Here is a 144,179-nt window from a genome sequence, read left to right as displayed (position 1 = left end):
CCATCCCAAACTGCTGCTCAGTGCCAGCCCAAACGGCCCAAACTCACCCCAAACGTGAGCCAGTTGATCATGGCTGGATAGATTGTGCTGCTTTATTCCCCCTGATGTCTTTATTCTTAATTTTAAACCAGTGTCCCATGGTGATATCCCACTCTGCTGCCTTTATCTCCCAATTATGCAGGGATTATTGCAGAGTTATAAGGCTTTTAAGGGGGAGCCTGTGCTCTGCCACAGGCCATGGAAATGAACCATTCCAGGGACTTTTTATCTCCCTTCAAACCAATGGAAAAAATCCTCTTTTCAGCTTCCAAGCCTGCCTGTAAATAACCTGCCTTGAAACAACCTCCTGCCCTCCACACTCCTTCCCCTCAGTTCCCTTCCTGTAATAGGTCTGGAAAGGTTGAAAGGTGCTGAACTCTTGTGCAGGGAATTCAGCTTTAAAGACCCTGAACTCTGAGATTCCCCGAGGGCCACAGAGGAGGAGGAAGGAGGGGGTGTCTGATGCTTTAGCACAGTGACCTAAATGATACATCTCATGTACGTGTCATGTCAAATGTCATCTCCAGGGCTGGAATTACTCTGAATAACCTGTCTGGTCACTGGAGGTGACTGAAAATGCTTAGCTGCAAGCCATTGCTTTGAGAAAGTCTTGCCTTTTATACTTCCCTTTTTTATTTATTTATGGGCTGGGGAATTTTTTTTTTTTTCTCCTGTCCTTGTGCAAGACCCACCAAGTGACTTTTGCTCTGATTGTAGGAGCAGCAAACAGCAGCTGCAAAACAGGAAGGAAACAGTAAATCCCATTAGGAGGTGTTTTTTTGGGGTCAGAAATGAGACACCAGGCCCAGAAAGAAGGGCTGGAGGCAAAAATTTGAGCAGTTCCCCTGTCTGGGCTCAGCAGGGAGAAGAACACTCAAGTGGGACCCTCCAGCAGAGCCTTGGACCCCGTGTCCTGCAAAGCCAAGCAATGGTGGCACTGTCCTTGGGGGTGATGCCATTGTCCTTGGGGGTGATGGCTCCATTCTCCAAACCTCCTCCTCTCTCCCACCCTTTTCTGCTTCAGAGCCTCCCACCACCATCCTTTAGTGGATTTTTCAAAGGATGGTGTAAAATGTGCCTTGGGCAACAAGCGCTACCTGCTCAAGGCTCTTCAATCCACCCAAAAACAGGCAAGGGGAGATGGAAATGAGATTAGAAATAAGGCAGACGTGTTTTTTGGGGGATCAGAAATGAGACACCAGGCCCAGGAACGAGGGCTGGAGGCAAAAATTTGAGCAGATCCCCTTGGCTGGGCTCAGCAGGGAGGAGAACACTCAAGTGGGACCCTCCAGCAGAGCCTTGGACCCCGTGTCCTGCAACGCCAAGCCATGATGACACTGTCATTGTCCTTGGGGTGATGGCTCCATTCCCCAAACCACCTCCTCTCTCCCACCCTTTTCTGCTTCAGAGCCTCCCACCACCGTCCTTTAGTGGATTTTTCAAAGGATGGTGTAAAAGGCGCCTTGGAGAATGGAGCATTGGCTGCTCAAAGGCTCTTCAATCCACCCAAAAACAGGCAAGGGGAGATGGAATTCACAATAGAAATAAAGCAGAGGTGCCCCAGGAGGGAAAACCAGCCCAGCTGATTGCCTCTAGCAAAGAGAAAGATTTGGGACAATCTTCTTGGCCAGGATAAATGTCCAAAATTTAAATAGGTGATGTCTGGGAGGACATTAAACAGCCAGGGAGAAGATGATGAAGCAAAGCCTGGGATCACAAACTGAGCCTCTGCATCAACAGCAAAATAAATCCACGCAAAGTAAGGCTGGATATTTGCTCAAGATTTGATCTTGGATAGGGGGATCAGGACCACTGAAACGGGAATAAAACCAGAGCTGGGTGTTTCAGGCTTAGCATTGATTCCTGCAACTTTGGAATGGGAAATGCAGGTCTGCACCTCAGAAAAATTATTGGGATTATTCCTTCTTCCAGATTGGCTGAAATGTTTTTTTCCAGGTAGTGGGAACTCAAAACTTGGTGTTTGGGTATGTGAAATTCAGCTCAAGGCTTCAACCCCTCCAGAGGAGAATCTGACCAGAGCTGGAATGGTTCTGCCAACACTCATGTCGACACATCTGAGAGGGTTTTTTCTCTACCAGCTTTTTGGAGGACAGGAAATCTCCTGCTAAACAGCATCTAATCCTATTCCTGCACTTCAGAGACTTCCAAGGGAAGCTTTTTCCAACTCAGAGCTGCATTTTGTCATTTTACCAGCAGGATACAGTTCATACTCAGGATTTCAAGTGGGAAATAAAAATCAGATTAGGCCTTCCCAGCAACTCCTAGTAAAATTTGTTGGTTTTTTTTTTTTTTTTTTTATTTTTATTAAACATAGATCTACACAGTGATGGAATTCCTTTGGCTTTCTGATAAATGCTTTGAACTCCCAGCTGTTCTTGTGAAGAGAAGAAACATCAAAGACATTTCTGCAAAGGCCATTCGTGTACCTGAGCAGCTCAGGGCTCTGTTCTTCTCCTGGGGTGCCTCAAGGAGACTGAGGGGTGTGAAAGTGTGGTTTCTCCTGGGAATTCAGGAGAATTCCCTATTTTCTGTTATTGACTGGCCTCTTAAAGCTTCATTAAAGATTTTTTTCAATCCACTGCTGTTCTTCAAGGACCCACAACATCTCATTGCCCCTCAGCCATGTGCTGAGTTCCTTCTCCAGGTCCTTCCAAAATTTGGAACAATCATGTTTCAAACTACCAAACATCAATCAATTAATTCTATGGCATGGATTTATGGGTGAGTGACCCCCAGATGGTGACTTGGTTATAAAAACGGGATCTGGCATTGCTCCCTTGTGGGAAATGGATTTGTAGAAAATCCTCAAAGTTTGATAGAAGGTTGATAAATTGTGCATCTGTGTGCAACCCCTGAGATGGGAAATGCTGACTTAGAAATGCCATGGAATAGGACAGACATTGCTGAGAGAGAAATGGAACCAGGAACAAGTTTCAAAGGGTGACCTTGCAAATAAGACTGGATACTCTGGAGAAATAGAACTATGAAAGATGCATTGTAGTTGCATCCATGAGGGGTGATTTTAGATTATTGGCTTGAAGGCATTTACAGCATGGTGTGGCTAAAGCTGATAGGCCAAGAAACACTTATAATGTATTGTAATTAGGAAAAAATTGACTTCTGATTGTGATGGCAATGCCTTGTGCAGGCTGCCCTAGAACAGAGGCTGGACAGAGCTAAAGAATAAAGCAGGGATTTATTAAAAGGCCTCCATGGATGCACCTTGGGCAGCACAAGAGCCCAGCCAGGGCTGCACCCAAGATGAACCAAAATGGTCCCAAAATGCACAGTCATGCAGGGGGTGGTTGGAGATACCTCTGGGTGTCATCTCAGCCTTGGAAACAGCACATGGAAGGGATCAGAGTCAAGTTTGCCATGAAAAATAAACCCCACTGGAATAGAAAATTATTCAAGTCTTCCAACCCAAACCATTCTGTGGTTCCATGATTCTGTGGAGTATCTGCCTGGAAAAGAAAATTATTCAAGTCTGATTCTTCTTCTGCAGTGCGGTGATGCAGGAGGGGAGAGAACATGGTTTGCCATGAAAAAAAAAAACAACAAAACAAAACAAAAAACCCCATCTGGAATATAAAACTATTCAAGTCTTCTAACACAAACCATTTGGTGATTCCGTGATTCTGTGGAATATCTCCCTGTGTCCCTCAGGAGACCATTTTGGTGGGAGTTTTCTGAGCACCACACTGGGAATTTTCTCCCCTTGGAAGGGGATTTGGTGTTTCAGCCGGAAACAACTGGAATAGAAAATTATTCAGGTGTGATTCTTCTCCTGCAGTGGAGTGATGCAGGAGGGGAGAGAACATGGTTAGACATGGGACAAAAACCCCAAAAAAATGGAATATAAAACTATTCAAGTCTTCCAACCCAAACCATTCTGTGATTCTGGAGGAAAACAAGAGCAATTTTGCTACAAAACACGCGTGATGGAGTTGTCTTTGTCCCGGGATTCACATCTGCGAAGCAGCAGCAGCCGTTGCCCAGAGATGCTGGCAGACATCAAAGGCTGTGTGACCACCCTGGGGTGTGACCATCCCGCTTTTCCTGGGGAAAGCAGCTGGGCAGGGGTGGATATGCAGGAGCTCCGTCCCTCGGGATGCTCCCCGCCACGGCCAGGGGGGTTTGTGCGGGGCTGGGGGCTCGCAGGGCGCTGATTGCCCCCCGAGCCTTTTGTATGGTCATTAGGGGGGCAGAATGAGCGGGTGCGGGGCTCCAGCCCCTCTCTCAAGTACCTGCTAACGGGTCCCTGCCTTTGGTCTCAGCCAGCTCCCAGGGCACCATTTCCTAAGCTAATAGGTGTGAGGGCAGCCAAGAATGTAACTCTTTTTTTTCCTTTTTTTTTTTTATTTTTTTATTTTTTTTTATTTTATAGGGCTTTTCAAGGCAGGCTGTAAACCTCTTGTTTTCCTCCTCCTCCTCCTCCTCTGGGTTTGTTACTCTGCTTCCTTCCCCTCCTCCCCGCTCCCAGGTGGTGTTAAAAGTCAACAAGTTCCTTTATCTCGGGGCTGGCTCCTTCTGGGGGATGCTGGAGCAAATCCACATTGCTGGGAAGGTGGCAGTCCCACATCCTTTAGGATTTTCCAGGTCACAACTGGGGCTTTCCCCAGCTTGGCTGTAGCTGGAGGAGATGGCAATCCCATATTCTTTAGGATAACCGAGCTCACAACAAGGACTTTCCCCAGTTTGGCTGTAGCAGGAAGAGGTGGCAGTCCCATATTCTTTAGAATTTTCCAGGTTACAACAGGGGTCCCCAACTTGGCTGTAGCAGGAGAAGGTGGCAGTCCCATATTCTTTAGTATCCCATATTCCTATATCCCATATCTTTAGATCCCATATTCTTTAGGTCGCAACTGGGGCTTTCTCCAATTTGGCTGTAGCTGGAGAAGGCGGCAGTCCCACATCCTTTAGGATTTTCCAGGTCACAACAAGGGTCCCCAACTTGGCTGTGGCTGGAGAAGGTGGAGAAGGACTGGAGAAGGACTTGGCCTCCTTCTCACCCCTGGCAGCACCATCCACCTCCACGGCTGAAACACCAAATCCCCTCCCAAGGGGAGAAAATTCCCCATGTGGTGCTCAGAAACTCCCACCAAAATGTTCTCCTGAGGGACACAGGCAGATATTCCACAGAATCACAGAACCACAGAATGGTTTGGGTGGGAAGGCTTGAATAGTTTTATGTTCCAGGTGGTTTTTTTTCATGACAAACCATGTTCTCTGCCCTCCTGCGTCACCCCACTGCAGGAGAAGAATCAGACTTGAATAACTTTCTATTCCAGATGTTTGTTTTTGGTTTTTGTTTTTTTTTTTTCATGGCAAACTTGACTCTGATCCCTTCCATGTGCTGTTTCCAAAGTTGAGATGACACCCAGAGGTATCTCCAACCACCACCTCCAGTACTGTGCCTATTTCTCACCATCCACCTCCTTGTCATGGCGCAGCCACGGCTGAAACCTCAAATCCCCTTCAAAGGGGAGAAAATTCCCTGTGTGGTGCTGATAAAACTCCCACCCAAATGTTCTCCTGAGGGACACAGGCAGATATTCCACAGAACCACAGAATGGTTTGGGTTGGAAGAGGCCTTAAAAATCATCAGCTCCAACGTCCCCACCAGGGGCAAGGATCCCACACCTATTTCCTGGGGAAAGCGTCAGGTTTTGTGGCAGTGCAAGAGCTGTTAAAAATTAAAGTTATCAGAGAAATCTAAAGGAACACCTTTCTGACCTGGATGAGGCAGCAAGGATTGTCTGGGCTCCCCCAAAATTTGGCTGTGTCATTCCTGGCTTTCCCAGAAGAGAAATAGGGATTTTGCTGTTGATTTCCCCTGATTTTTTGGTCTGGAAAATCCTCCAAGTGCCTTCCATGTCTGTTATGGAGGACAGTGCATGATTTGAGGATATGGAGCCTGGGACATGTCACTTAAAAACCTTGGGAAAATTCAGATGGGCTCCTGGAGTGTCTCTAAATTTCCATATTGAGAGGGGATGAAGGGTTGGATCATTCTCTCACCTTTTTTTGGTCATGGATTGGGTTTTAGGCACCACCCTGGAGGTGGTGGGGATGGATGTGGACTAGGGGTTTCTGTAGGAAGTGCAGCCTGGTGTGTTGGGGGTTAATTGTATCAGGACAAATACCTGAGGAATTAATAATGATTTGCCTCTTAAAAAATGCTACACAAGAAAAAACACGTTGGGAAATGCCAGAAAAATGCAGAGAAAAAACAAATTGTGGGGGTGTGCTGGTTGGTGGTGTGGGGAAGTGGTTTGGGATCCCATTCTGGTTTAGTCTAAGGGTCACACAAGAGGATTTTCCCTGCTGGATGAGGTCACCCAGAACCCCAGGGCCTGCATCTGCCCTTTGCCCAACTTCCCCAAAAGGGGAGACCAAAATTTTGGGGGATTTCATGCAGGGCACGACCTGTCTTGCTGTAGTGCTGCAGCTCCATAAAAGGAGCTGGGAGGAAAAAATTGTCTGCTGTGTTAGGAGAGGCAGGGCTGTGGTATGAAAGGCATTCCTGAAGAGGATGGATCACCTGGGCTCCTGTCAGAGTGCAGATCAGGGATGCAAACCCAGCACTAGCCGTGAACAGCTGGGCTGCTCTGTCCCCATCTGGGGAACTCCTTGCTGTGCTATCATAAAAAGGGAAAGGGGGGAGGAAAAAAAAGGAGAAGTGATTTACAGGAGTAAAGGAGTGCTTGTACCTCTGGAAGCTCACAAGTGCTCATGTCCCAGGGAATAAGTGAAGCAGAGTAAGAGTTTTTTACAACTCTCCGTAATTTTGCACATCAAGGACAAACACAAAGAGCTGGCTTGGCATGGGAGCATCTCCAAATTCCTGGATTTCCCTGCTGCCATGGGACATCCCCAGAGGGATGGCAGTGCCTGGGGAGGGGACCTGAGGTGGCAGAGCCATTTGGAATGACACAGTCCAGTCCTGAGCCACATCTCCACAATGGGCCCTTGTTCCCTCTTGCCCAGCTGTGCCCTGCCAGGGACGTTGGGTGTGCCAGGGTGGGCACTGGGCAGCAGGACACGATTCCTGCTTGGCTGTCCATGGTCCCCCACTGCTGGAATGGAAAATCCCATTTCCCTGGAGGGTGAAACCTTTTGGTTTCTGTCATTCCCACTTTGTTTTCTCGTTGATTCCCACCATGGCTTTCCCCCAGGTGAGCCTGGTGTTGGTTTGGGACTTGCTCATGGGTATTTTGGCAACAGAGGAAGAGTTTTGTGGTGGTTCCAGGTGTGGGTTTCCCTGGCTCTGGACTGAAGGCACTTGAGATGTTATTTCATGTTCACACTCAGGTGTTTATTATTCCTTATCAGTAAAACAGTCTCACTGCTGGGAGTTCAGCAGCTGTTCATTAGAAGGCACAAAATGGCAACAATCTCTTGTTCCAAGGGCTTTTCAGACTAAACTATCCAATTTAGAACTGACACCTGGATTATTTTCCCTTTTAACCCAGTAACTGATCCCACAGAGCTGCAATGGGGACTTTTCTGCCCAATTACAAAATGCCACCCAAACCCATGGAGAAGGAGGAAGAAGCAGCATGAAGAAGAAACCCAGGATGACACCCTGTGCCCTCCCTCTTGCTGCCATCCACAACACACTAAAAGCTCCAAACCCTCAATTTCTCACCCAGTGACACACCTACACTGCTCTCTATAATCTATTGCACACTTTTGTGGCTTCCAGTCTGTCTTGGAGTCTGGGAAACTTTCTCCATGGATGAGGGTCAGAGTCAGTGCTGCTCTGGGGGTCAGGGCACCCCAGAGCAGACACAGAAATATTCCCAGTGCCCTGGGTTTCCAGAGTTTTGTTATGCATATTCCCAGGGATGCCCAGAAATAGCCAGATTTAGGTGTTTTCCTCCCATTTTGGAGCATTTTGGGATACCTTCCGTACCTATTAAGCAAACCACCACAATCAGTGCAGTCTGCTGCTGTTGGCTCCACTGCCAGAGAACGACACAGCTGGTTTTGGGGTCAGGATGGGTTTTTTGATCAACAAGACCTGGGAGCAGGGAGCTGCCTCGTGCCCTGACCCGGAGCCAGCTCATTGATTGATGCTGCTGGGAGCTCGTGCTGCTGCCAAACAGCTGCTGAGCCACTTCTCAGCCACCACTTCCTCTGCCTCTTTCTGCCAGGAATAATCTTAGTCCTGAAGCTGTGGAGTCGTTGAAATGTGGAGAAGGATTTTGAGAAGAAATTTGCAGTCGTTCAGTGCCCGATAAATATGGCATGGAAGGAAAATACCTGGCTGCTTCCCAGACATCTATTCCACGGAGCTTGGTGAATATTAGAATTAATTTATGAAAATCCAAGAACCTTCAGCAGCCTTTAAAACGCAGAGATTGGATCCTGGCAGTTGGATTTTACTTCTGATATAATCCTGCCTGAATGACTTTTCCTGAAGCTTCAGTGCCTGAGAGGAAAGCAGTGGGGGAAAAAAAGGAAAATCAGGACAATTTGTGTCCATTTACAGATCTGTGGCGCAACACCCCAGCTCATTCTCTCCTTTCTAATTGCTGCTTTCTTCTCTTTTGTTTCTCTCTGCAAGCAGCCGCAGCTTTCAGATGTTTTAGGGTCATTCCTCCATGTGCTGCAATGCTAATTATTTCTCCTGCCCTAATTGGCTTTTCCATATCACTCCCAGGCACTCAGGACACCCAATTCACATGAGAAACCCTCCCCACAGCCACACTCAGGACAACACAAAAACAAAAAAAAGAGACACTGGGGAGCAAACCATGGGTTGTGTCATTTCTTAATTGTGCTGTCTTAATTAGGGGGTTCCAAACCTGCTGCAGCCATGTGCCCAGTTTGCCCCATTAACACTTTGGAATGATGAAAATGGCATTGATGATAGCCAAGATTCCTTTTTTTTTATCCACAATATGCAAAATATTCAAATTGGAAACTACTCCAAACACTTCCCAGTTCATGAATGATTTGGGAAAAACTCTCTCTCTCTCTTCCAGACAATAATAGGAATTGGTGCTGATGTCATGGAACAGATCCCATTCAGAAAAACCATTGACAAGAGTCCAAATTCCTCCAACTGTTAAATCTCCTTTAATTTCTCCTCTTTGTGGAGATATAAGCTGTGGGGGTTTTGTTTGTTTGTTTATTTCCCCCTTGTGGAGAGTAAGTTTTAATTTAATTTGCATGTTGGGTTGCTGCTCTTTTTGTGCTGCTTTTTTAATATATTCAGAGCATTTGGGGAGCCTGAAGTTTGGAGGCAGAGGAGGGGGAGATTGTTTTCATTGATGGGATGAGAAAAGAAAGAGAAAAATTGGGGAAAATAAATTCCACAAGAGGAAATGGATTATTTTTTTTTCCACACATTTTTCCCAGGAAAAATAAGCAAAACCCTGGTTTTCCTCCTTTTTTTTTTTTTTTTAATAGTACCTGCTTTAATATAAATAATTGCAGCAAGGGCAAGGGAAAAAATAAAAACAAAACACCAAACAACTAGGCAGGGATTAAGGTAGATAAATTCCAGAGAAAGATTAATCAGAAGGATTCATGGAGACATGCAGCCCTCACCCAAAAACACACTAAAAAATTAATAGAAAGAGGATTATGGAGAGCTTTCCATGGACATCCTTGTGCCCTGTGTGTTCAGATGGTGTTTTCATCCCGTCCATGAGGATGAGGATGTATGGGATGGGGATGTTTTCTCTTCTATAAAATATATAAAGATCCCTTTTTTCCCTCCCCTCCCCACTTCCCGCTTGCTTCCTTTCACAGTGGAATTCCTAATTTCATGTTTTAGAGCCCGAAATAGCAATTTGTTACAAAGAGAAGTTTTCCTGCAGGCTGAAGGAGGTGACAATGCTGAGGACTCTTGTCTCTCCTAGAGGAAGATTTAGTACTTCTAAAGGGTTTAAAAACACCCCAAACCCAGCTGTGGCAAGGTTTGTAGCTGCAGGAATATTCTGTGTAATCTAATCAGATTTTATCTCTCCAAGCTGCTGAGTTTTGCTACAGTTAAACACAGGAGCCAAACTTGCAAAATCTCTGTTTTTGGGATCATGTGGCCAAACCCATTTCAAAATGAAAGAGAATGGATATGGGGATGTTTATTTTTCTCTTTTCACCCCCCAAAATGCCCATTTCGAATCGCCACCCACCCAAGGGATGCACAGGTGACAGCCAGGGACGCTGGGCCAGGCTCAAATCTCTGCTTTTCCCACTCAGCGCCATCCCTGGCCCGATGTGAATTCCAGGAGACAGTGAGAGGTGTTTAGAAACACCCCAAAAGCAGCTGTGGGAAAGTTTGTAACTGTAGGAATATTCTGTGCAATCTAAATCAGATTTTACCATCCGAGCTGCTGAGTTTTGCTGCAGTTAAAACACAGGACCCGGAGCCAACTGTGCAAAATCTCTGTTTTTGGGATCGTGTGGCCAAACCCATTTCAAAATGAAAGAGAATGGTCCCTAAAGGCAACATGGGGATGTTTATTTTTCTCTCTTCACCCCCCAAAAATGCCCATTTAGAAACACCACCCAAGGGATGCGCAGCCAGAGGTGGGGACAGGTGACACCCAGGGATGCTCAGCCAGGCTCAAACCGCTGCTTTTCCCGCTCAGCGCCATCCCTGGCCCAATGTGAATTCCAGGAGACAATGAGAGGTGTTTAAAAACACTCCAAATGCAGCTGTGGGAAGCTTTGTTGCTGTAGGAAAATGCTGAAACTAAGTGGAATTCCTAATTTCATGTCTTAGTGCCCAAAATGAGCAACTTGTTACAAAGAGGGGTTTCCCTGCAGGCTGAAGGAGGTGACAATGCTGAGGACCCTTGTCTTTCCTAGAGGAAGATTTAGTACTTCTCAAGGGTTTAAAAACACCCCAAAAGCAGCTGTGGGAAGCTGTAGGAATATTCTGTGCAATCTAATCAGATTTTATCACCCGAACTGCTGAGATTTGGTGTGGTTAAAACTCAGGACCCGGAACCAACTGTGCAAAATCTCTGTTTTTTGGGACCATGTGGCCAAACCCATTTCAAAATGAAAGAGCAGGGTCCCTAAAGGAGACATGGGGATGTTTATTTTTCTCTCTTCTCCCCCCAAAATGCCCATTTAGAAACACTATCCACCTAGGGATGCACGGCACAGCCAGAGGTGGGGACAGGTGACACCCAGGGATGCTGGGCCAGGCTCAAACCTCTGCTTTTCCCACTCAGCTCCATCCCTGGCCCAATGTAAATTCCAGGAGACAATGAGAGGTGTTTAAAAACACCCCAAAAGCAGCTGTGGGAAGCTGTAGGAATATTCTGTGCAATCTAATCAGATTTTACCACCCGAGCTGCTGAGATTTGCTGTGGTTAAAACACAGGACCCGGAGCCAACTGTGCAAAATCTCTGTTTTTGGGACCATGTGGCCATTTCAAAACGAAAGAGGAGGGTCCCTAAAGGTGACATGGGGATGTTTATTTTTCTCTCTTCACCCCCCAAAAATGCCCATTTAGAAACACTATCCACCTAGGGATGCACCAAGAGATGCACGGCACAGCCAGAGGTGGGGACAGGTGACACCCAGGGATGCTGGGCCAGGCTCAAACCTCTTCTTTTCCCACTCAGCTCCATCCCTGGCCCGATGTGAATTCCAGGGGACAATGAGAGCTGCCTGAGGCCCATGAAAGGCTCCTGCCCTGCTGGGTCTTGGGGGAGATAACCCCGACCAAACCCCCGCCAGGCTCTGCTGCCGCCCTCCCCCCGGGGCTGTGTCCCCGTGCTTGCAATTCCTGTGTGTGGCACCATTAAGAATTGATATGCTCGATATGAATGGCCATACTTCAAAACCCCCTGAATAGACCCCGAGCTTGCCCCTACCACAAAAAAAAAAGAAGAAACCCAAAAAAAAAAAAAAAAAAAATTGTTGGAGGGAAAAACAAAAACAAAAAAAAAAAAGTCCCCTACTCAGCCTGGGAGGGAAAGTTTGTGTATCAATCTAGTTTTATAATAGTGTAATTTAGTGTCTAGGCCTGGGCTCTGGTGGTGATATTGTACTGCAATGAATGAGCCAGAGGGCTCCAGGCTGAGCAGGAGCTCGAGGACCCGGCTGCTCTATTCAGGCCAAACTAATCGGCTTCAGCTCAGCTCTCCGCCAAAGCTCCCCTCTCAGTAGTGGGTTTTTCTCTGGGTTTTTGTTACTGTTTCTTAAAGAGCTCAGCTGGCTGCTGAGGCTGAAAAGAATCAAATTATTAAAGATTTTGTGGAAAATCCAGTGAGAATGGGCCCATGCAAGAATAATAGCATTGTGCCACCGTGGGCCATTCCCAGCTTCCAGTCGGGAGAAATTGTCAACTCTGTCTTTGTTTTCTTAACCCTTTCAATGGAAACAAAATAATATTTAGCTCAGCACAAAATACCTTCTTTTTAATTTCTAATCCTTTCAGGTTCTTTTTTTTTTTTTTTTCTCCTTCCCCCCTTCTCCTCCTCCTCCTCTTCCTCCCTCTCTTTCTCTCTCCCCCTCTCCCTCTTTTTGTTGGCTGTCCTCTGAAATACATTTATATCCCTCATACATTCCCCTTTCCCTTGCCAGTTGGCCAGAGGGGCATCTGTTATCAGGAAAGCCCCTTCTTTTTTAAACAGGATGTAAAATGGGTGATTAAATCCTTTATTAACAGTTGCCACCAGAAAAGGGAAGAGGAAAGGGAAGCGTTTTCTTTCAAGTTTCTATTTTTAACATTTAGAAGCAGTTAATAAATCATTAGCGTGTTGTTCGGAGGGCTGGTTGTAAAATGTGTCATGTTTTTAAATGTCAATACATTTTAAATTTAGAGAAGTGTTTAATTAGCATACTGTAATGGCATTAAGGAAATGTCTGTCTGTCCATCCTCAACCCGTCAGGGAAGATACAGACAAGCAGTTTAATCACTCTCCTCTTTTATTTAGGGACTAAGTAGCTTTTCCTGTGTGATCCATCTCTTTTCTGGGCTATTTTTCCTCTGCACACACCAATCCTGAATGCACTGGGGAGAGGCATTGTGTGAGGGATGGGAAGAAAAGGCTGCTGGGCACAGCGTGGATGTGGAACCTCAGCTCCCTGAGGAACTGGGGGTGGGTGTGTGCAGCACCCCAACTCTCCTGGGGCATGGATGCCCATGGTCAAAACTCCTTTTTTTTTGGCAACAAAGTGGCTGCCACCTTTTCCAGGCTTTCTCAGGGATGGAGCAGAAGGAGGAAAAGAGGGGGAAAAAATGAAATTATCAAAACAAAACCTCTCCATGCCAAGAAGCCAGCAGCAGGGACACAATGCCAGATCTTGTCCTGGTGTAAAGCTGATGGCAGCAGAGCTAAGCTGGACTTAAACTGGATGAGCGCATAACCTTCCAAGTTATGGCATTGATGGAAAACTCAATATCAGGGGCTGGGGGTAAAAATAAGGGATAAAAGGGTATTTCTGTCATATTGTGGGAGGTCCCTCTAGTCAGGGTATTCTCCCTCAGCTTTGCTCTGCTCTAACCTTTGATATCAGAACTGGGTCATCTCAGTGAGTGGGGTGGGTTTGGGGACACTAATGTGTGTTTGGGGTTGGGGGGGATTGTGTGTCCTGTGTCACAGACTGGACAGTGTCACAAAGTGGACAGACTGGGCAGTGTCACAAATCCATGTCACAAACTCGTGTCACAAACTGGACAGTGTCACAGACTGGACAATGTTACAAATGGACAGTGTCACAAACCTGTGTCACAAACTTGTGTCGAAAACTGGACAGTGTCACAAACTGGACAGTGTCACAAACTGGACAGTGTTACAAATGGACAGTGTCACAAACTGGACAATGTCACAAACTGGACAGTGTTACAAATGGACAGTGTCACAAACCCATGTCACAAACTGGACATTGTCACAGACAGGACAGTGTCACAGACTAGACAGTGTCATAAACCTGTGTCAAAAACTGGACCGTGTCACAAACTGGACAGTGTCACAAACCTGTGTCACAACCTGGACCATGCCACAAACTCATGTCACAACATGGACAGTGCCCCAAACCGGGCAGTGTCACAACCTGGACAGTGTCACAAACCTGTGTCACAACCTGGACAGTGTCACAAACCCATATCACAAACTGGACAGTGTCACAAAATGGACAGACTGAACAGTGTCACAAATCCATGTCACAAACCCGTGTCACAAACTGGAGAGTGTCACAGACTGTCACAAACAGACCTTCTGTCCCCCTGTCCCCAGCAGCTGAACAAGGGGACAGCTCCTGTGTTTTCCCTGTCACAGCCAGAGGGTCCCATCCAAGGCAGCCTTGCCAGCTGGCTTTGGGACAGGGGAAGCTTATTCATGTTTTCAGAGCTCAGCCAAGCTCAGCCAGGAAGGCTGAGATGTTTTAAGCTGGGGGAAGGGCTCAGGGAGCCAGGGAGGTGCCAGCTGGGAGGAGGCAGGCGTTGCATTATCCCGGTGTGCTCTGGAGCTGAGTCCCCTTTGTGTGTGCTCCCAGGGATAGAGTTGTCTCCCTGTGGGAACCCAGCACATCCCTCTGGCTGTCCTGGACTGCCAGGACCCCTGCCAGGGGGCTCAGAGACCCTGCACAGAGCCCAAAACACCTGTGGGTTTGATTATGACCCATGGAGCAAATTACCAACCTTATATGAAGATCAGCAAGCCACAACAGTTTAGGTAGAATATTAGTGAAGTTATCAAGGGGTGGAAAAATAGATTTTTTGGGGTTTTTGGAATGGAGGTTCAGGAGGCAAGATGGAGGGAACTGGGCGTGTCCATCCTTTCTCCTTCTTCGTCTTGGCCTCCATCTTCTGCTGTGATGGTGGCACTTACAGATTTGTTTAGAGTAGAAGCTCACTGTCTAACATAGGTGATGGGTATTGGAAAGTAATTGTACATATTGTATGTGTAGTTTTTAGTATAAAGACATAAAATTTCCCTGGCTAGAGCTGCTAGCATCTTTCCATTGTCATAATCATGTAATGAGACTGATGCTGAAAAATAAACAGCTCAAGACACTTTCCCAGTAGCCCCGTCTTGTTTGTAGTCTGCAAATAAACCCCCTTGCCGGCGTCAAAGGCAGGAGAAAATTTTTTATAGATAAGGAACAATAAACAACCTTGAGACTGAGAAATTAAGAGCTCTGACTCCTGCTTCAAGCGCCAGGCTGGGAAAAGAGACTTTCCAACTTTTCTTGGGGTCACTCTGAGCAGCTAGAGATCCCGACATCTCCCTATCCCTGGTATAATACTGGCTTGGGAGGGGACTTTTTGTGGTTCTCCTGGCACTTGTTGAGGGGACAAGTCCACCCCTGCTTGCTTGAATCACCTACAATGGCAGGCGAAGAAGGGAGGATGTGCTGCAGCACCGTGCTGGTGCTGAGGGATTCACCAGTGAGCCAGCCCAGTGTAGGTGGGTGTTCCACTGCAGCCCAAGACACTGACATGTCTGCTGATGAGCCAGACAAAGAGGAGATGTTGATTATCTTCCTCTGGACAAGGTGTTTGTTGGGGAAGATGAAACAGGAAAGCCTTAAAAATATGATTGTCTGGCAAAAGATTTTGAGAATATGGAAACTATAAGTGAGATGAAATGAAAGTTTTCAGATACCTCAGTTACTGAACAACTGGAAAACAATGGTGTGGCTGGCTAAAGGTAATCCTGTTTTGATAAAACAACACCCTCTGCTTGCAGGCAGATCCAAGGGGCAGAGCAGACCCTACAGCTTGGCAGAAGGGGCCCAAAGAGGAGTTTTTAGGGCTTAAAGTGTAACACAGTGTGGTAATGTAATGATTCTTATAGGCTGTATGGAAATGCTATAGGATTTGTATCCTGTACTAGATTGGTTAGTGAGAATCAGAATATTCAACACAGAAGAAGATTTATGGTATTGAAACGAGAACTTCGCTCTCTTGCCTCTTAGCTCTTGCCTTTTATGCTCTTACCCTTTTACTGTCTTACCCTCTCATCCTCTCTCCCCCTCTCTCCTCTCAGGCCTGCTCTGAGCTGTGGCTGCAGCTCCCAGCAGGGCCCTGCACCCAGGCCCTTTGCAATAAACCCAAATCCCAGCAGGGCCCTGCACCCAGGCCCTTTGCAATAAACCCAAATCCCAGCAGGGCCCTGCACCCAGGCCCTTTGCAATAAACCCAAATCCCAGCAGGGCCCTGCACCCAGGCCCTTTGCAATAAACCCCAAATCCCAGCAGGGCCTGCACCCAGGCCCTGTGCAATAAACCCCAAATCCCAGCAGGGCCCTGCACCCAGGCCCTTTGCAATAAACCCCAAATCCCAGCAGGGCCCTGCACCCAGGCCCTTTGCAATAAACCAAAAGTTCCAAGACCAGAAGAAGATTTATTGTATTGTAATGGGAACCTCATTCTCTCATCCTCTTTACCACTCTCTTTATCTCTCTCTCCCTCTTTCGGCCCTGCTCCAAACTGTGGCTGGCAGCTCCCAGCAGGGCCCTGCACCCAGGCCCTGTGCAATAAACCCCGAATCCCAGCAGGGCCCTGCACCCAGGCCCTTTGCAATAAACCCCAAATCCCAGCAGGGCCCTGCACCCAGGCCCTTTGCAATAAACCCCAAATCCCAGCAGGGGCCTGCACCCAGGCCCTTTGCAATAAACCCCAAGTTCCATGACTAGGCTTCAGAGATCTCTCATCTCCGTCCATCCCAACCATTGTACCCCCTGACAGTCCTACAGTGTTTGCTCCCCATCCCACCTCAGGATGTTTCCTCTTCAGTCTGCTCCGAGGAAGGAGGGAGCATCATCGTGCTTTCTGTCTGAGGTCATGGGGGAATGTCCCAGAAAAACACCAGAATCACCTTGGTGTAATGTTGCTCCTGGCCCTTTTCAAGTGTAGAAACATCCTTATGTCTTTCAGAGCAGGTGATAAGAAGATCTTCTCCTAAGGAATCCTACCCTGGAGATCCCTCAGACATTAGCTCATGGCCTCACATGCCTTTTCCTCGTTAGTCAAACCTCACCACCATTGCTCTGCTGTCCTGGATCCTTCTCCATCCATTCAGGAATGTCACCTATCCCTCATTGAGCACCACATCCTGTGGATGACAGGAGAGAACACCCAGTGTGGGAATCCATAGAATCAGAGGGTTTTGGGAAAGCTGCAAAAGGCAGGCCTCAGAGACAGCAGAACTGTCATTGGAGCTAAGCAGCAGCCATGAGAAAATTTAGCAGAAAAATTATTTAAAAAGAAGAAAAGGACAAATAGAATAATGGTCTGTGTACTGATGCTTGTCTAGAATAACTCCCTAAGCTACAGAAAAGTTTATCTAGCAAGATATTAGGGAGTTCTAAGCTTAATAATGGAGCTCTGTGCATTGTGTTTTAAGGCTTACAAGCAGGTATTGGATTCGAAATAAGCAAGGATTGTTTAACCAAAGGTACCTGTGCTTATAGTGGTTGGATGGAACTACTGTCAATGTGCTTTTGCTTTGTGTGATTGGTCAAAAAACTTATAAAGTGAGTTGTAACATTAAGTTCTTGGTCTGCTGCCTGGAATGTGAGCTGCTGGCATCTTCCCATTGCCATAACCATGGAATGAGACTGATGCTGGAAAATAAAACAGCTCAAGGCACGTTCCACAGCAGTCCTGTCCCATTTGTGATTTGCACATAAACCCTGGCCAGAGATAACCCAGCACTATCCATTGGGCTCTCCACGACTTCCATGCTGTGATTCCCACTGCTGACCCTACAGCCACTCCCCAGCACCCTTTGCTGGACACCTGGAAGGGGCTAAGCAGGGGTGACTGAGGGATGTTTGTTGGAGAAAACCTTCTCAAGGGCATTCTCATCCTGGTAACACTCAGCTTTCCTCACCACAAGCTTGGAGATCAGACAAGGAGCATCACAGGGATCCTTCTCAAAGTTCCCTGCCTCTTGGGGTCCTCTTTGGTCTGCTCTTGGAGATGAGTTTTGCACCTCAGGGGGCTTTTGATTGATCCATGAGAGTTCTTCTCAAGCTGCAGGATGCTCATGGACCTGCTACAGCCCGTGCTGAAGATGCTGTTATACAAGAGACAGTGTGTCCTAAACTTGGCTGTAAGCCTGGATTAGAAATTAAAGGCAAATAAGGCAACCTAAGCTCTGGAACTGCATCAAAGGCAAAGCCAGGATAATGGGAAGGATCCAATTTCACAGTTAGGTTTGTTAAACAGGTGGGTGGTGGCTGTCGGTGCTGCACACGTCCCTTTATTAACAATTTAAAAATGAAAGGTCCCTGCCTGGAGATAGCTGGAGGAGCAGAGCTCTTTTGGGCTGATCCTTTCTCATGCAAAATTCCTACTAAACCCAGCAGAGCTACAAGGACCATCCTGGATAAATGGAATATAGAAGCCAGGACAGTAATAAACCCTTGGCAATCACAAATCTTCCTCCTTCCTTTTCATTTGTGGGTAATTCATGAGTAAATCCCAGAGAGAAATTATTCATCTGTTCATTCACACAAATATGGTTTTTGTTTTGGATGGCTCCTGAATTTCCCTGGAATCAATTATACCCCTTGCACTGAGACTCTGACTGCTTTCCCTGAGGTAGGCTCTGGTTAAAGATGACAATTTGGCAAAGAGAATTTGCCAGATGATTTTTTTTTCCTTTGGCTACAAATCTTAATGTCATAATTATTGGATAGTCATTAAAGCCAGAGTTAGCAGAGATCTCACTGACAGCATTTTTAAATCTCTTTGCAATGTAGAAAAAAGGCTTCGTGTAACCTTAGAAAAAATTTAACAGCTTCATTCCAAGACTCTTACATGTGTTTGTTTGCATTTTTCACTGGACAAGAATTATTAAAGGTGTCTTTTCTATCTACATCAGGATCAGGATGAATAAATATGATTTTCATTTATTTTTGGGCATAACTTTGTGTAACTTCAGAAAAAGTTTAATAGCTTCATTCCTAGGCTCTCACATATGTTTGTTTGCATTTTTCACTGGACAAGAATTATTAAAGGTGTCTTTTCTACCTGCATCAGTGTCAGGATGAACAAATATGATCTTCATTTATTTCTGTGCATATCTTTGTGTGCCTTGTTGAATTATTGCTACTTTTTGCCTGATTTTTTTTCTTGCTTATGGCACTTTCTGGTTCAACTGCAGACCTTTTATATATCTGAACCTTTCCTCACATTTACATTCTCAGCCATGTGATAAACGGAGCTGAAAAGAAACAAAACCTCTTCCCTGGATTTTCACAAAACCTTTTCTCTTGATTTTTAGCACTCAGAACCAAGTTGGAGAAATATGCACATGAAGACTCAAAACTCAGAAAATAAACTGCATGGATCCAGCATGAATTATTCCTCAGGTGTCAGGATGTTTGAGCAGATCTGATGATTTTGGCAGAGAAATGCCTGGAGAGGTTGTTGGGCTGCTTGGCAAGGGCAGCGCTACACGAAACAAGGCTGTAAACAAAAGGAGGTAATTAAAATACATTTGCCAGAAAAGAGCCCCAGATTTCCCATGCGACGTGGAATACTCCAGGCAGCAGAGCTTTTCCTTTCTGCGCTCCCCTCAGCTCCTTGGTTTTGTCACCTCTCAGTCAGAGGCAGGCAGGACAATGGGAATTCTTTGAGGAATTCTCTACAGGGGACACGACGCCGAGGTCTGTGGTGCCAGTTTTACATCTCCTTGGGACTTGTCTTCGTGGCAAATGTGACCAGAATAGCTATTTTGGAATTAGCTTTCTATGGTGTCACTACTCCAGAGGAAAGAGATTTTATTCCAGACGAATTACCCTGTTGAGGAGGGCGCTTGCTGTTTTTGCAGCCAAAACGTGTCATGGGTAGAGCAGCCCATGGTAACCTGCAGAGATATCTGACATGAGGAGTGTCAGGTGTGATAAGGCCACATTAATGCCGTGCTCAGATCATGGTCTTATCTGCAGCAGCATGTGGGAAAAATAGAGCATTCCTCCTTAAAATGTGTTTTATTAAAATACCTTGTTCAGCACGGGCTGCACATCTTGTGTCTCTTACCAGGTAATGGGATGAGAGGCTCCTCCAGAAGGATCTCAGCTATTTTTCCACCCAATTCTTCCATCTTTGGGTGGAAGAATTGCTTTGTATAAAATTTTACACCTCTTTGATTAAAAAGGAAGCCAAAATTCAGAGCTTAATCTAGAACTGCAAGAGTGGTGATGAAACAAATCCTCCTTCAGGTGACCTCTCCTCTCAGACAGGACATGGGACTCATCCTGCCAGCTCAGATCAGGTACAGGTTGTGTTCTCTACGGTGAGAACACCTTGCCACAGACATGTTTTATGAAAAATCCTTTCCTTAGGATTTTTCCTCCTGAGAAGCTGAGAAGCCTCAGGAACAAAATGTAAACATTGATTATCTGCTGCTGTGGAATGCAACAGGTGGATCTGTGATTGGTGTCATGCAGTTATTTCTAATTAATGGCCAATCACAGTGAGATGGCTTGGAAGAGAGTCTAAGCCACAAACCTTTGTTATCATTCCTTCTTTTTTTATTCTTAGCTAGCCTTCTAATGAAATCCTTTCTTGTATTCTTTTAGTATAGTTTTAATGCAATATACATCATAAAATAATAAATCAAACCTTCTGAAACATGGAGTCAGATTCTCGTCTCTTCCCTCATCCTAAGACCTCTGTGAACACCATCACAACACCTCAGACAAAAGCTGTTACAGTCCCTGAGATGAACATTTAAGATGCCAGCAGGTCACCTCTGGACAACATCTGTGTACCTGAGTTCAGTGGTGGACCTGGGTTTTTCAGAAATTGCCACTTTCCCATGAATTCCCCCACACCCTCACCTCTTGCCAAGCATTGTCTTTTGTGTGGCTCAGGTCCCTCCACATGCATGTTCTGCCCTGGGTTTAAAATGTTTTTAAGCAGTGGGAAGCTGGCCCTCACTGCTTGGCACTGCCCTGCCCGCAGAAATATCCCTCCTGTCCCTGGTGGAGGTGCTGATTGTGGATTTTTAACCATTTATGGCCCATGGGGAATGATAAAAACACACAGTAATGTTCAGGCAGCATCTCTGAGCCACAGAGCCTCCGTATCAACTGCCCCAGAGGAGAGATGTCTGCATGGGTTCTCCCAGTTTGATGGAAAATAAATATTCTTAGCTTTTTTTTGGGGGGGGGGGGGGGGGGAGTGTGAGGATGTTCCCTCCAGTCAAGTATTGTTGGGGAAATTGGTCCATCCCCTGAAAAATGCTCCATAAATTCAGTGGAAAATCAACTCTACAATGGATTTAGGCCACTCAAGAATTTGTGGAGAGGGTGAATATCTTTTATTGGGCCATCTGATATGGCCAGAGCATAGAAATGTGCTTCTGGCTACACAAGATCTCCTTCTCATCTAGATCAGCAAAAATTAGGAGAGATCAGACAAACGGAGTCGTTAGATTAGATTGTGCCCTGTGGTGATGGAGGGTTTGCAGCCTCCCATCTGTGACGTAGGCTGAGCCTTATCTCATCAAGTTATGCTCAGAATGAACCTCAGGGGCCTTTTCCTGCTGCAATTATTTGTACAGTCCCTGAGGATATGGATGGATGGCTCTGGAGAGCACGGGCTGCAAGTCCAGTGTGTTGCAAGACCCAAAATGTGGATCAAATATTGGCAAAAAGCAAATTACAAGGGTTGGGCTGGCCTTTGGAATGTGGGGATTCCATCCCTGCGATGCAAGTGCAACACTGGGGGAGTTATCTGCTGTGGGACCCATCTCACATTATTTACCAAAAATTGATGTCCAGTCCAAGGTAGTCTTTCACTTTCTGCTTAATTAGAGAGTTCTGGTTGTCTGGAAAGAGATTTATTCCATCCATTCTGGGGGCAGAGGATGACTCTAATTCCTGGTGTGTCACATCAGCCCCACTTCAGCAGCTTTTGCAGAATGAGACATCTCCATTTGCCTCCCCAGAAGGCAGCAAGAGACTCAACTCCTCAGCTATAGGAGACCAAAACCAAGTGAAACAAATCATATCCTGGTTTCTTTGTGCTTCTGCTCCTCACTTGTAAAATAAAGGTGAGCAGCCTCTGCTCCATCACAGGGAAGGTGTGGATGGAGATGTGATGAAGAACCTGGGGTGTGTGCTGTGGTCACACAGCTGAACTTTGGCTGCTCAGCCCTGGAAATGCCCCAGACCAGGCTGGACAGGGCTTGGAGCACCCTGGGTTAGTGGAAAGTGTCCCTTACCATGATTTATTATCAAAAGGAAAAGTGGTGGGAAGGCATGGAGGAGGACTGTTGGCACTGGTGGGTGGTTGATGCCCAAAACTGACCTCGGAAATGTTGATCTGAAAACCTTGTCCAACACAGAGGAGCAAAGAGTCTCTGTCTGTATGGAAGCACCTCTGGTGATGGGCACTTTACAGCCTACAAAAGCCACTGAAAATCCAGGTACCTCAGCAAATCCCAGGAAAAAAAAAAAAAAGGGATAGTGGAAACTCTGCATTTCAGATCTTGGGGTGCCCGGAGCAATGGGAAAGCAACACAGTGTGGGGAAACAGTGCAGAATGCAGCTCATTTGGGTCACTTTTTCTTCCCTATTATTTTCATCCTCTGAGAGGTCAATTTGGAATTTTTGATCTGGAAAATCAAGATCAAATTGATCCCTGTGCTGGTGACTCTTCAGGTTTAGAGTCTGGAGGGATTTACAACCAGCTGTGTCTGGATCATCAATGCCCTGGCTCCAACACCTGAAGTTCTTGAGAAGGTTTCATGTCATGAGAGTGGAGAATTTGGAGGAATTATTGAGAGTCCCTCTGCAGGATTCAATTCCAGATCCTGGTTTTAGTGCTGCAGCTCTTCTCTTCAGCTAGATTTTGTCTTGGACGACTTCAGGGATGAACCAACCCTCTGCCCCACCTGCACCTCTGCTGCCAAGGGCAGAAGAGCTTCTTTTGAAGCCTAGTGGGAGAAGACCTTCTTTTTTCCCCCAATATTTTATTTAGAAAAGGACAAATCAAGATGGGATTGATCATCACCCTTTGTATGCCCTCTGAGCTGAAATGAGAGAGGGCTGGGATGAGACGTACAGGCTGTTTACAGCAAAATCCAACATTTGAGGCAACAGGAAGAGATCCATAGTATCAACAGGCACATTTTGGCACATTTTTTTGCCCCAAAGAACAGATGGAAGGTTTGCTATTGAAGAGGGAGATGTGGCAGCACATGATGGTGCTTCAGGCAAACTCAGTGGCATCACATCTCTTAAGGGACACATTCTTCTTAAAACATCCCCCTTCCCAAAACATCTCCCCGAACACACATCTCCTGCAATTTTCCTTGCAGGAAATCATTCAGCCACCAGATGTCTCTCCCTGCTGCCCTGGTGAGCAAGGAGGACAAAAAATGGAAGTCAAGTCAAATGGAGAAAATGCTTCTTTATGGATTTGCCCTCTTGTCTTTGCTAAACCAGATGCTTGGAGTTGGTTTTTCACCACCTCGGTGGGCACTCTGCTTCAGGGGTGGGCTTTGAGGCATCTCCATGGGTTGAGGAGGGTGGAATAAACTGTCTATGGAGCTCTTTTTGCCCATGGTGGCAATGTTGAAAGATTGGTGCTAATGAGGTCACTTTGGAGGTCAGAGGAGAATTAAGGAAGGGATGGTCTTTAATGCAGGGATTCCAAAGTGAGGAGTGTCCCAGATGGAGTGGAGTCCCCAAAGAACGTCCAACCATGAATTTAGAGCATGGCGAACACACCTAGAGAAGACTCAGTTCCAATCTCACTGTTTCTCCAAACTGCTGATTCCCAAACTTTTAATCTGTCAAATGTCCAAGATTCAAACTATCCAAACTCTGAGACAACTTTTGCTTTCTGTTTGTATTGAGAAGTTTAAAATTAAAGACCATTTTGTGAACTGGCCACTTCAGAGTATTCCCAACAAATGGGGAGTTTCATATGGAATTGCACATTCCTGAGACTAAGAGGTCATGGGCCTGGAATAAGTGCAAGTTCCTCTGTCCTCACAAATCGTTTAATCATTTAATCATTTAGTAATTTAATTCTGCTTGGTAGTCACTCTGCAGCAGGTTAGGAATGAAATGTCCCAAATTTCCTCCCTTTTCCCATGGAAAATCCACATTTTTCTTTAAAAACAGCAGAAAAGACTGAGTTTATGGAGCTCGTGGACTTGCAGCCCCTTAAATTTACTCTTCAAAATCACCCCCAATTTGGATTTAGCTCCTGAATCCAACAGAAAAATCCAACAGAAATCCTTGTGCAAATGGAAGATGGCAGCTCTGATGACTTTGGATCTGGAAGAGGAGCCCACCCTCCACCACTGCACACAGGGAAAGATCCAGCAAGGTGAGGGCTGGGTTTGAGCACCTCCTGCAAGGTCTGAATCTTCCTTGCAGCCAGAGAGTTGAAATCCAGCTGACTCAACTCAAGCCTTTTGTGCTTCTTCAGCAGCTGTTCAGATTAATGCCATTAAGGATTTATTATTTCATAGCCTGGGCAGACACTGAGGGCATTTTTTGGTCAAGAATTGAATTTGTTTTGGTGTCTTCAGCTGCAGGTTTCTCCCTAGTTAGAGGTGGCCTTCACTCTTCAGGTCCTGTGATTATCAAGAGGTTTTCCTTCTCATGAGAGGCATTATAGACTTCTGAGGAGAACCATTTTTGGGCCAGGAGCCAGCATATTCAAAGGAAATTTTGATACCAAAATTTATTTAACTCATGCAAAACACTTCTGAAACATATGTACATTTTCTTTAGTACTTTATACCTTTTTTTGGATACTTTCTCTAAGTTCAACCTCACAATGGAGAATCCTGCAAATCTGAGGTGAGGCATGCAATTTTGGGAAGGTTTCATCAGCCCTAATTTGCACCTCTAAAATGAGATGCCCAGGTCCAAGTCAGTCAGCCCAGGCTTGTTTTGTGGTCAGGGCAGAGGAGAGTCACCCCAAGGGGAGATTCATCTCCTGAAACAGACACCCAGGTTGGCCATGAAATCACTTGCTGGACGTGTCCCGCTCTCTCCTTGGCTGTAAAGATTTGTCAGGATTTTGATATTTTCAAAGTCAGTGGAATGACCACTGTGTTCATTTTTTCAGTCAGATTGAGAGAAGAAATCACTTTTTTCTGAAAGCCATTCCACCATGAAATGTTGAAGGAACAGTAGTATCTCAGGATCTGTTTCATGGATGTTTATGTCCATGAATTTAGGATCAGCTGGGCTGGATCAGGTTGAGTTGGCCCCATCTCCTGTCTCTGACACAGGCCAAGTGTAGGGGAAGAGGACAAACCCAGAGTGACACTTCCACCCAACTCCCATGGATTTCCCATGGAAGATTTGAGTTTTTCATATAAAACCTCCTCACGTGTCTTTCTTTGCTGAACACTGCCCAGTTGCTTCTTAAATTCAGATAAATTTAAATCTCCAGCAGAGATTTCCCATGGAAGATTTGAATCTTTCATATAAAACCTCCTCACGTGTCTTTCTTGGCTGAACACTGCCCAGTTGCTTCTTAAATTCAGATAAATTTAAATACCCACACCTCCCTGTGGCGGAGATTTCTGCCATCAAACCCCATGAGCAGAAAACCTCCTTTCTGTTGCTCTCACCCTAATTACACTGGATGTCTCCTGGGTGTAATGTTATGAGAAATGGGTATTGGATCCACATTCACCTCTCAGCACTGCTGTGTCCCAAAGCCTGGCTGCCCCAAGGGTTTCTTTGGTGGATTGTGCCAGCTTGCACCACATAACCTCTGCTTACAGAGCAGTTCTCACCTTCTCCATGCCAGCAGGCTCTAACCACCTGCCTGATGAGCTAGCAGAATGTTCAGATTTTTATTGGCTTGTACTAATTGCAAGCCACAAGGGAAAAAAAGTAATTTCCTTGACATTACAGGTTTGATAAATGATGGTGTAATGTGGACCTGACTTTTCTCTAGTTAACCAGTCATTGTGCTGTTAAAAATCTGATGTTTTTCTGCATTTAGATGATTTGTAAGACATCTGCTTGACATGTAGAGCTGTGTGACTTCCTTGGGTACAGCTGTTTTTGCAGACAAATGGCTGAGCCCACAGCAATGGTTGAGAACTGGTTTTATTTATCAGCATCACTGTGGGTGGAAACAGAGATAGCCCAAACCAGATCCCCGGGCCTGGAAGTTCTCTGGGACAGGATCCATCACCCTGTGCTGCGTTTGGGCATCACCCAGCACAGGAGGGATGGTCTTAAGATGGTGATGAGCCCAAAGGCACCACCACAAAACAAGGATTATCATTGTGATGGAGGCTGTGATAGCAACAATCACACCTGGATCTCATTGTGCTCCCCAGCTATCAAAACATCCTGATTAAAGGGGAGGGGAACTAATCCATCCAAGCTGCACAGCCAGTCCTTTGGTCACATTTTATTCCGTGTTTGGAGTGCCTGCTGCCTTTTAATGAGTAACCTTTCTCTTCCCCCAGCAGGAACAGCATCTGCTGCTAAGGCAAGGTGTGCCCAGCAGCCCCTGCCAGCCTGGAACAACAGCTGGGACCTGGGGAAACTTACTCAGAGCTCTTGAGGACCACTCAATTATCATTCATTAACGAGCCTAAAGGTGAGCTCCGTGTGCCAAACCCCTCCTGTGTGACTGTGGTGCTTGCAGGGTGGTGTTCCCACTCCATGGCTGGACCAGGAACGAGTTTCCTTATTGATTTAGCTGTTCAGTGTCAGCCAAAGTCCTTCCCTTCCCCACTTCATGACTATGTACTCGTCCTGCCCTCCCCACTTCATCGAGACACCGCGTTGTCCCAAGGGACACTGAGGGAAGCACAGCAGAGAGAAATCCCCTGCAAAGTCCTGGCACGGCAATGTGGAAGGTAAAACCATCTGTAGGTGCTTGAAGGGGCTATGTTTTATTACATTCTGTTCTCACAGTGACAATTCTTGGTCAAAAAAACTCCCCCATCTTCATCCTGATTAACCAAAATCTCCCACATGGTCCCTTCCGTGACCTTGGGTCTGAAAAATAAGTAGGACCCAAGCTGCTTCTTTGTTTTTGATAGAAATTAGAAATAAATTAATTTCTGGAATCTGGAAACACACCTGGAATCTGGGTGTGTTGCTTGTGAAGGAGCAGCTTGAGGGACAGAAATTCCACAGGAAGCATTTGTCCTCTGGAAAGCAGCAGTTTGTTGAAACTGGAATTCCAGCGGGGTTGCTCAAGACCAGGCTGGAGTTATCAGTCCCTGGTGACTCAGGCAGAGCTTCAAGCCTTTGTCTGATAGGGAGGGGAGGCTTGGACCTGGATTTCCATATGCTGCCATAAAGGCCTTGACATTCCCAGGATGAAAGGCACTTCCTGCCCAAAGCAGCTGCATTGATTAGGACAGAACAAACAGGTTCAAGGCTCTCCCTGGATTCCTGCATGAAGGAAATTCTCACTGCAGCAAAGCTGGCATTTCTTCACCACCACCTCTCTTTCCCACACACAGGATTGAGAATTACCTCACATATTCCAGGAAAAAAATAAATTACAGAGCAAGTGGATTTCTGAGAGCTCAAGGGCTTGGTGAGGTGTAGTCAACACAGCCTTGCTGTGCTCCTGTCTGACAAAAGAGGAGATGGAATTCAGAGTGTTGGGATGTTCCTGAACCAGGAGGAATGGCACAAGGACTCAAAGGGTCAGCTCCAGACCACAGATCTGTTCTAAATCACCATTAAAGTGATTTAACCTTGCTGCCCTTGCACAAAACCAACTTGAGGAGGAACTGAGCTGACCTCACCCTAACACCACCACCGAGTTCATTAGTGAGCACTTCACCTGCTGACACTCCCAGGCAAATCCCAGACCGGATTGAAGCCCTGTGGAATGCAAACCTGGCTGTGTGCCTCCAAATGACTGCATGGTGGGGGGAAAAAACCCTTCCACACCTGCAAATAAAAGACATCAGTAAGCAAATTCCAGAGCCAGGCTGGGTAGCCGTGAGATGGCAGAGCTTTCAGATTTCATTGGGTCACAGAGTGTTTCTTTATGGCCTGGTGAGCTGCTGGTCAGGAGCTGCTTTCAGCTGGATTTCACAGCTTCAAAGGATGCTGGGTTGGACTGACTGCTCAAGCGGGATCCAACTTGCAGATGAAGACATCATCATTTGGGTGGCAGGATGCAAAGTGCTGCCTGCGCGTGCTCAAAGCTCTGAGCTCCTGCTGCAGCCAGTGGAAATGGGATTTTCCAGGTGCCTGACTGAACACAGGTGTCCAGAACCATCTGTGGTGTCCCATGTCATCCCTCTGGGTGTCCCCCTGCCAATCCAGAAGGACACAGAGCTCCCAGAGGGTCTGTATGTCCCAAATCCATATGACAGCCAGATTTCCAAAGGGACACTGTCACGGTGTTCACAGGGCGCTCAAAATGAGGGGAGAGATGAGGATCTGACTCCATGTTTCAGAAGGCTGATTTATTATTTTATGATATATATTACATTAAAACTATAGTAAAAGAATAGGAGAAAGGATTTCATCAGAAGGCTGGCTAAGAATAGAAAAAGAACGAATGATAACAAAGGCTTGTGGCTCTGGGCTCTCTGTCTGAGCCAGCTGGGCTGTGATTGGCCATTAATTAATAACAACCAACATGGACCAATCAAAGATCCACCTGTTACATTCCACAGTAGCAGATAATCAATGTTTACATTTTGTTCCTGAGGCCTCCCAGCTTCTCAGGAGGAAAAATCGTAAGGAAAGGATTTTCCATAAAAGATGTCTGTGACAGGATGCAGGCAGCACTCAGCCCTCATGGTGAAATGAATCCCTCAACTCATTGTGAACAATAACAGGAACTTGACAGTCAGACCTCAAGTTCAGGCAAATTGGGCTCAGTCACTTGGCTGGAGTGTTTAATGCCTGGTGAATATCCTGGGGGATCTGAGACATCTCCCTGGAGCTCCCAGACATGACACAGACCAATTGAGCAGCACCCAGAGCACAGACAGAGCCTGGAGGGCATCCCCGTGCCTGTTTGTGGTTCTGTGGGCTCCTTCACTGGGCTGGGTGAATCCATGAGCTGAGCCCCACTCCCTGCAGCCCATGGAGGCTGTGGGGCACGGCTGTGACTTCATGGAGGCTTTGGGGGCCTTGCTCAGGATGCCTTGTGAAGGCTGGCCTAGCACAGAGACTAGATAGAGCTACAGTATTTATTAGTATAAGGTATTAAAGTATTAGAGTATTAGGTATTTATTAGAAGGCCTCCATGGATGCACCTTGGGCAGCACCAGAGCCCAGCCAGGGCTGCACCCAAGATGAACCAAAATGGCCCCAAAATGCACGAGCGCTCCCGGGCTCTCTCCCTTGGATCAGTTCTGCTCCATTTGCACCTTGCAGTTCATTGTCCCATTCCAGCTTTAGCCCAGGCAGTCCCACCCTGCTTGTTTTTCTCTCTCCAGCCCACGGTGTTTGTGCTCCTGGGCTGAGGTTTGGATCATTTGTCCTTGGTGCCCAGCTGGAGCAGGAATTGTTTTGTCTCCCTGCTCTGTGCACAGAGCTCAGCATGCCCTGATGTGAAGCTCAGACCCACACACTAAAGCAGCACAGAACCTGAAAATATAAAAGCTAAACCTGAGGCATCACTCACATTGAGGGTGGTTGGTTTCCACCAGACTGGTGTAAAGAACTCAGATACAGAACAATCTGCATGGTTCCTGTGGATCTGGCACATCCCAGGCTGGTTTGAGGTGCTGTTTGTGCAAGGAAAGCAATCAGGAGAGGGCATAAAGTGCTGCCAGAAGTGTGAACCTGGTCATGGTTTGCTGAGGAGTAGCTCAATCAGTGCTGAGGTGAAAGACTGAGAAATTTGAGGCTGTTCAGCCTGAGGAGAAGGTCACAGCACCTTCCAGGATCTGAAGCAGCTGCATGAAAGCTGGAGAAGGACTCTTCATCAGGAACTGTAGTGACAAGAGAATGGGAAATGTCTTCATTCTCAAAGAGGGGGAAATTAGGTGAGATACAGCAGAAATTCTCTGCTGTGAGGGTGCTGAGGCCCTGGCAAAGGTTCCCAGAGCAGCTGTGGCTGCCCCTGGATCCCTGGAAGTGCCCAAGGCCAGGCTGGACGGGGCTTGGAGCAGCCTGGGATAGTGGAAGGTGTCCCTGCCCATGGTAAGGGGGTTGGAATGAGAGGAACTTCAAGGTCCCTTCCAACCCAAACCACTCTATTTCTAATAATTCTAATTCTAAAATTCTAATTCTAATTCATTCTAATTCTAAATCTAATTCTATTTCCAATTCTAATTCTATGGGGTTTTTTTTGCTGGTGACCAAGCTTCACCAAATTCAGTGCACTGTTCCTCAAAGGAACATGGAGCTCTCAACTCTCCTGGCTGTCAGGTTCCTGGTACCCCTCTGCAGCACCTCTGTCCTTAAATTATGCCTTGGGATGAAGTTTGACTCTTGGCTCTCGTGTCAAATATCTCCCACGTGGTTGTGGAGTAGTTTTGGGTGACTTTTGTGAGCTGGGTTGTCTTGAGCAAAGGCAATTGCCATGGCTCAATGTGACCATAGTTTGTGCTGCCTTCCAATGGGGCAATAATTCTACAAAAACAAAAGGAAACTGCAAGAATTTCCCTAATAATGAAAAGTTCAGGTCATGAGGCAGCAATAAGTTATCCAGACTGTTTTCTTTCATTTCTAAAATGATCTGGAGGGGCAAATAGTATCTGTAAGCTGAGAGTAACTGAGATGTCCACTCATGTCTTAGTTTTCCCTATTTAGGCTCAAAAAAAAAAGGAAAAAAAGATTCTTGCTCAAACCTGGCAAAGCAGGCAACACAGCTTAACAAACAGGCTTATCTCAAGTGCTCTTTAATAAGAATGTTTATCATTTATTTCTGTAAAATATGCTGAGCCCGGAATGCTGAAAGCCCTCTGTGGTGTTTGGCCTGTGTTGCTCAAAGCCAGGCATGAGGGGTGTTTTTGGGAGGGGGATATTCTGTCCCAGTGTGCTGCCCACCTCCCTTCCCAGGGAAAAGCTGTTCTGCATTTATACAATAAATTATAAATGAACACATTTATAGATGTGTTCATTTAGAGCCTCTGTAAGAAAGCAGATTTCTCCAGAAGGTGATTTATTCCAGCTCAGGTCTGTGGTTTAAATAATTGGGATAAATCTCTGGATGTGCTTAAATCCCTCTGTCAGTTATAAAGAAGTCATCAAGGTTGGTTTTAGAGCAGGTTTAAGGCTCCCAACCTAAAGTAATAACAGAGGAAGGAGGGAAGGAGTGATTGGAATTGGCAAAACCAACATGAAATTTCTTCTTCTTCCAGAGACATTGTGAAAACTCATCCCTTTGCCATGCTGGCTTTTTAGTGCTCTGGGGGAAGAAACTGGGTCCCGGAATGGTGATGTTCAGCTGAGAAATGGACTCATGGCAGTTAAAATGGATTTGTTTTATTTATATTTGTGTTGTCACCTCCCACAGGAACTGTTCATGAGTTAAATGGTGACAGTAGAAGTGACATCTCTTCTTCCAAAGCACACAACTCCTGTCCTACAAGAGGAAGAAGAGGAATTTTTCCAAGAGGAAATGTTTATTTCTTATTTGTCATAACCTTATTTCTGATTTCTTATAACCCAGCTGAATTTCAGCCTGTAATATGAAATTCCATCCAGTCAACACTAGGAAACAGTGGGAAAAAGCACCCAAACGCAGAATTAATTAAAATTAATGCATTTTTTTTCTTTTTTTAGATTTTAATTATAAAGTTAACACATCTATCAAACTTAACTGGTAACAAAAAAACAGTTACAAGACATTGCTAATGTGCTGTCAGTAGAAAATGGGGTAAAAGCCAATGAGGTCACAAGCACAACAGCAGAGCAACAACACTGTCCCGATGAGTTATTTCAGCAAATATATACTCTTACTAATATATACATTTATTCATAAAATAAATAATCATAAAAAAATCATCAGACTTAACAAAATACTGAGAGGGAGGAAAAAAAAAAAAAGAAAAAAAGGTGACAACTCTACTTTGTACAATAGCTTTGGAATTCCAGGTTGTATCATACATGCAATCTGTACACGGGGGTGAGGGCAGGGGTCACAGACAGTGATGGAGCTTTGAAGGAGGCGATGTAATCAGGCAGACAGTCTGTGGGAAGGGAAAGCAACAGCAAAAAAAACCCACTCACAAGAAGAGACTTGTCCCTGAGTGCTGGACAAGCATGTTTTGTACCGTGGGGGAATCCCCTGGGGTGCTACAGGTTTTGTGTTTTGTGTCTTCCACACTGCTGGTGGGCTTGTCAGAGAGTCCAAAGCTACAGCAGGGCTTGTTTGGGCAGGCTGGGTCCTGGGAGGGACAGAAAGTGATGCCACGAGGGACTGATGGAGTGGGATCCCACTGGGATGAGGGGGCGAAGGCTGAGCTGCCATCAGCTGGGGACAGGGACAGCCAGGACTACAGCAGAGATCAGGAGGATTTTATATGATTTTGGAGTTTCTGGGGGGCTGATCTCAAACCTCTTGTGCTTTCCAAGGGGCAGCAGCAGGTGGCAAATGCTGGCAAGAAGCTCTGACACCATCCCTGAAAACCATGGGTGACACTCAGCTGCTTGCTCAGCCCGTGTCTGCAGCAGATCTGCCTTCAGGATTTTTGGTGGAGTGGAATGAATGGAGAGAAATAAATAAATACTAATAAATAATAAGAAGAAACTCGGAAAAGGAAGGGAAACAGGGAAAGCTTCTCCTCACGCTTTCCCCACTTCCATGCAGGGCTGTCCAAGACCTTCCTTGGTGTAAGTAAAGGTCCACAGAGACAGAGGAGGAGATCACAGAGGTGGAACAGACCCTTGTGGCTTCAGGAGCTTCCTCCATCTGGGTGGTGTCCACCTAAGGGCAGGATTTTGCCCATGGATGACTTGGTGGAACCTGTCCATTCCCATTGTGTGCTCCTCAGCAGGAAGAGCACAGATGCTCCCTTGGGGTCACAGCCATGACAAACCAGGCAGTAAAGTAGATTAAAACAATTATTTTTACAGAACAGGCCCACCTTCTGCTCCCCTTGAGACACTTGTGCCTGATTTTTGTCGGTTTAAGTGAGAATTGAGACCATGACCAGTTTTCCACCTCAGAGAATCTAAAGAGAGTTTGGAATCTGGAGTGGGATCCTGCTCATGGATGAAGACACACACAAGCCTGTGTCTGCATGGGATTCAGACATCTAGACACCCATCTCTGAAGGAGAACCATCTGCATGGGCCTTCCAAATGTGCCCTGAGCTCCAAGGGAATCCCACATTCCTCCAGAGTAGCTTTCAGGAGCCACTGGGGTACCCTGGAGCATCCCAGATGGCTCTAGACACCTATTTCAATAATTTAGTTCAGCCCTAAACGCTGAGTTTAGGCAAATGGAGCCCATAATTTGGTTCCTATGGGGGTTTAGGCACCGAGCACGCATGTAGATACCTGCCTTTAAGCATCTCACTTTGTATTCCAAATCCCACTGTAGGTGCCACTGCCTGGGAATCTTGCTCATGCTTGAGAAAAATCTCCTCCTCCAAAGTGGAGATGCACCAAAGACCCCTCTGGAAAATGCAGCAAAGTGGGAAATGCAGCCAACCTAACCAAGCCAGGAAGACACTGAGAGGGGCAGGAATGAGGACTAAACACCCCTTCTGGAAATGGAGGCCAGAGGAGCCCCCATTTCCCACCAAACTGAGGAATCTGCACCCCACAGCTGTTTCTGGAGACCTGAGCTGGGGGTGAGGAGCTGCAGAGCAGGAACTTTGCTGTAGAACATGAGGGAGGGCAGGGAACAGGAGGATGGAAGGGTTAAAGTGTGAATAAAACAATTCAGCCGGATGCCACCGCTGCTTCCAGTGAGAGAGGGGAAATCTGGAAAAAAGAGAGACTCCCATAATGAAAAGTCACAACTAAAGCAGCCAAATTTAGCTTGGAGGGAGGTAGAGAATAGGAAATTATAGGTATGAAGAAGAGATGAAGTCTTGTTCTGCCCATCCCACCTTCTCTCCCTTCATCCAACATTCCCTGACATCTCATCCCAGCAGCTGCTGGAGCTCAGGAATGACAGATGTGAGCAGGGCACTGAGGTTTGGTGCCTTTCATGGCCCTGTTTTCATCCCCCCAAATGGATATTGTTAAAGCATCAAGGGAAGTCTGGAGTAATTTCCATAGTGCAGACCCTGGGACTGGATTCACAGCTCCCAGCTTCAGCAGAGTGCTCATTCTCCATCCCTGAATATCCCCAACAACATCAAACACCAGACTTTCGGCACTGAAACCAATCTTTGAAGCTAAAAATAAAAAAATATAAAGTGACCCAAAGCTCAGAGTTTTTCTCCTGTATATTAATTTAAGAATGGGGGCATGATAAGAATATGAAGACACATGACAAATGTAACATAATCCAGGGACATTTCTGTGGCAATACCTCTGAATGCAATGAAAACACCAAAAAATATTTGAGATTGAGAGGCAGAAGAAATTGTTTTCTGGGGTTTGTTAATACAGAAATTCTGCAGTGCTCAGCTTAGATGACAGCACTGCAGGGCTGACATGGTCGGTGCTGACTCAGAGATTTCTGTGCCATGTTGCATTTTGTGGTGTGGTTGTCTCTGCAGTCCAATCCCCTCCAAAAATTAAATCCCAACTGCTTTAGTTCTGCACATGAAGCTTCCCATAAGGAGTGTAAGCAATTTTGGAGATTTCAAAATGCTTTGGAGAAGACTGTCAATGTTGGGCACGACACTCAGTGAGAGAGATAACTGGGGTCAAGCATCAAAAGTGTTCTTCCCTCCCCATATATTAATTTTCTCTGAGAAAGAGAAGCCCCCAAATTCTAAAACTAAACCAAACCAAGGACAACAACAACAAAAAAAAATGTAAAACCCAACAAGACAACCAAACTCCTAAACTTTCCATTTCTTTCATAGAAAGAAAAGAGATGAGGCCAAATTCACCCCTCGCAGGTAACGCCACTGTCTTGAATAAGCTGGATGTGGAACTGATGGGGCCCATCGGACTCATCTGTTCAGCTAAAGGAGAGGCTGGATAGCAGCATGGGAGAGGATGGAGTTATTGTCCTTTTCCACTTTTACTTTTTACATCTGTTATTCTGTTGGGTGACACCTTGTCCCTTTCCCCCGGCCTGCCAGACTCACCCCTGGTAGAAACCATCTGCCCGAGGACAAACCTCACCAGGGAAGGACACCAGGGAGCACAGAGGTGAAGATGGCCAGCTCCCATTTGTGGGAAATCAATGATGTTTTCCTTTTGATTATAAACTGGAGCACTACACCAAGGTGAGGGAGAAGGTCTGACAGAAAACCACATCCAGAGAAGTGCCCAATTCAATTGGCTACACAAAGACATTTTGGGTTATTTTGGACACCCATAGGTCTCTGCCCAGGTTTATGATCTGTGTGGGTCTTAGGCCATTGAAACAACATCTGAACCCCAACAGGACATTGTAGAGCACCTGTAAAATGTCACCAGATGTTTCTATTATTGATTGAAATGCCAAGACCCTTCCATAAGTAATGTCCTGCTGTTTTCATGGGAGAAGCTGAGGCAGAAGGCAGCTCTGGGTGGCATTGAGACCATCTCCTGTAGGGAAGGATGGCACCTCTGGGTGGCATTCACACCATCTCCTGTAGGGAAGGATGGCACCTCACTCATCACTGGCTAAATTTTCTCACTGGTGCAGTGGAAACCCTGACTTGAGACACTCAATGTAGGCAGTGGAGAGGGATCTCAGTTTTCCAAAGACACCTCCCAAATTCACGTGCAGCAGTGAGCAATGGCCCAAGCCCCCTCTCCAAAACCATGGGCCCAGCTCCCAGACCCCTGGCAGGCTCCTTTCCCCCCTCAGGGATGGGGAGTGTCACACCCAGGACTGGAACCCCCTGGGTGTGCTCAGGATGATGAACAGAATTCACTCAGGCATTTTTCATCGACTTTAGTAGCAGCTGCTCAGCCCCTTACATTGGATCACCACAGGGATGATTAATTACATAACAAACCCAAACAAGCACCCACAGGCTTTGTTAAAATCCCCTTGGATGGGGAAGAGTCCCCAACCACTGAGCTGGTTCCAGCCTGACCCCAGCTTGGAGGGAAGGGGGGATGATCATCTGCAGCCCATCTCAGATGATGATCAGGTTGTAGCTTCACCTCCTTGACTCATGGTGGATTTCACCTCATCAGTCTGGACCCATGGAAGAGCTCACAGTCTGCTCTGAGCTCAGCAGCTGAAGTCAGAGATACACCCAGAGGGCACTTAACCAAACATCACTTAGGTACCATCCTAAATACCATGAATCATCTTCTGGGTTTGTTTCTTGCCATCGATCCCAGCAGAAAATTAGATAAATAGCTTAGACCGGATGAAATAAATCCCACTGTTGCAGTCCAAATGTGTTCACCTCTAGAGGCAATTGCTCAGCAAATGCCCAGTTTCAATTTTTTTTCCCCTCTGCTTCCCAAAAAGCTTCACCTGCTGGTGATGCTGGGCTTGTTCTGGTGCAAAAGCAGAAATAGTGGATTTGAACATGCTGTGGATGGGCTGGGGGCAGATTCCAGCTCCCACATATGGGAACCAAATCCGGCAGCCCATTCCTTCACTGGTGTGGTATAAAAGAAGGAGTTTGAAACCACTTGGCTGAAAAATCTTAGGGTAGAACCAGTTGTGGGTGGGACCCCGCTGAAGTCAATGGATTGAAGGGACTGTGGTGGCCTGCGGTGATTTGAATTTCCACTGTTGTGTCACCATTTATTGGCAGAAGTTCCTGGCAGGACGTGTCTGACATCTCTCATTGTGGCTGCTTGCGCTGCATCACATTAAGTAAATCAGATGTATCTTCCCTTATCCCATCCTCTCCAATTTATCCACGTCTTCCACCCCTTCTGTGGCTTTCTGGAGCATTTGTTTTCCTGACAGATTGTGTTTGAATGTTGGTTACAGGTGCAATCTCTCCCTGCAGTGGCTTCCTTCTCTATTTCCCATGATTAAGTTTTCCTTTTCTCCAAGACTGCATTATGAAAATCAGTTATACATCCCTTAACTGATCTTCATTTAAGTTTTCAGTGACCTATTGCCTTCTCCACATGGTGTGTGGCATTGATGATGTGCAGTGTTCACACGGACAGGTGTCACAGATTGATTTTCTCCCCATATTTTTCTTTGCTTCTCTTGATCTCCTCTCTCCTTCTGCTCTCATTTCACTGCAGCTTTTTTTTTTTTTTGCAAAGCACTGATAGAAGTGCCTCCATCAATAAGCAAATCTTGCTTGTGCCCTTGGGCACAGCCCTGAGACAAATGGGTGATGCATAAACTGCACCAGCCTAGGAGTAGTCCCAGGAGACGCTGTGAGTCAGAGCCAGCCCTTGGAGGCATCATTTCCTCCTGTTTTCTCTCTGATGGGATTAAGCTCTGTTTGTTCCCTTCTTCTTCTGCATACTCCCTCCTTTGGTTCCTGGGAAAAGGCTGACACACACACAGAGAGCAGCACTCTGATTTCTCTACAAAGACTTCCAGGAGTGATCCAGTCAAGGGCCATGACTACCTTGCCATGAAATGGGAATTAACTCATGCCCTGTTTCCCTTTCTGTGCTGAAGAGACGGAATAAACACCCATCCATTGTCCTTTTTCCAGGGTAGGAACCCAAAAGCAGGGGTGAGGCAGAGAGGACACAGGGCAAGTGCATCTGGGGCTAAAACAGGCTGTGACTGTGCTTGGTTCACCCCTCATTTACCCCAGTATTGACCAGGAATAGCCCAAGCAGGGTTCCAGTGCTGTAAACACCAAGGTGGTGGGCTGAGCTCAGGCCTGATCCCCTGCAGGAATTCCTGATGCCCATGGAGGAGGTGAGACCTGTTTCTGTAAGCTGTGAATCCTGACCTGGAGTTGGAAGCAGAGCACCGTGCAAGGATGGGCACTCAGGGGTGAGCAGAGCAGCAGAGATGGGCCAGCACTGCAAAGCTGGGGTTTGGCTCTGTGTCCAAACCTACCCAAACTCTGGGCTGGTTCACACTCTGGGTTTTGTCCATTTTAATCTGTGCCACTTTTACAGGAATTAGCTGTGGAACAAGGTTTGGCTTGAGTCTGAGACTGCTCCAGCTTGTGGGGTGTGGTGGTAGTGGTGAGCTGCTTCACCCTCGTGTCAATTAATGGGTGACAATGAGTCCTTCAGATCCATGTTCCCAACAGACCTTTGGGCTCAGGCTGCTGCCAAGTGCCTGGGAAGCCTGCATCAGGTGCAGAGAGTGGAAGAACTAAGTGCACTTTCCACTGCTGGTGACAGACCTCCCCAACCAGGTAGGAAGGGTGAGCACTTTCCCTTGCCATCCTTTCCCTGGGGTGCTGAGGAGATGGATGTCCCGTGCTCAGGAGTGAGTGAACAGCCCCAGAGACTCACTGCACCACGTTTCCAAGGAAAACTCACTGGCTGAGCCACGTGCCAGGCTGGAGAGCTGGGGCAGCATTCCCAGCTGTGGGACCGCGTCCTTCTCAATGCACAGAGTCCTCTTCACTTCACACACAAGACACTGAACTTTTCCATACTGTGCACATCACCTGTGTGCCAACAGGGAGTTTACAGGAAGTCATCAGCAGTTTTCTCTCTTTGTCTCCCTCCTTCCCTTTCTACAGATGTCACAGGATTCTATGTCCAATCTGGCAGAAGCTACTACGCTAAAAAGTTCACATCAAGAGCTTGCCCACTCTCCAGCTCTGTTAGATATTTGTAGACTTCTCTGGTTCCAAGGCAAAAGCAAAGAAGTAGTCATGTTTTTTTATTTTAAAAATCCTTAATTTATCTGCTTTTATTTCTTTTGCTGCTGTTGCTCACATCACACAGTCTGGCCATTCGGGTTTGCAGAGAGATCTCTCAGAAAGCCCAGTGCTGCCGTTCAGCACAGCCTCTGCCTGGCTGAGGGAAAAGGAGATGCTTAGGAAGATGCAAGTCTTTCAAAGGACACTTAATCACACGAGTCACTTCAGGTGGGTGGGAGCAGAGCAAATCCATGCTTTTGCTAATGCTCTTCATTCCAGCTCGGTGTTGTGGGCTGGTGGAAAGAGCTGCTCTCCTTCCGGAGGCATCGGCGTCGGGGCAGAACTTGTGTGACTGCCAGATGTACCTCGGGATAGCCCAGAAGTCATTAGACCTATTCTATCCAACCAGTTTTAGCCTTTTTATTTTTTAAATTTTTTTGTCCAGTTTTAATTCTTTTTTAATATTGAAAAAAAGTAGACTTCTCTCACGTCTGCAACCTCAGAGGAAGTAGGCTCAAAAATCCATTTCTCCACTCGGAGCCCGGCCAAGGGGGGTTTTAGGCCTGATTTATTTGCACGTGTGGACGTCGTAGACTCGTATGCACTCCTGGCAGCGGACGTAGCAGCACCAGTGGAAGATACAGTGACACTTCTCTTTCCTTTTCTCAGTCCTCGTGTTGTGCCCGCGGCCGCAGCACAGAAGGTCACAGCCGTCGATGCCGTGGGAGGTGACGTTGCAGATCCTGTCGCGGGTCCCGAAGGAGCCTGTCTCGGGGTTGGGCTCGCAAAAGTTTGGCGAGTTCTCGTAGTAGACCAGGTCCTTCTCAGTGGGGGCCTTGAAGAAGTTGTATTTGGGCCGCAGGGTCTCCACCCAGCCGCGGGATTCCCGGTGTTTCTCCACCACCATCTCGGACGCGCTGTCGTACTTGTCCTTGAGGTAGTCGCCGATGACCCTGAAGTCGGGCTGGGACCACCAGCAGGTCTTCACCTCACAGCTGCCCGAGAGCCCGTGGCACTTGCACTTGAGGTGCATCAGCTCAATGATGGACTGCAAAAGAGAAGAAAGGCAAAGGAGAAGGAAGACGTTAACTGTGGCTGTGTTCACAGGGGTCTTAGGATGAGGGATGAGACGTAGATCTGACTCCATGTTTCAGAAGGCTGATTTATTATTTTATGATATGTATTACATTACATTTCTTCTATTCTTCTAAAAGAATAGAAGAAAGGATTTCCTCAGAAGGCTGGCTAAGAATAGAAAAGAAAGAATGATAACAAAGGTTTGTGTCTCGGACTCTCTGTCCGAGCCAGCTGGCCTGTGATTGGCTATTAATTATAAACATCCAAGATGAGCCAATCAAAGATCTACTTGTTGCATTCCACAGCAGCAGATAACCATTGTTTACATTTTGTTCCTGAGGCCTCTCAGCTTCTCAGGAGGAAAAATCCTAAGGAAAGGATTTTCCATAAAAGATGTCTGGAACATCTTTAACCCGTAGTTAAAACTCTTTATGACATTCTGCCACTTGGCCATGATCTTCCAAGGAATTATGGATGTTTTCATAGATATATTTATACTCTTGTGAACAAAAACCCTCTTATCCCTCAGTCACTGCTGGGTCTAAACCATAAAACTTCTGAACTTTACTTTTCAGTGACTGGTTCTGACTCCCAGCTCAAATTTAAGGATTTACCAAAAACTTTCACCAAGGAGATTCATTAACTTCTGTCTTATCAATGTTCATGTGGGAATATTACAGTGCTGTCACACAGGAAAAGAATTCAAACACATCTGGGCAGAAAAGCAAAGAACACACAAAGCTTCTCAAACAATGCCTTCATAAATGAAAATAAAAGGAAATAAAACGAAGATGAAATGTCCTAACTATCTAGAACAGAACTCCATCCTTTACATATGTTTTGTGTTTACTTAAGCAAACAAGGTTCAAACCTTGCTACGGCTACATTCAGAAACTGAAAAGGGATTTGTTTTTATTTTAAAGCCAGGGTTATGATTTTTCTAAAATCACTTCAAAGGACAAAAATAAAAAAAAGAGCTCTACTTTTGATTTTAAAGGCTCAGGCTTCAAAACAAAACACTCTCCTTGGATAAATGGAGGGTGATTATTGATCCCAGAAGCTTTGCTACTTGTTTTTATCTCTTATATAACGAGTTTAAATAAACAGAGGTGTTGCCCTCCAGTACTCTGGGGTGGGAGACAACCTTATGCAACTTGATAATCTGCATTTCCAGAGCGATCAGCAAATTTCTGGGTACGTGAACAGGCGAGTGCCAGCCTGAGTCCATGAGATTTGCCATGAATCAGCACCTTGGTGCTCACCAGGTGTTTTCCTGTGTTATTTACGGAGTATCACCCGCCACAGAGCTGGCTGCAATTAGCGAGGAGGGAGAACCGCAGAAGGTTTTGCTCATATAATCACCCTGAGCTTAATCAAAACTCCTGGAGGAGCAGTGGGGTTGGAGTTCCTGTGGGAACTGATAGGAAACATTGCCCATGGCTCTGGTTTAGCTGGGAACACTCAGGTATGGGGGCCTGGAAGAGCTGTCCCGTGGGTGCTGGCATGGTGAGGATGGAAAACACCAGTGCTTTCTAAAATACTGGGATTTCAGGTCGTGGTGTGACATATGTGGGATTTCAGATCATGGTCTGACACCTGTAAAATGTCCTAGAAGAACTCAGAGTCAAGGAACAAGACTTAGAGTAAAAAGACCTCTGCAGCCCTGTGATCACAGGGATGGTTGTGTCACAGACATATTTTATGAAAAATCCTTTTGCCAAGATTTTTCCTCCTGAGAAGCTGAGAGGCCTCAGAAAAGAAATGTAAACAATGATTATCTGCTGCTGTGGAATGCAACAGGTGGATCTGTGATTGGTCTCCTGTGAATTGTTTCTACTTGATGACCAATCAGAGGTCCAGCTGTGTTGCGATTCTGGTCACTCACAAGATTTTATTATTCATTCTTTTCTAGCCTTCTGATGTCTCCTTTCTCTTTCTTTAGTGTGGTTTCAATATATCATTTTCTTTTTATATAATATGTATCATAAAATAATAAATCAGCCTTCTGAAACACAGAGTCAAGATTCTCATCTCTTCCCTCATCCTGAGGACCCACAAACACCACTATGTTTGTTTGTTTTTTTCCAAGGATTCTCACTTTAAAACAAATTCTCGCTTAAAAGGAAATCCCTCCTTTCCAGAGCTTCTCCCCAGCCCTTTTTTTCCCACTACATATCCCAGTAACTGCCACCAGCACTGCCCCATCCCTGGTGGTTCCTGGGGTAATTTAGGCCAGAGCTGGAAGAAACCACATCATTGCTTGTAGTCGTCTCCATTGCAGACAATTTTGGTTTCTGGTGGTATTTCCCTTTCAGAAGTTGTATTCCAACAGCTCTGCTGTGGTGTGAGGTGGGATAACACCACTGGGAATTCACAGCATCCACTTCAGGCGCTCTCAGGAAACCCCAACCTGCCTGAGGACCTGTGGCTTTGGTACAGCTCACTGCACAAATGTCCTCCTGGATATGTGCAAGACCTGGGGACAAGACCACATTAACCTGTGCTTTCTTATCTCAGAAAAGCTGTGGCATAATCTCTGTTAGAAAGGGCTCTGTGGTTCTACAGTTCCACAAATTGTTTCCCACAAATTACATTCTTCCGGATTTATGGGCTATTCTTGAGATGGAAAAAAAAAAAAAAAAAGGAATATCCCCCTTTTGGGATTATTCCACCTAGGGAAAAGATTCAGGGCATGATCCAAGTTTAATCAGGAGGCACCAGAGTTCTATTGCCTCTAATTTTGTTAAAATATTTCCTGGGAAATACAACAGGGTTGAGAAGATGGGTTGTGGGAAAAGCTCTCCTGGCTCTTCTCCTCCCTCAAGGCTGCAGAGAAGGGGAATGGACAATTGCACCTGAACTTCTGGTGCCCCACAGTCAATGGAAGGGAACAGGCACAATTAGGACATTATTAAGTGAGTTAATAACTCTAATAGTGGAATCACAGAATTATGTGGGTTGGAAGGGACCTTAAAAATCGCTCAGTTCCAACCACCCTGGAATGGGCAGGGACACCTTCTGCTAGCCCTGTCCAACCTGGCCTTGGACACTTGCAGGAATGGGCATCCACAACTTCTGGGGGTAGATATCCTCCTAAATTGGGATGAAATCCCACCTTCTGGGGGTAGATATCCTCCTAAATTGGGATGAAATCCCATCCTACACCTGCCTTGATCCATCCTCTATAAAAGAGATCTGGACAGATGACTCCAAGGCAGGTGTTTACATGCGTGTGGGTGAATTCATGTGGAGCCTTCACAGACCAAACACATTGATCTAGAACTATCACAGACAGGTATTACCAATTTTGTGAAATTTGCCCAGATTTAGGTCTTTTGAGCCCCCTTAATCCCCTCCCACCACTCATCCTCTCAGGTGAGAAAACACCAACAGGAAAGGAGGAGATGAAACGCCCTTACCGTCCTTCCAGCCTCGTTGTTGTGCCGGTTCATGGCCGAGCGCGCGTCGGGCCGGTTCTCCCGCGCGTCCGCGAACTCCCGGGACACCATGCTGCCGAACTCCACGTCCTCACTGCAGCCTCCCCACTTCCAGCCCTCGCCAGGAGAGCCCTTGTGGCGCGTGTCACACCCGCAGATGGTGGCCGAGCCCTCGGCACAGGACCTGGTGACAGCGAATGCCACCCCGGCGGAGGCGATGGCGTGGACGAAGGCTGATTCCCTGGTGGCTGCGAGAGAGAGGAAACATCACTGGGATATTTTATGGAAAATCCCTTCGCCATGATTTCTTCTCCTGGCAAGATGAGGAGCCTCAGCTTCTCCATGTTTTGCTCCTCTGGAATATGATTTGGAGAATTTTTACCCAGCATGTGAATTGTTTTTACTTAATAACCAATCCCAATCCAGCTGTGTCAAGATTCTGATCAGTTCAGTCACAGGTCTTTATTATTCATTCTTTTCTAGCCTTCTGATGTCTGCTTTCTCTTTCTTTAGTGTAGTTTTAGTATATAATTTTCTTTTCATATCATATCATATCATATCATAGCATAGCATATCATAGCATATTGTAATAATATAATATAATGTAATGTAATATAATATAATGTAATGTAATATAATGTAATGTAATATTAGATATATAATATAATATAATATAATATAATATAATATAATATAATATAATATTCAGGCCTTCTAAGAACTTAAGAGTCAATTCTCATCTCTCACCTCGTCCTGGGGACCCTCACAACACTACAACAAGGAAGGGTCAGTGAAGAATGGATTTGGTCAGTGCTGTGAACACTTTCTCTGGAGGGCATGGCAGAAGGCCAGGGAATCCTCCTCTTCCCTGTGGTCTGGCTTGGACTTACTCCAAAGACTTTTTTTTTGCTAGGAAATGAGTTTCTGCACAGACAGGACCAGGCTTGATCCAAGGCCACTGAGGTCAGCCAAAAAGTTCTGACTGGGGTCATCCTCAGGTCTTTGGAGAGGGCATAGGCACCACAGACAGCTGTGCAAACCTGAATTTCAGGGGAATATTCTATCTGGTACTGTGCAGCCAGTGCACCACATAGCCAGACCCTGAGCTGTGGGCTTTGCTTCAGAATTTGGGTATGTTCCCAAAAAAATTAAAAATGCAGGTTTACACTTTGCAACAACCTGGGACCAGCACCAGGTAACGCTCCCCTTCCTTGACAGGGAGAGGTGCTGGTGGCAGGAAGGTAGGAAAATGCCAGGATTGTCACATCCTCAATCCTCAGGATGTGAACCAAGCCTTGTCCCCTCCCTCCATCTCTTTTCCCCAAGGCTGAGTGTTTTAATCAGTGACAGCACTCAAAATGCACCTTGCACCCGCCCCAAGTTTTCCTCCCTTGCCTGATCAAGGCCCCTGCCAAGGGGGGCAATGTATGGAAATGAGGGAAATGAGCTTTCCCTTGTGCCCACAGGCTCAGGATGGAGAGTGGGATCAGCAGAATGATCCCACCAGAATCACCAGGAGATGGCATGGCCAAGGACTGAGGAGTTTTAGTCTTTGTGGAGAACTTCCCTCACAGCCTTCCATCCCAGGCAGAGCTGGGCAGGGAAGGCTTTCCTGGATGCCACAGCTTTTTCCACACTGTGCCAAAAGGAAAACCAAACTTTTCAAACTGCTTTGCAAGTGGGGCGCACCCCAAGGTATCAAATTTATTTCTCTTTCTCTTTGCAGTTTTTGATTTATTCACTCACAAGAAATGACCCCACAGTTCAACACCACACCTCAGAAAACACCAGAAGGATAAAAATGGGATTTTTACCATGAACAGGGCTGCTCTCAAACCCTGGGGGCAATTCTAAGCAGGCACAATGGTTCTGATAACAGGTCTCCCTTAACCTCCTGTATTATTCCCCACTCACCTTGTGCTTACAGACCAGTTATCCTAGAAATTGTGTTCTTTCTTACATTTTTTAGATTATTCTGCTGGGACATTGAAATATTAATGGATCCATAAAGTCACAAGGTCACATTTTCAGTTGATGCAACTTCACCAAAGCTTCTACTGAGCTTTGTATCACCTGACTTCTCAAAAACCATTCAAACCTTCCCTGCACCATATTTTGCTGATCTGAGCTTTCCCTGGGCATTTTGGCTTAATCTTTGCCTTCCAGATGCTTCCAGGCTTTGCTAATGTGAAGAAAGTTTAATGTACCAAGCCAAAAACTCAACATGTTTTTGGGGAGCAATCACGACTGTGGGGCAGTCCTGGCTGGATTTTAGGCTTAAGCAAGAGCTCAAGCTTTGCTTTGGGACGGCTACCAAACACAACAATATGCAAATCCCATAATGTGCATGACCTTACAGGCTGAAGGGATGAGCAATGTCCTGGAACATGTTTGCCAGGGCACTTGGGGAGGTTATTAACTCACCGAGGGCTACAACCAAAAGAAAAAAAAAGAAAAGGAAAATGCAGGAACACTGAGGTCGCCAGTGTGATTTTGAAAAACCCTTGTTCAGCATCTGGCCAGCCTGGAGGATGCCGGCATCCTGCAAATGATGACCATGCAGTTCTTGATTGTGAAAGCTCAGCTTGGAGCATGGACAGGAGAGCCCCGTTCACACAGGAATGGGGACTCTGCATCTTGCACTTGCCTAAGTCCAGGTGGGATCCAGAAACCAAATTTTGGGGGTCCAGCGCTTCATATGAGGTCTCCAAGAACATTTCTGACCAGCTTTGGGGTCTCTGAAGAATGAAGGCTCCTCACAAAAGCCAGTGAGGTGAGGTGAGGGGTGGATGCTATGATAATCTGGTGGGGAGGTGGATGGGGCAGTGTCTGGCCAGGGAAAGGCTGACACACCTCGAAATCTTTCCATAAAATCACAGAGTGGTTGGATTGGAAGGTCCTTAAAGGTTCCAGCATTCCCATTTTTCCTACTCGGAGCTACTTTCACCCCATTCCCCACCCAGGCTGTGTTTGGGATTGGGGTGGGCCTGACCCTTGTGCAGGACTATGAGAAATGGATTTGTGAAGGGTTCTCAAAACCTGACTGAAAGCTCACACAGGCTTGCACATCTGTGTGCAAACTCCGAGATAAGGTGTGCTGATTTAGGAAGGCCATGGAATGGAGATGACATTCCTGAGAGAGAGATTGAGCTAGGGACAAGTTTCAAAAGATGGCCTTGGAAAAAGACCAGATATTTTAGAGAATTAGAACTGTGAAAGATGCATTGTAGCAAGACCACATGGGGTGGAATAATAGGTGATTATAGGCGATTAAAATAACACGTCATTGGTGTTAGAAGTATTAGCAGCATTGCCTGGCAAAAGCTAATAGGCTGAAAAATATTTATAAGGTATATATTTATAAGATAATATTTATAAGGTAACCAGGAAATAGGCTCCAGATAGATTGATGTTGAGTTTTTCATCTCTTGTGTCTCAGCCTTCATCGAGACTGATAATGGAATAAAATCTTTTAAAACACCACTCAGTTGCTCTGTCTCTGTAGAGCTGGGATTTTCCAACACAGGACCTTGCACTTGGGCTTGTTCTTCATGAGATTTGCTCAGAGCCACATCTCCATCCCTTCTCTGAGCCTGGTGTCACAAAGCTCCTTAGTGCCCTGGATCCCACTGTCCTTGTCACCAACAAGCAGTGCCGCCCCAAGCCCCAAGGAACACCACTGCAGTGCCACCATACAGGTAATTCCTGACCCACCAGGTGGCCCATCCATCAAACCCAGGTACCAGAGACAAGGATTGTGTGGTTTCCTAAAGTTCCTTGGTCAGGCCAGCTCTCATCTCTTGGGAATCTCCCTTTCCTCTGCCAGGAGAGATCTGGTCCAGGCCTGGGAAGGAGCTGTCGGTGCTGAACTGATGTTTGCAAACTTTCTGTGCCTTGCCAAGCTTGGACCAAAGAGAAAATGTCTACAGCCATGGTGTTTGTGCAGGAAAACTTCTCCTGTGTGGGGATGAGAGGGGTGGCCTTGGCTTGGGCGTCCTTGGTTTGGATTCAGCAGGAGCCATCAGCTCAGTGGTGTTTCCCTGGGCATTGCCCTCACTACAGAAAGATATTGAGGGGACGGAGAGTGTGCAGGGAAGGGAATGGAGCACCAGGAGGGACTGATGGAGCTGGGAAGGGGCTCAGCCTGAAGGAAAGGAGACTCAGGGGGGACCTTGTGGCTCTGCACATCTCCTGACAGGAGGGGACAGCCAGGCGAGGCGAGGCTCCCACAGAACAGGGACAGGAAGAGAGGGAACGGCCTCAGGCTGTGTCAAGAAGAAAAATTTGGGAAATTTTAGGGAAAATTAGATAATTGGGTTGGATATTAGGGAAAATTTCTTCACTGAAAGGGTTGTCAGGCCCAGGGCAGTGGTGGAGTCACCTGGAGGGATTTAAGAGATATGGCACTTGGAGACATGGGATTCTGTGGCAGTGCTGGGTTCATGTTTGGGCTCGGTGACCTTGCTGGTCTTTTCCAACCTTAAGGATTCTACAACCCAGTGATTCTGTCCAGGTGCACAGCTCAAACCCCCGGGAGCTTCAGGCAGCACAGCCTGGAGAACTCCCATATTTGCCAGACTTGGCCACAAGCAGTTCCAGGCGGACAATTTTGTCTGTAGACACCAAACCCTAAATCTCAGGTCCATCCCCTAAACTCTGCACGGTTTTTAGCCCTCATTGAAAGCCAGGAGGGCATTGATGGGATTTTCCTTAAGAAGCACCAATTACATCGAGCTCTGCTCTTCCCAGAAAGCGCCGGGTGCCTTTTACAGCCTGGGACGGGACTCAATCACTCCCCTGCTTTTGAAATGCAGCCACCACTTAAGAGCACACAACAGGAAGCAAATCGCCTTGTATCTGATGGTAACCACCTGGGGAATGCAGGCAGGCAGGGCCAAGGAGCTCAGCTCTGGCCCCGGGGCACCGAGCTGAGGAGTTTTGTCTCTTGAGAAAGTCGCAGCCAGGTCCCTTAATGACTCCACGAAATTAGGGCACTGGCTTTAACATCTCCTACCCCCCTAAGTTAAGGCAGCGGGTTCAATATTGACGCAGATGGAGCCGTGCCATGGTGTGAGTCACGTCCTGCCACCTCCCAAAAGCCATGGGACATGTCCTGCCTTCCCGGAGCATCCCCGAGCATCCCCAAAACATCCCTGGGATGCAGCCGGGGGCGGCGCGGCTGCAGGAATGGAGCAGGAGCAGCATGGAGATGGAGATAAGCGGGAGGAAAGCATGCACTTGTGATGGAAATGAGGGGTTATTAAGGTGCCATATAAAAATGCAGGAGATTTGGCGAAGATAGCAGGAAAGTGCCCTGTGTTTGTCAGGCCTGGTCCCTCTCTGGGTGGTTCTGGTGGCAGGAGGTGGTTGGGGCTTGGAGAGCTTCTGGGAAGTCACCTGGCAAGAGGAGGTTAGCAGGGACCAAAATCTCACGGGGATGTTGACTTCAGAGCATTATAAGTGCTTTATTTTGGTCACCAAAGCTCTGGGTTCAGCTCGTTTGATTCCCTGAGTTTCCTGCAGGGTGCAGAGACTTGGGTATCTGCTGCTTTTCCAAAATTCCCTCTCCATTCAGGGAGGATTGAATATCAGTGGAAAAGTGACTTACAGAGGGCCTTAGGGGTATTCCCTAAAGCCCTCTGCCCCCCAAAGGTCTCCAAGACACTGGAAAGAGTTTCTAAGCCCAGACTGAAATCTGAGAAAATGAACGTCCCCTGAATATTCTGTGCAGAACTTTCTGACCACTTATCCCAGCACCAAACCCATCCTGACATGCAAAACCACTTGGCTAAGCAGTAAAATTTTGACAATCCAGAGGCCTGAGGATGATGTGACCCAAGATTTGCTTTTCTGCTGTGACAAGGCTGTTTTGTGTGACTTTGGGCAAACCCTTCATTAGCTCTGTGCTTCTCCTTCCTTATCTGTACACCTGAGGACAATCCTGCTTATCTCCCCAGGAGCCTGCAATGCTAAATTCAGTGATGTCTTCAGAATTGTAAGGAGAAGGGATTGGAGCCCAGCAGAGGGTTCTGAGATTGTGGGATGAGGAAGGCAAATGAATAACTGCATGAATATCTCAGCTGTCTGATATGTGGCAACTGCTCTCGTGTGTTCTTCTGCCCAGACAGTGACTTATTTTCCCTGAGTCTTTCCCTGAATGATGAAATTATTAACCCCAGGTCAGGTAGGTGTCCCAGATACGTGGCAAGATGGACAGTGGTGAGGCAGCAGGATGAATAGAATGGTTTATTTTGCTCTGAAAATCCCTTTTTAACACATCTATCCTGCAACACTGAGCCATTCCCCATTCTTGAAACCCTAAATCTTTCCTTTTTGAAACAGAGTCCTTGGAGTGAAGCAGTGAGTGCCTTTTGGGCTGAATAATGTATAAACAACATGGAAAAGAACAGAAATGTCCCAGACAATGAAGGAAAGAATTCCCAGCCATGTCTGCTCTTGAGGAGAGGATCCTGCTCCATTTCATGATTGGAAAGACATTGGAAATGTGTGGCTGTGAGCCCTGAATTTCTGACACCACAGACCTCTGGAGCGCCCTTGGGAGAGACATTTTGCTAAAAATGGAGTGAAATAGGGGAAATGGTTTATCTGTTTAGCAGGACTGTGGGGAGGAGCTGTGCTGGCTCCTCTGAGCTTTGTTTTTCAAAGCTAAGAGTCTGCAGAAAGTACCTCTAGCTCTGGCTTCTTGAGACATCCATCTTTGAGAGGTGGAAGGTGCCAAGGCTTCCCAACATCTTCCTGGTAGGGCAGACTCCCTAGGTACACCAGGGAGTGTTAGAAAGGGTTTCAATTCCCTCCTTGGCTCCAGGGGATAGAAACCCACAGCTGCCAGTTAAGATTTGCACAACAGCTGACACACTACACTGATTCTGGATTAAAATGGAAAAAAACCCAAACAAATAAACAAAATAAATCCTAAGAACTCAGAAACTGGAAATAAAGCTGGGAACAAGCTGGCGTTTGTGGTATTTGGAGCAGCACAACCCAGCCTTTTACACACACAAAGGGCTAATCCCAGCTCAGTTTTCCCTGGTTCCTGTGGTGCTCCTGCACCTTTGGCATCCCAGGCATTGGAAGGTGCTGCCCAATGGAAGAAGGTGGTGAGGAATTTGTGAGGAGCTTTGGAAGCCCAGTCTTAGACTGAGGTGGGGTGAAGCACAAGCCCTGTGAGGAGCCCCTGAGGGAGCTGGGGGTGCTCAGCCTGGAGAAAAGGAGACTCAGGGCTGCCCCCATCACTCTCTGCAGCTCCTGAAAGGTGCCTGTGCTCAGCTGGGGCTGGGCTCTGTCTGCAGCAGCACTGACACAACCAGAGCACACAGCCTCGAGCTGCACCAAGGGAAATACAGGCTGGATAGCAGGAAAAGTTTTTCACAGAAAGAGTGATAAAGTTCTGGAATGGCTGCCCAGGGAGGTGGTGGAGTCCCCATCCCTGGGTGTGTTTAACAAAGCCTGGATGTGGCACTGGGGGCCAGGGTTGAGTTGAGCTGTTGGGGCTGGGTTGGACTCTGTGATCTTGAAGGTCTCTTCCAACCTGGTCACTCTGTGATTCTATGAATTCTGTGAATTCTGTGAATTTGGGTTTTGACTGCACTACCAAGATCACCACCCAGCTGCTCTCAGCACACTGTGCTCTCTTTGAATCCACCCAGAAACATCTCCATGAAGATATACCAGCAGGCTCTGAATGAAAGCCCACACTGCATCACTTTGGATGAAAAAGAAGAATCCCAGAAAAGATTAATACAGAAGGAGCCTGCTGATTGCTGAGGAGGTGGTGGCCCCTGGGAGAAGGAGTTTCTCTAGGCTCTAACAGCCTTGCAGGCACAGCTGCTTTCTGAACAGCAGGAGCGAAATCCAGAGGGACTGGTGAGTCACAGCTCCCAGGATTTGCAAAAGCACATCGAGGCATCACTGCTGGCTTATACCAACACAAATGGCATTGCCTGCTGGCCCTGGGATCCACGTGCAGGGGGAGCAGTGCAGCCCAGGCTGTCCCAGATTCCAGCAGAGGATACCCCAGTCCCTCAGCACTGCTGGGCTCTGCTGAACTTGGTGAGCAGCAGCTCCCTGAAAGCCAAAACCTGAGAGATCAGGATATGGGGATGGTCTCCCCCACCTCACAATGCTCTTTAGTGGCTTGCAAGAAAACTGGGGAGAGATTTCTCAGTAGAGCCTGCTGAACTAAAATAGAGGCAATGGTTTTAAACTAAAAAGATGTGGATGCAGACATAAGGAAGTCATTTTTTATGATGAGGGTGGTTGTCCAAAGAGGTGGTGGATGCCCCATCCCTGGAAGCAGCCAAGGTGAAGTTAGGTGGGGCTTTGAGCAAGCTGATCCGTTGGAAAGGGAGCTGGATTAGATGAACTTTAAAAGCGTCTTCCTTCCAACCGAAACCATACTAAGAAATGAAGGTTCACATTTTCACAGGACATATGTCTCCCCAGGGAAAGGAATGAAGATGGGAAGGTGGGGAAAAAGAAAAAAATGCTAGAAGTGTTTTGTTGGTTTTTTTTTTTTTTTTTTTTGAATGATCACCAAGCAGGAAATCATTTGCCAATCAGAACTATTAAATATTGGCCCAGCGCCAGGGGAAGGCAGAGAACAGGGAACTCCTTGGCACAGGCTGGCTGACAGATCCATCCACAGGCTGTGCCCAAGTGCTGGAGGGCAACAAGCTCTGTTCCCATCACAGGGGAGGAGGACGAGGAGGAGGATCACAGGGGTGTCACGGCACTGGGACCCTGGCAGTGCTCAAGGGGAAAACACTGGGAACGTTGGAAACCAAATATTGGCACTGGGAGCCTCGGAGGCAGCTGAGCTTCAGCTTCCCCACATTCCTCTGCATTGTACAAGAGAGGATCCCATCTCAGATAAAGCAACCAAAAGGTTTTACATAAGCCTGGCTCAGCCTCCAGCTCCCCTCAGCTTCCCTCTGTTTCCAGAGTTCCCATTTCCCTTGACCCATCCTCACCTTCTGCAGCACCTCAGACCTCCTCAATTACCCCTTTACTCCTTAAAAAGGGGCTCCTTGCCCCACATGTGCTGTTTGCTTTCCACCCATTAGGATGGAAGATTTCCACCCTTGGATGTGCTCAGCACGAGGACTCTAAAAGGAATCAGAATTCCTGGTGGGACCGAGACTCATTCCACAGAGAACATCCCCAAATTCTGCAGCCTGAGCAGTGTTCGTTTCATCCTGGTTATGTTGGAAAACACTTCCCTAAGTGAAAGGAGAGGACAAGTCAGGATTCCTGGTGGGACTGAGACTCATTCCACAGAGAACATCCCCAAATTCTAGAGTGAGAGCAGTGTCCATTTCATCCTGGTTGTACTGGAAAACACTTCCCTAAGTGGAAGCTTAAGGAAGAGATCCTGAGGTTCTGAGATTTTTAAACTTTTGTTTCTTTCCTTGGGGTCACTCCCAGCCTAAACCACCAAATGCCCTGACCCTGATTTTCTGTCTGACCCACCAGGGAGCCCTTGTGGAGCCCTGAGGAGCCTCCAGAGGCTTTGGGAAGATCAGGGCCTGGTGGCTGCACCAAGGACCTCTCTGGACCAGGGTGACTTCAAAACCCTGCCTCAGTTTCCCCATCTGCAGAGCAATGGGCAGACAGCTCATCCTACCCTCTCCAGCCTGAGCTTTGGGCACCTTTTCAGCCTGCAGCATTCCACAGGGGAGGGGAAAAGGGCAGGAATGTTCTCCTCAGCATGTGCTGCATGATGCCTGAGCACCCCATGAGCAATGCTGGGATCACTGTTTATCCATGGAGCCTTCCAGAAGATTCTCAGCACCTGGAGCTGCCTCAGGGCTGAGTTGTGGTCACCTCATTGCAAAGGGGTGGGACTGGGGGACCTTTAAATGTCCCTTCCAACCCAAACTGTTCCATTATTTTATGACATGGAGACTTTCTAGCCAGCACCTCATCTGGTTACAGGTCTTGGCAGCAGCTCAGGATGTTCCAGAGCAGCTCTGTGTTGCACTAAGGTGTGCCCAGGGTTATATAAACCCCATCAATCTTATCCTGAGGACCTTGGGAACCTTTGAACAGGAGCAGAGCCCAAATGGCTGCCTGGGATCCCTTGGGTGCAGAAGGATCACTAATTGCATTCCTCAAAGATCTCTTTGTGACACTGCAATCAGAGAATTATAGAATCAGAATGGTTTGGATGGGAAAGGACCTCAAGATTGCTTCTTTCCAAGCCCCTGCCATGGGCAGGGAGAACTTCCACTAGCCCAGGTTACTCAGAGCCCCATCCAGCCCAGCCCTGACCATTTCCAGGGATGAGAATCCACAGCTCCAGTCTCCACACAGTTCCACAGACTGGCCTGAACGATCTGGAGTCATTCCCCAAGCTCCTGCTGCCATTGCCTTGTGTCACATCCCCTCCTCTTCAGCAGCATTCCCACATGGGATTATCTCCAAACCAAGGGAAGCCCACTCCACCAGAACAGCGGTTACTGAGGGCTGCAGGTAACTGAGGCTGTCCCTGGAATGGGATGGAGGTGGCTCCAAGAGCAGCTGCAGCTCTGGGAGAACTGGAGCACCCACAGCACTGTTACCTTGGTTTTTTAAGATTTTCTAAACTTTCTGATGCTGACACTCTCGTAGTGAACTTTCTCACACACTTTCTGTAAATAACTCAATGCTTTGCATTCCTTTATGGAGGAGGAGAAAGTTGATAGACTGTTAGTTTGACCAGTGTCATTGGAGAGGCGGCATTGTCACCTTCCAACCCGCTGTCACTTTTGGAAAACTATAAATGTTGAAGTCAGAAAATAACCTTCCCTTTTTTCTTCACTTTGAGAACAGCAGTGTGAGCTTGTGGTTTTTTATGTCCTATAGTGACACAGCACAGCAGATGATGCCAACCAGGAGCTGTCCCATAGCTCTGTGTGGCAACACAGCCTGTCCCCTTCCTCACAGAGAGCTCCGTGCCCAGCTGGCTCTGCACGGTTTCTCATCAAAATCCAGCTCCAGGCTTTGCGTGGCTTCTTTAACCACTTAAAAATCAGGCCCCTAAATGCAAAGACTTATGCAAATGCGTAATAACAAGAAGTTAACCACACTTTTGCATATCTGAAAGGAAAGGTTAGGTTTGGGTCCCATCCGTGTTTTGAACGGAGTTCTGATTGAGTTCTTGTTTCCTCTGAACCAGCTGTGCTAGTGTCAACACATCCCTGGGAAGATGAAAGGCCCTAAAAAGACATTTGATCAGATTAGCAGTGATTCAGCTCATTGGAGGGAAATTATTAAATGGGCAATTCCTGCCAGGGAACATGAAGGCGATCCAGATAAGAGGCAAAGCTGGATTGAAGGAGGTTGGATTAGCATGGCTTGTAAAATCCTGATGGCCAAGTTTCCCCAAAACATCTGAGTGATGGGGGTCTTCTCTCATTCTTTTTCTTTTCACTCTCTCATTCTTTTTCTTTTCACTTTCTCCCTGTTGGTTGCTCATGGCTCTCATTGCACAACAGAACTGAAACCTCCAGCATGGCACTCAAACCTCCAAACCTTTCTCACACTTCCAAACTTTTCTTACACTTCCAAATGTTTTTTGCACTTCCAAACATTTTTTGCACCCCAAACCTTTCAGGCTGTACCTGGAACGGGCAGAGCCAGCTTGCCCAAGGCCAGGCCAGCCTGCAAGCCTGGTGTCCAGGGCCAGTGCTCCCTGCTGCCCTGCCTGTGAGCCCAGGATGGAATGCTCTCCCTAATTAGCCACTGTCAAAACAACCCCAGGTGATCTCGCAGGTAACCAGACCCCCGAGATAGGCAAATCAGCAGGACGGTCTGGTATCAGTAACCCGAGTCTGATACCTGCAAAGCAAACACTCCCTTATCTCCCTATCGCCCTATCTCTCTGCTGATCTAATAATTGCCGTGTATGTCTCCCTACCTACCCCGCTCAGTGCTTTATCTGTCTTTCTGTTGGCTTGCTCATGTGTGAAAGGCTCTGATCCCCCCCTCCCTCCATCCCATGAATGCCTTCTCCTGAATATTCCATCGTCCTGGAGCAGCACGGTCCTCTCCATCTGCCCCGAATTTCCCCTGGTCTCCCCAACATCCCTGGGATGCTCCGGACAAAAGGAAGCTGTGTGTGCCAATGGGGGGTGATTAGCGGGGATACAGGGCTCTCATTGTGCCAGGACAGGGTTCTTAATGAAAGGGGAAGGAGGAAAAGGAGCAGGGAAGGACTGGGGTGAAATTCTCCAGGTTAAAGAGTCATTGGGGTCCCTCCTAGCTTTGGGAAAAAAAATAAATAAGGCAAGAAAAAGAAGGCAAACCCTAAAAACCACATATAAAAACAGCCCCAACGGTCAGTAGGATACAGGGAAGCATTTAAAAAAAAAAAAAAAAAAAAAGAAGGATATAATTGTATTCCGTTATCAGAAGCAACATGGTCGAACAAAAGGATCTCCTTCGCCCACCTGAGAATGGAATGCGAGGCTCCATTTCGCTGCTCTGATCGCATTTGACAGCCCCCCTCGAGACTGCCTGGTTGGTATGGCAAATCGTCCTTATTACCTGCTGGGGGGAATGAATCCCCCTTTGTGCTGCCACTGTCACGCCGCATTAGGCTGACAATGGGCCGAGATATTTTATATGAAATTTGCCCTCACTTGTGATTAGCCAGCACCAACTAAGTCATAGCAACCTAGAACTATGCATTGGCTGGGCCCCGTTGTCGGCCGAAAGGGAAATCCCTATTCAAATGGTTTAATAAAACAATCTAAAGGGCGTGTGAATCGTGAAAAGCATTTTCACTTTTCTCTTTAGCTTAATCTCATGGTCGCTGGGATATTGTGCTCCGAGCAGACCCCAGCAGGGTGTGGGCTAAGGTCCCCCATCAACTTCTTTTACAGCCTCCTTTTCTGCGAGTTAATGATATACCGGTGTGATTGCCTCCCGCAGCAAGAAGAAACACGCATTTGATGAAAAGGATGGACCTCCTAACACATCCTAAATGGCAACAATTTCTCATCCAAAGGTCACAGGTCATAACCTGGATTTTGAATCACCACCCAGATCTTTTTCAAAGCCCTGCTAAAGCTGGGGGATTCGGTGAGGCCATTTTACACACACACACACAGACACGGCGTTATCTGCAGAGGTTCCTGCTCTGCTTGAGACCTGAGCTTAGAGCTTGGAAACAATTGGATTTTCCCCTGGTTTGGGGGCTACAGTTTGCTGCTTTTCACATCCTCTCAGCCCCGGGGAGAGGTGGGCAATGCAGAGATGTACAGCCCCTGAGGCTCACCCGGAGCTCAGCAGCACATGGGGTACAAGCAATGCCCTTGCTTGAACCAGCAGCTTCTCTTTTCTGGCCTGCTGCACTAAAACAGGGACAATGGTTTTAAACTAAAAAGATGTGGATCCAGACACAAGGAAGTCATTTTTTATGATGAGGGTGGTGAAGGACTGGAGCAGGTTGTCCAAAGAGGTGGTGGATGCCCCATCCCTGGAGGCAGCCAAGGTGAAATTAGGTGGGGCCCATTCACCCCAAACCTGTCCCACTCCCAACCCCAAACATCACCTCCAGCAGGGCTTTGAGGTCTCAAAACTCTCCCCAGCTTCTTGAAGGTGTGGAAAAGCTCCCCCAGTGCTGATCCCTTGACAGATGGGATCTGCCACAATGGGTGAGATGCAGCCACAGAGGTTTGGAGTGGGGTGGTGTCACAGACATCTTTTCATTAAAAATCCTTTCCTTAGGATTTTTCCTCCTGAGAAGCTGAGAGGCCTCAGCAACAAAATGCAAACATTGATTATCTGCTGCTGTGGAATGCAACAGGTGCATCTGTGATTGGTCTCATGTGGTTGTTTATAATTAATGGCCAATCACAGTCAGCTGGCTTGGACTCTCTGTCCAAGACAGAAGCTTTTGTTATCATTCTTTGTTATTCTATTCTTAGCCAGCCTGCTGATGAAACCTTTTCTTCTATCCTTTTAGTATAGTTTTAATGTAATATATCATAAAATAATACATCAAACCTTCTGAAACATGGAGTCAGATCCTTGTTTCTTCCCTCACCCTAAGATCCTTGTGAACACAGTCACAGGGTGGGGTGGGAGGAGGGAGAAGGAGACAAACAGGGTTCCCCTTCTGCATTTCTGCTCCACTTCCTCACTGGGGCTGGGAGGAAGCAGGGTCCCTGCAACGCTGGATCTCAGCATTTATCTAAAGCTCTGCCTCTGCAAGGCAGGGCTGGAAATCCCCAGGGTAACAAGCTCCCTCACGAACCTCCCTCAGCCCAATCCTGAGCACAAACCAAGGGTGAAGGGGAAAGCAGCACAGGAACCTGTTCAGTTTCCCCCACTTTCCTCCCCTCTTGATTCCCCTCACAAAGCCTTAATCCAGGTGGGGAGTTCATCTCCTGCTTGAACATCAAGATTCTCCTTTGAGGTTTTCCCACTGGAGCCCATCAGGAAGAGTGGGGCTGCACAGGCTCTCGTGAGGGACCCTCTTGGCTTCCAAAATCCACATTAACCTCTCCTAAAAGGTGCTCACATGAGCTGTGGTGTGTTTCCACTGCAGCTCCCCACATAATTGCAAGCTATCTGGGGCAAGGAATGGTTCTGTTATTAAGTGCTTGTACACTATTTAGCACAATGGGGCCCTGATCTCTGCTTGGGGCCTCAGAGTCTACTGTAATACAAATAATTAACCATAATAGAGCTGGGAAAATATCTTAATAAAACCATGGAATCAATTTGAGGCAATTAAGCAATTTTTCAGCTTGCAGAAATTTTTGCTTTATAGGCTCCATTTGGAGAAGGGAGGGGGGTCTGGGTGCTGGAGGAGCTGCTCACCTCCCTGCAGCAGGCTTGGGCAATCTGGTTTTTTGGGGCTTTTTTTTTTTTTGGGGGGGGGGGGGGGTTGTTGGGTTTTTTTTTTTTGGGGGGGGGTGGGTTTAGTTGTTGTTTTTTATTTTTTTTCCTGTGGGTTTCAGTTCCACCCAGCTGGGGAAGCAGAAAAATTTTGATGTAGCTCCCACAGCATAAAAGCCACTTTTTATAAATAGCTCATGAGAGGAAGCATGGTTTGGAGGCTGGATCTGTGGTCCCTAAGGGAGAAGGGGCTCAGTCCTACAAAACACAACTATCAAACAGCTCCTGTGCCCCAGCTGCCCACCTGTGAGATGGAGAGCCACCATTATCTCCCCACTTTCTAATCCCAAACACTTTAGGACAATGCTGGGGAATTTTAGATCTATTTAGACACCGAGGAATAAGGAAATTGCAAAGCCCCAGATACAGGGTGGATGGTTTACAAGCAATTTTAAGTCAGCAGATAAGCTGTAGATGACAGATATTCTGATTATAGTCGGAGCCCTTGTATAAATCTCAAGCAGAAAAGGGAGCTAAATATATTGAACACTTGTCTGAGATGTCTCCATCACTGGGGGAGTGCACGTGAGGACACTGCTGAAGGAGCTCAGCTCCTAAAGATGGGAAATCCAAAAAATTCCCTGCCTCACCCAACCAAAGCAGGAACCTCAACAACTGAGCTACAGCTCCGTTTCCAGCAGCTCCACCTGCCATGAACACATCTGCTGGCCTGGTGGATAAAGGCTCAGAACTTTGTCATGCAGAGGTTTTTATGGCCCTTGGAAACAAGGAAAATTTATCACAGAACCACGGAACCACAGAGGGGTTTGGGTTGGAAGGGACCTCAAAGGTCAGGTTTCAAACCCTCTGCCATGGGCAGGGACACCTTCCACTGTCCCAGTTGCTCCAAATCCCATCCAACCTGGCCTTGGGCACTGCCAGGGATCCAAGGGCAGGCACAGCTTCTCTGGGCACCCTCTCCACCCTCCCAGCCAAGAATTCCTTCCCAAAATCCCCCCTAACCATTCCCTCTCCACCTTAAAACCATCCTCCCTGTCCTATCTCAACTTGCTCTTTCACCAACAGCTGTGTTCTGATACATTCCCTTAAATCTTTCAATCCTAATTAGACACAATCAAACTAATCAGAGCAGAAAAAGTGGAAAAAACCAAATTTCCTCCTTATGTTGTGCATTGCCAGCATGGCTGGGAAAAGTCTACTAGCTGGTGATCAGCCTGATATGGAGAGGTGAGTCCTAGAGGTTATAAATGGAAGAAAATTATCCTGACCACAATTTCAAAGCGGACTTCACCCTCTACAGCACCACCTAATAATGTTTAATTTCAGTCACCATGAGGAGCCAGCCTGCCATCATGTTGGGTTGAACATGTCCCTGGTTAGGTTTGGGAAGCTGAGAAAAGCACAGAAAGTGAATACACGGCATGGGGACCTCCTGTGAATCTGTCACACCCTGAATAAGACATGGGACCTTGTGTTCCTGGTGAATATAAGAAATGTGAAATCACAGAAATGTGATTTGTGGATGCCCTTCATTGGCTTCACTGTCAAATCATAGACAGATGTTAATAATAATTATAATATTATTAACAATAACAATAACAGCACTAAAATAGCCAGAACTTGTATCTGCTTATGATTTAAAACAGTGAAGCTCTCACCTTGTCCTCCCCAATGAGAATGGGCTACTTGATCCCAAAAAAACCCCAAAAAAGCAAATAACCTGCTGTAGAAGCAGAGGATACCAAACACCTCTGAATCTGACACACATGAATAAGACACATTCATAAGACCTGGTGAATATAAGACCAACGAAATGAGATTTCTGGTTGTTCTCCATTGGCTTTACTGTCAAATCATAAACACATGTAGTATAATAATAATAATAATAATAATAATAATAATAACAACTAAAATAGCCAGAACTTGTATCTGCTTATGATTTAAAACAGTGAAGCTCTCACCTTGCCCTCACCAATGTAAATGGGCTATTTCACCTCAAAAAACCCCCCAAAAATCAAATAACCTGCTGGAGAAGCAGAGGACACCAAACACCTCCAGATAATTTTCTTAATCAATCATCATTTGTATTCACAAGGCAAACCAGTTTCATTCATCTGATGCTTCCCTTGTTTTATCCAGGTTTCTTAGGCTCAAAGAATGACCCCTCTAATCAGAGAGATGCCCTGTGCCATGCACTGGTCAGCCCTCACGTCCAGGAATCCTCTCTGCTCTGGAGATGATCTCTTCCAGCCTGATCTGCACATGGATTTTGCCCTCCCAGGCAAGGAAAGCACTGGGGACCAGACTGGGAATAATCTCTGGGTTGGGACTGGGGTCTCTGTGAAGGGCAATGGGACAACGGGAAGAGCAGGGAGGTGCTCTGGGGTTTGGTTCAGGTTCAGTCCCTGGCTCTGGGCTCACCCATTTTAAGCCAAATGATAACAGATCCTCCCCTTGCTCAGGCTATGTGTCATTTCAGTATATTTTCTTCTTTTCTTTCACATTGTGAGGTTTTTTTCAGAGTTTTGCCAACCTGATTGCAAGAAAAATCACAATTCCATCTTTGGCTTCTCATTCTTGCTGCTGTCAATTCACCAAATGCCTGCTTGCTCTTACATCAACCCTGCCTTCATATTTGAGGACTGGACAGGTTTTTATTCCTGATTTGACTGATTTTATTCCTGATTTGACTGATTTTATTCCTATTTGAGGACTGGGCATGATTTTATTCCTGATTCGACAGACTTTTTCCTGATTTGACTGATGTTATCCCTATTTGAGGACTGGACATGATTTTATTCCTGATTTGACTGGTTTTATCCCTATTTGAGGGCTGGACATTATTTTATTCCTGATTTGACTGATTTTTTCCCTGATTTGACTGATTTTATCCCTATTTGAGGACTAGACATGATTTTATTCCTGATTTGACTGATTTTATTCCTGATTTGACATCTGATGTTCTGTTTCAGGTTCTTGAAGAGCATCCACACCCCCCAGCTCTGGGTGTGTGCTCTCCAGGGTTGGTGGGAACAACTCATGGCTCCTTATCAATGATATTAATTGGAAGGGAGGTGATGACCTGTTCTGATTTTGGTGGCTTTCATGGGAGGGAAAGGCACTTGTGAAGCTGCTGGAGGAGCCCAGCACCTTGAGGATTTCCTGCCAGTGCACTTTGCTTTCATCCCTTCCTATCTTAGAGCAACAAAATCAAAGCTCCGCATCCTGCGGTCCCCTGGGATGGGAATTGCTGAAGATTCCTCTCTTGCTGTTAAATGTGAGCTCCCTTGGTGGCAACACTGCTGCTGCCCTGTGTAGTGAGTGGGGAGGAGATGACATGTGAAGTGCAAAAAAACTGGGGAAAAAAAAGAAAAAAAAAAAAAGAACTGAACAGCCTTTGGAAATGTCTATGCAAATCAGTTAGTGAATAAATCGAGTCAAGTAAAAATATATATTTTGGCCATCAGCAGAAAAACACGTGGCCTGATTCTCCTCTTGGCCTGGTGTAATTTAGATCTAATTCAGTGGAAGTGGCAGAAAAGTTTAGCCAGTGTAATTAGGAGTGCATATTGGTATTAAAATACTCTTTTTTTCCTAGAAAAAGTTAACTTTGTTTATGATACACTTTTGACTTGCACTGGATGTGACTTTGCACACGTAGACTCTGTGTGCCCTGGTGGACTCGAGACCCTGCCAGGGGGCTCAGAGACCTTGGTACAGAGTCAAAGACCCCTGTGCCTTTTATTTTAACCCATGGAGAAAATTACCAACTTTATGTGAAGATTTACAAGCCATGAGAGTTTAAGTAGAGCGATAGTTAGTTTGCTACAAGATAGAAAAGTAGAATTTTGGGGTTTTTAGGATGGGGGTTCAGAAGCCAAGATGGAGGGATTTGGGCATGTCCTGTCCTTCTTCTTCCTCCTTCTTGGCCTCCCATCTTCTGCTGTGATGTTGGCACTTCTGGATTGGTTTAGAGTAGAGGCAGACTGTCTAACCTAGGTGATAGGAATTGGAAAATTATTGTAAATAAAGTACATGTAGGTTTTAGTATAAAAAGATAACACTGCCTCTGGGGTGGTCAGTGTGCCACCAACTGACTTGCTAGACAGATCTCAGCAGGTCAGAAAAAGATTATAGATAACAGAGAATAAAAACCTTGACAACCAGAGCTGAAGTATCCTGACTCCTTCTTCAATCTCGGGGCTGGGAAAAAGAGACTTTCCAACACCTCGGGGTCATGCTGACCACAGAGACCCCGAGATGTGCTCCAGAATCACCTAAAATCCCAGATCCCAGACTTGGACCTCTCACCCTGCTGCCCAAAGGCAGGACCCAGTGTTCCTGAGCCATGCTGACAGATGTTTGTCTAACCTGTTCTCCAAAACCTCCCAGGTTGGGGCTCCCACCCTGTCAGAACTCAGCACATCCCTCCGGGTGTCCAGAGTTGCCAAGCCCCCCCCGTTGGGGGGCTCAGAGACCCTGGCACACAGCCCAGAACACCTGGGGATTTGATTTTGACCCCTGGAGCAAGTTGCCAACTTTGTATGAGGATATGAAAGTCACACAGGTTTGAATGGTGTAATAACAACCTGTTTACAAGGTGAAAATGTAGATTTTAGGATTTTTGGTATGGGAGTTATGGAGACAAGATAGAAGAATCTGGGCATGTCCAGCCTTTCTTCTTCTTCTACTTGTTCTCCATTTTTCTGCTGTGATGTTGGCACTTTGGGATTGGTTTAGAGTAGAAGTGCGCTGTCTAACATAGGTGATGGGTATTGGGAATTAAGTGTAAATATGATATACGCAGTTTGTAGTACAAAAGGACAACAGAGGGCCTGTGGCTGCCCTGCTGAGCAGATCTCAGCTAGGCAGAAAGAAAATTTTATAGATAAGAATTACTAAACAACCTCAAGACCGAAAAGTGAAGAGTCCAGACTCGTTCTTCAGTTGCACGGGCCGAAGCAGAGACACCCTGCACATCTCGGGGCAGCAATGATCAACAGCAACCCAAGACCCTCCCATCTCTGCTCACACCTTGCTGCCCTCTCCGTTACTCTGCTCTTCCCAAACTCTGCCCTCCACGGGCTGGACGTGGAGAGAACTTGTCCCATTCACCTGGAGGGGGTGGGAGCGCAGGGAAGGGGAGGATGGAGCTGTGGAGTTGTGTAACAGAGCTCAGCTCCCTGGGCTCTCTGAGTTATTCCTGCGTTAGCAAGGGAGCTCCTTAATTTCTAACTCCACTGGGAACCTCGCCTTTCTCCTGGCCTTTTTTTGAATTTGTTCCCTCTCCTCGCTCCTGATGCTAATTTCCCTTCGGTCTCAGCATCTCTCTCATGTGCCCTCAGAGGGAGAGGCTGCTGTAACACGAGCAGTCCCTGACTGAATCATCCCTTTGCTTCTGCATGACTAACACCCCTGCTATTTGTCTAACTATTTCCACTGATGTACATTTAATATGTAAAAAGTTAATTAAAGCCCTATTCATAAAAAAATATCTGGGCCAATTTAATATTTTTTTTATAAATACCTCAAGGTAATATTTCAATTAGGGACTAAATACCAGAAAGCACTGTCAGATTCATCCTCCCCCCCATCATCACCTCCCCATCTCTAATCAAAGCATCAGGTTTTGATATTATAAAGGAAAAGCCACCAAAACCACAACAATATTTAGAGAAATTCGCTCTGCAGGTGCAGAGATCAATCCTGAGAGAAGCTGAGAACATCCAGCTCTCGTGGAATCCACTCTTAGGAAAACCCAGTTCCTTGCCCAGAGCTCCTTCCCAAGTGGATCTGGGCTCACATTGGGCTTGGAGAACCTGCTGAATCTTTCTGATCACTTTGGTCCAGCAACCTTTAATCATGCAAATAGTTCAAGTCTTCTCTGCAGCTCCAGATTCGCCAGCTAAACGTTTGCAGGACTAAAATTGGTATTTGTCCTGGCCCAACAAAGCTGCTCATGGTTCCAGGCTGGAAAATGCATCCCAACAAGCAGATGCTTCTCCCTGGCCAGCTGGGAGGAGTGGAAATTCTGGAGACTGTTGGAACCACATGTTCCAAACAGTCTGGTCACTGGGCAATATCATCCAGGGGCTCAGTGGATGTATTGGTGCATTGTGGAATCCCAGAATGATGGAATGGTTTGGGCTGGAAAGGAACTGGAAGATCATCCAGTCCCACCCCTGCCATAGCAGGGACACCTTGCATTATCCCAGGGTGCTCCAAGCCCTGTCCAACCTGGCCTTGGACACTTCCAGGGATCCAGGGATAACCACAGCTTCTCTGGAATCCTGTGCTAGGGCACAGGGAACAATTTTTTCCTCAATATCCCACCTAACCCTCTTCCCCTTCAGCTTAAAGCCATTGTTGTTCAACCTGTGAATGTCCCACCCCCTGTAGGTGATCCTAGAACAGATGGCAAAGCCACCTACAGGATGTGAATTCTGACAATGTGAAGAAAAAGTTCTTTACCCAGAGGGTGGTGAGGCCCTGGCACAAGTTGCCCAGGAGAACTTGGGGAGGCCCCATCCCTGGAAGGATCCAAGGCCAGGTTGGACAGGGCTGGGAGCAGCCTGGGATAGTGGAAGGTGTCCCTACCCAAGGCAGGGAGTTGGAATTGGATGATCTTTGAGGTCCTTCCCAACCCAAACCACTCCAGGAGTCTGATTCTGGGAAACCTCAACATCTGCTACACCAAAAACAGGCCCAATGAAAATGCCATGAGCCACGTGGAAGGAGCAGTCCCCAAACTGTCCAGCAAAGGCTGAGCCATGAGATTCATTCTCAAGAAGATCTCCAGGCCCATTTAACCCAAGCCTTCATTTCAGGAATTTTTATGGGGTCATTCCAAAACCTCTTCCATCTGTGCCTTCAGTGGGGTACCTGGAGCAGTTGCTGGTTGGTGATTTCCCCTCATGGAGCCTTGCAGGCCACACCCAGGAGCTGTCAGAAATGCTAATCTGGGAGCACAGGCCTCAACTGAAAACCTTAAAGAGGGGATTAGAGCAGATGAGTCCTCACTGAGCCCTCCAGAACAACAGCAGAGATAAATCTGGCTGCTCCTTTGGAGGGTGTTAAAGCAGGATTTCCTGGGAGGTGGATCCCCTCAGTGGGGTGTTATTGTGTGGGCTGTGGGCAGGGAAGGAATGGATTAGGCCACTGGCAATGGGATGTGGGGCCTTTTCCTGTGCTGACAATGGATCTGAGCTGGGCAGGGTGGATGGAAAGCCCTCCGTGGGTGGAGGAAATCAGGGGTGGCTCCTGGCTTTGTCCTGGAGGCCACACTGCTGCTCTGGAGATGGGAATTACTGCTCAGATGTTCAGCCATGGCTCTGCTGGGCCTCCTGGTGTGGAGAAGCTGGGTCACCCACACACTGCCCAGTCCTGTCCTGCAGCGGAACAATGCCAATGCTGATAAGAAATGTTACAGATTTTATATCCTGCCCATAAATCACTTCTAGGTCTCACCATCCTCTTTCTTGAAGATGCACAAAAGAAATGTTATAAATGTTATATCCCACCCTTAAATCACTCCTAGGTCCCACCATCGTCTTGACTTTCTTGAAGATGCACAAAAGAAATGCTATAAATGTTACATCCTGCCTGTAAATCACTCCTAGGCCCTCTTGACTTTCTTGAATATGTACAATTTTTTGTGCTGTTTCTTGGCTACAGTGGGAATTTTGGGATGTTTCCCTTCCAATCTCCATGTTTGTTGTGTTGTGGATAATAGTGCTTTGGGCACCACCACCAGCCTTGGTGCTAATTTTGGGGATTGGTGGAATCCCACACAGAGTTCAGGAACTGAGAGCTCAGCTGAGCAAAGCAGAGAGGGATTTTGGTGAGGAACTGCAGGGATTCTTTTCATTTCAATAATTCATTATTTGATTATTTTTATTCATTTTAATTAATTAATTAATTTTAATTTCAGTGTTTGCTCTTATTTTAATGCTGAGTGCAACACGCAGCCTGTGACGCTCAGAATCCTCTTGAATAAATACAATTTTTTTTAACCCAAGACATAAAATTCCCACTACCTGCAGACCCCCACAGTCTCACAGAGCTGCTTAGAGGTCAAGCACTGAGATGAAGAGCTCCCATGTGGTGAGTTTTACACAAGGAGGACAAATCTTTCACCCAAGCTGGTTAACCTCACTTGGGTTAAATCAGTTTTTATGGCAGGGCAGTTTGTGCACTTTCCTGGGTGAGGTTCAAGGCAGGTTTGGGTTTTATCTTGGGTGAGGAGCTGAATTCAAGCTGTGAGGGCTGGAATGACTCCCTGGCTGCAGCTCCTGGATCACTTGTGGCTCTGCAATATTGTGTTGATGGTTTCTGGCCTGGCTGTGGCCTGTGGGCAGCAGGGCTGTGCCCAGCAGGCTGGGTCACTCTGGGATGTGGTTTTCCTGCTCAGATCAGCTCCAGAGGAGCCATCACCACCCTCTGAGGGAGCCCTGGTGATGTGCATCACCTGTGGTGACAGCAGGATGAGAAGCCACCATCCCACACTGAGGCTCATCCCAAGCTCCGTGTGAGATGGCAGCTCCTCTTCCTGCTGTCACCACGGGTCTGATCCCAATCAGGACCAAGCTTATCTCCTCTATCATTTTAAGCCAGGCTAACTCCCCCAGCCTGAGCTAAGAGCACGCTCCTCATTCTGGCAGCATCCATGGAACCAAATAAAAGCCTAAAGCACCACGAGTCACAAACCTCACAAAAGAAGGTGCAGCCCTGCATTTAAAAAACCAACTCCAAGCCTTTTAAATATCAGAACATCCATCCCTACCAAGAAAAGCCCAATATACCTCCAGCTTTTAGCCAACCACAGTAGTGGTCAAGCCCATAAAAAGGGTAAACGCATGTGGTGAATTGTGCTTGATGCAGTGACCTCACTGAGTTGCAGCACCAGTGATTACAGGCTTTTTTCCAGTTGGAATGCTGATCCATAGGGTTTTAAATTGCACCTACCCTACTGTCCAGACTTGGAAGAACTAATATTTTGTAGCCAGCACCAGTGTAAGAGGCTTGTGTTGTACTGGTGGGTGTTGGAGCAAAGTATATGTGAAAAATTCAGTGAAATATGGAAATATGTTTGGAATCCTTAAAAAAAATCAACTCACAAAACAAACACTTCACTATTTCTTAAAAAAAAAAAAAACAAACAAAACTTTATGGCTTTATGTCATGTTGGAGTGAGAATTTCAAGGATGTCACAGTGGCTTTAACATGTACTGGAAACATCCAAGGTGAGGTTGGGTGGGGATCTGAGCAATCTGACCCAGCCCAAGATGTCCCTGCTCACAGCAAGGCTTGGACTTGGTGACCTTTAAAGATCCCTTCCAAAAATCACCAACATTTTCATCCTTTTTTCCTCAATCTTTTCCTTTGGATCCTGACCCTTTTCCAGCTGAAGTGGGAAGAGGGAAAAGCAGGGAAGAGGGAAACGCAGGAAAAGGGAAGATCTGGCAAAGGGAAAGGCAGGAAAGATCAGGAAATTATTCCCACTAAAAAACTGCTGACATCACCTCCATTTTCCTCCTTTTTTCCCAAACTTTTTATTTTTCATCCCAGTCCTTCCTGACCATTTTCCAGCCAGCCTGGGTGGCTCCGTAGTGGGAGGAGGGAAAAAGAGGAAAAGGAAAAGCAGGAAAAGGGGAGAGTAGGAAAAAAGAAGGGCAGGAAAGAGGAAAGATCAGGAAATTACTCCCACTAATCATTCAGCCTCAATAATATAAAAACCACTTCTATATTCTATAAAATACTAAAGGTGTGAGTATATGATGGTTTGATGATTTTCTATTTTAGTATAAGATCGAATTTAAATTAAAAAGAAATTAAATGCCTCATTTTCAATAATTCAAATGAAACTATCTGAAATGTGCAAAAAAAAAAAATTTAAAAGGCAGGAAAAAACCAAAGTTGTGAATTTTTTTTTTCCCCTGGAAATTAAGGAGAACCTGCAAAACATCTCAAGTTTGGTGCAGCTTCTTTTTCTGCTGGAAAACTGGCTCAGAAGAATAAATAAACTCATTTTTTGACAAGATACAAGATCTCCTAGGCTGAATCTGGTGTGCTTAGCCTAAGGGGTCTCCAACTTTTCCATGGCTCGGGGTGAGCAGAAATATCTCCTGGTGCCCTCCCCACCCATTCACACTCCCACAACATCCCTGTGGCAACAGCTTCCCTGGGAAAGCAGCGTGATTAGGAAAGGATAAACCATAATTATCAGCTATCATTGAATGTGATTTAGCACCTGGAAATAATGGGGAGGAGGAAATGGTGCCAGGTGCTGAGTCAGCAAACTGCAGCCTTAACCAGGGAAGTGTTGCTGCCCTGTCCATCAAACTGCAAGGGAAACGCTCATGGAGGACAATAAAAGTTCCTGAATTGTGTTTCAGGAGCTGCAGGGCCCTGTGTGTGACCTACTTTGGAATATCCAGGTGGTTCTGTGGTGGCTCCATGGGAAATGGAGAGGCAGGGGAAGGAGGATCTGCTCTGCTGGATCCAGAACCAGAACCAGAACCAGAACCTCTCTTCTCTGCCTTGCTCCCCATCACTGCTTCTGCCTGGTTTGTAAACTGATTTTCTTCCCTGGGAAGGGTGAGATGAGTCAAATTGAAACTAAAAGTGAAAGACACTTTCTGTTTCTCCAGCCAGGACCTGCTCCCAGGGCTCGAGGACAGCTCTGCAATTCCCAGGATCTGGTGGCTTTCTGCATTTCTCTTTGTGATTTCACAGCAGCATACAAATATTTGGGTCGGAAAGGACCTCAAAGCTCATCCAGTGACACCCCTGGATGGGCAGGGACACCTTCCACTCTCCCAGGTTGCTCCAAGCCCTGTCCAACCTGGCCTTGGACATTTCCAGGGATTCAAGGGCAGCCACAGCTGCTCTGGGCACCCTGTGCCAGGGCCTCATCACCCTCTGAGTAAAAAAGAAGAATATGAATTCTATAGAATTCACATTCTATAGATGGCTTTGTCATCAGATTTTAGGGTCCCCTCCAGCCAAGACTCCAGAGCTTTCCTGAGGTTTACCACCTCACCTTCCACCTCCTTGAAAAGACTGCCCAGACCAAAACCAGCCCACAACAGCTTCCTTTAAGCCCTTCCCTGGAGCTTTCCAGGCTGTGACATATCCACATCCCTCTCTTATGGGCAGGGAGCACAGGAGGTGGGCAGGAGACACAGCACCACACACTTCAGGGCTTCATGGCTTGGGTTCAGCTTCACACAGCCCTCAGCTGCCTCAGCTTCACCCATCTCATGCTGCTTTCCAATAAATTCCATTTCTGTGCACCTCCTTTTCACAGGAAAACTTCCCACCTGCATCAGGTGGAGCTCTCCAACCCCTTTGCATCCCCCAAGATTTTGGAGCCCCCTAAAACCTGCTTTCCTCCTTTGTCCTCACTGCTCAGCCTCGAGTCAGCTGTGCCCTCATCATTCCTAGGAGCACATCATTCACCTGCACAGCAGAAACCCAGAGTCACATCAACCCTCCTGAGCCATTCCCTCTCCTGGTGACTGATCCCTGCCTCTCTCTTAACCCTGTGGATCTTCAAGTCCTCACTTTGAAGGAAATGCTCCCAGAAATATTAGGCTGAGGAAACAAGGAGTGAGAGAGGCTGGACCATCCAGGCACAGGATTCCTCCTGCACCAGAGCTCACCAGGGAAAATGTTAAGCATTATCCTGCTGGAAAACTCCATGGTGCCCTCCCATTCCTCTGCCATGCAAGTCCATCACAGGAAAAACCAGGCAGGGCATCTTTATCCACCCTCGTTTTCCTTTATCTCCTTGAGGATGGAGAGGAGGAAAATCATTCCTGAAAATCATTCCTGTCGGGGGTTATTTGGGCGAGTCAAAAGTTTAGTGTGGTTAGGAGGATGCTTAGGGTCAGTGATAGGGCTAGTGTGAATAGGATTATGTTTATTGCTCTTCTCTGGATTTAAACCAGATTCTAAGGATTGAAAGTTGATTTTAATTAATATACTAGAAGAGTAAGATCCTCATCAGTAGATAGAAATGTAGAGGAATAATCATACAACGTCTACAAAGTCCAGCTGATGCCTCAGGTTTTGGTTTTTATATTTTCAGATTCTGTCCTGCTTTAGTGTGTGGGTCTGAGCTTCCCATCAGGGCATGGTGAGCTCTGTGCACAGAGCAGGGAGACAAAACAATTCCTGCTCCAGCTGGGCACCAAGGACAAATGATCCAAATCTCAGCCCAGGAGCACAAACACCGTGGGCTGGAGAGAGAAAAACAAGCAGGGTGGGACTGCCTGGGCTAAAGCTGGAATGGGACAATGAACTGCAAGGTGCAAATGGAGCAGAACTGATCCAAGGGAGAGACCCCGGGAGCGCTCGTGCATTTTGGGGCCATTTTGGTTCATCTTGGGTGCAGCCCTGGCTGGGCTCTTGTGCTGCCCAAGGTGCATCCATTGATTAGGATTAATAAATCCCTGCTTTATTCTTTAGCTCTGTCTATTCTCTGTTCTAGATCAGCCCTCTCAAAGCATCACCCCCAGATGATCCCACAGCCCCTTCTGCCCTCAATCCCTCCTCCACTCAGCACTGCCAGCTCCCAACGCATCTCCCGGGGAAGAAAAGCCACATTCACCAGCCTGGATCCCTCTTTGTCAGGAGGGAATAGAAGACACATTTTCCACTCCTTTTGCCTCTTTGGGACGTAGCAGACACATTTACGTCCTCAACCAGCCAAACCCACGCAGGGCTGGATGGTTCTGGAGCCATCCCAAGGCAGCCCCCAGCTCATCCCCCTTCCCCCAGCATCCGGGTGAAGGCGACCAAGGCTTTGCTGTCGCTGTTTGCCTGCTTGGCTCCCATCCATGAGCGTGTGTGTGTGTGTGTTTGTGCCTCCCGTGGCGAGCCAAGGGCCCGTTTGGGGCCGGGATTCTCCCGGGACAAAGGGATGCTAATTCAGCTCCCTCTGCTGTTCCCTTTTGTCTAGGGCCAGCTCCCACGCCTGGACTTGGCACTCTGGGGATGCGGCAGAGGGAGCTCCTTGTTGCGACCAACCTGAGCCCTCTTTGGGGAACGGACCCAGCGGGGAAAGGGGGAAGGAGGGCAAGGGGGGGGATGGAAATAAATCCGTAATTCCGCGCATTGTGAGCGCAGCCCCGGGCTGGAGGTTCCAGTGGCTCCCGCCGCTGCCGGGAGAGACGGCACCGGGTTTGTAGCCACGGGCTGTCTTGGTGCTTTTCCCTTCCCCTGATCCCCTGGTTAAGTAGCCAGAAAAAAACCCAAAAAACCCACAAACAAACAAACAAAAAACAAACAAACAAACAAAAAACCCAAAAAACAAAACAAAACAAAACAAAACAAAAACAAAAAACAAAACCCCTCCAAAAAAGCCAAACCAAAAAAACTCCCAAAAAACCCACCAAAACCCCCCCAAAAAAACCAACACCAAAAAAAACCAAACAAAAAAACCCCAAAAAACAACCAAAATCCCCCCCCAAAACAAACAAACAAAAGAAACACAAAACCCCCAAGAAACAAACAAAAAACACCCCAAAACAAACAAAAACACCCCAAAACAAAAAAATTAACAAACAAATAAACCCCCAAAACAAAAAAACAAATCCTACCAAAACCAAAAGAAGAAAATAAACCCCCGCAAAAAACCCAAAAAAAACCCAAACAAAAAACACACCAAAAAGCAAACAAAAAACAAACAAATAACCCCCAAAACTAAAAAACAAACCCGCCCCAAAAATCTGAACCAAAAAAATGAACCACTCCCCTAAAAAACCCCAAAACCCCCTCAAAAATCCAAAAACAAACAAAAAAAACAAGCCAAAGAAACATCACAAAAAACCAATACAAAACAAAAACAACAAAAAAACAACCAAACCCCCACAAAAAGCACCAAAAACCCAGCAAAAACCCTAAACCAATCAACCAAAAAACCCCAAAAAAACCCCAAAAAACAAACAAACAAAAAACAAAAACAGAACCAAAACCCAAACCAAACCTAGAAGCCCCTGCATGTCAAGGTTGACAGATGAGTGGGAGGTGGAGGGAGCACAGGGAGCAAACGGGATCAGCTCCTGGAATTGCTGCCATTTCCTTTTCCCCATCACTCCTCTCAGGGTTTGCAGCCTGCACCAGGTGTTGGCTCTTTACAGCTGTTTCCAGCTGTTTCCATGGGCTGTCTCCTCTCCAGATGCACGGGAGCCAGATCTTTATCCCTTTATCACCGGGAGCTGATGAGGCCAGAGCCTCTAAGAAACCTCAAAACCCAAGAGCAGTGGGGATGGAGAGGCAGATGCAGCCAGGTGTGATGCTATCCACAGTCTCCTGGTGCCATCCCTGCCCAGGGCTTGTCCCTGGACACCTCAGAAGTCACCAGAGGAGGAAGCGACCCCTCTGATGGTCCCACCTAGCTCCAGCAAGAGAAGAAGCTCCTCACCATCTCAGTGCACTCCTGCTCCTAAAAGCTGAATGATAACACCTTGGCACCTTTCCTCAGCATCTCTGTTTGCTGTCCTTGCCGCCCTGCAGCTCTGCTACATCCCAAGGCTCAGCGGGAGCTGCAAATCCCGCACAGGACTCTATGGGAGGCAACCACAGCTCCTTCAGATCTCCCCAAACTGCTTGGCCAGCGTGCTGCAGCTCCAACACGCTGGGTTAGCCACCCAAAACCCAGGTCAGGAATGCTGAATTTGAGAATTTGGGCTGGAATGGGCTCAGCAGTGCAGCATCCCCTCATCCCATGCAGTATTTCCCCCTCCTAACTCAATTTCCATGGGCTGGAATGGGCTCACCAGTGCAGTATTCCTTCACCCCATGCAGTATTCCCCATTCCAAGCTCAATTTCCACTGAACCCAACTGGAGCTCCTGTCTGGAGGAGCTTCAGTTGGATTTAGTGGAAGCTCAATTTCCATAGGCTGGAATCTCCAAGGTCAATTTCCATGGGCTGGAATGGGCTCAGCAATGCAGCATTCCCTCATCCCATGCAGTATTTCCTGTTCCAAGCTCAATTTCCACTAAATCCAACTGGAGCACCTGTCTGGAGGATCTACAGTTGGATTTAGTGGAAGCTCAATTTCCACAGGCTAGAATCTCTGAGCTCAATTTCCATGGGCTGGAATGGGCTCAGCAGTGCAATATTCCCTCACCCCATGCATTATTCCCCATTCCAAGCTCAATTTCCACTAAACCCAACTGCAGCTCCTGTCTGGAGGCTGGCACGTCCTGCCTCTGGATTTCTGCAGGCAAACCTCTGGATTTCTGCATCCTGCTGGCTGCGAGGAGCTCGCACAGTCACACTTTCAATCCTGATCCTTCCAGTTTCCTTCCCCATAGTTACAGGGCAGAGTTTGTAGATCTCCGTTGTTGATACCAGGGCAGCTGCCCAAATTGCCATCAGCGGGGAGGGAGACGGGGTGGGGCTGGAAATCAGATCCTCTTGGGAAGAGTTTCATGAGAGAGAGAGGAGAGAGAGTACCTCCTACATGTAACAAACCTCCTGGATGGATCGGTATCTTGTGGCTTTCTGCTCATGCCTTACTTTATTGCAGAAGTCGAGTAGGCTGATGCAGAGCAGGGAAAAAGAGAGGAGGAAATCTCCAAACTCTGGCTCAGAGACAACTGGGATGCCAGAATGCCATCAGGAAAATAGGATGAGATCTGCTAAATGTATTAATTTTAAATAATTATGAGATGTTGTTATGCTTTGAATAGCAAGGGACTGACTGCATTCAGTGGTCCAGGAGATCCTTTCCATGTTGTTCCATTATTAAAATAAATGGAACCCTCTCTCCAGCTGGGACTGGATGTCAGGATTGCTTTCCAACAAGAGAAATGCAAGGAGCGGGAACAATGTGCCCCCAAAATGGGCCTCTAAGGAGCACCCGTGGAAGTCTGAGGCTGTAGCCCTAGGCTCCCTCTATAGTCAGTGGAGAGAAATAAACATCTTGCTATGATTCATGTTATCCTGAGATAGGTGTCTGAGATAGGTCAGATGAATTGCTCCCCGGCGATGCCGGCTGCTCTCCACGGACTGCAAAGGGAGCCTGGGGTGACTGCTCAGACTCTGACAGCAAACTCTGGGAGATGGGATCAGGCCCATCAGGGAACCTGGGCAGCCATGCTGTAATGACACAGCAAGAAAAAAAAATATGGAGGAGACTTGTGACTCCGAGGGATGATAACTGAATTTAAAAGTCTGGCTCCATTCTCGCATGATCTGGGGAAAAACTCCCATGGATTTCACCAGACATGAGATGAGCTTCCTCATCCACAATGGTGAAGAGTCAACCCTTGAACACAGCTTCGTTTGGGCTTTCTTGAGAGAAAGAACACGTGGGGCTCATCCCCAGAATGTCTAGAGTCCAAAATAAACCAAACTTCACAAACGAGCCTTGAACATAGCTTAGTTTGGGCTTTCTTGAGAGAAAGAACACATGGGGCTCCTCCCCAGAATGTCTAGAGTCCAAACTAAACCAAACTTCACAAATGAGCCGAGCCCAAAGCCAGCCTGGCAGCAAAGGTGACAGTGCCCAGCATTCCACAAGGAACTGGATGTGATTTGAATCCCACCTCTCTCAGGAGCTAGACAGATGCCTGCTCTGCCCTTCATGCAGCCCCTGGGAGCAAGAGTGTTCTCATCCAGAGCCGGTCTCCCTGGATTCCCTCAGTGATTGATGGAGAGATGTAGAAACGTCAGTGTGTGTGAATAATTTAATCCAAACTGTCTGGAATACCTCAGATGAATCATGCCCTGGAGGACCCCAGCAACAACTGGAACTACCTCGACCTGTCTCGCTGTCTGGCATCAAGGACCCAAAGTTTTGCTGACCTGCAGGCCCCATTTCGACTTTTTAGGAAGAAGCAAAGAAAATGGTCAGTGCTAGAAGAGAAAATAGAGGGGCTGGTTGTCAACACCAGAGCAGTGGAGAAGATTTGTAAAGAGAAGGCTGTCTATCTCTTGGTGATATGTCAAGGCAAAATGTCCTTTGGGGAGAGATGTTGCAGTCAAATTCAGATTTTGGTTTCATTCCAGAAGTCTGGAGGGGAAATTCTCCAGTCTGGATCATGCAACGAGCCTGCTTGGATAATGACAGTCACGTCAGGCCACGAACAGGCATTGTGTGCTCTGCTGTGGGAAGGAATGAGGCGCTGGAGCTCCAGGGATTCCAGATCCTGTTAGTGCTGCCCCTCTCCACTGCCAGGGAACATTCAAAGGGGTTATTTGGTGTCACTTCCTGAAGGACACTCTAGGACAGTGTCATCTGCAGGAACGTGGTGAGGGAAGACAACAGGGAATGTTTGGGCTTTGTGGTCATTCTGGGGAAGATGACGGGGAGATCCCATCCCATCTTGATTTGAGATGGAAGTGCTGGAAGGCAAGACATCCTCCAGTTTAACAGCAAAGCAATGCAGTGGTCTGAAATATCTCCATATTTCATCCCTTGCTCAGCTTGATGGGTGTCCAACACCAGAAAGGAGACTCAGGAGAAAAGGAGACTCAGGGCTGCCCCCATCACTCTCTGCAGCTCCTGAAAGGTGCCTGTGCTCAGCTGGGGCTGGGCTCTGTCTGCAGCAGCACTGACACAACCAGAGCACACAGCCTCGAGCTGCACCAAGGGAAATACAGGTTGGATAGCAGGAAAAAGCTTTTTACAGGAAGAGTGATAAAGTTCTGGAATGTTCTGCGTGGAGAGGTGGTGGAGGCCCCATCCCTGGGGGTGTTTAACAAAGCCTGGATGTGGCACTGGGTGCCAGGGTTGAGTTGAGCTGTTGGGGCTGGGTTGGACTCAATGACCTTGAAGGTCTCTTCCAACGTGGTCATTCTGGGAATTCCGTGAATTCCATAAGCTCCATGAATTACATAAATTCTGTGAATCCCGTGAACTCCGTGAATTCTGTGAATTCAGTGAAAGGACAGGGCTTTGCTGGCCACAGACAGGATTAACCCCAGGGAACACGAGCAGAGGGTCACTCCAGCACTGCTGTGACTCTCGACATTTGCCTCGGAGCAGGCTCAGCAGCCAGCCATCATTTCCGGAATGAATTTACGCCCCTGGGCCTTGGTCACCCATCGGGCTCTCGTTTGTCCGCTGGGGAATTTGCTGCACATCCTCACAGAGCTCATCCCATGGGTGCAGAGCCACGGGACACCCCTGCCCCGGCTCCTTCCCACCTCCCTGTGCACACAGAAAGGGCAGGAGTGGCTTCCCAAGGCTGCACACGAGTGTTAAAGTCTAATAAACAAGCCCTGCCGGCCGGGGCTGAAAGAACCCGAGCCCTCTCCAACAAAGCATTTAATCCAGTTTGGCGTAACCTTTGACATTATTAGGGATCTCAGTGACCCTAATCCAATCAGATTGATTAACTAAAGAGGAGACCCCATCAGCAGACCCCCCTGTGGCCTCTGCTATTTAGCCCTGACCAAACAGTGGGAGAGACGTGCCGTATTTACACCACAATGGGTCGGCGCTGAGAACCTGTTTCATTACAGAGAGACTTAAACTCCCATTACTCCATCAATGTATCATTCTTCAATAGTTCATTAAAAGCTGCTCCTCCACAATAACTATTAACCATTTCTCAGCCCAGCTGGCAGGTTTAAAGCCCTGGCCAGTCTTTAGCAGAAGGAGGTGGGAGTGAGTGAAAGAAATAGATAGACAAGGGCTCCCTTTTTAAATTTAAACGAACAGCGGGCTTAAATAGTTGGAGGTAATTTACTTTTATTGAATGGCGGGGGGGGGGGAGAGAGAGGAAACTTTTATTTTGACTTAATTATGTGCCAAAGTCCTTTAAAGAGACAGGGCCCATGACAACCTTTAATTGTGTTACTTCTCTTGAGATTGGTTCATATTTCTGCCCAGAGGAGTTTCAAAGGGAGCTCACGCAGCACCGAGAGACTCTAAACTCACAGCTTAAGCATGAACAGCCTCTTCAGGCCACAAAAGCTAAAATAAAGGCAAAAGGCACAATTCCCAATGCATGGCACTTCAGCTGGAGATGGAAAATGCCTGCCAGGTTGCACTGCTCACTTTCTGCTGTCAGTGACGGGGTGTCCTCCTACATCCCTCAAAGTTTTGTCCTGCCTCTTTTTAGAGGCAACTCAAAAATCTCCCCTTCTCCTTGGTGAACTGAAAGATGCAACTACTGCATTAAAAACTGCAAAGCCTCTCAGGCAAGTGGCTGAGCACGAGCTGTGGCTCAGTGGTCACTTCAGGTCATGTGGCCATGTGGTTTTCTGCACTTGACAAAATACAGGTGGAGAAAAAAACAACAGTATTTTTCCTTTCAATATTACAGCATTTTTCCTTTTGATATTACTGTTGCAAAAGTTCAAGTGGGAGGTTCTTTCTACTGTCCAGCAGCTGAGATTTGAGCTCCTGGGAGACCAGAAATGAGTTCTAGTGCCCTTATATCAGAAATCAAAAGCAGATTAAGTTCGGGCAGAGAGAAGGAGATTAGACACAATTCTTTCGCCATACAGGAATCCTGGCTTTTTTTTGCTTTCCAAGTAGTCCAAACTGACCAAAACTCCCATTTCCTGGGGATTTGCAAGGAAGACCCAACAGTGGCACCTCTCTGAATGCTTCTCCATGAAGCTGCACACTTGCCCATACACTCCCAAGACCACAGAGGAGGAGAAAAGCCCCATCCCACAGCCCTGACCCTAAAGCTCATCTCATTACCCCCCTGCCATGGGCAGGGACACATCCCACAGGCAGGGACACCTTCCACTTTCCCAGGTTGCTCCAAGCCCATCCAACCTGGCCTTGGACACTCCCAGGGATAGAAAGTCCACACCTGGATAATTGAATAAATTCAATTCTGGATAATTGAATAAATAGGGTGGGATGGGGGATTTCTGTTCTTTCTCTGCCCTGGGTGACATACAAAGAGAAAAAGGGATTTAGGGTCAAGTGTGGCCTTCAACAGCAGCAGGTCAGGATCCCCTGGACATCACCATTCCCTGGCAGCTGAGCTCATCAGTGCCATTCCTGTTTAATGTGTGATTCACCCCAAAATCCCAGAATTGTTAGGGTTGGAAGAGACCTCTGGAGATTAGGCCTGGCTAAAATAATTACACATAAATATAGACTTAGCTAAAACATGCGGGATCTTTCTCCATATGAAGGCTGATGGGGAAAAAGAGTCTGGTTTTAGAGGAGATATCAGAATATGGCTCTTAGCAGGACCAGAGTCTGGTGACAGTTTGGCACTGCTGAATCACAGCTCAAGCCCAGTCCTGAATGAGCAATGAGCTCCCACAGCAGCAAGGGCAGCCCAGACAGTGAGATTTGGGCCTGGAAAGGATTTCCTGGAGGCATTAACATCAATCCTTTTCAGTGAAAGGAGTGCAGATAGTGTGTGAGGCAAAGGGGAGATGCTGCAGGAGCTGCTGAGGCAGGATGGGGATCCCCACTGACCCACACCAGAGCTGCACTCAGATCCTGGGTGCCTTAAAATCCAAGCTGCAAACCAGATTTTTGCTTCCTTGCTTTCTCTCTCTCCTTTTCCCCTTCTCTCTTTCAGGGTAGGAGCTCAAGTATGTTCCTACCCTGGGGGATCTGCCGCACAAGAATGCGACTGAGCTGTTTTTTTGAGCTGTTTTTTTTTCTTCTCCCCCCCCCCCCTCCTGCTGTAGGTGAAGCAAAACTGAAGGGTGGTTTGATTCTCCCTCAAGGAACAACATTCTTCAGTTATGAAATCGTCCCAGGCTCCTCTCCCTCCCTGAGCCTGGCTACCGAGAGCCTCCAGTGTGGGACAGGGACAGACCTTGGTGCTGGGGATATATTTGGGAATTTGGGAGATGGTGGGATTGGGGTTCCTCTGGTCAGCAGGGAGGTGAGGAGCAGTTTATCCATGAGGATAATGTGGGGTGTAAAACCCCAGAGTGTCTGGGAGAACATTGCCCATGGAGGTCGTGGATCCCCCATCCCTGGAAGTCCTCAAGATTGGGTTGGAGCAACGTGGTCTGGGGGAAGGAAATGCCCAAATCAGTTCTGATTTGAGGGGAAAACTGAAAAAGAACAGATGGGAAGCAATACAGAACACACCCCAAGGTGGGTATGGATCAATTACATACGCCAGATTCCCTGAAAATATTCGAGATGTTCATTCCTCTTTTCAATGAGAGAAGGAGGGAGGAAAGGGAAGGAAGGGAAGGAAGGAAGGAAAGGAAGGAAAGGAAGGAAAGGAAGGAAAGGAAAGGAAGGGCCCCTTTGTGCCAAACTTATCCCAGACTTAGTGAGACCAGCAGGACCAGGCTGGGTTCTAAAAGACACCCAACAAGTTACAAGAAGGATAAAGGAGTTCTCACAGACTCCTACCAACTCATAAGGGAAAAGACCAGATACTTAAGCTTAGCTTAGGGCTTAAATCTCACAAGATTCAACAACCTAGGTCAAAAAAATTCTAAGAGTTCCCACTTCTATCAAGGTGTGCAGAAACAGTTGCCTGAATTTGCACCCTGTCCTAATTCACTGTGTTCACAACCAAGGAAAGCAGATGCATTAGTTGATGGTGATTTCCCCAGGCCTTTGATCTTCATTGTATTTCATAATAGCATAAAAACTGCTGTTATCAGGTAAGTCCAGTCCCTAGGAACCATCCCCAACAGCCCCTCTGCCCCTCTGCTATCACCTAAAGAGCTGGAATCACAGCGCAGGGTCAGAAAAGGAGCCAGGTCCAGCTTGAGCGCTGCAAACACAGAAACCCTCTGTGCTCATTCCCAGTGTGCAGGATCATGGATAACTCATGCTGAAAGGGACTCAGGGAGGTCTCTAGTCCAACCTCCTGCTGCCAGCTGGAACTCAGATAACCCCACTCCTTTATCCAGCTCAAGTTCTATGTCTATACAGGACATTTTACAGGATTTTTTTCAGAAGAGAATGAGCTCACAGGAGGTTTTTCAAGACCTCTGCTGCCAATTCCACCACAGATCTCCCCAAACCTGCAGCTCCATGTCGCAGACAACTTTTATGAAAAATCCTTTCCTTAGGATTTTTCCTCCTGAGAAGCTGGGAGGCCTCAGGAACAAAATGTAAACATTGATTATCTGCTGCTGTGGAATGCAACAGGTGCATCTGTGATTGGTCTCATGTGGTGGTTTCTAATTAATGGCCAATCACAGTCAGCTGGCTTGGACTCTCTGTCCGAGACAGAAGCTTTGTTATCATTCCATTCTATTCTATTCTTAGCCAACCTTCTGATGAAACATTTTCTTCTATTCTTTTAGTAGAGTTTTAACATAATATATATCATAAAATAATAAATCAGCCTTCTGAAACATGGAGTCAACATTCCCATCTCTTCCCTCCTCCAAGAACCCCTGTGAACAGGGTCACAGCTCCTCACTCACCTTTATCCAGCACGGGCCCAAAGATGGCCAAGCTGTCGTTGACAGTGGTGCAGTTCCACCTCCTCCCTCGGAACTGGTGCTGGCACTCCTGGATGCCAATCTTCACCCCCTCTGCCACGCTGGGCATGATCTCCACGTAGTTCCTGCAGAAGCGGAGCTGCTTGGGCACCAGCCCCGGGATGCTCCCACACAGGATGGGCTGGGTCCCCAGGGACGAGTACTGGTGACCAATGGCCAGGGACCTGGGCAACAAAAACAGGGGAAAAGAGATCTGTGAGGCTGGGTTTCACCTTTGTGCTTGGTTCAGAACAATGGGGACAGGAAATCAATGTCTTTAGTTCCTCAGCATTCCTCCTCACCAGAAAACACCATTTTCATTGTTATCCGTCACCAAAACATCTCCTGAAGTTCCCTAAAAGGCACCAAGGCAAAAAACTCTGCTTTAAAATATCTTCCTCCCCTTTTTTTTATCCTCCCAAAGCCTTCATTCATCATTGTGCTGTGAAATCTTTCCCTTTCCTTTCCTTTCCTTTCCTTTCCTTTCCTTTCCTTTCCTTTTCTCCTTCTCCTTCTCCTTCTCCTTCTTCTCCTCCCCTCTCCTTTCTCCTTTCCTTTCCTTTCCTTCCTCCCAATAATTTCCTTTGCAACCAGGGACTCAAACATGCATTTCTTTCTTTGATACACAAGCACACCTCTTACAAGATGTTTTATAGGAAATTTTGGCAGCTGAGTCAAAAGCACTTTCGGAGCTCCCCAAAGAAATAAGTCCAGCAGCTGAAACCATCAAGCTCTGAGTCTTTGGAAAGGAAGCACCAAGAATTTGGGAAGGGGAACAGCATCATTCTTGTGGAGCTTTGGTTAAAGTGAGGGGAGTGAAATTAAATCCAAACCAAACCAACAACCAAAAACCAATCCCAATTAAACTTGAGTGCAAACTCTGCTCAGCCCAGTGGAAGTCTGGAAAGGAGTATCCATGAACCTTTATGGTGGTGAAGCCTTGGAGACAAACAAGTCAGCTCTGCAGGGAGATCAGCAGATATGCAGCTAATTAGATAGATTTTTAAAGTGTTTTTTACTGGTGCTTCTAATAATAACCTTGATTACTAAAACTGAAGGGATTTTTAGAGTATAATTTCCTTTTCTTCTAATTAAATCTCGTGATTGTCTTTTCTGCCCTGAATTAATGACAAAGAGGAACCTGCCTGGGCAGTGTGTATTTCTGTTTACATTCATTTTTTTGCTGTGTGGTTTTCATTTGGGAACAGTCTGGTGTGTTTAAATTACCAACAGGGCTGTCAGGGAATTAAAGCCTTCATTCTCTTTTGCTCTGACTTAAAAAATAACACAAGAATTCTATTGTTGCCAAAGTCCAGAAGAAAATTAGCTTAGTTCTTTAGGCTAGGATAAAAATTATTTTAAAATTGCTTTGTTTTAAAGGGAAGAATCCTTGCAGCCAATTAACTCCACTCCTGGAGGGGACCTGGTCTAGAGGGGACAGAATTGAGAAGAAGGTGACATTCACATGGTCAGGAGCCACATCTCAAGGGCTTTGGCAACTGCAGATTAATCCTTACAAATCCATCCTTTCCAGGCAAATAAGGACATCCATATATGGATCCCAAATGGCTCCAGCTAGGAGTTCAGAACCAGGATAATCAGCTCAGCCAAGAACGTGCCCTCCACTAAATGAACTTCAGATGGACAAGGTGGAACAGCCCAACAACCCAACAACCCAGCAACCCAACAACCCAACAACCCAACAACCAAAGCCAAGGATTTCCAGCTGATTTTCTGAACTTAGATGCCTCTTCCCACCTCTGCTGGACTTCTGGGAGATGATTATTCTCAACATTAGAGGACAATCCATCCTGCCCCAGGGAGGGAGGCTGAGACAAGCAGCATGAACTGCCCTCCAGAAGTGCCCCTTTTTTCCATTGCATTAAAAGGGAGGAAGGAGCTCAAAATTGTGTCCCTGTCACCCACCCTCCAAAGCTCACTGGGATTTCTCCAACAGACCCCAGGCTGATTTTGCAACCAGGGAGCAGCAGACATCTCCATGCCCCTGCCCAGCTGAGCTGTGTGCTTGGGGTGAATCATGGCCTTGCCCCCACTGGCTGTGCTGGCCAACTCCCCCTGGGTGGCTGGGGCATGTCTGCACGCTGGCAGTCTCCAGGTGAATCACACCATCATCCCTGACAACCAGCATGGGTAAATTCCTTGAAACTCTCCCACCCACGAAAGTTCAGCCCTGGGTTGAAGGACACGCAGAGACCTCAGCTGGAGGAAGGAAATGAGTTCCTGCAGGAACCTACAGGAAAGGACCCATTAAACTCATTTTCATTATCTCAGTGGCTAGATATGGGATTCTCTGAGCTTTAGATTAATTCAGGGTACACAGCTGGCAGAAAGCCATCTGTGAAATGGAGCCCATGCCAAGTGTGTATTTTTGTTTTGCTGTTAAATATTCTACAAAGCACTGGACCAAAATTTCTGGACTAAAGACACCTTCTAAAACATTGTTTCAGTCTTCAGAGGACTTGTTGAGTGTTGCCCCTGTTGCCTTGCTGAGTTGCCTCTGTTGCCTTGTTGAGTTGCCTCTGTCGCCTCATTGAGTTTTAGGGTGCCACATACCCACATTTTAATCCTCTGAACTCCCACAAGACTGGGACTTAGGAGGTATTCCCAGCTTTAGGATTGGGAGCTAAGTGGTCCTATCTCTGTAAACTATCTGGAGAGATGCCTTCATTGAACTCTCCAGGAAAAAACATTAGTTTACTTGTTCCTACTCATCCTCCAGCCATTGACTACAGAGAGTCCAAAATGTGGATGTTTTCTGGTGTCTGAGGTTAACTCTGGTGGGAACATCTGTAGAGTTTGTTTCCACATCAACTGAAGCCACCAACATCTTTCCCAAAGCTTTCCAAGGTCCTTTACCCAGCTCCCAACAGAGATAAAGCATCCATGAGTTACCATCAACCTGTTGCAGGTTGTGAAGCCAGAAGGATTTTTTGAGCTATATCAGTAGGACCCTGATGAAGTTTAGGATTCCAACCTCATAAACTTTAATCATATGAACAGCCAAACTCAAGCCTGTCTCTGTGTTGGGTTTTTTTGGTGGTTACTACAGTGGTAAAATGAAAATACCAGTCATAGGAAGAGGAGTTTGTACGTTGGTGACCTCAACTATTCGTTTCCGTTGCTGGGAAGATTATCTAAGATTAAAAAAAAAACCCAAAAAACATATAGAAATATCTCTAATTGCTTTTCCACACTGCTCCCTGCTCGGTACAGCAGGGAAACAGTCACACCTGACTTTGATCTGAGTTACAGTCTGGAAAGTTTAATCTGCAAAAGACAATCTCCAGCGAGAGCCTTGTTCTCAAGGTGTCATCAGGCTCCGAGACGGTGAAACACAAATTTGGTGTTTCATGGGGCACTGTGGAGTCACTTGAAGGGTGGAATCTCAAAACATCTCCCCATGAGCAGTGGCTCTGCTGCTGAGCAGAGCTGAGCACCTTCCTCCTCCTCCTCCTCCTCCTGCTCCTGGCTCACTCACAGCTCCTGGATTGTGATAACATCTCCCCGAGCACCCTCTTTTGGTGTCTACTTTGCTTCCAGCTGTAAACACTTTCTCTCTCTCTAAAGTCAATTTATCTTTAGGAGAAACCCAGTTCTTTCAGCTCCCTGTCATTATTATTGATCATCAGGTGGGAACCTCATGAACCTTCCAGCCTTCTCCTCCACCCAGAAAAAAACCCAACAACAACCCAACAACCAAACCTTTAGAAAAGATTGGGAAAGTCTATAAAGATCAGAATCTCATTTCAGTGTTGCTCAACTCTCTCGTGGCTCCCATCATTCATTTTTTTTTTTTTCTCCTCACTGTTTCCAATGATCAAAGCTGGCATTTGCATTTTTCCACTCTCCTGAGCTCTCCTCCTAAACAATCTCCTTCATGTGGGCAATTCTGTGTTGAGAAATGGGCCGAGTGTCATCTACTGTGGTCTAACCTTCAAATTCCTGAGCACCAGCACTTCCTGGATGCACTGACCCCAACCTCTCCTTTTCCATGCAGAATTCCTGAAGCTCTCAATTTTACAAACACACTCATGCCCAGAACAGGCTCTGCTCAAGTCTGAACCAGGGGAAAGGGTCAAAGAGTTGTTCCTTTCAAACCAACCAGGCTTTTCCTCCCATTAGCACAGGAGGAGCCATGAAAACACTGCTCTGTATGTCCACAGCCAAAGTTCTTAGCTTATCTCTAAGCCTTGCATGCCCTGGAGTGTTTAATTCAACCTCCAGTGAGCATTTTTCTTTGCCAACACACCTCGAGAGCTCTTCATTTCCCTTATCTCAATCGATCTGCTCCTTCAGTAGAGCCGTTGTAAATAAGTACCTGGCCACCTTCTTAATAAATTACATGGACCCTCCCTCTTGGAATGGACAGCCCAGCCAGGTTAGGAGGGAGAAATATGCAGGAAATTCCTGCTCGGAGGTTTTTTTTCGGAAAAAGAGAGGGTTTCAGCTCTGCATGACCTCACTGCACAGCACCACTCTGGTGACTTTTCAAGGTCAGCACCTTCTCAGCGCGTCACAAGTCCTTGACACATCAGGAGCAGCATGTGGAGACTCCTACAGCTGCTTGCTTCTCCCTGGATTCTGTCATTCCTGAGCTTTGTTTTTCCATTTATCCTGGAGAAGCTTTTTGAGAGCTTCCTCTGGAATGTCCTTCCAGGGTCTCCAGCACAGGGAAAATAACTTCATTTATTAATGCTGAACAGCAAGGGTGCAACTTGCCAAATGACCCCAGAGAAGACCCTGAGGGCACTTAAATCCCACCAAATATTACAAACTGAGCACCAGGAGTGACTTTTCTCCTCTTGTCCAGCTGTCATACAGAGGGGATTTATGTTCTCTTGTAGATGCCTTCAGTGCTTCTCCCTTTGCAGGGAACCCCCTAACAGCAAGATGCCTCCTCCAAATCCTTTCCTACAATCCATCCAGCTTTCCAGATGTTCAGCTCGGCCCCTGTTCCTTTCTAACTCATTTTGGCTGCCTCTCTGTTGTGCCACATATCCCTTAGAAGAATCTCAGCCACGTGATGAAAGAGAGGACAAATTGTGAAAAGTGGTTTGTCTAAAAAGATGCATTGTGGTATAATGATCCTAGAATATTGAAATTGAGCAGATGGCTGGAGAAGTGTCCATAGGTTGTGAAAGGCTGTAAGGAAACCCCTCAAGGGCTGTCTCACCTCTCCTGGCACCAGAGGGGCTCACAGGGAAGCAGGTGAGGAGTGGGCAGCCCCACTCCATCCTACGACATCCCAAACAGAGATGACCCTCTCTCATCTCTCACCATAACCCTCCAAGCTCACCAGCATGAAATCCATGCATCTGAGGCTGCCTAAAAGCACTTTTTGGGGTTTTTTTTGGAGCAATGAGCAGCTGGAAGGCTGTGAAAGATCCAAAACTGGGGGCTGCCATGCATGGTTAATGGCACTGAATGTCAAGAGGCTTTTGGGGAAGGATCTGGAGGCAATTCCCAAAATTCCTCAGCACACAGGGCTGCCACAAGACACATGGAGTGTGGTGTCCATCTAACATGGACAACTGGAAGATGGGAAGGATATCCCAGAGGTTGAGACCAGGAACAGGAGATGGAGTTGGACCAACTGCGTCTTTTCCACTCTGGACGCACAAATGTCCATGAGACTCTTGGGTAGACACATGGGGAGGACATGGAGTGATCCCAAAGAGATCTGCAAAGTTGATTTGAGGGATGGAGCGTGGTTCCCAAAAGGAAAGGCTGACGGGATTGTATTTGTTCAGCTTGGAAAAGAGAAGGCTTTCATGGTGTCTTCACTGTGGCCTTCCTGGACCTGAAGGGACCCACAAGAAAGATGGAGAGAGACAATTTATGAGCCTGGAGTGGCAGGACAAGGAGGAATGGCTTCAAATTGCCAGAGGGCAGGGATAGATGAAGGAATTGTGCCCTGTGAGGGTGGTGAGGCTCTGGCACAGGGTGCCCAGAGCAGCTGTGGCTGCCCCTGGATCCCTGAAGTGCCCAAGGCCAGGCTGGACAGGGCTGGGAGCCCGCTGGGACAGTGGAAGGTGTCCCTGCCCATGGCAGGAGCAGAAAGGGATGATCTTTAAGGTTCCTCCAACTCAGGCCATTCTATGGTTTTATGATTCTATAGTTTGAACCACCAGCCCAGAGGCCAGGCCAGTGGACAGGCAGGAAGACTTCTAATTCTACATTCACTGAAAACAACAATATTCTGGCATAGGCTTTGATTTTTTCCCCCCATTTTACTATGAAAACAAAACCTTGAAAAAATTTAGAATGAAAAGAATTGGAACTTGTCACAGCCCATTATTTTAAATGGAAAAGGAAATCGTTCTGCTCACTCATATCCCTCCTGAATCAAAGTGGTTTTATTCCATGAGATTAAAACTATCCCAAACCCAAGCAACTACAAAATGTGGACAATAGCAACAATTTTAATTGTTGTTTTAGTTGAAAACTTGGAAACCACCTTAACACAGATCAGCAAAATGATAGGTCTGGCTCTAGAAGACATGAAGCAAGTAACTGATTCCGATGAAAGATATTTTTTCAGTTTGGGGGTTGTTTTTTTGTATTGCATGGACCAGTAACAATCAAGCTTAGGCCTAAGCAGTCTAATTACAGAAGTGTCAGACTTTAATTCAGAAATTATGACTCTCTGCAACGTTGACTGTGGTGGGGTCTTCAACATTTGGCTCTGGGCATCTCGCTATCAAGACTAAGACATTTCAAAGGGATTTACAAAAAGAAATTTAAGCCTGTTAGACAGCACAAATTCTGTCCTTCCAGATTTTTTTTTCCTCCAGCCTGGAAAAAAAAAAGGCTGCAACCTGTGACCGTGTTCACAGGGTTCTTGGAGGAGGGAAGAGACAAGGATCTGACTCCATGTTTCAGAAGGCTTGATTTATTATTTTATGATATATATTATATTAAAACTATACTAAAAGAATAAAGACAAGGATTTAATCAGAAGGCTGGCTAAGAATAGAAAAAGAAGTAATGATAACAAAGGTTTGTGGCTCAGACAGAGTCCGAGCCAGCTGGACTGTGATTGGCCATTAATTAGAAACAACCACACGAGACCAATCACAGATGCACCTGTTGCATTCCACAGCAGCAGATAATCAATGTGTACATTTTGTTGCTGAGGCCTCTCAGCTTCTCAGGAGGAAAAATCCTAAGGAAAGGATTTTTCATAAAAGATGTCTGCGACAGCAGCCTACGGGGTTAACTGTTCATGCTGGATAATTCTTCATCCATCTCCAAGGACAGCACAAGGGCTATATTTAAATCCTTTTTTCCTCCTCTAACCCCGAAAGTGTGCCCATAATTGTGTGGCCGAGTCCAACCCTGCACACACACAGAGGTTTGGAGGTGCTTTTCTCCCACAATAACTCCCTCACCCTTGCCCTGTATGAATAACAGCGGTGGTGATGGTGATGATGATGCAGCAGCCCTGGGTTTCTGCTGCACCTTTCATCAGAGCATCTCTGAGCGTGGGACTCACCTCACCCCATTGTGACCATCTCAGAATTGGGAATCTCGGCCAAGCTCACTCCCTACCAGGATCCATGGAGCAAGATCAGCATCTCCAGAGGGCAACTCAGCCCATCCTGGGAGAGATGCCTCAGATAGGGGGGCTGAATCACTGGAGATGCCCAGGAGGAAGCACTGGCTGTGCAAAAATGAGAGCATAAACTGGACACCTTTTTTTGGGGCTTTTTTTTCCCAAGCTGAAAGTAGGAATTGGGAATTTCACCCTTTTTTTTTTTTTTTGGCAGAATCTCAGAAATCCTTGGAGAGCTGGAAGAGGAGGCCAAGGAAGGTCTTTGCTATCTCTAACGTGGAGCATGACAGATTATGTTTAGAGTGGTTTGAGGCTGGATTTGAAAAATAATAAGCTCAGTGGCAGCTTCAAGAGGGTGCTAAGAAAGCAAAATTCCCTGAGCTGAGGTTTGGCCAGGACAGAGAATTCCCACAGGAACTAAGGCACACCACAACACTCAGCACCTTCCACTCGCAGCGCAAGAGATGTTGCTTTGACTTTGTCTTCCCTTAGGATCTACAGAACAGAGGAGGAGAGAGAATACAAGTATTAACAGCCCAGTTCCTTGGAAAAAGTCTTTGGAACTCTTTAATTACCCAAGGCAATTAACTCCTTTGCTACACATGTCATCTGAAAAACAACCCAGGCAGCGGAATAATGGCCCCTCCAACCACGTTTTCAAGCCTGGGTCCAGCTCCCAGTGACCCTGGTGCTGCTTCCATTCCCCATCCTCCATCTGGGGCTGCTCCCTGGAGGTCTCCCCACTTGAGATCTGCCCCCATTTACCTCCTAAAATGTGCCAGGATGGCAGTGCAGGGTTTTAGAGATGCATAAGCCTTAACATTTTAATCTGCCACCTACACTGCAGTTTATGAGCGCTGTAAATCTCGTGGTTATAATGAACTCATCTAATGATATTGCTGATGGATAAATTCACCTGGGACGAGGAACAACAGTTACTTGCAAATGAAAGGGGAGTAATTTTAAAGTTTCATGTAAACACCTTTGCTGCCTTACTTCTGACTTCTCCCAGCCTAACCCCTCTCAGGGTTTCATGACAAATGGAAAGAATGTGTGTTTGTGAGGCAACCACTGGCTGGCCTGGAAAAGGACCTGCCTCCTTCTCCCCAGCACAATGCTTATATAACTTGGGCGCTGGAATGAAGTTTTAGGTGAAAATAGCTCTAATTTTCTGGGTCAGGTGTGCTAAATTAGGGGAATGGAGGGAAGGGATAAAGCAACATATTAGACAATGAAAAATGCCTACACAACGCAAAGATATTTAGACTCCTACTCTGAATTTCAATAATAATTAGGACTGTGGCTAGTCCTAATGCTCCCAGTTCCCCCCCTCCCCAGCCCTAAAGCATGCCAACTTGAACCTTTTTTAAATGCTCAGCAATATAAAGTACATCTTGTGGTTTCAAACCTCTCATTAAGGCTCATCCCCCCGCGCTGAGGTCTGGCCTGGGCTATGTCAGTGCTAAATACCTTGGAGGACTGGGCTCAAAGACCTCAGATCCCTGCAAAGATTGGATTTGGACTTCTAAATTGCTTAAGTGCTTAAGTGCTCGGGGGAATTTTATCCTGAAACTCCTCCGCCAGCAAAGCCAATTTTGAAATGAGAACCACGGATGGAGGGAATTGTCATTTTGAGGTTTTGGGTAAGAACAGCAGGATTTTCACTGTCCACTGCTCTGGTAAAGCAAATTGCTCACGTTTCTCACCCTTTCCTTGGAGACTCTCATTTCTCACCCTTTCCTTGCAGAAGGTGCTGTGAATATGCATTGGGTGAGCGCACACAGACCCTCACACACACACACAGGGCTGCACAGAGTTCCTCCTCTGGCTTTCACTGACTCATCAGGCTCACCAAATGTGTGAACTCACGCTATAATGTTCTCCCAGAAAAATAACAAATTGATTTCATTTTTACAGGCTACAGCATGCTATATAATTGGAGACACTGCCTTGTCAACTCAGACCGGTCTGACCCGACCAGAGACATTGCTTACAGCTGTTTACGGAGCCATAAAGTTTCCTCCTCTTTGTTTTTCCTTCCTTTTGCACACTCTCTCTCTTTTTTTTTTCTGTTTTTTTTTTTTTTTTTTCTTTTCCCTCTAATGAATCTTACAACTACTTTTTGTTCTGGTCATAAAATACTCCTAAGGAAAATGCAGGAGATTTAGAGAAGCACTTCAGCCAGTGCCTCATGTTAACACAGGGGCTTGAGCACATATTTAAAACTGAGCATCTGTTTAAGGACTTTTATTGCACCCAGACAGTCAATAAGGAACTTGTCACACTGTTAGGTGCTTTTTTTTTTTTTTTTAATGTAATTATCGATACCAAATTAGAAGTTTGGATTGGGCAACCTCAGGGATTGTTTCCTTTGCAGACCCACAGCACAGCTCCAGTTTCATCGGGAATTTTGCCATTTCTCATTGTCACTGGGTCCAAATCTGAAACATCTGAGGAAGGGCAAACTCCTACATTATTTTATCAACTCTACTGAAACTGCCACCTAGAACTGGGCACAGGTTTTTTGCATTACAAAAAAACCCACCCTGAAATCTTCTGAGTTTGGCATATTTGCCAAGCACTCACAATAAGCTTAATTTTTCAGACCAATGTAAAAATAACAGTTTTGTAGAGGGTAGATTTGCAAGCAATTGTATTTTGTGTAAAAATCTTTTATGTTTATCTTTATCAGAATCTCAAAGCAAAGTGAAATGTTTTGATTTTTTTTTTTGGAAAAAAAGGATTTCTGATCACACGCCTGATTTTGCTACCATGAAAAAGTTGCTTCACTTTGAACTAATGAACTGAAAAAAAAAAAAATCCCAAACCCAAAAGGGCTTTTCATCTACTTGCACTATCCATCAAAATACCTTCTAAGTGCTTGGCAATAAATTATGGTTGTGCTTCCTTTCATATCACTCATTCATCATGGAACCTGCTCCTCCTTTGGCCTGAAATGTCACAATTCTCCTCTCATTCAGAGCCTCTGAACGACTCAAGGACTGATCAAGAGGGAATCAGCTGTTCCAGAGTCACAAATAGATAAAAACCCATCTTGCACCTTCTCTGAGGACCATTTCTGTCCCAGAGAAAATAATGGGAATATTTGTCTGGTCCTGCCATAAGGGAAAGGAACATGAGAGGAGGTCAGGAAAGATGAACTTCTGTCCAGAAATACATTTCAGATCCGTATTCCAGCTTTTAGAAAAACGTGTAAAGCAGCAGAGGGCAGAGAGCTCCTCATCCTCTCCTTTCCTCTCTTTGGGAAAAGATGACCTGGTATTAGACAATAAAAAACCCACATGGAGGAAGGACATGAACAACACCAGAGCCCAAATAGACAACAACTCTTATTTAGCACTAAACCAGCAACAAGACTGCCATGAGGTCAAAGCTCAAACTTTTTTCACTGCTTATAAAATGATTTTTTTTTCCTCAAATGAAAGTGCAATTTCTGCTGCAACAGAACAACTGGATTTTCTTTTTTTTTTCTTTTTTTTTTTTTTTTTTTTGCAAAGAAACTGCTTTGCATGGGAAAAAATCCTCATGGCTCCTTGACATGTTTCAGCTAGATCTCAGTAAAATTAAAGAGGTACAGACTGATGAGTCGCTCAGAGGTACAGGAAAAATGCCAGTGGATGTCCTGGCATTTGTATACACCTTGAGAGAGAGAAAAATTCTCTCTCAGAGATCATCTCTCACAACAGAAAGAATAACAACCACAATAAAACCTGGTGCAGGGAAAGAAGGGAAAGGTTTAATTTGCTTTACAGCGCTGACTTTTAGCATTGTCTGCACACAGCTCCTGTTTACTGAAATGGATGTGCTGGATCTCCTTCAGCCCAAAATTCATTCTGCTATGGAGGGAGCAGCCAGGGAGGTTTCAGCCATAAGGCAGCTTCATTTTCTTGGGTTGCTGAATAAAATCCCTCCATTTGGCAACCCCTCAACACTGACAACGACCTAAAGTAAAGGTTTTATAATCTGTTCTGGACAAGGGAAGCCATATATAATATATATGGCTTTCTTTCTCTAAAACATATTTATTTATTTATTTATTTATTTATTTATTTATGTATACAGATATCTATCTATCGGTATAAATATATATATATTGGTATAAATATATATATATATTTATATATTTAAATAGATTTAGACTAGGTGTTCAAAGGAATTCTTCCCTGTGAGGGTGGGGATGGGCTGGGATGGAATTCCCAGAGCAGCTGTGGCTGCCCCTGGATCCCTGGAAGTGTCCAAGGCCAGGCTGGGTGGGGCTTGGAGCAGCCTGGGATGGTGGAAAGTGTCCCTGCCCATGGCAGGGGTGGAATGGGATGAGCTTTAAGGTCCCTCCCAACCTCAACCATTCCATGATTTCATGACTCTCAATCATGAGGTCACCCACTCTCCAAATCTCTTGGGTGAAAAAAGGTGATTTCTATGAAAAGTTCTTCTAGACCTGGTCTAAATTCCAAAACACATCTAGAGCATTATGGCACCACGTGTGCAGCGCCAGAGGAGGGACCAAGCTTTCCCATCCAGGCTCCTCTCTCTAAACCTGCTGAGGTCTGCTGCTCTCGCACCAGGAGCTGTGGCTCAAGGAGTTTCCTCTCCAAGGGGTTTGGCAGATGTGGTGCCCTGATGCCCCTCAGAGGAACAGAACTGCTCTCCAGGGTGGAAACTCCTTGGCTGGTGAGGCAGGGCCTGGATGGAAAACATCTGGAAAGGGTCAGGCTGGTGAATGGCAAAGAAACTGGGGAAGGAGGAGGAATCGTGAAAGAGAAACACAGAATGGCCTGGCTTGGAAGGGACCTTAAAGGGACCTTAAATCTACTTCCAGATCCCTTGCCATGGGCAGGGACACCTTCCTCCATCCCACAAAACCCATCCAGCCTGGCCTTGGGCACTGCCAGGGACCCAGGGGCAGCCACAGCTGCTCTGGGCACCCTGTGCCAGGGCCTCAGCACCCTCACAGGCAAGAAATCCTTCTTAATATCTAATCCAGCCCTATTCTCTTTCAATGTACAGCAATTCCCCCTTCTCTTGCCCTTGTAAATAATTTATTTCTGTCTTTCTTGTAGCTCCCTTCAGGTCCTGGCCACAATTAGATCACCCTGAGCCCTTCTCTTGTCCAGGCTGAACCATCCCCATTGCAAGCAGGAGCAGAAATATTCTGAGGAAAGAAACTGAGTCAGGAATTGTCCTTGCAGCAGCATAAACCACCCCAAACCTCTGACCTGGGGGATGGAACAAGATTTTGGGTGAAGAGCCAAGGACCCCTCAGTGCTGGGGGCATGGAAGGATTTGGGAACCTCTCCGGTGGCAGCAGCAGCACCTGCACAGCTGAGCAGCATCCCAGCCTTTATGATTTCTGTCTGAGAGTGGCTGGGGAGCTCAGACAGGCTGCCAGACCGTGATCAGCTCGTGGAGGGCTGATCACTGCTAGGCACAGATACCAGCTTTGACACGCAGCAAGGGAAGCGGCCAAGAATTTGGGAAAGCAATCCCAGCTTTCTGCTGCAGGCTCCCCTGCCAAGATCCCTCCTGTGTTTACTTTGGAAACCAGAGATGAGCCCTCCTCAGCATAATAATAATAATAATAAAGCTTCAGGGTCACTCAGCTTAGCAGATGGATTCCTTCCAGCTTGGATTTCTGCGCAGAACTGAAGCACTTGGTGGATCTGGGGGATTATGCAATGCTCATAACTGGGTTTCACAGGAGATCTGAAAGGTGACAAAACCATTCTGTGGGAGGGGAGACAAAGCAAACCCATCCATGGATCTCATGTGGGCTCTGAGAGGCCACAGGGACCACTGCAGAAGCAGCTCTGTCTCACCAAAGAGCTGCTCACTCCCTGGTTTTCAGCTTTCCATGTTCCTAAACCCTAAATACACAATCAGAGAATCATGGAATGGCTTCTGTATGAATGGTTTGTGTGGAGATTTCAAAGCTCACCCACTCCAACCCCCTGGTCACGGTCAGGAATGTCCCCAACCTGGTCAGGCTGCTCAGAGCCCCATCCAGCCTGACCATGGATGTTTGCAGGGATGGCACCCACCACCTCTCCGGGCAACCTGTGCCAGTGAAAATGCACCAGAATGTGGGAATGTAGGGATCTAAAGGAGATATTTTGACTGGCCAGAAATATTTAATTGAACAAATCACTCAATATTTTAACAGCTTTTTTTTCTTTAAATTAAATAATTTAGGAATTTTCAATTGTCCATAGTGCCTGGACAAGAGAAAGTTCAGTTTTAAAGGAATTTTACAGGAATAACATCCTACATGGTATAGATGCTCTATAATTACTGTCTAAGAGCACAACTCTGGGGTTTATTACAATGCTGAACTAATTAATTAATGGAACTCAGTTCCACAGATTATCACCAAGGTTCAGAGGAGCAGAAGGGGGTTCAGCAGCAATAGGAAGGGCTCAGTTGTTTTACACAAAGCAGGAACACCTGGAGCTTTGACAGCACAAGGGCTTTAAAGGTCTCTGAGCTCTCCACATACAGGACATCACTCCATTAATCACCAACCATGAGGGCAGAGAGGATGCTTTCTTTGGAAGGGATTGCTCAACTGCAGGGCTGAGAACGGCAGTGGAAGCAAAGCCATGGGCACAAGGACGTGTTTACCCCTGGTGCCACCATCAGATGTTCTCTGTTCCCTTCCCTTCCCTTGTGTACCCACGCACGGACACACCTATTGACACATCCCCATGTTAGGAGGCTTGGTTGAACATTTCTCTGCTCTGGTGCACCCAAGCATCCCCCAGAAACATTGAGGGTGCCCTCAAGGAACTCCTTCTTACACCTCCTTTTCCTACTAACAGCGACTAATAACATTTGGGAATCAGAAGCTCAGGACGGGTGAGGTCTCCAAAAGCTGGTGAGATATCTCAGGACATGCCAGGGTCAGGTTGAGTGCACAGGGACACCTCTTGGGGCTCCCAAGTGCCACAGGTTTTCTGTAGGACCCGTGCAGTGGCTTCCAGCCCTGCCTGGCTGTCTCAGGTACCACTGGGAATCTACACCAGGATTGGGAGCCTCGATGGGGACCCTCAGCTGCTGTGGGTGGCCACAACACAGAGCTGGGCCAGCCATCCCTCAGGTCCCAGGTGTCCAGTGGGAGGAACTGGACACAACTAGGAGATAAGCAACTTGGCCTAGTCAGGATGGGAGTTTCAATTAGAAGTCCAGTTTAGTGGTGGACTCCATGGCCGTGAAAGTGTGGAGATGCTACCTCTGCATCCCTGGAAGTGTCCAAAGCCAGGCTGGACAGGGCTTGGAGCACCCTGGGACAATGGAAGGTGTCCCTGCTACAACATGGGGTGGAATGAGAGGATCTTTAAGGTCCCTCCCAACCCAAACCATTCCACGATTCTGTGATTCCTCAGCTGTGAGTTACTGCAGTGCAGGTGTCCAATGGGATGAATCTCACCTTGACCTCAGGATGTTTTAGGTGATGAACAACAGGTTTGTGTTCACCTGTACCAAACCCTTTGGCCAAAAGTGTCCAATGGGATGAATCCCACCTCGACCTCAGGATTATTTAGTCAGGCGAAAAACAAGAGGTTTGTGTTCACCTGTACCCAACCCTCTGGCCAAAGGTCTGGCTCTGAGCTCCACAGAGACTTGCTGAGAGCAGAAGGGGGGCTGCAGTGGGGCAGAAACTCCCTGCATGGGAATTATAGCAAATGCAGGAGCAAAGCCACAAGCCCAGCAGTTCCCACTGTAGACCAAGCCAGGAGCATCCTCACTAGGACACAAAATTCTGGCCTGAAGATTCAGCACTGTTCCACTCATTTGCCTCCTTGTGAGATGGTTTTTCCTCAGCTGGGGCAGGGGAACTGGTGAGAGGCAGTCACAAAAGCTCAGGAATTCTGCCGAGCTCCCTTCCAACAGCGCTGTAATCTCATGGATCCATCAACGTGTATAATTACCAAGTCAGACCACCCATTAACTCATCTCCTCTACAGCACTGGCCTGAATCACCTCCTCCAGAGAGGTGCCCACTCTTGATGCAGAGATATCCAGAGGCAGGGAATCCAGCATTCCCCCAGGGATGTGCTGACCCATCCTCCCTGTGAGAGCTGCTGGAGCCACTCTCGTGGCACTGGTGGCAAAGAGGTTTGTGCACAAGCACTGTGGCTTTCCACACACGGCACCTGCAGGTGCTCATTTTGACTCTGCTGAAGTCACTGAGACCTGAATCCTGCCTAGAACAGGAAGCAAGAAGAGGAAGACAGCCAGCCCCCCATAATTTTTAACCTGGGTTTGGCTTACGCCCTTAAAAATAATAATTAGAGGCTTCCCCCTCTCCCTGCAAGAGATCATTTATAGCTTCTGCTGTAAAAATGAGTTTGTGTGTGAACACATTGGAAACTCTCTGCTGGAAGTGCTTGTGCTGGGTATTCACTGTAATGGGGCTGATCTCACCCAGTGGGTGGTGGGGAGAAGGGGAAGATTTGGGGTTTTCAAGGGGACCTTCCTGCCCTCCTGCCTTCCCCTCTCTCCCCAGCACAGCTCACCTCCTTTTCCTTTCTGAGCAGCAAGCTGCTGCTGCTGTTATTGACACATATTTCAAACAAGCCCGTGCAAGGGACTCGAGACACATTACATTGCACATGGTGCCCCGGGCCACACATTCGCCTCCTTACACCGACAGCACGTTTTGCTTCATAAAGAATGTGCAGGCCTTCACCTGGAGCTATTTATCTGCTGTGCTCCAAAGAAAGGAGAGGGGGAGAAAGCCCCACATGCCCATGTTGGCTGTTAACCCCAAGCTCTAAACCCGTAAGCAGCCAAACATTGACCTCTCTGGCACTGAGGTCCGAGCCACTGTCTGCTAAAGCACCTGGGCAGATGCCTGCAGTCCATTCCCCAAGTTTCTGAGCACCTGAATTTAGGAAAACCCCTTTTTGCACCCTGACTGACCCACTCCCACAGCTCCCAGCACATGCTCCATCAGGGAAACACAAGCAGAGCTCCCAGACTCCTGCATCACCCCACCCTGGAAGAGGAAGCCTATCTGGTGATTAAAAGTTGCTGATACACACCTCTTTCCAGGATCAGGGTAATCTTCCCTTGCTGTTAGCAACATTTTTTTTCCCCCCTTGCTTTCTCTAAATCTTTCCGTCATTGTTATTACAACGATAACAACAATAATTATTACTATTATGCCTTGAACCTGAGTCTGAGATTAGGGCTCCCATTGTGTTAAGAGCTCGGTGGAGGAGCGTCAGGGAGATGATTCCTGCAGTCAAAAGCTCATTTTCTGCACTCAGGCAGGACAGGAGTGGGTGAAAGAAGGAGAGAAGGGGCCAGGAATGAGGCAGGATGGGAGGCAGCAGCGAGGAGAGAGTGAAGAGCAGCGAGCAGAATAGCAGGAGTCAGCACTGGTGCATTGCCTAAGCAAACCCCGCTCCTTGTCTGTGTCCACACATGTCAAATCTCGACAGGGAGAAGGGGAATGCTCCCTTCAGTTTCCCAGCTGCAGAAATGTGCATTCTATTATTTTTCTTTTTTTTTCTGACACAGCAGCAGGAGAGCCTTCAGCAGCTGCTCACAGCCATTGCCTCCTCTCTGCTAGACCCCTGCTTCAAAAATGCCAAATTCCCTGAATAAAGAACAAAAACCCCTTCCTCTGTGGCAAAATCAGGGTGGAGAACTTTCCTCCACACACACAAAAAAACCCCTGCTCTGATTTACCTTGAAAAGAAATACCTGCACTCCTGTCCTTTTGGGGGCTGGAAAGCTGCCAGGGATCCGGGGTAAGGAGTTGCTAACATCGTGCCATACTAATAATTCTTCATTTCACCCACCTTTTTTTCTGTCTCTTTAGATTAGATTCGAAGTGCTGCAGGGCAGGGACTGTCTCTTGCTATGTGCACACATGGTGCTCAGGACAAGGAACCTTTCCACTTCCTTGGAACTGGCAACTGCTAAGGCATAATCATAAATAACAGGGAAGGTCCTGAAAGGCAAAATGACAACAGGGGGCTGGGAGGGCTCTGGAAAAGTTTTGAAAGCTTTTTTTTTTTTTTTTGATTTGGTGAATGATTAAAAACAAAAGGACATGTTTGCTGGTTCTAAGAAATCAGTGATTCTACTGGGACTGGGATACAGGAGCACTACTACAGGGAAAAAGCAAAATCTGTCCAGGTAGAGCATGAGAAGTTTAAGAAAAGTGAATGCAATTCCATAATTCACCTTTGCTCTTACAAAAAACCTAGAAAATAAATGTAGTTTAATGAAGTTTAAGAAAAGTGAATGCCTAATTCACCTTTGCTCTTGCAAAAAAACCAAGAAAATAAATGTAGATGAAATCTCATGGGGTGGTTTAAAAGCTCCCAGCACTGCTCATGAATCTCACTCACCCCAATTCTCAAAGATTCTCACTCAAAGATCAGGTGAGAGGAGTGGGAAATTGTGAATATAAATTAGCACACCAAAAGGCAGATAAGTGATAAGGAAAGCCCATAGTGGATAATCCATGGTGAGCAGTGCTAAGAACATGAGGATGACCAATAAATAATTGTTAGATGTGTTGTTAGAGAACGTACAGAGATATTCAAACACGCATTTGTAGTCCCTAATAATGTATTAACCTCCTGGAGATAAACAAGGAGATAAAGAAGGAAGGGAATCTTGGATATTTCTGGATAACTACTGTTAACATTTGTAATAAATCTCCAAGTGATGATGGAAAACAAGAGAATGCCAAATAGGTTAGGAATCCACTGTGCTGTTAAAGAGCAAATGGATAACTGTAAATCTGTTATCTGGCCCAAAAGGGAATTGGATGATACAAGCCTGAACCCACAGAGGATGGAAAAATTGTAATACAATTAGTGGTAGTAACCACAGTTCTATGGAAAACTAATTTTGTGCAATTTTTAAATGAGATTGTTAAACAGAGGTGATAAAAGTGATGTTGGTACAGCATTTTTAGTCAGATTATAAAGAAAAGGAGGGAATAAAGAATTCAAAATGGTCATATTTGGGATCAGCATAGTACAAAAGAAATACATGGGGAGGTGACAACTCTCCAGTGTCACCCTGCTGAGCAATTGCCATCAAACAAAGCTGGTTTTAACTGGAACTCCTTGAGATCACCTCAGTGCTACTGAACTTTCTTACCAACAGCCCCAAAAACTCCACCACATCATCACTGAGAGAGCCTGAGGGACGTGGAAACATCAGAGGGGTGAGAGGGAAGGACACGGGCAGGGCAGCAGCACAAAGAGAGGGGTCAGGATGTCACCCCCAAAGCCACCTCCATGGCCCAGGTGCCAGCCAGGCTTGTGGCAGTGACAGGAGCCTTGGAAAATCCACAGGGGGATGTGGGGATTTGGGAACTGAGCCCCAGGATGGGAATGCTGAGCACAGCGGGGCTGGAGAGGGAGCCCCAAGGAGGAGGGAATGACCCAGAACTCAGCACAGGGGAGCACTGATGCCTCAGGTTTAGCTTTTATATGGTATTATATAAAATTCTATAAAATTATATAAATTTATATGTATTAAAATTTATATAAAATTATATAAAATACCTTTTATATGGTATTATTTTAAAATTTTAGATTTTTTCAGATCCTGTGCTGCTTTAGTGTGTGGGTCTGAGCTTCACATCAGGGCATGGTGAGCTCTGTGCACAGAGCAGGGAGACAAAACAATTCCTGCCCCAGCTGGGCACCAAGGACAAATGATCCAAATCTCAGCCCAGGAGCACAAACACCGTGGGCTGGAGAGAGAAAAACAAGCAGGGTGGGACTGCCTGGGCTAAAGCTGGAATGGGACAATGAACTGCAAGGTGCAAATGGAGCAGAACTGATCCCAGGGAGAGACCCCGGGAGCGCTCGTGCATTTTGGGACCATTTTGGTTCATCTTGGGCGCAGCCCTGGCTGGGCTCTTGTGCTGCCCAAGGTGCATCCATGGAGGCCTTTTAATAAATCCCTGCTTTATTCTTTAGCTCTGTCCAGCCTCTGTTCTAGCTCAGCCTGCACAAGGCATCAGGACAGGACCCCAAATGCCACATCCAGATGTTACTGAGCATCCAGATGTACTGAAAAGCTGCAGAAGGCCTGGAAAAGCAGAGGGACATCCAAATGGCAGAGGAATGACTGATCCATGCCATCTGCTACATCATCCCTTCAGATGAGGATATTGGACATGGGACTGAAGCAAGGCACACACAGAGATACTTTGAGTATCACCGAACTTCTTTTTGGTGCTCTGAACCAGAGTTTTAACCTGAATTATTCATTGGCATTACAGTGGGTTCCAATAAATTCCTCTGAGGTTTAAGAATTGAGTGTGAGCCACAGGAATTTTAGGAAACGCCGCCCAGGTCATCTCTTTGAATGCTCTAACTCAAACAAGGGTTGTTAGACCTGACAAAGGAGCCACCAGGTGTAGCCCTCACGTTCCCAATGGTCCTGAAGATACAGAGTCATACCGAGATTTCCTTGGAGCTCTCCCACCCAAGTAGTGACTCAAGCCCCTCATTGTTTTCAGGCAGGAATCTGACACGATCAGGCTGAGATGCTCCACGGCTCCAGGCCACAAAGTCCCCTATCACCGAGTGCTGTAAAACCCCCTGATCAGAGCAGCATTCCCCACGAGCCCTCAAAGGGCTGAGCACCACCGTTCTGCCTCCAGACAATGGGATGCAATATATCTACAACCATATAAATAGCGAGCTGGATGAGGCTGGGATAAGATCATGGCTTTACAATGCTGCCCCTCCTGCTTTTAACCCATCCCAGTGTCGGCTGAAACCGGGGATGTGGCAAGCCTCAAAGGGATTTATGCCTTGGAATTAGCAGCCTTCTCCAGCCTTACAGGAATAAGGATGTGGATTCTCACCAGCAAATTGCTCCCACTCAGCACCGACTTTCCTCCTTGATCCTTTTAGCACCACCTTTTGTCCAGAGCATCTAATCACTTATCAGCAAGGGTCTTCAACTAAAAACCATTTGGGAACACCTCAGCCGTGGCCCTTCCACTCATTGTGCAGCAGCATCCTGCCCAACAAAGGATTTTGCACCCAGGGCTTTCCTGTAAGTGAGACTGGACCCTTGGGTCCCCGGTGTTGTGAAAGACACCCTGTGCCAGCACAGGGGAAGGGATTGCCTTGCTGCAATTCCCATGCTGCTTGCTGTGACAGGACAGAAATGTCTCTTGGGTACCCAGAATTTGGTTGGCGCCAGAGCTCTGGGAACAGACTGCAAGGCGTGGGTTGTTTTTGGATGAATCATGTTTTTAATCATCAAACACTGCCAATCAGAACTGCAGCAGATTTTCCCCAGATTTTTTTTTTTTTTTTGGTGTGTGTTATGTGTGTGTGTGTTTTACCTTAAGAGTGATAATTTCAATTTCAGGGTCCCAGTTCTGGATTAAGCACACATAGAAACCTCCCGAGCACTGAGTAACAAAAATGCTCAGTCCTCTTGTTGGAGATGGAGAACCTTCAGCATTGACAGATGGGGTGGGTTATGAAACTGTCCCAACACTGGATTGGAGATAATAATCACCCCAGTGTGCACATGGATCAATTCTATCAGTAAATTACCTTAATTAGAAGAGAAGGTGATGCAGTTATTAAGGTTGTGAGCATGGCACTGTGGGCTGGGGGCATTTTTGTTTGCCTCAATTTCCTTCCTGTGAAGTGGGAATAATATCACCATCCCCATCCGTGGAAACAGCCATTCCATCAGGGAATTAAGGACAGAGCTGTTGACATGTAGGTGATGGATTATTAATGAATCAGTATTCATTAGTGCATTTCAGTGGTGAACTGCTGATTTATCACTGGGTGGGTGTTCTTAGAAGAGCTCCAGAGGTGCACATCCTGTCTCTGCCTACAACCAGCTATTTGTCAGTGGTTATGAAAACCTCACTTCCACTGTGGTAAGCCTATAAACACAATTTTGGGTGAGGGAGGCTTCACTTCTACTTCTATTTAGGAATCTCCCCACTTCATCAATAAATTTTATCCTCTTAATCTCTGGAACAACACCAAACGCTGTTGTTTTTTGCATTTCCACTTCAAGTCTTGTCTGATCTGAGTTTTTTTTTTAAGTTTTCAACCTTTCAACTCACTCTACCAAATAGGACAGGTGGTGAGGGGCTGGAAATTTCCTTTTCCCCCTCCCAGGTCAATTCCATTTGTTCCTGATTTACCCTGAGAGATGGATCAATGAGACACAAGCAAGAATGTAAGGACAGGATGTCCCACGTGCTTAAACATGTGGTTTAAGTGTTTGGCTCAAGGAAAGTTTTCATAAGGATTAGATTTAATGCAAGGAAAATGAGTAATCCCACGCATGACCCAGGTTTCCCTGTGTTAGGTGCTTCAACATTGGACCCTGCTCTGAAGAAAGTGTTTTAAGACTTCCATAATTTAAAACCATGAAAATCTCCAAGAATTTTAATAAATAAATAAGTAAATCAGAACCAAAACCAACAAAACCCCTCTCAGGTCAAACTTCCAATAAATCCACGTTCAGCTCTACTTTACCAACCAAAATTGTGCACTGAGAGATTTAATTAAAATGTTGTTTTTAATGAAAACTACTGTTTTCATATCAGTTGCTGAATTGACAAAGATCTATAGGGATGCTTTAGCAGGAGTAGAAATAAAATTGGGCATGCAGAAAGAAAGCTTGATCCACAGCCTGATCCAAGATCTATTCCAGAGTAAGAGATTTCCAATAAAAAGACCTCCAGGAAGCCTCTGCCTCTCCAGCTGGATGGAGCTGACTCCAAAACAATAAACTGAGATAGGAAATGAGAGCAGAGGGGTGACACAGTCGTGTCTTTGCACAATGTGTATATTTAACGTATTTTCACCCATTCTTTCTATTTCTGCAACTTCTTAAATGATAGTCAACAGGAAAAATCCAGGAGAAAGCACAGGTAGGAACCCAGGGAAGACTCAGACATCAATTGTCTAAGATTTGGTGCTCACAAAAGTTTTGAGCAGATTTGCCTTCAAAATAATCACACAAACCTGGTGCAGATCAGATCCCTGAGCCTCACACTCACTTTAAACTTTTGAATTCATCCACTGTTGAGTGTGGTTTGTACATTATCAGTAATGTACAAAGGAATTATTACTTTTATCAGCTCCCCTTTAAAACCACTTGGGAGCTTCTGTTTGTGGGGTTTTTTTAGGATAGGTGGGAAAAAAAAAAACCACTGGGGCAGCCAAGTCAAACCTCTAATTTTGGATAATATCATTCTTCAGGTCGTTTTTTCTGCTATTTCTCCTCTTTTTCACAGAGACAGGTAAGGAATTGTGGCCAGGCTGTCCCCACCTGGAGCTCAGCTCTGAAGATTGGAAATCAAAAAGGATTTTGCCAGTTCCCCTCATTGGAAATGCATCACTTCAATGAGCTTGGAGTGAAATCAGTGTTTCCTGGAAAGAGCTGGCTGCAGAGGGCTTTGCATAGAGTAAATCAGGATTCTGGCCATGGTTTTACAGCCGGAGCCCTTTGCAGAGCTGCTGGCAGCCTTTGGATACCCCGAGCAGATGAGATCAACTTAGTGGGCAACCAAGATTGGGGATTTGATACAAGTGAGGAGATAAGAAGAATCCCAAAGGGCAGCTTTATGGCTTTGTTACTGATAAGGTGACAGAACGGGGACTAATCTAGATACCAGCGTAATTGATAATAACCTTGGAGCTTCTCAGAGCTGTTTAATGATCCAGGAATCTGGGGAATGCTGGGGCATGGCAGAGCTCCTGCCACGAGCCTGACACAGCTCCCACCTGGGGGCTGTGAGAGCAGGTATTGGGTCAAAAAAGGATTTCTTCAGCCCCAAAATGTTGCATGCCTGAGATCTTAACTCCTCACAAACCCCCAATCCTGAGATACCACACCACGAAGGTGAAGAAAAACACGCTTCTCCCTTGGATAATTCAGCACCTGGGAGACAATCCAAATCCACGGGGCCAGCTCCCATCCAGGAGCTGCGTGTCACACCTCAGCCTGGAATCAAACAGATTCCAGTAGCTATGGGAAAAACATGCAAACAGTGGCTTCCAGCTGAGACAAGTTCAGCACAGCTCGGCCAACACGGGGTGGAGGCTCCGTTTTTTGACTCATTTCGTGGAGCTCCTGCCCCAGGACCACGAGGGTCCCTGTGCAGTGAGCCACGAGGTCCAGCCAGGGCTGGGAGAAGGAGAGGAGAGATCTCTGGGTGGATTTGGCTGCCAGCTGGATGGGTGTGGGAACTCAGCACATCCCTTTGGATGTCCAGAGTTGCCAAGGACCCCATTGAGGGGCTCGGAGACCCTGGCACACAGCCCAGAACACCTGGGGATTTGATTTGGACCCTTGCACCGAGTTGCCAGCTTTGCATGAGGACATGAAAGCCACACAGGTTTGAATAGTGTAATAATAAAATATTCACAGGGTGAAAATGTAGATTTTAAGATTTTTGGTATGGGGGTTATGGGGACAACATGGAGGAACTTGGGTGTGTCCAGCCTTCCTCCTTCTTGTTCTCCATTTTTCTGCTGCGATGTTGGCACTTTGGGATTGGTTTGGAGTAGAAGTGCACTGTCTAACACAGGTGATAGGTATTGGGAATTAAGTGTAAATATGTTATACGTAGTTTGCAGTATAAAAGGACAACACAGAGTGCCTGTGGCTGCCCTGCTGAGCAGATCTCGGCTGAGCAGAAAGAAAATTTTATAGATAAGAATTAATAAACAACCTCAAGACCGAAAAGTGAAGAGTCCAGACTCGTTCTTCAGTTGCACGGGCTGAAGCAGAGACACCCTGCACATCTTGGGCATCAATTAACAACCAAAACCCGAGAGATGGGAAGGGTGAGATCCTGCTGCCAAGCTTGTCTCAGCTGGATTGAGCTCAGCACAGACACAATTCATCCCTGCTCTGTCCTTTCTGTGCAAATCTCATCCCAGGGCGTTTTGGAGCAGCACAGGGTGCACCCTGGCCAGGCTGCTGGAACCCAGGGATCCCTGTCAGCTCCCTGGGGACAAACAGCACTCCTGGACTTCCAGAAAGCCAGCACTCAGGTCCTTAACAGCATTTAGTGTGTCCCTAAGGATGCCAGCCCCACCTTGGCTGTGATGGCAAAACCCTTCTTCCTTCTGATGGAACCCCACAGCCAAGAGCACACTGGGGCTCCATCACACTCATGGAGACCCCAAAAATCAGTTTGCAAGTTCCCTATGCCCTCCTCCTACCAGTATCTTGCCAGGCCAATCAATAAACCCTGTTGGCTGCATTTGTGAGCATTTTTGGCCATTTTCTGTGAGGAGCCTCTTGTTAAACCCCAGGTCTTTGATTAAGGAACATGCTGGTTTCTTATCAGCAGGGTGCTAAAGAGAGAAGTGGCCCAGTCCTTAAACAATGCTGATCCTGAGAGTCTTTGTGCCTCTGCTGTGGGTACAGCCCTTTCACACCCTTTAATAATGGGGAGTTGAGAAATGACCACCTCACACACTGAGGGTGTGCCCAAAGGAGGGGAGTATCTGTGTCCTGCTCCTCTGAGTGGCACCAGATCAATTCTTCCCCTCATCCCCACTCAGGAAAGCTAAAAGAGAGTTTTGGCCAGAGCTGAGGGGCTCTGACAAGGAATTCCCTGTTCCCATGCACTCAGGAGCTTCTCAAAAGCTCATTTGCAGCTCAGGTAGGACCCATCTCACCAAACATAAACCACCCAAAATTTAATTACCTAAATGCAGCCTGACAATTCACCCACAGATCTGATGAAAGGAAAGGTTCTCACAGGCAGCAACTCAATCACAACCCAGTTATGGCCACCCAAGTGAGAGAATTCCCATTTGTGGAATCACAGAATGGTTTGGGTTGGAAGGAACAAGTTTCTGTGTCCAACCTCCCTGCCATGACCAGGGACATCTTCAAGCAGGTGGGGTTGTTCAGAGCCTGTCCAACCTGGCCTTGAATACTCCCAGGGATGGGTTATCCACATCTGGGCAACCTTGGTGCTGTCTGCTAAGGGTTCCCTCAATCCCACTGATCCATGTCCCTGATAAGGGAATTACACAGCACTGGACACCACACAGACCCCTGAGGGACTCTGGGGGTCACTGATCTCCAAGTGGACATTGAGCCACCACCCTCTGGATGTGACCATCCAACCAATTCCTGACACTGAGCAGTCCTCCCATCAAACCCACACCTCTCCAATGTTGTGGGCACTGAATACAGTGACTGATCAGGTTAGAAAGTAAATTTCATTATTAACTTGAAGGCACTCAGACCTGGTCACAGCAAATTACTGCAGTCGGTGGGAAGTTATAATTGTGCAGTTTGTTATCCCTGGGACACAAAGTCACAAATTGGCAATTTCTCCATTTTGCATCCAAACAAGTGAATGTCCAAGTCCTGAGGCTGAGGCACAGATAAATGCCTGGAGACTCCATCCAGTCATGTCCTGAATTCCAGCCCTTCCATTGCCTCTCCCATTTCTTTGGATTCTGCAACAGCTTCACTGAAGTCAGGGCACCTCTGGGTAATTCTCACCAGCTGAAGACAAACCCTGACTGAATTCCAGTAACACATCACTCACTTGGTACCACCCAGCCATAAAATGGAAACTACATCACACATTCCCAAGGTCTTACCTGGGATCATGTTGAATAAACCAAATTGTGATACTTCCATAATTTTAACATCACTCCTCTACACTGTCATTCTAGATTGTAGATTCTAGATTGTAGAGCATGCAGGCAAGTTGTTTTCTCTGATATTTCACTGGTATCCCTTTTGTTTCCTTCTCCAAGTTTTGTTCTTGGTACCCTGCAGAACGATCCCTCCTTGCTTTCCCCTACTGCATACATGTAAACCTTCCACCAAGTCTTAAGAATTTTCTATAAATCCATTTCACACATATGCACCTGAAAATGCTTGAGAGCCATTATCCTCTCATTCTTTGGCCCAGATAAGCACCTAGAGCCAATCTTTGCCCATCAGCATCAGTCCTTCCATCCCTCTGGCTCTTTGACTTCAGTTTGTCAACACCTTCCTGGCACAGGCAGGGGATGGAGCCCTGCAGTCCAGATGTGTTGTATCACCCCACCAACCCCACAACCCCATCTTGGGCTGGGATTTGTGTCCAGGGGGTTCTGCTGACCTGTCTCCCCTCATTTCCCACTCAACTGAAGGGGAAATTCAGCAAGTTCAGCACAGCTTGGCCAACGGGGTGGAGGTTCCATGTTTTTGACTCACCTCATGGAGCTCCTGCCCAAGGACCACGAGGGTCCCTGTGCAGTGAGCCACGAGGTCCAGCCAGGGCTGGGAGAAGGAGTGGGGAGATCTCTGGGTGGATTTGGTGCCCGTGCAGAGCCCATTCCCTCCTGTGGGTCCGTGTATGGGTGTGCGCATCGGCACGGCAGCCCTGCAGTCCAGGTGTGCTGTATCACCCCACCAGCCCCATCTGGGCTGGGATGTGTCTCCTGGGGGTTCTGCTGGCCTGTCACCCCTCATTTCCCATCCAGCTGAGGGCTGTGTGCCCGTGCAGAGCCTGTTCCCTGCCGCGGGTCCATGTGGGCGCGTCGGCACGGCAGCCCTGCAGTCCAGGTGTGCTGTATCACCCCACCAACCCCATCCTGGGCTGGGAACAGTCTCCTGTGGGTTCTGCTGGCCTGTCATCTCTTATTTCAGACCCATCTGAGGGCTGTGTGCCCGTGCAGAGCCCGTTCCCTGCCATGGTTCCATGCGCGGGTGCGAGCATCGGCACAGCAGGCCTGCAGTCCAGGTGTGTTCTATCACCCCATCAGCTCCACCAGCTCCATCCTGGGCTGGGATGTCAATCCTGGGGGTTCTGCTGGCCTGTCACCCCTCATTTCAGACCCATCTGAGGGCTGTGTGCCCGTGCAGAGCCCGTTCCCTGCTCTGGATCCGTGTGCGGGTGTCGGCACGGCAACGCTTTCCACAAACGCGGAGGCTGCGGCTCTGCCTGCCTCTGTTTGCTCACCAAGGTGACGAGAAGCAAGGTACTGGCACACAATGAATGAGATCAAGTCATTCACAAGTTGCTGCCTGCCAGCAGAGCTGCTGCAACTGTCCATGCGTGTGTGCTCTGAGCCTCCACCAAGACGGCGAGGCTTAAATCCCTTCCTTTGCCCTTGACTCTGGATTAAGCTGAGGTCATGCACAGGTGTTGCAGGGCTGCTGAGGGCTGTGAACGTGTCAAGCCACAGCAGCTCTGCTGCAATCAGTCATCTGAAGATGATGCATTTTTTTTGTTGCAAAGGAAGCTCAATGCTTTGATAACCTGCCTGCCTTTAGCGCAGCTGCTTCTGGTGGTAAATTGAAGATTATCCTGTGTAACGCCATGACTTATCCTTCTAGGTAAGACAAACACCTCAATTTTCCTCTCCAACAATAATCAGAGCCAGATCTAAATCAGTGCTACTCGATTACTCTTGAAAGTGAGAACTACTTAAAGTCAATTTAGGGTCAGTGGCAGGTAGTAGGCTACCAGTGTAAGGAAACTGTGGGATTCCTTCACCTCCACACATCAAAGTGAAACTTCCACTTCCCTGAACATTGGCTCAACCTAATCCAAATTAGCTGAACCAAAACACAGGGCTCATTCTTTTCTTTCATATTTTGGTCATTCTTTTCTTTCCTATTTTCAGGTTGCCCTGGGGAAGCTGTTGATGCCCGAGCCCTGGAAGTTCTCAAGGCTGGGTTGGAAAGGTCTGGAGCAGCCTGGCCCTCTGGATAATCCTCCACAGCCATCCCAACCCCTTAACATTCCAGAATTCCCTGATTTTGTTTTTCATCCCCCTGTCTCCATGATCAACAGCTCCCTGTGATGTCCGAGAGCTCCATGGCCAGGTTAGCAGAGCTCTCAGCCATCATTCCCATTTATTCCCAGGATAAACCTTCACTGCTGCACAGAAGTTAGCTGGCCTCACTTTACATAACACCATTTCCAGCCAGGCAGCAGACATTCCAAAGCAAACCTCCCAAGAGCTGCCTTTTGGGAGAAATTGTACTCGCCTGCTTGAAATTCTCCGGATATTTATTTCTTTTCTCCCCCCATAGTTTATCACATGTTGAATTCTCAGGCTGGAATTCAACTGCTTGAGCACAGGTGTGTTGAGTACTGTTTGAGCTGCTTTCCAGCACCCACCTGGCTCCAGCCTGGCTCCCTAAATCATGTGGATTCCTGGGGGGACACAAAGCACCCCTTTGGATGGCACTGCACAACTACAGGGAGCCTTAAACCTCCACTGACTTGGATCACTCTGGTAGAAAACCAAATAAAAATATCTGGATCTGAAGCTCAGGAATCAATTCAATTAGTTAAATATTTCCTAAATATTTCCATGTGAAAACCCCTCTATGAGATTCTTACACAAGACGAGATCATGAGGGACCTGTGGGAAAGCTGCACATGGACTCCAGGGAAATCTCAAATGGTTTTAATCACCTGCAGTTAGCCAAATATCAAAACTCTCAGGGAAGGTTATCACTGTTCTCTTTGGAAATTCACTATTGCCACAGGACTAAAATCTTTAGTCCTTTTACCTGCTTAGCATATTAGGAATCCCAAAACTGAGATTATAGAAAGGACTATCTGCATTAGGGAAGGAAACTTGGAAAAGGTTATCTATGTTAGGGAAAGGAAACTTGCAGCATTGTACAGGCTATTGAAAGATTCTGATTTGAAAGAGTAAATAAGTGCTTGAGACATTATTTCTGAGCTCAAAGCCTGTTCATTCATCTCCTGTGCACTCAGTGCCTTGGAACTTAACCAGTTCTATGATTTTGGCTCACATGGAGGCAGGAATTGCAGCCTGCAGAGAATTCCCAGATCTCTGAGTCATCATGAACACCTATAAAGTGTACAGAAATCACTAATGATTTACCTACATGGGACACCATTGCAGAACAACCAGGACTGGAAGCAGATTCCTACCTGTCCCTCACAAACCCTGAAACACAGTCAGAAGCAATTGAATAATCTGCAAGAGAATGCCTCAAAGTCAGTAATTCTCCTTTGAAAGGTGCTCCAGATTTAGGCCACAGATTTTGAGATATCAGCAGGTCTGACATGGGATCTCTGGGAGAGCTGAGGCCTTTTGAGAGGCAGGTCCTTGGATGGCACAAGATCCTCATCATCTGTGACAAAACTGATTGATAAAATTGTAAAGGGAGGATTTTGCCATCCATTTGTCCATTGTGATCCATTTGTCACCCAGCTGATGACCTCCAGGAGGCATGGAGTGGTCTCCATCTGAGACAGCCATCCAGCTTTCCCTCTCAGCAATTAAGAGAATGAACAAACACCATTTAAGGGCACAGTTCAAGGTGTTTTCACTCTATTTTTTTTAAAGTTCTTTAGGGTAAGAATCATGTCTCACTACAATCACCCATTTCTCCTCCCTACCGACCACAGAGGAGACAGGAAGAGATGTCTCTGCTGCAGAAGTCTGAGCGTGGATGTCCTGGAGCACATCCTGAAGGAATCACTGCTCGGACACCACAACAAATCCCACTTAGGGCTCAATCTCATGGTCAAGCAAGAGAGCAGCTCAAATTACTGCCTGGTGCTAGCTGACCCACAGCAATCCCACACATGCGAATCCCTAGCCTACAGCAAATGCTGGCGAATGTGATTTAAATTAACCCTTTTTTATTGTGGGTAAGCAAAGTCTAATTACCTCACTAGCTGCAGGCTAGTGAGCACACAGACAGGTACCAGGGGTCAGCTGATGTGTGGTAACTTGCTGCACCGCAGAAACTCGATCAGGACTTTAATTTGCTGGGACTTCCACACGCAGACAAACCCTGAGACCCGGATTCTAATTTCTCCCGAGGCCTCAGGCAGTACAAAACTGACTAAAAGTTGTATTTGAGGAGAGGGAGAGGTCACAGAGGTGCCCCTCCGTGCTGGGAGGTGCCACGACAAGGTGGACTTCAGTATTGCTCCAAAGCCCTCCACTTTGTACAAATCTAACTGGTAACAATAAAAAAAAAACCCTTAAATTCCTTAATTTTTTCCACTTTGTACAAATCTAACAGTGGTAACAATAAAAAAAACCCTTAAACTCCCTAATTTTTTCCAGCTTAAAGCATTAAGAGCTGCTTGTATCAAAGAGCAGCAGATTTGTTTCACCAGAGCAGGCAGCATCCCTTACAACAGGGCTGTGCTGAGTAGAAAACAGTAAAAAGCATTTATTTCTCACAAATAAATCAGTTTTTAGCTAAGTTGAATAAATAGGAATAATAATAATAATAATAATAATAATAATAGTAGTAGTAAATAGGACTAAATAGGTCCTAAATAGGACTTTTGCTTCTGAGGCAGGAAACAACAAATGAATGTCACCAAAGTCATGGGTGCCATGATAGTCCAGTTAGATCTAAGTCACAAACTCAACCTCATTACTGTTAGAAGAGACAACTTTCAAGGTAGGCACCAAAAGTTTTACTCTCCCATCCCACCTCTGCTCTCTGCTCCCAAGACAGGTGTGATCAGCAGCGTTGTGACCATGAGCAGGGTCCTGATCAACTCACCAGCCTGGGACAGAGCACAGAACACTTCATTCCAGACCTCCGGTGGTCCAGAGGGTCCATAGGACACTGCTGGAATTATCTGCTCCAAGTACTCTTGAAATGACAAACTCCCAAACAAACACTTGGATTACACAAAGCATTATTTCCAATTTGGAAGGGAAATGAGAACCAGTTCACTGAAACCAGCTAGACTCAGAAGCAGACCTGAAGTGTGGCCAAATCCCTCAAGAGAAAGGATGGATTCTCCCAACCTGTTGACATCATCAAGATCTCAGCCCAAAGTTCTTCTCTAAAAACACATTTCAGCCCAACTATTTCCCCAATAGGGTAAAAATCTGGTGGAATCCTCATTGCAATCCTAAAAAATGAGCCCACAGATTTTTACACCTCAGATCCACTTTCAGATGGGTCAAACTACTAATCACTAATAATAGAATTTCCTGGGATGGGACTCAGTTCACAGACTGAGACAAACACAGGGATGGATGGATGGATGGATGGATGGATGGATGGATGGATGGATGGATGATGGATGGATGGATGGATACAAAAATTTCCAGCAGGGCTAATTCTGCCTTTACTAAATTCACTGTACACAGAATATTTGGTGATTAAACCTTATCCATTCAGGGCTGCAGGAGACCCCAGTCACCTGTGGGATCAAGCTGTCAGTATTTATACGAAAGCCCTGGAAATATGGACCTGTTTTATGCTAAAGAGCTGAGCTTGCTGCTCCCACCTTTTGCTCTGACTTTCTAAACAAGGCATGGATTGCTTTGCACCAACAAATGAAAGAGTTTCTTAAATCCCAGGGGAAACATGATGCAAAGAACAGCAAAGCAAAGGGAAAGGTGTTCAGACATTGTGGAGCTACAGGAAAGCAGATGGATGCTTCAACTGGAGAAAAATTAGGAAAATTCTGTTTAAATTTTGCAGAGCTAAAACTTTGCACTAACTTAGAAACTCAATTGTAATCACTTTTGGCGTAAAGGTAAGAATGGGGAAATCATCATGAAAACCAAGTTTCCATGGAGCTCTGGAGATCACTGTAGAGCAGAGGTGATGATATCCCTCAGTTGCTTAGGATTTGCTTCAGTTGCTTAGGGTTTTCTGGGGAAACCTCCCCATTTCCAGGTCACCTCCTCCGAGCACACATCCCCAAAACATGAATGATGAAACTCCCAGGCTTGCTCTTATGAAGTCAGTCTGCAGACAGAGGCTTTCTCACTGGGGAGGTTTGCAGCAGAGCAGGGCAAGAAGGAAGCTTCTAGAGCGCGGTTAGAAAGTTCCCTGGAGTCAGGGTTGCTGGAGGATTCGCACAATTAAGATTTTGGGAGGACGTGTAGGTACTAGCAGACTTCTCAAGCCCTGACTGTGTGCAAGCAGCAGCTCCTGCAGCTTCCCCAGCCACAAACGAGCTGTGGGTTCACCTCTGAGCTGTATCATCGTTAGTGTGACATTTGTCACCTGCTGTCCCCATCCTCCAGGCTATGGAGCTGTGCCAGTTCACACCATTCCAGCTTTAAACAGGCTCTCAAGGCTGCAGGACTTCAATAGATATTGAACAAAAAAACCTCCTCTGGATTCACCAGGACTGGAATTTCACACATGCTCATGGCAGAAACCAACGTTCAATGGAGTTCATCTAATCTCCCTGGAACACCTTGAAGTTAGGAATTCAGTTAATGGCATCACCCAAACCTCTCTGACCTTGTAACAGAATCATCAGGGCCACAGAAGATCAGCTTGCTCTGTCCTAAGATAGATGGCTGGAATAGGTGGGGTGGAATTGCCCTCTGGGGGAGTTAGTCCCTAAAAAAGGGTTCTACATGGAGATTATGGACCAGAGGTTTCATTTGAGGTGACAAAAGCTTGCCATGATGAATCTCACCTTCCTGAGCCATAGACACACACAAAAACTACCAAAAAATGAGTTCAGGGGGAGAGGTTTTTTATTCAACTCTCAGCTTGGTTTTAAACTAAAAGAGAAGAGATTTAGATGAGATATTAGGAAGAAATTCTTGGCTGTGAGGTTGCCCAGAGAAGCTGTGGCTGCCCCATCCATGGAAATGTCCAAGGCCAGCTTGGACATGTCTGGAGCAATCTGGGATCATGGAAGGTCCCTGCCCATGGCAGGAGGGTGGAATGAGATGATTTTTCAAGGTCCCTTCCAATTAGACTCTTTCTTCCAATTAAACCCCTTCTATGTTTTTATTATTTCTGTGATTCTGCAGTTAACAAACACTGTCAGGAACTCAATATTTCTCCAAAGCTCTGTGAAAGCTCTACCCAGCCATTGGCCAGTCACAAACCATGAGCTGCCCTCTGAAGGGTGCAGTGATGAAAAATGGCTGCTGTTTTCTCATCAGGGTCTTGGCTGCACACATCAAAGCCACAAATGGCTATACCAGGCTGGTAACAATGGTCCAGTCCTAAAGAAAAATGTGAATTTTTGCTGACCTGAAGTCAGCAACCCTTCCCTAGAGTGGCCAGAACCAGCTGCTCTAGAGAAAAAATAAAAGTGCCTGCACAGGATTTTCATGGCACATAATTTCCTTGCAAGAATCTTATTCTGGTCCTCATTAGCCAGATGTCACTTTAAGCCCAGAAATGAAAGTGCCAAAATACTCTTTGTTATTATCTAGAACAATCCAGAATTTTTTGCAATAACTGTAAATATTGCCTGGAAAAATATATTGAAAAACACCGTGTTAAAACAAGAAGAGTTTGAAGAAGAACAAGATTTTGGTCTTTAACCTCTTTTCTCCAGGCAAAATCAGCAAGGAAGGTCAAGGACCTGACAAACACCTCAGGTTTCTCATCAGCCTCTCTTAAAATAGGGATAAGAACCACCCAGACACCAACTGGCATCACATCAATGACATTCGTGGGGTGCTCAGGCACCCAGTCATCCCTCCCCACTTTACCTGTCTAAAAGGGAGGTGTTTGGGCTGTTTCTGGAGTGGATGGAGAGAGATAGGCAACTCCAGACAGTGATTCACCACATCCACTGGAGAGATCCCAATCTCAGGAAGGATGAATCGCCCGCAGAGGGTGCCCAACTTTCTAAGATGGTTGGCTGAGATAGTTGAGCATTACACGGCTAAAATTAAGTGAATTTGGTCCAGAGGTCTCTCAGGGAAGGTTCTGTCACCCAACAGAGCAGAGATACCATTCCTGGTGTGCTTGGAGACTCAAGGTGTGCTTGGATGTCCCAAGAAAACCTCACTTTCAAAGCAGAGTTGTCCCCATTTGGTGCAAGGCTTCCTGGAGGATGAATTCCATCTTCCCCATCTCACCTGAAAGGAGATGCCTCAGATAACTTGAGTCAGCCCTTGGGATCATCATGAGACAAAGTCCCAGCCCATAAGCAAGTGGGTTGTGGGTTTGGTGGGTATTTTTATTTGACTGGAACATTCAGTCCAGTTCCTGGAATATTTTAAAGATATATTCCCCTTGCTCTGTCCTCTGGCTCATGCACAGTTATGCTGTGCCTGCTCCCAGGCTAGGTCTCTATCTGTGCAGCACTAGGAGACTCACAGACCACTGTTCCAAGGCCTTTCCTTCAGAAAATCCAGGTCTTTCCCTCAGAACACTTGGTGACATTTCCCAGATCTATGGAAAGCTCTTGGAAAACACCTGGTGACCTCAAGGCAACCTGGGAGCACTGCTCACCCCACAACCACACCACCCTTCTCCACTGGCTAAAGAGCTTTTTATGTGCCTGAATTCATATCTCCACATGTTTAAATCTCTGCAGGGCTTGGGAGCTGGCTGTGAGAAACAGGAATTATTAATATTCCATCAGTGCCCAGAAGGTCTCCGACTATGAGGCAACCAAAGTTGGTGTGGTGTCTGTAGATTATCTGCCCTTGTTGGCTGGCCCTGGCCACCGGGACCTCAATGACCTCAAGTTTCCTGCCAGAACAGGAGCAGTGGAGTCAATCTCAGCAAATCCTTTCTGGCAAACCAAGGATGAACCGAAATAATTGCAATTTGAAATGAAGAAATGGCAAAATTTGTGGTTTATGTAAAGCAGAGGAATTGGATTTTTTTTTTTTTTTTTTTTTTTTTTTTATTTTTTTTTTTTTTTTTTTCTGGGATGGCTTCTCAAGGGTGCTGAGGTTAGAGGCACGGGCCCAAGTTACTGGGAGTCAAACCAGGGTGTGAGCCATGTGAACAGCCATGTGAACGTTCTTTCCCCCTGGTGAATATGAACCACCTCGTGTTTATTGCAGGGAAAGAGCATTCACACGGGCAGTTACCACAGAAAAACTGGCATCTGATGAGTTCACACCCTACCTTACCTCCTGGTAATTTGTTCAGGTGCCCATCCCCTAAGGTGCCATTCCCAAAGTGAAGGTGGAGGACGCAATGTCCCCTTAATGCTCAGAGTCAGCAACTCCGTGGTTATGGCACCAACCCATGGGATGGGAAAATGAGCTTCACCAGCTTCCTCTGCTCCATCCCAAGCAGGGTTTTGAGCCCAAACTTCCCAAATCTCAGCAGCACACCCTTGCCAATGGATTATGCCATTCCCCAGAACAACCAAATCAATTATTCATTTGGATTGAGGCTTGGCCAAGGCTGGGGATTCAGCCAGGAGCTCTCAGCTCCCATCCCAGCTGAGAGCTGGGTGCACAGATGGATTTTTGTGAGCTCTGGAGGATACCAAAGCTCTGCAATTCTGCCTTTGCATGCCCCAAAACCCCATCCAGTGAAGGTGGAGGAAGCAATGTCAGTAACTCCATGGTTATGGCACCATGGGATTGGAAAATGAGCTTCACCAGCTTCCTCTGCTCCTTCCCAAGCAGGGTTTTGAGCCCAAAATTCCCAAATCTCAGCAGCACACCCTTGTCAGTGGATTATGCCATTCCCCAGAACACCAAATCAATTATTCACATGGATTGAGGCTTGGCCAACGCTGGGGATTCAGCCAGGAGCCTGTGGAGCTCCCGTCCCAGCTGAGAGCTGGGTGCACAAGTGGATTTTGTGAGCTCTGGAGGATACCAAAGTTCTGCAATTCTGCCTTTGCATGCCCCAAAACCCCATCCAGCTCCAAGCCAAGTTTTGCTGCTCGTTGTCAGATACGTACAAGCCTTAACCGGGCTCCTTCTCTGCCCTGCACTGGGATAGGGGAGATGGGACTGAGATATGCCTGTAATTTCCATATATTATTACTCTGTGTGTCCCTGATAGCAGGGATAATAACGTGCTGTGCATCAGCCCAGCACAGGAAAACTCTCCCTGCTCCCAGGCTTCACCTCAACCCCTGTAACCCAGCCAGTGCCCAAAATGAACAGAAAATGAACAGAAGTGCCCCGGTATTTAAGGATAAACACAAAGCAAACGTGGCACTTTCCTGGCCCAGAATCAAAGGTTGAAGCAACTGGAAGGATCAAGACCTAAAGGAGCTCAAAGTCTTAAGACACGAGACAAAGGAATTGCTCCAAAGCAGAACTTTCCTGGCCCAGAATCAAGGAATGAAGCAACTTGTAGGATCCTGAAGGATCTCAGAGTCCAAGGCACGAGACAAATAGGCTGTCCCAGAGTTTGTTACAGTCAAAGGAAGATTTTCCATGACTTCCAACTGCCTTTGAAGCAGAAGGCAAAGCTAAGAAGAGGGATACGTGATCTACCTATCTATGCACATACATATAATCATATTTATATATTTAACCACCTTCCTTCACAATAAATGCTTTTTCTCCCCACAGAACTCTCAGAAGAGATTTTTCAACCTTCTGGACTTTTCCGGGACACATCACTGGGAACTGCCAGCTCCAATCCACCAGGGAAGAAAGGAGTGGCACACAGCTGTGACTGGGAACCACGAACCTCCAGAGCATGGGTGCCCTTCATTCTCCTTAAACATAATGAGGAGGTTCCTCCTCTTCATCCCTTCCTTCTCTTCATCCCTTCCTTAGCCACGCAGAGCAGTGAGGAGATTCCTGGTATGGCCCATTCCTGTCATAAATCACATCTCAGGAAGGAGAGAAGGAGAAGGAGAAGGAGAAGGAGAAGGAGAAGGAGAAGGAGAAGGAGAAGAAGGAGAAGGATCCTCTGATGATCAGAGGGCTGGAGCAACCATCCTGCAATGACAGGCTGAGAGAGCTGGGATTGTTCAGCCTGGAGAGCTGGGAATATCTCATTGTGGCCTTACAGTAAATAAAGGGGGCTTATAAAAAAAGAGGGAGAGGGATTTTTTTATGTGGGCAGATAGGGATTGGACAACAAAACCAGTTTTAACTAAATGAAAAAGTATTTAAATGAGATATCAAGAGGAAGTTCTTTACTCAGAGGGTGGTGAAGCACTGGATCTGCTTGTGGATGCCCCATCCCTGGAAGTGTCCAAGGCCAGGCTGGATGGGGCCCTGAGGCACCTGAAGCACTGAATGACATCCCTGCCCATCATTGGAACTGGGTGACCTCAAAGGTCCCTTCCATCCCAAACCATCCTGTGCTCCGTAATTCTGTGAAACAGGATGAATTGAAGAAAACAAAAAACAGAACAAGGAATTATTTTGTGGGCACTGAAATGGGTGAGCACTGACTGCTCTGTCTGGGTTTAGGATGTCCAGGGAGCATGGATGCACGCACACACATATCCTCACACCCTCCAGCCCCTGGCAGGACGCTGCTCACATTTCTACCCCATTTCACTGCCCGTTTTGGTGAGATTTGTGGATATCTAATGTTTCTCAGAACCTCTGCCAAATGAAACTCACGGGGCCAAGAGGTTTAAATGCCATTATGGGGACAAAGAGGCAGCAGGATTGCTCAAGCCTGGGATCATGTAGAAACCAGTTCTGAGAGATGGATTAGGGCAGAAGTGGATCTGAAACCCTTCCACGAGCCCCTCCTTGCCCCCAGCCTGGATCCCTCTCCAGGGCCTGAAGGAGCCCTTTGCACAAGCAATTACAGCTTTTACTGCATAAAAAACACATTGCAAAGACCTGAATTTCACAAAAAAACGGTCATAAAAACACATTGCAAAGGCCTGAATTTCACAAAAAAAGGGTCAACGTGGCTGAAAATTACACAAATTACACCCGAGATGTCTCTGTCTATTCTTTCCTAAGAAAGAATTATTATTTTCCTAATAATAAAGTCTAACTCAGCACAGTAATGCCCAAGGCTGAGTTCATGCCCAACTTAGCACCCAGACAGATTTAAAACCTGTGCAGAGACCTGGAGTTTAGTCAGTTCAGAGTTCACATCACTTCCCTCACTCCTCCATTACACTGATGCCACTGTGTTCTTCTGGCATCAAAGAAAATCCCAGCACCTTTCCTGACATCTCTAAGATCAAGGAAATTGGAGATAAACCCAACTCTTCCTCATCCACAGGAACAGAAACGGTCTGGGAATTCCAGGAGCAGACAGCACAAGCGCATGAATAAATCCGTGCAGATCTTATCAGCAGGGTCAGCAGAACCATGGAAACGTGAGGCTCAGAAGGCAGCAGGAGCTGGTGAGTCCAGCTGAAGGGATTTTGGGATCGGAACCATGGTTGGGTTGGAGGGTGCTCTCTGCCAAGGTGCCTCTACCTTGAAACAAGAATTCCCCTCAAAAAACCCTTCTGAGAAATGGGGTTTTTGCTCTTCTACACCTGTGGAACTTGAAGTGAAGAGTTTTGTTTAAGGTGATTTGGTCACTAAAGATTCACATTGAGGGGTCCTCCAATGAAAACATCTCTTTTAAGCATTCCACATGTCTATGCAGAACATAAAACGCCCAGAAGCAAGTTCACAAGAATTCCCTTCAAAAACCCTGTCCTGGCTCTTATCCTCACCCAGAAATTGCTGTTTTTTTAAAATAGTGACTCAAAGGTGAGTCTGGCCCAGCTTCTCCTCCTGGCTCTGCTCAGTGAGCCCACTGTCCCTTGGGATGGGACATGAGCAGCTGCCCCTGCAGGAAACTCTCATTTTCTGATTCTCCTCTGACCAGGACACCCAGATAATTGTTGAGGCTTGAGAAGAAACATGGCCAGAGCTGCCAAGGATGTGTTTTAGCTCCTGAATTGCCTCGTCCCCTGGTAAATCACAAAGACATTAGATAGTCAAGGTTTTGCAGGTTGCCCTGCCCTTTGGCATTGCTAAAATGGGCTCTTGCATGCCAGAATCCAACAAGAGCCTGGTTTACCCAATTTCTGGAGCCTGTCTGCAGGACAGAATTCCTCAATTTATTCTGAGTGCCAGTGCTGGGGCAGCAGGAGCCCCCACCAAGGTACCCATGGCTGAAAATTTAAACCCCATATAAATACAATACCATTTATATAATGCAATTATATATACAATAAAGCCGATAGAGCCTACACAAATCCTGAATTCGTTTCTCTGTTAGAATTTGGAGATTTTCTGGCCAATTGCAGATCTAGTGGGTCTGTTAGGCAGCTGTGCTGGGAGCTGCTGTGTTAGGCTGAGCTTGACCCTCTCATCCACCAGGAAACCAGACTACACATGAGTCAGCAGGACAAATTCTGAATTAGTTTCTCTGTTTGGAGAACAGAGAATTTTCTCCAGAATTTTTGGAGAAAAGAGAATTTTTTTGGAGAATTTTCTCCAGAAAATTTGGAGATTTTCCTGGCCAGTTGCAGATCTAGTGGCTCTGTCAGAAAGCTGTGCTGGGAACAGCCTGTGTTAGGCTGAGCTTGACCCTTTCATTCACCAGGAGACTGAGATTACACGAGTCAGCAGGACAAATCCTGAATTAGTTTCTCTGTTAAAATTTGAAGATTTTCTGGACAGTTGCAGTTTTAGTGGCTGTTAGGAAGCTGCGCTGGGAGCTGCTGAGTTAGGCTGAGCTTGACCCTTTCATTCACCAGCAGACCAGACTTCATGAGTCAGCAGGACAAATCCTGAATTATTTTCTCTGTTAAAATTTGGACACTCTTCTGGCCAATTGCAGTTTTGTGGCTCTGTTAGGAAGCTGGAAACAGCCTTTGTTAGGCTGAGCCTGACCCTTTCATTCACCAGCAGACCAGACTACATGCGAGTCAGCAGGACAAATCCTGAATTAGTTTCTCTGTTAAAATTTGGATATTTTCTGGCCAGTTCCAGATCTAGTGGCTCTGTTAGGAAGCTGTGCTGGAAACAGCCTGTGTTAGGCTGGGCTTGACCCTCTCATTCACCAGACCAGACTACACATGACTCAGCGGGACAAACGGACCCGATGCTCCTCTTCGGGATCACAGACTTCCCAATTGCCTGTGGGCAACTTACACCAAGGGTTTCAGTGGCCACGGAATTAGCACTGCCCTGTCTGATCCCCGATCTTCTGCTAATGTGCCTTATCTATTCCCTTTCAACCGGGCTGTTTGCCCCATCTGTCTGGGCTGTGCACTCACCCAGGCTAACCCCAGATCCCACTGTGCCCTCAGTTCTCTCCTGCGAGTGACTCGGAGGTTTTGCAATCAGTCCACTCATATCCATGAGCCATCCTGCTAGCAAAAAGCAGTGATGCACTAAGCTCCTTCCTTCCCCAGATGAAATTCCTGTTAGCAGTGACTCAGAGTGAGCTGAGCCCTCACATCCAGGACTTCTCCACAATTCTGACTGAGGCAGATTTAATCCAGCCTGGAGCACGTGAGGATGGATGAGGCGATTTCTGGATTTAACGGTGGTGGATGTGGTTACACCTATTTTTGCAAACCCACAGTGGGATGGAGCTCAGCTTACCCAAGGTGTTTGAGAGTTAGACAGCCAAATCTGTGCTGCTTAATTAAGCCTGTTCTCTCTGTGAGAGGGACTTAAACTTTCCCTACAGCCTCCTTGTGCATAGAACAGATGCATTTCAGATAAAGCAGGAGTCATACTGACTGATCCTGCCACTCTGAGAGCTGAGAAAACACATAAAAATAATGAAGATATGTGGCCAAAGAATGACTGAAAGAGCCCCCTATTCTTTGTCTAAATACCTGAACTGTTATCACATATGACACCAGCAAGAGGTATCTGAGGTTTTAGAGGTGTCAGCAATCTGTTAAGGCATCCTTCCTCATATTCCATCAATATCCCATCTCCTTGAGCAGGAAGCATCATTTTCACACCTGCCTGAAAACCTCTAGAAACTCACCAGTTTCAGTGCCCACAGAATAACTCCTTGTTCTGCTTATGGTTTTCTTCAATTCACCCTGTTTTTGTGCAAGCTCAAAATCAACACCCCATACAAAATCAATACAATGGCACAGCATGCCCTTTAGCCAATTTTTATTTTTTTATGGAAAACTTCCAGAGCAGCGACTTCAGATTTGGACAATCTCCTACCATATTTCACTGTAAGAAATACTCATACTGTAAGAATAAAAAAAAAAATTAAAACAAAAATTAGAGAGCAATAAAAATAGCCATGAGAAGAAATAAGCACTTAAAAAAAAGCAACAGAGCTCATCCACTTTTCCTCACGCTCAGGATGAGCTGAGGGTGTTCACGGACCAGTCACTGCACCCCACTGGCAAGGGGCAGCTCAATAAAATCAGCTAATCGATCGCTCTGCAGTAATGCCATGGATAAATCTGAGGCATAAAACACAAATTACGTGTCCAAGCAGCCCCAAACTTCCCACCCAGCCTCTTGGGATGACCCAACCACAGCCCTGCTAATGCTGCAGCACAGCAGCTCTCAGGGCCTGGAGACTGAGCTGCCAGGTCCTTTCTGTATAGATTAAAAAAATCTATACAGCACAATTTGGGAAAGGGGATGGGCTGGGCTGAGCCTCCCAGTTCCTGAATCCTTCACTGTGGGAAAATAATAGAATGCATCAATAGAAAATAATAGAATACATCAGAAGGATGGATGGGGCTCTGAAGCACCTGGGATGGTGGGAGGTGTCCCTGCCCATGGATGGGCTCCAAAGTCCCTTCCAACCCAAACCTTTCTGGGATTCTGGGATCCACAGAAGGGCCCTGCCCTCAGAGCCTTCAGGATGGCTCCTCACCATCCCAAATCCATGGGATCAGGATTTGGGATGGTTCCCAGCCCTCCTGGCCAGGATCACTAATGCAGCTTGTTCCACAGCAAATTCATCTCCATGGCTGCTCCCAGAATGTGCAAGGAATTGAAATTTCACAAGAGTTCCCTTCAAAAACCCTTCTGAAAGACAGAATTTTTTGCTCAATTTCTTTACACCTGTGGAAAGCAACTCCAAGACTTCAAGTGAAGAGTTTTTTAAAGGCGATTTGGTCACTAAAGATTCACATTGAAGGCTTCTCCAATGGAAATATCCCCTTTCAGCACTCCACATGTCTATGTAGAACACAAAATGCCCAGATGCAAGTTCACCACAAGAATTCCCTTCAAAAGCCCTTCTGAGAGATGAGGTTTTGCTGTTCTTCCACACCTGTGGAAAGCAACACCAGGACTTCAAGCGAAGAGTTTTTTAAAGGGAATTTGGTCACTAAAGATTCACATTGGAGGGTCCCCCAATGGAAATATCTTTTTTCACCATTCCCCATGTCTATGTAGAACATAAAATGCCCATATGCAAATTCACAAAAATTCCCTTCAAAAACCCTTCTGAAAGATGGAATTTTTGCTCAGTTCCTCTACATCTGTGGAAAGTAACACCTGGACTTCAAGTGAAGAGTGTTTTAAAGGGAATTTGGTCACTGAAGATTCACATGGAAGGGTTCTCCAATGGAAACATCCCCTTTCAGCATTCCACATGTCTGTATAGAACATAAGATGCCCAGATGCAAATTCACAAAAATTCCCTTCAAAAACTCTTCAGAGATATGGGGTTTTTGCTCAATTCCTTTATACCTGTGGAAAGCCACACAAGGACTTCAAGTGAAGAGTGTTTTAAAGGTAATTTGGTCACTAAAGATTCACATTGAAGGGTCCTCCAATGGAAAAATCCCCTTTCAGCTCTTCACATGTCTATGTAGAACATAAAATGCCCAGATGCTCCTGACTTTTAGGAGTGTTTCAAAGCCAAACCTGACCTGTCTAAAGGGAGATATCTTTGTCCCAGTCATCCAGGATCCTCTTCCAGGCAATGGTTGGGAATCTGGGATGGGATGGGACTCGCCTCATCCCAAAGCAAATGTCTGACAGGTGTCAGATGAGCTGGATCCCATCTCTCACCACTAACTCTGAAGGAAACTTCACTGCAAAATATTCAGGAAGATTCTTCCTCCATGAAGGATAGAAACCAATCACAGATCTCCCAAAAAACCAGCATTAACCACATTTTTGTGTCTCTGGAGGGGCTGTGGCTCTCCCAGTAAATTCTACAAACCTTATCTGATGGCCAGTGGGATTCCCCTGACATTCAGGGGGTTTTGGATGGACTCCTCCCTGTCCAGACTGTCCCACTCCTTCCCAGCTACAGCAGGCTCAGGGAAAAAGGGAATTTCCCTTGTATCCCTCAGCCTGATGAGGATTTGGAGCTGTTTTCTGTCACAGCCCTGGCTAGCAACAGGCCCCATTGTTGTTCTCCTGGGGGCAGAGGGACAGACTGAATGGAAGGCTTGGCAAGTGTTCAAGGAGCTCCATTCCTGCTTCCCACCCCTCTATTGGACATTGGAAATATCTCTATTAAACATTGGAAATACCTCTATCAGACATTGGAAATATCTCTATTAAACATTGGAAATATATCTGTTAGACACTAGAAATATCTCTATTAGACACTGGAAATATCTCTATTAGATATTGTAAATATTTCTATTAGAAACTGGAACTATATTAAACGTTAGAAATATCTCTATTAAGATATTGTAAATATCTCTATCAGACATCAGAAATATCTCTATTAGATATTAGAAATATCTCTATTAGACATTGGAAATATCTCCATTAGATATTAGAAATATCTCTATTAGACATTGGAAATATCTCTATTAGACATTGGAAATATCTCTATTAGAAATATCTCTATCAGACATTGGAAATATCTCTATTAAACATTGGAGATATCTCCATTAGACATTGGAAATATCTCTATTAGATATTAGAATATTAGAAATATCTCTATCAGACAAGGCGCATCCCTCTGGAGGCACAAGGAGCTCCTGCTCTGCTCAGAGAAATTTGGATTTGTCTCCCAGGCTCAGCTGCAGCAGAGATGGGCTCTGCCTTTTCTCCCTGCTGGGAATTCTGTTGGATGAAGCTGGCTGCCCTGGAAAGATGGGTATGCACAATTTTTGCTATAAAACTGCATCTCCCAGCAGAAATACAAACCCGGAAAGGGAAATTAAGAGGAATGGACTGGGAAAAGGTGGAAAGGGTTTGATTTCAGAGAACTGAGAGCAAAGCAAAGTCAGAGGAATTCTTGAAATGCACAAACATCTGTGGCTGTGTCCCTTTGCCAAGATAACTGTCAGGACAGGGAAACCGCTCCAAATCTCTCCTGAAGAAGTTTTGAGATAAAGTTCTATCACAATCTGGAGGTAATGACTTGTGGGTGTGACTGGGGGACTCTGGATGTGCCCAAGAGCAGGAGGAGGATGCATTTGTTCTCTGGAGTGTCCTGGATTAAAGGCAGAGTTAAATATTTCACAGAGGAAGCTGCAAAACCCTCAAAACCCCCAACATACTGACAGCCTCAATATTTTACAGAGGAAGCTGCTGAGGCTTTCAGCAGCTGGGCTGAGACAGGACAAAAGATGAATTTCCAGAGGAAAGGGGTGGTCTGGAGGTTTTCAGGACCAGCCTGGATGTCATGAATGCTCCTGCACCCATTCCAATACACCAATGAGCACTGAAGAGATCATAAAATACAGAGAAATGATGGATAAAAAGTTAATTGCTTGATTTCATCCATGTGAATTCATGCCTGGCAATGGGAATGATGGATTTGAACAAAGTGTGCAAAGACTTTTGGTTTTGGCTATGTTCTGAGCAAAGCTGGAAGATGTTGGTGGAGGTACCTCTGAGCTGGTCTCCTCAAGCTGGCACAGAAGACTTTACCAGCCAAGCTCCATCAAACACCTGAGACAGGAACTGCATAAGAAAGTGCCCAGTTCTCCTCAAAGAAAGGAGCCAGGAGCCCCTGGCTTGGATGGAGATGTGGGAATTGCAGCCATGGGGTGGGTGAAGTGAATTCCAGCCCAAGGCTTTGCCTGCAGATGGACATGGAGTGATGCTGAGATGCTCTGGGATGTCTCCAGACACTGCCAAGGAAGGAGCAGGTCACCAGTGGATTGTGTGCAATCCCTGCCAGGCTTCTGAGGACACCCAGGATGTCACCCAGCCCCTCAGCCTGGTCACCAGTGGGTTGTGTGCAACCCCTGCCGGGCCTTGGGGATGCTCAGGATGTCACCCAGCCCCTCAACCTGGCATGGACTCCTGCTGGGAACCTGGCCATGCCCATCTGTGCCATTCCAGAGTGGCCTGTTTAAACTGGGAACACTGGGAATGGTGCCTGGAGACCAGGAAAGCTCCCAAACCTGTGATGAACCCCAGGGCAGGCTGGAAATGTGAGGGTCTGAGCTTGAGGAAGAGCTGAGGCACTCCCTGAGCCTTCTGCAACCCACTTTGAGCCCGCAGAACCCCATGGGAGAGAAGAAATGGCCCTCCCAGACACCTGGAACCCCTTGCAGGGCCAGTGAGGTGAGAAGGGAACCAGCCATGTGCTCTGATGTGACTTTGCTGGCAAAGCCTGAGAGTGCAAAGGTGCAAAAGGAGAAAAGAATTTCACAGCATGAAGGAATATCCACCTTGGGAAAGGGCAAGAGCATCCCAGCTAATAATTATCACTGAATCCATGGAAGAATTACTGAGTGGTTTGACACCAGGTCAGAAACTGTGCTGAGGAGGAGACCAAAGGCACCTGGAGCTCCGTTGATGGCCCAGTCTCTACAAATGCAAAGCTCCCTCTGGGCAGCAGCAGCAGCACCCAGATGGGAAGGGGGCTGTGAATATGCAGGTGACAAACCAGGAAGAGGGACAAACAGCACCTTTGTGATGCAGAACAGCCTCCCCTGGCTCCCAGGCTGCCTTTAAAGCCGTGCCCTATGTTAGGAGCTGAGAACAAGGCAGTTAATGCATCAGCTCTCCTTCCTCCCCTTGGCATTTGGGAGTTCCTGGAGAATTTGGAGTGATCTGATGGATTTTTAGAGGTTGTGCTAAGACAACAGGAGTTAAATCCTGTCCCTTTTAAAAGGACAAAAGGGAAAAGAGAATGGATGGCACAGATAGATGGAAACAGATGGCATGGACATTTTCATGAGCGGCTTTTCTGCAAGACCAACCCCAGACCTGATCCAGCAAAGCTTTGATGGATTCCCCATGGGAAGACTCCTGCCTGAGTGCTCCTCCAGTTCCAGGCTTAAACCCCACTGAACCATCCAGGCTCTGTCTCTGGGTGGTGACAGCAAAGCAGAGATGGGTTTAGAGAGACCTGTTGGGCTGGGGACGCTCCTGCTGCAGCCTTGGCTGGGCATGGGGAGGAGACCTGTGGGCTCTGGCCAGTGCTTCTGCCCTGCCATTAAAGCCCCTTCCTTTCACAGAATCACAGAATTCCCAGAGTGACCAGGTTGGAAGAGACCTTCAAGATTGAGTCCAACCCAGCCCCAACCCCTCAACTAAACCCTGGCACCCAGTGCCACATCCAGGCTTTGTTAAACACACCCAGGGATGGGGACTGCACCACCTCCCCAGGCAGGCCATCCCAGATTTTATTCTGTAAAAAACTTTTTCCTGCTATCCAACCTGTATTTCCCTTGGTGCAGCTTGAGGCTGTTTTCCCCATATTCCAGTGGGTTTAACCCCAGTTAAACCTGTCTGGGCAGAAATCAAGCTCCACACCACCAGACCTCTGTGGGTGCCTCTTCAGAACCTTCTCCTTCCCAGCCACGACCTCCAGACCTCCCTCATCTTCCTCCCAGCCACACAGTTTATTCCCACAGGGACTTCTTTAGGAAACAGCATGACTCCAGTGCTGCTCTGGGAAGGGAATTTCCCCGTGGATGGGGTGGGACCTGTCCATCCCTGCTGCCAGGACACCCCAGGTGTGCTGTCCATGCCAGGAACATCTCCCAGGGGCTCATCCTGGCTCAGAGCCCGCAGGATTCCCCTGGTGCTGGGTGCTGTCATTACCCCAACAAAGCCCTTTGAAATGCAGCTGGGCCCTTTGAATCAGCAATCGAGGAATCCTGAGCAAGGGCACAGCCCAGGGACAGCCCCTGCTCGTCCCGGTGGGATTTCCTGCCCTCCCATGTGGCATTCACATTCTCTGGAAAAATCCCTTTGCAGCCAGGATTTTTCTCCTGGGAAGCTGGGAAGCCTCAGAGAAAAGGAAAACAATTCTTATCTCATTTGCTTCTCCTGTGTTTTGCTCCTTTGGAATGTATTTGGAGATTATTTACCCACAGGTGATTGTTTCATTGGATTCTGCTGTGAGTTGTTTTCACTCATTGGCCAATCAGGGCCAAGCTGTGTTGGGACTCTGGAGAGAGTCACGAGTTTTCATTATTATCTTTTTAGCATTCTGTAATTATCCTTTCTGTATTCTTAAGTATAGTTTATTATATAATAGCATTATAGCATAGTATAGTATTAAATATATAGCATATTATAGTATTATATATATATAATATAGTATATCTAAAAATATATTATATATATGATGTATCTTTATGATATATATAATATATATCAATATATGTATTATATTTATATACAATAAATAGTATTATAGTATAGTATTCTTTAATATAATATATCTATATACTATGGTATAGTATATATAGCATTGTATATAGTATATGTACTATATATCCTATATTATACATAGTATATAATATATATAGTATATTATATATACTATAATATATAGCATATTATAGTATTTTATATATATCATATATATAAAATAATATATATTCTATATATTTATAATATGTATATAATATATATAATATATATATAGTATTTTATATATATACATAGATAGATAGTATTACAGTTTTGCATTCTTTAATATAATATAGCATCATAAAATAATAAATTAGCCTTCTGAGAACATGGAGTCAGATCCATCATTACTCCCTGTCACGGGGCACCCCACAAATACAACACTCCCACACATGCAAAGGACAAACATCTGCTCCTACTGAGTCTAAGGTGGAATAATCCCCTCCTCCTGTGGCCAGGCTGAGCATCAGTGGTGCAGGGATTGATGCAGGGGCTGCAGGAGCAGCATTGTTGCTGCATGGCTGCAGCTTGGTGGGAAGGAATTGGGATGGAAGCAGGAAAGGGATCCCACCGCGTTGGGATGGAGGCACCAAGGAGTCCGCCTGATTTCCCCTGCTGTAATCAGCAAGCCTTGATTTTCAGAACCAATCAGAAATCCTTGATTTCCTTCTCTAGGAGACACCACAGTAAAAATCAAGGCTCCTCCAGCCTTAATCTTTTAGAAGGAATGGTCAAAAAGTCTTTTTTTTGGCCAACAGAAAGCAATGTGATTCCCATCCCTCAGTTCCAGCTACTCTGGTTGAAGATGTCCCTCTTTAAAGGACCAGATGACCTTTAACAGGTTCCCTCCAACCCAAACTATTCCAAGCACTCAAAACTTTTCCAGAGAGAATTCTCAGAGATGTTCAAATGTCTGCAAAGGACAGGTTCCACCTCCAGGGTTACCTGGAAATATCTGGGGAGCAAAAGGATTCACTTTTCTCTATCTGAGTTAGGAAAGGCTTTTTATTGGATGCAATTCCTTCAGCCAGTGCTTTGAATATTGAGTTGCTGGTTTTCAGGTTAATTTCTCCGATAAAGTCCTCTTAAAATGGAAAGGAAAGATCAATTAATACGTAGCAGAACAACACAATTTGAAAAAATGAGTCTGAAAGCTGAGCAGATGAGGGATTTGGGATTTTCTATAGCACACACTCGGCTCTCTGGGGAAATCCCAGCCCTCCCCATGTTCCAAATAAGGACTTCTTGCTAAAACTTTACAAAACTTTCAGTTCCTGCTGAGAAAAAACCTCCTGGTGTGATCCTGGTTCAGTTATTAATCTCACCACAACTGGACAAAAAGAACAACACAAACACCACCAGAGTTTGTTTCTTCAGTCCCACCAGAAAGATGAAGATGGGAAATTATTTCCCTTTGTACACAGTGTGGACAAGAACTGATTTTTACCACTCAGATCCGCACAGAAAGATCCCGGGACCCTTTTCCTTGTATCCCACTGGTGCTTGGGTGCAAAGCACCCATCCCAAATCCAAACTGGGGGCAGAGCTGGTGTCTGAGAGGGACCTAAACCATCACTCTGTGATTAATCTCTGCCTGGAAAAACAGGGCTGGCTCAGATCCTGCTGTCATGGAGATAATACAGGTGCAAAAAGGCAACTCCAAGGTTTGGCACAGAGATGGATGCAGAGCAATTTCACTGCTCCACTTGTTGGAATCCAAAATGCAGGGAGCTCTCAGAACTTTGGGCCTGGAAGCCAAAGCTTAGAATTAAACCCAGGATTTGATCTGAGACTTTGGAAAAGGCTCCCAAATTGAGGTGCTAGAAGTGAGAATGTGGATTTATAGTTAAAAGCAGAGACACTTTCAGCTAAGTAGAAGAAAGTTTAGAGACATGTTAAACTAAGTAGAAGAAAGTTTAGAGCTTTAGAGTTTAAGATACAGAAAAAATAAATGTAGTTACAAAGGTAACGAGAAGTTTTGTAGGTTTGTGTGCCATAACATGAGTGGCTAAGAAAGCTTACACTGAGTCCACAAGACGAAATATTTAAAGATTGGATCAAAAGCATAAATATCCTTAATGGCAGTGGTTTATTGGTCAATAACTCCTTAAAAAGTCTTTAACTAAGGGGTTTGTGACCTTCTGAACCACGCAGTGAAGGTGTGAGCTGAGCTCAACATTCCTGCCTATGTAGAAGACAAGAAAAATAAATAATTTTTTTTTTTCATCATCAAAACCAACTGAGAGGTCCTGTCCCTAACTCAGCCCAAATTCCCACATACCCTGGGAATTTGAAAATCTGATCGATTTTAACATCTCACCACGACCTGCTGCAGCAGGGGAGGAGACACAGGTGAATTCCAGCACCTCACCCCAGCCAATGGGGCAGAGGAGTGGGGAGATGCAGTTCACACCTGGGAGCCCCAGAGAGGCAGCAGGAGCTGGGCTGGCCCTCAGTGACCTGCCAGGGCTCTGCCTCCCTCCTGGCCAAGGCAAGCAGGGCTGGGGCTGGTTCTGCAGGGTTCGCAGCACACCCGGATTGGGTTTCTCTCACTTTAAAATGGGAGCTGTTCCACCCTCGTTGAGGGGGACAAACCCCAGGAAAGAACAGAGAGCACCAGGCAGGAGCTCATCCCTGCACAGCTGCTGCTGTGGGGATGCCACAGTGTGGTGGTTCCAGTTCTCTGGGTCTGGATTGGAGGCACTTGAGATGTTATTTCATGCTCACACTCAGGTGTTTATCATTTCTTACCAGTAAAGCAGCCTCACTGCTGGGAGTTCAGCAGCTTTTCATTAGAAGGCACAAAATGGCCAACAATCTCTTGTTCCAAGGGCTTTTCAGACTAAACTATCCAATTAAGTATCAAGCTGCGCCAAGGGAGATACAGGCTAGAATTACAGAGGAAGTTTTTCACAGAAAGAGTGGTCAAATACTGGAATCATCTACCCAGAGAGGTGGTGGAGCCACCATCCCTCAATGTGTCTAGAAAAAGACTGGATGTGGCACTTGGTGCCATGATCTAGTTGAGGTGTTAGAACATGGGTTGGACTCGATGATCTTAAAGGTCTCTTCCAACCTAGAAATTCTGTGATTCAGAACTGACACCTGGATTATTTTCCCTTTTAACCCAATAACTGATCCCACAGAGCTGCAATGGGGACTTTTCTGCCCAATTACAAAATGCCACCCAAACCCATGGAGAAGGAGGAAGAAGCAGCATGAAGAAGAAACCCAGGATGACACCCTGTGCCCTCCATCTTGCTGCCATCCACAACACACTAAAAACCCCAAACCCTCAATTTCTCACCAAGTGACACACCTACACTGCTCTCTATAACCTATTTCACACTTTTGTGGGTTCCAGTCTGTCTTGAAGTCTGGGAAACTTTCTCCATGGATGAGGGTCAGAGTCAGTGCTGCCCTGGGGGCCAGGGCACCCCAGAGCAGACACAGAAATATTCCCAGTGCCCTGGGTTTGCACACCACAGAGCAGGGACATCTCAGGAGCTGCACTGAGCATTGCTGGATGATGTCCCTGCTGTTGGCAGGGCCCCCTCGACCTCACAACTCCTCAATTGCAAAAAACACACCCTGAAAGAGCTGCTGGTTCCCTCTCCCCAGCCCTCACAGAAAGGGGATCCTGCAGCACATCACGTCCTGCAGGGATGAGGAAATCCATGGAGCTGCTGGGGAACGAGAGCAAAGCCAAAGCGGAGAAATGTCTGCACACACATCCCCATCCTCTTGCTCCACTACAACGCCTCTTCCCATCCCTGTCCAGGCACAGAATTTAACCCCACACATCCCCAAGCTGTTCACACCCAGCAGAAATGATGCCAGTTACCTTTTCCTACACCTAAGGGCTCTCCCTGTACTTCCAGAGAGCCTTTTTTCTTTTTTTTTCTGCTTTCTTTTAAGTTAGAGCTGTTCATTTTTTTATTTGTTAAAAAATAATAATAATTAAAAAAAGAGATTGGAATGAGTGAAGGAAGGTTGAGGGAATTCTGAAGCAAAATTCTGGGATGATCTCCCCCAGGAGCAGCATCCTGGGCTGCAGGAGGATAAAATTCCCAGCATGGAAGCTCTGTGTTAAATTTTTATGGATTTTTTTTTCCCCCCCTTCTGAATCATTTCTGCCCACTGGCTGTGTTCAGACCAAGTCAGGCCACTTAGCACAGATTGATAAATAAAATAAATAAAATTAAAGGGTTTTTTTTCCCCCCAATTCCATGTGGAGTCAGTCAAGGCAGTGCAAACCAACAGGAAAAAGTTTAAATTCTGCTCATGCTGCTCCTGTGACTCCCCCCAGGACAGGGAACAGGTTACATTTAATCCTCCCTCACCCAGGACTTTCACTTCAAAATTCCCTCAACCTTCCTTCCCCCATCCCAATCTCTTTTTTTAATATTCTCTCTTTTTCTTTTTTTTTAACAGACCAAAAAATGAACAGCACTAACATTAAAAAAAAGCAGCAAAACCCGAAAACCATCTGATTTTTGCAGTTAATCTAGCCCCTGGGTGTGGGAGAGCCTAGGTTGAGCAGCTCAGTGCTGCACTGCTCTGGGGAAGGTCCTGTGGGGTTCCTGAGGCACAAAAATCCCCAAAACATCAATCCCAACAGCAACCAGCCCCTCTCCTTGGATTATTTTTAAACCATTATTTCCAAAGCTTCTTTTATCCCAGTTTATAAATGAATTATTTGCTGATTTTTTGATATTTTAAGGAACTCACAGAGCCTCCCCTCCCACCCCCAGCATCATCAGGGAGGGATTTTTTCCTTTTTCCTCCACTGAACTTTTCCCAAAGCTCCCAGGAATGTGGGAATATGGGAATCTGCTGGGTCTGGCTCCAACAGGTGCCCTGTGCCGTGCTGGGAGCAGCAAATTGAACAGCTCAGCCTAAAAAGGAGCGGTGAGAGGGCAGACAGAGCCTACAACACCTGAGCCCCATGAGAAATTTACATTTTGGGACAACAATTTAGCAAAACTCGCAGGAAAATATAATTTCTCAGCCATTGCTTTTTGCAGGGATTTTCTCCAAGCGTAAATATCCACAGGATGAGCTGATGCTTTAATTAGATTTAGTGGGGAGGGGAGCACAATTTGGGGCTGGTAAATGACAGATTTTCTGCTCTAAACACTCAAAATCAACATGAGCTGATAGAGGGGAGATGCTTGGGGCGGGATGTGATCAGACTTAAAAATTCCTGGTTGTCTCTTCCAAAATAAAAAAAGGGAAAAACAACAACAAAACAACAACAAAACCAAAGGAGAAGCGGGGCACAATGAAATGAAAATCAAATCAGGCAGCATCCAAGTGGATTTTGGTGAATTTGGGACCAGCTGGGCTGGCCTGGGAGAGAAGGAATTTGGGATGTGCATCCAGGGCCACCTTGCAGACCCCAAACCCCACATCCCCAGGGCTCATATCTCACTTGGGGATGAATAAAGAGGGAAATGCTGGGGATAAATGAAGAGGGAAAGGTTTGGGGATAAATGAAGAGGGAAAGGTTTGGGGATGAATTAAGAGGGAAAGGTTTGGGGATAAATGAAGAGGGAAAGGTTTGGGATAAATGAAGAGGGAAAGGTTGGGGATGAATGAAGAGGGAAAGGTTTGAGATAAATGAAGAGGGAAATGTTGGGGATAAATGAAGAAGGAAAGGTTTGGGATAAATGAAGAGGGAAAGGGTTGGGAGGGCGAGGGGAATTTGGGAATTTGGGCAGCCAATGCAGCAGCTCCGGGCCTCTCCCGCGACTCCCCCAGCCCAATCCAGCCCCGCTTTGCATTTCCATGGCCCGAGGGGGGTTTGGCCTTGCGAAAGAACCGTCTGAGAGCACCGGGGAGGTTCGGGGGGGAGAAGCCACCCCGGAGCCCGCGGTGTCACCGGGGAAAAGCCGCGGAGCCCGCGGTGTCACCGCCGCTGTCACACCTGGGGATGCCCCGCTCGGGTGGCACCTCCTGCCCCCATTCCCACAGCATTTCCCCATCTTTTCCCGATTTCCCGCAGCTCCGGGGACCGAGGGGACACAGGGGACAAGGGGGGACACGGGGGGACACGGGGGGACAAGGGGGGCCGGGACCGCCGGGTGACAAGCGAATATTTATGTCGGTATTAGAGGAATGCGTTTCCTTCTCCAATCAGGAATGCGAGCAGAGTTTCTAATTATAAGTTAGATGGTGGCTGGCAATAAAAGATTGCTTTTTAATGACTCCCGTCCAGGTGCTCTCTCTCCTCTCGCTCTGCCTGTCTTCCCAAGCGCACATTTGCATTTTATTGCTGCTTTTTTTTTTCGCTTTTTTTTTTTCTTTTCTTTTTTTTTTTTTTCCTCCCATCCCAACGAATTCCCTGCTTTCAGACATACCTGAAATAGTTGCAGAGGCTGCTGCCTTCACCACCCTCTCACCTCTGCACCGCCGGACAGGGGAGGGGGACCGAGCATCCCGCACCCGCGGACGGGGGGGCAGCACGGATTAATTAATTAAAAATTAATTAATAACAGCACGGGGATGATTTTTTTTGTTGTTTTTTTTAAGGGGGGGTGTTTGGGAGCCCCCCGGCTGAGCCCGCGGAGCCTCCCTGCGTTAGGGCTTCCCCGAGCGAGCGCAATTAGCTGCGCGGGTAATTAGAGCCGATCGTGCGCCTACATGCCTTGCCCAGCACCATTTGCTTTTCGTGGGGGAGCGAGCGAGATTTTTCTCTTAAAGGCGTAGGGTGCAGAGCGAGGGGAAAAAGGAGGAAAAGCGGCGAAACCCCCCCAAAAAACGAGGTGCGCATCCCCGCGCTGAGGGCGCGCGGGGTTTGCGCGGATTCTGCGCGGATTTTGCGCCGATTTTGTCCCCCCCAGCCCCGACTTTGCTGTGCCTTCCCCCAGCCCGGCTTGTGCGGCTTCACCTCCTTTTTCTTCCCCTTCCCCACCCCTATTTTTCTTTTTTTTTTTTTTAATTTACCCCTCAATATTCCTTAACGCGAAAGGAGGGGGGGAATAAAAGCAAATAAAAGCAAATAAAAGCAAATAAAAGGCACCCAAAAGTTTTGCCGCTTTCCCCCCCTCTCCTTCCACCTGACTAGCTCGAAATCACCTTGAAATGCTCATGTCAACTTCTATCATTATCTCTTTAATTCAGGCAGCGCCTTTTGTTCTTCACAGGAGAGGATCAAAGCGCTCAGAGAGGGGAAAAAAAAAATAAAAACTTTCCGATCGCTCCCTCTCGCTCTCTCTCTTTTACAGTAGGAGAAGGAGAGATCAGGTATAACCCAGTCAAAATAAACAAAGTGAATGCATAAATAAAAGAGGTGAAATGCAGGTTCTAAGAACTTGCTGGCGCTGGAACAATCCCACCTCTTTAGCTGAGTGGCAACGAAAGGAGAATTTCAAGTCATCTTTAAGCGCAGGGGTTGCAGAGAAAGCAGAGGAGGGGAAAAAAATAAATGAAAATGAGCGAAAAAAAAAAAAAAAAGAAGAAGAATAAAAACTTACCACCAGATTGGGTAACTTGACAGAGCCTGACTCAACCCACAAAGAAACAGGAAATATCCAAAAGAGGCCATTGATGAAAAGTTGTCTTTTTTTTTTTTTTTTTTGTTAACCAGAGTTGCCAAAAATCTTCCTTTCTTCTGAGGCAGGATGATTATTTTAATAATAATAATAATAATAATAATACACAATAATTTAAACCAAGGAAAAAAAAAAAAAAAGTCAAATGAAGTGAACTCAACCCGACCAGGTAAATCCTCTCTTGCTTCCTTCTACTACTCTCAAGGAAAAAAAAAAAATCTCCGAGAGGTTAAAAAACTCTTCTCTCAGCCAAGACACTGAAGGCAAATATTAAAAAAAAAAAAAAAAAAAAAAAGAAGAAAAAAAAAAAAAAGTTTGAAGTAGCTCTCTTAAAAAGGACCCAATCAGCACTTATTGCCAAAGGGAGAATTCTGATGCTTTGGCTTGTTCTGTCAATCAGGAGCGTGAAGTCAGGAATGAGCTAATTGCGAGGAGATAGTGTTTTAATACTCATTAGGGGGCACGTTGGCCCACAAGCCAAGGGATAAAATGTAGTTTTAAAAAGGGGAAGGAAGATTTAGGGGGTTTAAATAGACAGGGGGGACCCCTGTGGATTTGGGTAGCTATAACAACCTGCCCGGATTTCACTCCCTGGGTCGAAGCTACTAAAATGCAAAAAAAAAAAAAAAAAAAAAAAAAAAAAAAAAAAAAAAAGTGTGAAAGGTTTTTTTTTTTTTTTCTCTTCTTCTTCTTTTAAAAATTAGTATTTTCTCAATTCTCTCCTTCTTGCCATTCTGTCTTCTTCTTCTTCTTCTCAAAGCTCCATTTCCTCACGGGGACCGTTGGGATGCATTTGAAGCAAAACTTTCTAGAAACTTTCGCTCGGTCTCTTTTCTGGGGGCTTTTTTTGCTCCTTTTTTTCATGGGGAAAAAAAAAAAAAAAAAAAAGAGGATTTCCACCCAGGCACGCAGCCCCTTCCCCAGCAGTCCAAGCAGCCGCAGATCCAAGAGCTCCACTGAACACATCTGCTAAAAAATCGACTTTTCCCATGCAAATCTCCAAAGGGCTCCTTCAACTCATCCCAATTTCCAGGAATCCCAACCCCGGACATTTGGGAAGGCGCCGCTGCAACGACTTCATCCACCAGATCCACCCCACAGGGCACCAGTAATTGAGCTCTTTTTTAATTTCTCTCTCGCCACATTGTCCCAATTTCTCTCTTTTCAGAGCCGGTGGTGGGGGGTGATTTCTGCATTTCTGCCGTACCCAAAAATTCGGATTTTTTTTTTTTTTTTCCATAGGGGCAGAAAGTACAAAAAAAAAAAAAAAAAAACAAAAAAAAGAGAGGGGAATGGGGGGGAATCATTATTAATAATATTATAAAGATGTAGCTCCTGGATTCCCGGTCCGTGGTGGGATTTGCTGCTGCTCTGGAACATATTGGTTAAAGCTGGCTGGGGCTGGGAGCAAGTGTCACCCACAGCTGACAGGCGTCCCCTTCCCCTGGCTCATTTGAAAGGGGCTGGAGAGGCGAAAAGAGGGGATGGAGGCATTGCCTGGGCGAGGAGAGGTTTCTCCCGATCCTCTTTTCCATGGTTTTATATATATATTTATATATATATATTATTTTTTTTTTGTGGTTGTAGCTGCTTGCCACCCGTTTTTGTTTTTTTTTTTTTTTTTCCCTGGGTTTTAACACTTTTTTTGTTATTTTTTTTAAAGGATTCAGCGGGCTGGAGGAGATTTTATTTATTAATTTATTTTATTTCTTTCTTTCTTTATTATTATTTATTTATTAAAATAAATATTTTAATTTCTTTATTTTATCCGCGAATCAGAAAAACCTCTGTGGCTCGCAGGGAACAAAGCGAGGCACAATTTTTAATGACTTTGTTGGGGGAAGCCTCGCAAACCCCCGCATTAACTCAAATCAAAATGCGCTTTCATCCTCATTAAGAGCCGCATTTATATTTTCCCTGAGTAGGGAATATTTCTATTTACACACACGGGGCTTTTACATGCATATATATTTATAAAGATATGTTTGTGTGGAGCTAGATGGGAGAGATAGATTCATTCTAGTGAAATTATACTAGAAACGCAGTTCATTCGGGGATATTTAAATCACCGGGAATTTTGGCAGGGGTCGGGCCCTGATTATTTTCTTTTCGGCTTGGATGACAAGCGATTGCAAATGCGAGCTCTGGCAAAGCGCTCCGAGATTTTAATCGCGGAGCGGAGCCGATCCCAGCGCCTTCCAGAGGAGGGAACGGATGCTCTGCGAGGCTCCTCTCCCCAGCAAATCCCCGCCGTGTCGATGCTGCAATTATAGCCAGGGTATTAAATTTAAATCCATCCTCCTCCTTGGGCAGCTCCCCCGAACCCCCCAAGGGGCTTGGAGGAGGGAATTTTATTGCATAAGGTGGGATGGAGGGAAAAGGAGGAGGAGGAGGAGTGGTGGTGGTGGTGTGGTGTGTGTGTGTGTGTGAAAAATCATCTTAAGGACTTTCCCTGTGTATTAGAGAAAATCCCATCCAATTATAGCATTACTGGAAAGAACCAAACACTGCGACTTTCAAAGGAGGGGATTTCTCCGTCTTTTCAAGTGGAATTGCTCACGCTGCAGACTGGAACACACACACACACACACACACACACACACACTCGCACACAGCCAAAGGGCAGGACGCACGGACAGACGGACGGACGGACGGGGCAGGACACACATCCCTCCCGGCTAATCTGCCCCTCCTTTTGTTCCTGCAAACATCTCCCCAAGGCTCTGCCCCTCCCTGCAGGAAGCAGCTTTACCTGCAGGTACAAATTCAGCCACTCTCCCTTTTCTTTGCTTCCCCCCCTCTCCTGGCTCTGCAGCTGCCGCTGGCTCGGGGAGGAGGAGGAGGAGGATGGAGATAATCCACTTTGTCAGGGGCGGACAGACACACAGACACGGGCCGGGATGGGCTGCCTTGCCTCTCTGACGCCAGCAGCTTCTCATGACGCTGATCCCAAGGTTTGGGCTGGCTGAGGGTTATTCCCGGCCCCAGGAATTGGATATCTGTCAGCAGAGTCACTTCTGGACCTCCAAGGGCCGGGTTTTGCATTAGAATCTCAAAAAAAAAAAAAAAAAAAAAAAATGCTACCAAGCCTTAGGGATACAGGGCAGCCTCAGGGAGGTGGCACCAAAGCTGCAGAGTTTCCTCCAGGTTGGTCCCTTTTTCCCAAATATTTGCACATCATTCAGACACACGTTGGGATGAGCAGGACCTTAGGCTTCTTCTGGAACTCTTCATCAACATCCAGGGGGTTTTGAGGGAATTTTGGAGGGGAGAAATTGCCCAGAGAAGCTGGGAAATTGTGAGCACTGTGGCTTGCTCTGACGCCAGCAGCTTTACATGATGCTGATCCCAAGGTTTGGGCTGGCTGAGGGTTATTCCCGGCCCCAGGAATTGGATATCTGTCAGCAGAGTCACTTCTGGACCTCCAAGGGCCGGGTTTTGCATTAGAATCTCAAAAAAAAAAAAAAAAAAAAAAAATGCTACCAAGCCTTAGGGATACAGGGCAGCCTCAGGGAGGTGGCACCAAAGCTGCAGAGTTTCCTCCAGGTTGGTCCCTTTTTCCCAAATATTTGCACATCATTCAGACACACGTTGGGATGAGCAGGACCTTAGGCTTCTTCTGGAACTCTTCATCAACATCCAGGGGGTTTTGAGGGAATTTTGGAGGGGAGAAATTGCCCAGAGAAGCTGGGAAATTGTGAGCACCGTGGCTTGCTCTGACACCAGCAGCTTTTAGTGATGCTGATCCCAAGGTTTGGGCTGGCACATGGTTATTCCCAGCCCCAGGAATGCTCCTGGGCATTGGATATCTATCAGCAGAGTTACTTCTCAACCTCCAAGGGCCGGGTTTTGCATTAGAATCTCTAAAAAAATTGCCAGGGGCCTTAGGGATGCAGGGAAGGTGGCACTGCTGGAGTTTGGCTGCCCAAAGCTGCAGAGTTTTCTCCCAAGGGATGATTTAGGGCCGGGTTGGTCCATTTTTCCCAAATATTTGCACATTGTTCAGACACACATTGGGATGGGCAGGACCTGCCTTTGGCTTCTTCTGTCCTGGACCTGCTCATCAATGTCTGGGGAGTTTTAAAGGGAGAAATTGCCCAGAGAAGCTGTGACTGCCCCTGGAAGTGTCCAAGGCCGAGTTGGACAGGGCTTGGAGCACCCTGGGATGATGGGATGGGATGGGATGGGATGGGACGGGATGGGATGGGATGGGATGGGATTGAAGGTCCCTTCCAACCCAACCCATTCCAGGATTCTGTAACTCCACAAGAACCTGCTGCAGGAGCAGGAGCAGGAACCAGACAACTCCAATGACCCAGCTGGGACAGGGAAAAGGGGATGGGAGGACACATGGGGCTGGAATGTGGAGGCAGTGCTGCTTCTGTCCTGCTGACTCACCCTGGCAGCTCCAGGGGCACTTGAGCGTGGCAGGAGAGCTGATTTGGGAACATGAGCGATGCTCAGAGCAGGCACCACCACAGGGAGCAGCTGCTCCCAGGACAGGCTGATCCAGGCTGCTGCCATCCCACAGGAAGAGATGAGGGAGCTCTGCAGGGATCCAGACTGGTCACACTCCTCAAATAACCCCTGAGTCACTGCTGCTGCTCTCCTTGTCCCCCTGGCCTCCATGGCAGAGGCTGCAGGATGGGAGGATCACCCTCATGGAGACCCCACCAGAACAAACTCCTTGTGGGGATGAAGGTTTTGTTTCATTTTAGTGGAGGACACCAGTGATTCACCCCTTCCCTCCTTCCCATCTGAATCCCCACTGGTAAATTCTGATTTTGCTGCTTCTGCAAATTTCAGCTGGTCTGAAATTTCAAAAATTTCAGTTTTCTGGCTGGTGGTTCACCTTCCCAACTCACAATTTACCCACTTTGTGCCCCTCTCATTACCCTCTGCTCTCCAGGGATGGTGCAGCCACCCTGGCAGTGGGAAGATGGCACAGCCTGGTGTTCCTGCTGTGCCCAGGAGCACAAACTGGCTCGTGGGGGGCACTGGGAGCACCAGGAAATGCCCACGAGGCAACTCTGCAACCCTCCCTCCCTAAAACCAGCCCTGCTGTGGAACCTCCAGAGGACATGGGAGACACAGATATCTCAAAAAATCAAAAAAACAGACAAAAAAAAGCCCAAAAAACCAAAAAACCAAAACTAAAACATATATATATGTATATAAATTATATAGAAAAATATATAAAATGAATGTTATATATTTATGTATTTTATATATAAAATATATTTATATTATATTATATATTTTATATAAATATGTATTTATATATTTATATATAAAATGTATAATATATAATTTTATATATTATGGAAAAAAAATCTTCCTTCCTTCCTTCCTTCCTTCCTTCCTTCCTTCCTTCCTTCCTTCCTTCCTTCCTTCCTTCCTTCCTTCCTTCCTTCCTTCCTTCCTTCCTTCCTTCCTTCCTTCCTTCCTTCCCTTATTTATTTATTTAATTATTTATTAAAAATATCTACCAAAACTTTATTTTCTTATTTATATGAGATTATCCACATGCTGGGATTCTGGATTCCTGGCTGCTGGCGTGAAGGAGGCCAGAGTTTGTCGTGGCCCTGTTGATTTGTGCCTTTTTTATTTTCTCACTTTTAACATCCCTGAAGACTGAGATCCACCTCAGCCGTGTCATTGCCACAGCAGCACAAAAAGTGACAATTTGGTCACCAGTGTGGGGCAGGAGATGGCACACAGGGCTGGGGAGGTGGCTCTGGGCAGCCCTGGTGGGTTTGGAGCTCAATCCCTGTCCCCTCACCAAGGCAGGCCCAGCCACTCTGGCTGTGGTTCCCCATGCTGGAGAGGAGATTTTTCCCCCAAAGAATTCCATCTTTCCTTCCTCCTTGGTTCTCCCCAGGCTCATGGGGCCCATGGAGGTGGGGTGGGCTCCTCCTGGAGCTCATTCCTGCCCTTGGATCTGCTCTGCTCCCATCTCCTGGGAGCTGGAGCTGCCTGAGATGCCCACAGGCCCCGAGGAGGAGGCACTGATAGCACTGAGCAGATCAGGGCAAACTGGGCTGTGCTTCTCAGCTCTTCAGGCTTCAAAGAGTTGTCCCCAGCTCACCAGAGTGGGACAGCAGGTTGGAGATGGGGACACAGGGCTGGGGAGGTGGCTCTGGGCAGCCCTGGTGGGTTTGGAGCTCAATCCCTGTCCCCTCACCAAGGCAGGCCCAGCTGCTCTGGCTGTGGCTCTCCAGCATGGAGGGGAGTTTTTTCCCAAAATAATTCCACCTTTGCTTCCTCTTTGGTTCCTCCTGGACTCAGGTTGACCTGAGAAGCTCATGGAGCAGCTCATGCAGCCCATGAGATGGGGTGGGCTCCTCTTGGAGCTCATTGCTGCCCTTGGGATCTGCTCTGCTCCCATCTCCTGGGAGCTGGAGATGCCCACAGGCCCTGAGGAGGAGGCACTGATAGCACTGAGCAGATCAGGGCAAATTGGGCTGTGCTTCTCAGCTCTTCAGGCTTCAAAGAGATGTCCTCAGCACACATGAAAGGCAACAGCAAACATTTGACATTGCCCCAAACCCCCCTGGGATGTGCCCGGGTCATTCCGTGTGTAATCGGGATTTTGGCTGCTCCTGGAGTCCCATTTTAAACATTTCTGTGTAATTGTGTTATCTTCTGATCTCAGGGCTCCAAAGGGAAATGGGGGATGGCTGGGAGTGTCAATCCAGGGCTGGAATGAGCCCAGGAGGGGTTGGAGCTATCAATGGATGGAGGCAGAGCTGCCAAAGATCTGCTCTGCTCTGTCCCAGACCTGTGGCACAGCACATCTGCCATGGGTGCTGCTCCTTTCGAATTCCAGATTCAGACTTTTCTATTTCTGCTACCCAACCCAAAAGAACCCAAAATGTTCTTTTGAGGAGGTTCCCTTATGTTTTTTGTGCCTCCAGCTTCCCCACAGGCACCAGTGCTGACCCTTCCTTGGATCCAGGCTCTGTCAAACATCCCGGAGTGTCCTGAAGCACCAAGAGAGGAGTGGTGGGTGCTGCTCTTCTCTGGCCTCTCCTGTGCATGGCCCCTGCTCAGAGCTGGTGTCACCAGAGCACATCAGCACATGGGTGCTGATCCTTTGCAATTCCAGATTCAGACTTTTCCATTTCTGCCACCCAACCCCTGGTGACAAAAATCTTCTTTTGAGGAGGGTTCCCTCATGTTTTGTGTGCCTCCAGTTTCTCCTCAGGCACCAGTGCTGACCCTTCCTTCCATTCCAGGCTCTGCCAAACATCCTGGAGCGTCCTAAAGCACCCAGGAGCTGCTTTGGGAGGGCAGCAGGTGACAAACACAGGGTTGAATGGGTGGTGGTGGCTCTGCAGAGCCTTTGCCACCACTGTGATGTGGCTTTGTCCCTCTGCTGGGATGGACACCTCTCCTGATGGGGACAGGGAGGAACCTCGGGCTCTCTGCTACCTTTTTTTGTCCCTTCCCTCCATCCCCTGTTCCCCGGGATGAGGCAGGGCCACCTGCCCCGTGTGTCCTGCGGGAGAGGTGGCACTGTCACCCGTGTGGCTTTGGCCCACCTAGTGGTGCAGAGGGAGAACAAACCTGCCCAGGAAAAAGAGGCTGGAGAACAAACCTGCCCAGGAACAAGCGAGGATGGAGAACAAACCCAGGGAAAAGGAGGATGGAGAGAACGAACCTGCCCAGGGGAAAGGGAGGATGGATGGAGAACAAACCCAGGGAAAAGGGAGGATGGAGAACAAACCTGCCCAGGGAAAAGGGGGGATTGAGAACAAACCTGTCCAGGGAGAAGGGAGGATGGAGAGAACAAACGCAGGGAAAAGGGAGGATGGAGAGAATAAACCTACCCAGGGAAAAGGGAGGATGGAGAACAAACCTGCCCAGGGAAAAGGGAGGATGGAGAACAAACCCAGGGGAAATGGAGGACGGAGAACAATCTGTCCAGGGAAAAGAGAGGATGGAGAACACACCTCACATGGGCTTTGCTCTCCTTCCCCAGGGAGAATAAACCTGCCCAGGGAAAAAGGAGGCTTCCCATGGTGTCCCAGGAGGCGTCTCATGGTCTTTATTTGGGTCTGGAAGAACAAACCTGCCAGGGGAAAGGGAGGATGGAGAATAAACCCAGGGATAAGGGAGGATGGAAATCAAACCTGCCCAGGGAAAAGGGAGGATGGAGAACAAACCCAAGGAAAAGGGAATATGGAGAACAAAGCTGCCCATGAAAAGGGATGATGGAGAACACACCTCACATGGGCTCTGCTCTCATTCCCCAGGGAGAAAAAACCTGTACAGGGAAAAAGGTGTCCCATGGTGTCCCAGGTGTTCCATGGTGTCCCAGGTGTC

The 144,179-nt window shown here is 46.7% G+C and overlaps 1 protein-coding gene across 1 annotated transcript; it reads right to left on the bottom strand.

Moving 5' to 3' along the window:
* Positions 1-39,324: 39,324 nt before the first annotated feature.
* WNT3A (Wnt family member 3A) lies at positions 39,325-135,844 on the bottom strand. Its single transcript, XM_054273949.1, has 4 exons — positions 135,774-135,844; positions 80,485-80,726; positions 43,253-43,518; positions 39,325-39,804 (listed from the first exon to the last, which is right to left on the bottom strand). The coding sequence occupies exons 1-4, from the start codon at positions 135,842-135,844 to the stop codon at positions 39,325-39,327; spliced, it is 1,059 nt and encodes a 352-aa protein (XP_054129924.1).
* Positions 135,845-144,179: the final 8,335 nt, after the last annotated feature.

The sequence above is a fragment of the Melozone crissalis genome, unplaced genomic scaffold (assembly GCF_028551555.1).
Source record: "Melozone crissalis strain CALT ecotype California unplaced genomic scaffold, PUWL_Pcris_2 ptg000016l_1, whole genome shotgun sequence".
NCBI classification, from domain to species: Eukaryota; Metazoa; Chordata; class Aves; order Passeriformes; family Passerellidae; genus Melozone; species Melozone crissalis.
The sequence above is the reverse complement of the archived record's forward strand: the minus strand, read 5'-3'. Positions and strand labels throughout refer to the sequence as shown.

Excerpts from the sequence above, each read along its gene's own strand:
- WNT3A (XM_054273949.1), bottom strand. The coding sequence starts at position 135,844 with ATGGCCTCTTTTGGATATTTCCTGTTTCTTTGTGGGTTGAGTCAGGCT. Across the intron at positions 80,727-135,773 it reads TCAAGTTACCCAATCTGGTG|GTCCCTGGCCATTGGTCACC; the intron begins GTAAGTTTTTAT and ends TTTGTTGCCCAG. Across the intron at positions 39,805-43,252 it reads ACAACGAGGCTGGAAGGACG|TCCATCATTGAGCTGATGCA; the intron begins GTAAGGGCGTTT and ends TCTCTTTTGCAG.